At 42.6% G+C, this 112,833-nt stretch overlaps 10 protein-coding genes across 11 annotated transcripts; 5 read left to right on the top strand and 5 right to left on the bottom strand.

Moving 5' to 3' along the window:
- The first annotated feature begins 2,577 nt into the window (after positions 1-2,577).
- stx17 (syntaxin 17) lies at positions 2,578-14,978 on the top strand. The gene is made up of 7 exons (XM_083989402.1): positions 2,578-2,787; positions 3,592-3,801; positions 3,911-3,976; positions 6,459-6,776; positions 7,733-7,783; positions 10,807-10,893; positions 12,994-14,978. The coding sequence occupies exons 2-7, from the start codon at positions 3,679-3,681 to the stop codon at positions 13,258-13,260; spliced, it is 912 nt and encodes a 303-aa protein (XP_083845528.1). The 5' UTR covers positions 2,578-2,787; positions 3,592-3,678; the 3' UTR covers positions 13,261-14,978.
- Positions 14,979-14,987: 9 nt separating this feature from the next.
- erp44 (endoplasmic reticulum protein 44) lies at positions 14,988-24,361 on the bottom strand. The gene is made up of 11 exons (XM_083989401.1): positions 24,181-24,361; positions 21,219-21,291; positions 20,619-20,658; positions 20,259-20,374; positions 19,165-19,349; positions 18,950-19,065; positions 18,664-18,838; positions 18,384-18,495; positions 18,132-18,273; positions 16,419-16,521; positions 14,988-16,309 (listed from the first exon to the last, which is right to left on the bottom strand). Exons 1-11 carry the CDS (start codon positions 24,238-24,240, stop codon positions 16,202-16,204), a joined length of 1,230 nt encoding a protein of 409 aa, XP_083845527.1. The 5' UTR covers positions 24,241-24,361; the 3' UTR covers positions 14,988-16,201.
- Positions 24,362-25,816: 1,455 nt separating this feature from the next.
- invs (inversin) lies at positions 25,817-43,963 on the top strand. Of its 2 annotated transcripts, none has more exons than XM_083988894.1 (18): positions 25,817-25,919; positions 31,667-31,766; positions 32,255-32,421; positions 33,911-34,084; positions 34,668-34,835; positions 34,985-35,165; positions 35,715-35,824; positions 36,187-36,358; positions 37,159-37,314; positions 37,461-37,582; positions 37,987-38,094; positions 38,190-38,296; positions 38,388-38,597; positions 39,353-39,564; positions 39,726-40,308; positions 40,896-41,038; positions 43,302-43,388; positions 43,479-43,963. In XM_083988894.1, exons 1-18 carry the CDS (start codon positions 25,917-25,919, stop codon positions 43,592-43,594), a joined length of 2,919 nt encoding a protein of 972 aa, XP_083845020.1. In that variant the 5' UTR covers positions 25,817-25,916; the 3' UTR covers positions 43,595-43,963. The 2 variants fall into 2 exon arrangements, with proteins under 2 accessions (XP_083845020.1, XP_083845021.1); XM_083988895.1 differs by having other exon boundaries at positions 32,258-32,421.
- A 221-nt stretch (positions 43,964-44,184) lies between these two features.
- tex10 (testis expressed 10) lies at positions 44,185-57,357 on the bottom strand. The gene is made up of 16 exons (XM_083988896.1): positions 57,212-57,357; positions 56,743-56,949; positions 55,604-55,791; positions 54,533-54,859; positions 54,225-54,437; positions 53,860-54,112; positions 53,653-53,765; positions 53,281-53,528; positions 50,908-51,043; positions 49,706-49,875; positions 48,363-48,540; positions 47,072-47,294; positions 45,473-45,553; positions 45,169-45,353; positions 44,831-45,041; positions 44,185-44,731 (listed from the first exon to the last, which is right to left on the bottom strand). Exons 2-16 carry the CDS (start codon positions 56,923-56,925, stop codon positions 44,609-44,611), a joined length of 2,832 nt encoding a protein of 943 aa, XP_083845022.1. The 5' UTR covers positions 56,926-56,949; positions 57,212-57,357; the 3' UTR covers positions 44,185-44,608.
- A 499-nt stretch (positions 57,358-57,856) lies between these two features.
- On the top strand, positions 57,857-64,642 carry LOC310999305 (uncharacterized protein). Its single transcript, XM_083989649.1, has 12 exons — positions 57,857-57,942; positions 58,214-58,304; positions 59,697-59,727; positions 60,791-60,868; positions 60,959-61,098; positions 61,185-61,310; positions 62,266-62,311; positions 62,397-62,465; positions 63,334-63,737; positions 63,829-63,933; positions 64,133-64,232; positions 64,353-64,642. The coding sequence occupies exons 2-12, from the start codon at positions 58,230-58,232 to the stop codon at positions 64,394-64,396; spliced, it is 1,218 nt and encodes a 405-aa protein (XP_083845775.1). The 5' UTR covers positions 57,857-57,942; positions 58,214-58,229; the 3' UTR covers positions 64,397-64,642.
- A 466-nt stretch (positions 64,643-65,108) lies between these two features.
- rbm12ba (RNA binding motif protein 12Ba) lies at positions 65,109-67,148 on the bottom strand (the record flags this gene model as incomplete). Its single annotated transcript, XM_083990299.1, has 2 exons — positions 67,040-67,148; positions 65,109-66,873 (listed from the first exon to the last, which is right to left on the bottom strand). Exon 2 carries the CDS (start codon positions 66,855-66,857, stop codon positions 65,109-65,111), a length of 1,749 nt encoding a protein of 582 aa, XP_083846425.1. The 5' UTR covers positions 66,858-66,873; positions 67,040-67,148.
- A 1,809-nt stretch (positions 67,149-68,957) lies between these two features.
- tmem67 (transmembrane protein 67) lies at positions 68,958-76,960 on the top strand. Its single transcript, XM_083989413.1, has 28 exons — positions 68,958-69,176; positions 69,946-70,034; positions 70,129-70,219; positions 70,367-70,466; positions 70,648-70,711; positions 70,824-70,895; positions 70,995-71,057; positions 71,184-71,338; positions 71,473-71,581; positions 71,684-71,770; positions 72,542-72,607; positions 72,699-72,852; positions 72,940-73,060; positions 73,542-73,647; positions 73,777-73,833; positions 73,921-74,019; positions 74,110-74,214; positions 74,550-74,636; positions 74,741-74,840; positions 74,928-75,067; positions 75,167-75,307; positions 75,536-75,616; positions 75,709-75,825; positions 75,913-76,029; positions 76,124-76,228; positions 76,365-76,467; positions 76,611-76,753; positions 76,842-76,960. Exons 1-28 carry the CDS (start codon positions 68,972-68,974, stop codon positions 76,920-76,922), a joined length of 2,958 nt encoding a protein of 985 aa, XP_083845539.1. The 5' UTR covers positions 68,958-68,971; the 3' UTR covers positions 76,923-76,960.
- A 1,519-nt stretch (positions 76,961-78,479) lies between these two features.
- Positions 78,480-85,232, top strand: pdp1 (pyruvate dehydrogenase phosphatase catalytic subunit 1). Its single transcript, XM_083989850.1, has 9 exons — positions 78,480-78,576; positions 80,662-80,977; positions 81,080-81,247; positions 81,805-82,016; positions 82,530-82,611; positions 83,356-83,450; positions 83,551-83,719; positions 83,801-84,019; positions 84,401-85,232. The coding sequence occupies exons 2-9, from the start codon at positions 80,720-80,722 to the stop codon at positions 84,779-84,781; spliced, it is 1,584 nt and encodes a 527-aa protein (XP_083845976.1). The 5' UTR covers positions 78,480-78,576; positions 80,662-80,719; the 3' UTR covers positions 84,782-85,232.
- A 5,513-nt stretch (positions 85,233-90,745) lies between these two features.
- cdh17 (cadherin 17, LI cadherin (liver-intestine)) lies at positions 90,746-103,200 on the bottom strand. The gene is made up of 19 exons (XM_083989433.1): positions 103,143-103,200; positions 101,871-101,927; positions 101,269-101,364; positions 100,428-100,565; positions 100,189-100,324; positions 99,403-99,561; positions 98,795-98,944; positions 97,964-98,169; positions 97,729-97,860; positions 97,487-97,637; positions 96,646-96,846; positions 96,480-96,556; positions 96,199-96,387; positions 95,160-95,404; positions 92,978-93,108; positions 92,040-92,264; positions 91,840-91,950; positions 91,365-91,481; positions 90,746-91,239 (listed from the first exon to the last, which is right to left on the bottom strand). Exons 2-19 carry the CDS (start codon positions 101,916-101,918, stop codon positions 91,163-91,165), a joined length of 2,589 nt encoding a protein of 862 aa, XP_083845559.1. The 5' UTR covers positions 101,919-101,927; positions 103,143-103,200; the 3' UTR covers positions 90,746-91,162.
- A 1,905-nt stretch (positions 103,201-105,105) lies between these two features.
- gem (GTP binding protein overexpressed in skeletal muscle) lies at positions 105,106-107,580 on the bottom strand. The gene is made up of 4 exons (XM_083988826.1): positions 106,854-107,580; positions 106,503-106,579; positions 106,178-106,382; positions 105,106-106,069 (listed from the first exon to the last, which is right to left on the bottom strand). Exons 1-4 carry the CDS (start codon positions 107,206-107,208, stop codon positions 105,786-105,788), a joined length of 921 nt encoding a protein of 306 aa, XP_083844952.1. The 5' UTR covers positions 107,209-107,580; the 3' UTR covers positions 105,106-105,785.
- Between the last annotated feature and the right edge of the window lie 5,253 nt (positions 107,581-112,833).

Genomic DNA, 112,833 nt, shown 5'->3' on the forward strand with positions numbered 1-112,833 from the left:
TAGAGTAAAGTTCAGAGTAAGTTCGTCAGTATGGTGTGCACCGTGCTGTACACCGTGCTGTACACACTCCATACAGAATCAATAACAAGATATAATCAGCTGCCCCTTTCTAATAAAACAGAAATTTAAGGGGCAGTTTTGTGTGTTGAAGTGGTGAACAATAGCCTCAAGCCCCTGTGATGTCTGTGTTTGATCAGCCTGCAGGAAAAGACCATTCACACCATTTTTATAGTGGCACACATGTGTATGGCATGTGTCTGTGTGTGTGTGTGTGTGTGTGTGTGTGTGTGTGTGTGTGTGTGTGTGTGTGTGTGTGTGTGTGTGTGTGTGTGTGTGTGTGTGTGTGTGTGTGTGTGTGTGTGTGTGTGTGTGTGTGTGTGTGTGTGTGTAAATGATTATGCGTTAATCCTCCTGCTACAACAGCGACATGTCTGAGTGTCAGGTAAAATAACATGACCACAAAACAGAGAGCACTGCTTAAAGAGGGAAACCCACACACTAAATGTGCATTTGCACAAAGACACACACACACACACACACACACACACACACAAGGTTAGCTGTCAGTCTCCTGGCCGATCGATTAGTGCTGACAGATAGCAGATACACCCAGAGTCTTAATTAGAGGTCCCATTAGAACATACAGACACACACAAATACATATGCACACATACATTTAAAGCAGCTTGTCTGTCTGTGTGGGATCATAATTTATACTAATCCATTAAGCCCCTTTAAAACGTAAAATATATTCTTTCAAAATGTCTTTGCAGAAAATCTCAATTTGTAGTGTTTATATATACTTCCTATTGATGACTTTTGCCAAATTGTCATTGTATCAGACTTTGCACATTGAAGACATTTTGATATACAACATAATGAAATATGGCTGACTCCCTTTTAGCTGCCTCAAGTTTCATGGTCTTGGTGTTGTACGTACAGGCTGCCTGTTGCACAGTAACTACAACACTTGTATTAAAACAAACCCAGCAGTGCTGTTATTAGTAAGAGCTGTGTTTTACCCACTTTGACAGGTCAAAATGCCCCCTGAGCCGTCAGGATGTGCCGATACTTAGAAACAGTAAGATGCAGGAGGTAAGACGTGAACGATGTTCCCTGCTGACAAACTTCCTGGATTAGACTGGAACAACCAACACCTGAGTCCCCCTGAGCCTGACAGACACACACAAGCACATACATGCACACAAACACACACACACACACCCTCTCTTTCTCACATAAACACAGAGGCAGACACATGAACCAAAACATTTTTGATGATTTGCTGTCCAGACTTTCACTCTCTGCTTCGTTCCTCCCCCTCAGTCTGCAACAAATTTGGGAGTCCCCTAGAAGTGGACAGACAGGCGTGCAACACACGCACGCACGCACACACACACACACACACACACACACACACACACACACACACACACACACATACGTACAGCACCAGGGGAAATCCCCTGCAGCTGGTGAGTGTGTGTTTTACTGTGGCCCCTCGCATGGAGCATCCGCTGAGGGAAGAGTGTGTGGGGGGTTGGCCTAAATGTCAAAGGTAAAAGGTGCTGAAAAAGAGAAGTGGAAACATGCAACAGACCCACTCACATCGGCTGATCTCAGAGTAGAGGAGGGGGAACCCCATTTCTCTCTTCTCTCTTCCATGCACAGCACAGACAAAAATATCACACTTAAGGTTTCTTTCCACAGGATCCATGCTATTTTTACATACTGCCAACTGTTTCAATCTAGATGTTAAAAGCAGAAAATACGTCACATTAAATGAACTCCCCCATCTCTTTGCCATCGTCTTAATCTGCTAATTCTATGTTTCACTAGATCTGCCATTTTGATGCCAGGGCGAGGTGTCGTGTTTACCACAGCTTGAAATGTTACTGCGGTCACATTATTTTGAGTGTAGTTGTTATGAGTAATTGTGAAACACAATGACCCCGCAGTTTCTTAACTGCCCTTCACTTAAAGAGTCATGACCCCATAGCCAAGCTGGAGGACTTGGAAAGTCCAAAGACCCGCTGCAAAACCTCACCCACCCCACCCAAGATGAAACTGACTCACCACAATGAGGGATATTATTTATATATTATCTATTATATAATTGGAATTCACTGTAGCTTTTACTACACTACACTACACTGTTAACAACACATTAACAACTTTGTTGTAATTTATTCAGTGTTTTGTCAATTAATGTGAAATATAGGCCTATTGATGTAAATAATGTATGGATATTTAGTGTAAATGTAGCTGAATGTTATGTCATTGTGTTAAGACATCATCCAGTTTGGACATAAACTCTGTGTCGTTATAGCTGTGACAGCTATAATAACAGCTCATAATTATCTGGTAAACACATAAATTAAAGGTAATATAATTTACCTAATTTTTTTTTTTTTTTTTTTTTGAGACAGTATGAAAACCGTTTTTGATCTCCGTCCTCTGTGGTGTTACTACACAATGCGAGCATATAAAACCAACCTGAAAAAACAACAACACTTAAATCATCAAACATCACAGTAACTTGGTGAACCTGGTCACTCCTGTGGGAACCGATGTGCTGCGGCTGCTTGTTGAGGTCGGAAACTTTTCGAGGACGCACTGGGAAGAGAGAGAGAGAGTTGTTTACAAACACGAAACTGTTGGAAACAAAAAACGAAAGCGTTACTGTAAATTAGCGAAGGTAGTTAAAGGTTCATTTTCACACCAGTATGGGGACTCACAGCGGTCTTTAGCTAATATTAAACGCACCACTGAATGATACTTTTACTGGTAAGTGTCGCCGTATGCGCTTTAAGTTTCGTTTAGCTCAGAAGTGGTTTCGCAGTGTTTCAAGATAAAAGCGCTGATATTTACAAAACAGCATCTTAACTGTGTCTTTGACATGTACTAGATACAATATATATATATATATACCAAATCCTATGACTGGTTTGGGGTATCATCCCTCGACCCCCCAGTACTACTGTTATTATTGACTCATAATAATAACCATTAAAGTGATCCTCACTGACTAGACAGCTTTAATAACATGTGGTGTCTACGTGGTACAGTGGTGTTATATAAAGCTACAGTGTCACATAGCATATTATTGTTTTCATTGTTGATCCATCTGTCATTTATTTTTCAATTTACTGGTCAATCATTAAAAATTACATGTCGAAATAAAAAAAAGCACAAGGATAGACTGCTTAATTCAAAGTGAGAGGAAATATAGTAAAACAGCCAGTCCTCTTATAAGAGAAGCAAGAAACAAAGACTTTGAGGTACTTTTCTTTTAAAGATGGACCTGAATGATTTCATTATTCAAATTGTTGGCAATTTCCTCTTAACTGGCTGATTGAGTTATCCTCTCAGTGTAAATGTTGTAGGCCTACCGTACTGTCAGTAGCCTAGCTATATGATGTAAGTAACTCTTCATTTATTCTTTTCACTGAGAGGATGCTGGTGAGAAAAAAAAAAGTCTTCATCTTATGGTGGTGCCAATTTTAGTTGTGTGGGCAGACTCGCATGTGTCATGGAGTTTATTAATTTGATTTATATGTTATTAAATTCATCCTCTGCTGGTATTTACAGTGACTGCGGGGGCAGATAGATAAAGCTGAGCAGGTGCAGTGTCTAAAGTTGCAAAGAGGTGTTGGCTGTGGGCAGTCAGCGGGACACATGGCAGAGGAAAGCAACAAGCTGACACTGAGGCGCCTGGAGGCACCGATCCACAAGTTCATTAAAGTGGCTCTACCCACGGACCTGGAGAGGCTGCAGAAACACCACAATAACATACTGAAGGTGACGGCAGAAATCTGGCTGGACACATGATCTCACCCTCACATGCATGCACACTCTTTACTTCCGGTCAACAGATGGACAACTGATACTTTTTCTTTCGTTTTCGCAGTACCAACACAGCCAGCAATGGGACCGCCTTCATCATGAGCATATCAATGCCAGCAGAACCGTTCAGGTATGATCATAGAAACTCAGTGAACTTCAGAAAAGCACCTCTGTGTGTGTGTGTGTGTGTGTGTGTGTGTGTGTGTGTGTGTGTGTGTGTGTGTGTGTGTGTGTGTGTGTGTGTGTGTGTGTGTGTGTGTGTGTGTGTGTGTGTGTGTGTGTGTGTGTGGCCTGTCATTCAAAACTACCAGCAGTTATGTCGACACAGAGGAATTCCCTGTATTATTCAGGTCTGAATCTAGTCAATGTGAGGATTGTTTAAATGGTGATTCACCACCTCTCAAAAGTCCTGAATAAGCACGACTGTGCAGCAGCCTGGCATACGACTTTTACTCAAACTGTCCAGACAATTAGGAGCTCAGTTTAGGAAATGTTTGAGGTTTCCTGGTTTGTTTGCAACCAGGTTTCAAGTTTAGAAATCAACAGTGTCTGTGGTGACGTTTGAGCGAAGGGGAAAACTTTAAGTTAGCTATCATCAGCACCTGTCTTAAAACAAACGCGCATTGAGCTCTGCTGGACCACAATGAGCAAAGTGAATATTTTCACACAATCACACAATAACAACTAGATCATCTCCGCGGCGAAGCAACTCCATCTGCTAAAGAAGATCATGTACTGTGGTTGAAAATAATAAATATGTATTCATTGAGAGTTCAGAAGTACATGCACATGACAACAGACTGAGTGAGTTAGTGAATTAAGGTTTTATATAGAAATTCCTTATAGTTGAAAAACAATCAGGACAAGAAAAGAGCCGTCACTGAAGCTCAAACGGACCATCTCTTGTGTGTATTGTGTAAGTACTTGTGTACTTGTTCACATGGTGGGTGTGAAATGCCTTAGGGGATGTTGTTGCCTGGAAGCCACCATGTCTCTGAAGGTGAAATAACTCCAAGCCGGCACACAACTATTCTCTCACCATTACTTTACAAATCCCAGGGACACACACAGAGTGCTTTCTCGTGTCCTCACGGTGTTAATCCAGAGCAGGGGTTAGTCTCCTCTGCTTTAGATGGGAATATACTGTGTGTGCATACGTGCCTCTGTTCCATAGATAGAGACAGCAGGTAGACGGAGAGTAGGTGACTGAGTATGTTCCTCACTCTCTCTTTCTGTTTTTTTTTTTATCTGTTTGTCCTTTGTCCCTCCTTGTGGACCGGCAGACTGAAGTCTCTTCCCCCTGCTGATGATTGACATTACTTCCACTAGCCTATCACCGAGCTAACCCCCTGGAGGAGGGCACAGGCAGAGTCAGTACGCCTGCTCTGCACCCCAGCAGCCACAGCGCTGAACGCTGCAAGACTGGGGAGTGTAGTCATAGTCAATACTGTTTTATCATGAATATCTGCTATTGAGTCTGTGGTCGGTTGGTCTGTCCGTCCGCGTGCATTCGAGCAACTTGCGGTCACGGTTAATTTGAGAGCTGACAGGTGCCTGACCTGCCCTTCTTGGTGTTAATCAGTGTGTTTTTCAGTTTTATGCGTGCGAGTGTGTGCGTGTTTGTTTATTCATGTTGTGTAATTAGCAGAATGTGTTATCGGCAGCCCGTTGACCCCCTGAGCCCGGGTCGTACCGCGGCCTGGAGGGCTGATGGCTGGGATGTAATCCTCCTGTCACCCTCAGGGCACGGCGGGATGAGGGGGCTTGTTTTCCCCAGCCTCATATGTGAACCTTATTAAGCCCCCACTTAAGCACGCACATACATTTCCCATCACTAGATGAGTCTATTTCTTTCCAACTGGGGCAAGAGGTAAAATGAAGAAACACTTTTCTTATTTAAAGGCCCCATGGCATGAAAAATGTGATTTTGGTTATTTTTTGGTGCTTGGGGAGGTCTCTGGGCCACGTATATACTGCCCTATGCATCAAACTGGTCATAAACGGAGAAACACACACCGCCCATTTGTTGGAACATTCTCTTTAAGACGAGCAGATAGCACTTCCTCCTTTCTGTGATGTCACACACAAGGTAACTCCGCCCACCGTGACCAGTTGTTTTTTTTCAATTTGTATGAATGCAGCTTAGGTTTCAGTTACTTGCCTGTGATTGGCCCGACCACATGCCACTTAAAAACAGTCAGCCAATCAGAAGAGAGGTTCTCATTCTCTCTTCTGATTGGCCAAATGACCTGTGTCTGCTAGAGCTCCAGAAAGAGGCAACAGAAAGGGGCAATATAGACAATATTAAGCAGATCACAGGTACTCAAAACCAATGATACATCTTGTTAGGGATATCAGCAGGTAAATAAACCCAGAGAAAAGTGCACAGCATGGGGCCTTTAAGCAAGAATTTCTTATGTCCTGTATAGATATACTGTATTAGCAGGTAGCAGATTACAAGCATTGGTAAGGATTTTGAATATTATGCTGTGTCTGTTGTTACAACTGGATTGAACACATTTATGCTCCCAAGTCATGGTTCCCAGTTTCCTGCATCTCATTCTGTATTCGTGACACTGAATCTTACCCGCTGCTCCTTTGTCTTCCTGCAGCAACTCAGAGCTAACATCAGAGAGATGGAGAAGCTCTGCAGTCGAGTCCGCCCTGAAGACGCTGAAGCGCTGGAAGCCCTCGTCAAGCCAGTCAGGGACAGAGCGTCAGCTGCCGCGCGAGACTTCCTGCTTTTGCACTCTAACCCTGTGCCACAGCCTGCACCGCCGTCACCGCCACCTGCTGCTCAGCCGTCCAGCTACGTGACCAGCGGTTACGATGCAGATGAGGAGCCCATGTCTTATAGACAAATGCAGCTGCACCTTCCAGAAATCCCTGCAGAACAGAGCGCAGCTGAGTCCTGGGATAACCTGGAAGAGGTATACATGTGTGAAGTCTGTCTCTCATTCACTCTGTCATTCCCAACACACATTTATTTCTTCTATATTATACTTATTTTATGATATTGTTAGGGTTAGCTTTACTTTTATGTTTTTATGAAAATACAACCTATTTTGCACCACCTCGTCTAAATTGTGACATCAAAAATCTGTCAAAAAATGATGTGTCATTTGGTCAGATACTTCTCAAATCCTAGTTCTTGTGGTGTTTTATTGCTCTCTGTGATTAGATTTAGATTTTTTTTCAATCCCTTGTCTAAGGAAGTGAATGTTTCACCCCAGCACCCATCACACTACCTGCTTAGCAAACAAATCAATGCCCCACATGCTGACTGTGGTATATCTACCTGTGTGTATCTCTGGTATCTGACACGTCAACAGCTGAAAACCTACAAGATGTTACAGAAATTCCAGCCACTTGGCATTTTTCAAGTTTAAATATTTCCTATGTTGTTGTGTAGGTGTCACTTGTATCATTAACAAGGGCTCATTTCCCAGTGAGACGTGACAGTGCGACACCATGAACAATATTAGGACCCTGAACTAAATGAAATCAAGCTGTCATTCATTTTTATACTTACACCTGTGATTCACTGTCTGTGGAAAAGTCCTATGTTGAGGTCAAATTAAAGCTCTAAACATTAAGTGCGAGAAAATTGTTTCCATCCTTGGTCTGTACTAAGTGTTGCTATGGTTACATGCATTATTCATGGTTATTACAAGATCATCTAATGCAATTGACCCTGTTACCTGCTCATACAGATGCACCTATTTCACTCTGCTTTACTATTACCTAGTATAACACACATTAATATTCACTGTCATTAGTTCATTCCACTGACACTCTCCCACACTGAGACAGCATTGACTTCCTGTAGCTGGAGATTTGTGTGATAAGCATCGTAATAAAAACGTATTGTTTTTTTTCCTCCAAGGATCTGAAGGAGCTGAGTGGTTTGGTGACAGAGTTCTCGCTGCTCGTCCATGTGAGTACAAATCCTCAACTCTGCCTTACACGTTCTTTTACATTTGCATTTTGACATCACATGCATTTTCTCTCTCTACATCCATGCAACAGCTACCCCCATGAACAAAAACAATGTGGCAGAGACAGTTCGCCTATGGCGTTTCCAGGAAGTTGTGTGTATTTGACCGTGTGTGCTTTTGTTGCCTGGTAAGGCTCCTCTGAGAGAGGGTTACGCAGATCAGCTCAGGGCTACGGGGGCCCCAGAGGCCCTTCACCCAGGCTGCAGGAGAGGCTGAGAAGCAGACAGGGGAGAAGAGGGAGGATTTGGAGAGGGGGGAGGCAGCAGGTTGTCCACAGAGGGAGAGGAAAGGAACAAGGGATGCATCGGAGCAGGTGGAGAACAGACGGCTCAGATTATCACTCTATCCTCAGGGATGGAGGGAGAGAAGCAAGGAGGCAGTAAGGGTGGAAGGAGAGATTAATAGTGAAAGAGATGGAGAGTGTGATAGAGTGAAGATGTAGAGAGGGTGAAGAAAAACAGACAGAGGCATTGGGGAGGGGAGGGGGGTCAGAAAGAGCATAGACATGTTGTTGTGGTGTCTCTAGGGTGAAAGACACCGTTAGGGGAGTGATATTCCAGCTCTCAGCCACAGTGGAAACACTGAGTGTGAGTGAGTGCGTGGTTGTGTCTGTCATGCGTCATGTTAGTGGCAGTTCCAGTGTTTATCTTATCTGCGTGCGCCTTTCTTTGTCTGTCTTCTAATAAGGTTAAAACTTCTACCTAGAGCTTTAAGTTATCTGATCATTTTTTAGGTTCGACATTTCATGTATTTATTTTTTTACAGTGGGCAAATTAACCTTAAAAGATAAAAAATAATTTATTTTATGGTCTAAAAATGTCCTTTTCGGTTTGTCTTAAAGGGACAACGAGGAGTTTTGGAAAAGCGAAGCGTTTTCACACTACATTTATGAGCCTCCGCGCGCACCGTACGTTTCTTTGACCCGGCGCAAGACGGACTCATGTTTTCATTCATCAAAAATTAAAGTCAGAGGTTCAAAGAGGTTCACATACCATCGTAGTTCCGACCATAAACGGCGATTCTGCGGCGTTATTCTCATAACTCGCCATGAAGGAAACGCTGGTCGGCTCGACCAGCATTTCCGCCACCACTAATAATAACAAAATAACGATAGAGACAGATCGATATATTTAGCGAAAATGGAGCCATTAACAAGTGTGAGTAGCGGAGATTCATCCACATTAACGTGAGACTTTTTTATAACCGTATAGAAACTCCTCGTTGTCCCTTTAAAGCTAAAGAAAAATCTGTTTATTTGATTTCATTCCAATTAGTAAGAGCCTAAAGATTATTATTATTTCAGCTTTCACCAAAAAGGGAAAAATAAATCATGGAGCTTTTGCCTGGGGTTTGCCCAATTGTTGGGGGTTAAATTTCCCTTTTTGAGTCAACAGCCCCTGAATGGACGGCTTTCAATTAAAACAAAAAATTCTGTCAATGAATTTCCACCAAACATCTTAAACATGTGACAACTTTGTTGGAAAATAATCAGATCTATGATTTTGAGCTACCTTTCTTTAGAGTTTGTCAATTCATTGATCAACAGACACTTAATGAGTTATAGAATATTTTTATTAGTGGGGTAATATAGATTTTTTTTTTTTTTCAGAATTTTAATTATTTTGTGGCATTTTATGACTTTATTACATAGTGATAGTTTAGAAAAGTTTGCAGTATCTCCAGTGTGAGACACTGCATTGGAAAGTGAATCTCTTTGACTCTTGCTCATTGTGCTCATCGAATATTTCAAAAGGTTAGGAGATCTTGGGCTTTTAACAATTTCATTTCTCTTATTTAAAAATTCACATTTTATGCCATTTTATTTGACCAAACTAAGAGACAACAATAAGCAGATCCATCAATAATAATAATAAAAAAAAATATTGTTATTTACAGCACTACTGGCATTTTTTATTCCAAATAGTGGGACTTTAATATACGGATCTTAGCTCAAGCTAAGAGGGAGCCTGAGCCGAAACACTGAAGCCTGCCTTCCTCAGTCTGAATGAGTGTATAATTTAGTTTAGTTTAGTTTAGTTTATTTCATTCATTTATCAAGCATAAAAACAAAAAATAAAATAAACAATGACAATACTGTAACTCTTGAATGAAAGGGGGCAGAAAGAAGCGAACTTATATTGTCTACCCCTTGTTACAAAGAATTCATTCACAAATTAGATAATACCTACATCCAAGCAAAAAAAAGAAAAAATGGAAGTAGAAGAAGAAAAACATCAACAACGTTTACAACAAAAGTGACATAAAATAAATTGGACGGCTGCAGCCGTTGTGTGTTGTGTGCCGTAATGTTTGGAACCATCACTAAAACGCAGGCATATTGTATATGGGAATATAGGATAAGTGGCAAAATAGACGAGAGTTGAATCTGTATAGATGAGATGAGGCTCAGATTGAGGAGTGGAGGGAGGAGGAGGAAGCAGTTTTGTGGAAACGGTGAGGAAGACAAGGAGAAGGAGAAGAAAAGTGCTCTGGTTGTTGTTTGGTCACTGTGTCTATCAGGCCCCACACGGAGAGAGACAGCTGCCACTCTGAATATTTCATGAGATCTACACAATGCCACACGCACACTCTCTCTCACACACACACACACACACACACACACACACACACACACACACACACACACACACACACACACACACACACACACACACACACACACACACACACACACACACACACACACACACACCGTATGGCCCCACCCCCAGTGTAATCTCTCTTGAATATACCTACAGCTTCCAGTCCACACACACTCACACACCCCTCCCTTGTAACCTTGCGCCGCGGAGCAGAATCTGGACACTTAAAAAAACTTAGTACACGACAGGTGGTTGCTCTGTCACACACACACACATGTATATACTGTGTGTATCGGCGCTGGCTTGTGTGTGTATGTGTATGTTAATATGTGTTTGTGTGTCTAACCCCTGTGCATCAGTCCCAGCAGGAGAAGATTGACAGCATAGAGGACAACGTCAACACAGCCGCTGCCAACGTGGAGGAGGGGACCAAGAGCCTGGGGAAGGTGTGTGTGTGTGTGTGTGTGTTTGTGTATGTGTCCTGATAATCTGATGTGCGTGTGTGTGTGGTGTTTGGAAGATAGGGAGATCGATGGCACTTTGCCTCCCAGCCATTCCACAGCATTTGTCCCTATTGATCCGTTCGAATACGGAGGAAAGCTGCAATTAAGGAAATAGAGAGAGGAGAGGGATAGAGAGGAGTGGATGGGAGGAGGAGTGATAGAGAGGTAGGATGAGAGGGCTGACAAGAGAGGGTCTATGTGTTAATGTGTGTGTAGCATTAAGGAGGCGGTTTAATGACTGTTAAAGAGGTTTTTTGTATTTATATTTTAGCACCTGGGCCTCCTCCTAACATTGGTCTGCTCTGCGTGACACACACGCACACACGTATACAAGCAAGAAAGCAATTTTCTGACATTATGTTTATTAAAGAAATTCTTGTGAAATTCTTCTTCTGATATTTTTCATGTCGGATCAAAGGAAAGGAGGGAAATGTTAATCTGTCAGATTACATAGTCAACTTTGATTTCTGTTTTGCTCACTCTTTTCAGAGCATAAAGGTTAATACTAAAAAAAATAATAACACTTTGCTATTATAATCATCATAGTAAGTAATTATGATGTGACATTCTGGAAAAAAAACAACACAAAACATTGTATAGATCAGCTTTCAATTGATACAAATGAAGAAAAAAGAAACTATTTATTTTGTATTTGCTCACTTACCTTAAATGCTATGTAGTCATACTGATTTATCCTGGCAAACAGATGTGAACACATTTCAGCTTTTCAGAGACACATGTTAATGCGACAGTAGTCAGGGACCTGCTGGTGATAAATAACCAGCTGATACAACTCACTGAAACTCACAAATGTTAACAAGAAAAACAGAAGTGGTCAAAGAGGAAAAACACAACAACCCTAACCCCCGTATATAAAAACAAGAGCTTAGGCATAGAATTCATAGAAAATGTGTAGCTATACATACAGTATACACATATAAACAAGCAAGACATACGTTTCTGCATTTAAAATCATTTTCATAAGAACATAAGTTTAAAGATCAAAGTCTGTAAAGAAAGACGTCACTCTGCTTTAATATATTATTATCCGTTCTCATGATAATATTTTAGTGATGTAGCTCGTATGATAGAGTAGGTCAGTGACTGTTGGCTGGCAGTTTGGTCCTTGGTATGTGCGTGCATGTGTGTGTTAGTCCTGAAATTTATAAAATAAACACCTCAGATAATGTAATATTCTTTTTAAATGGCTCATTGAAATCAAATCCGCCCCAAACGGTGACACAAACAAAGGCTGACCTCTGTGTCAGGTTGCGGGTAGATGTGGTTTGTTGCGCGTTAGACGAGGGGGGTGCACAGAGATAAAGCAGATGAGAAGGATGTCAGATGTTTTCACATGTTTGAAAGCTTGTAATCTGTCATCAGGTCAAACAGCATTACACAAACAGACACACACAGACACACACACACACACTCCGCAGTCACACATAACCAGCATTTCCTCCCATCTTTTACAACCTGTACCCAGAGTCCTTTTAACTCAGCTCAGATGAAATTTAAATTCCCTCAACTGCCACAGGGGTGGGGACAAGCAATGCTAGCTTTTGAACTAGATTAATTTAATGGTGAAGTGTTAATCAAGTGTGTGTCCCTGTGCGTGTGTGTGCATGTGTGTGTGTGTGTGTGTGTGTGAGGATGGTCAGAGAATCAGTCATTAATTGCCATCAGCAAAGAGCACCTTCCACTCTGATGATAACAGCTGTAATAACACACAGGCCACATCTCTCTGATTTCCCCTAAATGAAGATAATGAAAACGCTTTGATGCGGCCATGGCAGTGTGGGTTTACATTTACACACGCAGACTTGTTTGTGTCGGGGTTTTTTTTTTCCCTTCTTCTTCTTGCTTCCGTGGGTCGATGTGTGATCATGAAAGGATAGACACATCCAAACTCTATCTCAGACTGTCTTGAAGCCACAAAGTCCTAATGGCAATAAAACCTGTGTGTGTGTGTGTGTGTGTGTGTGTGTGTGTGTGTGTGTGTTAAATTCAAGTAGAACGTATCTCTTTCTCCTGTCTCTCCAGGCGGTGGGCTACAAGTTGGCGGTGCTGCCGGTTGCCGGGGCGCTGCTGGGCGGTGTGTTAGGAGGTCCACTCGGCCTGCTGGCTGGGTTTAAAGCTGCAGGGGTGGCCGCCGCTCTGGGAGGGGGCGCCCTCGGGTATGCGGGGGGCAACATGGTCCGGAAACACCGCAAAGCTCGCGTGGATTTACAGATGAAACAACTGACAGCACCACCGCCGCCGCCGCCACAGGAACCACCGGCCGAACCAGAGTCCAGCAAGGACAAATGACCAGACGGTTGTGGTCAGTCGACCCAAAGCTGCTGGTGAATCACCAGTAGGATCTGAGTCGACTGGCCAATCAGAAGCATGAACTAGACTCAAACAGACTCAGTGTTTGACACTGACGCCCTGCTTTGCTGTTACCAAGCACTGTTGTCAAACAATTATATAATAACAGCCTTACATAGGAGACCGTTACTTTTATGTTTAGGGTGTGAATGGCGTTTCTGTGAGGACCTGAATCTAATTTTGTACAACAGATTTTTTTTGTATTATTATTACAACTCCAGCAAAGCAGTAATTTACACTACATCTGTTTGTGAATGGTTGAGTCAGCCTCACCACTTACTAAAAAACATCCATGGCACCACATAAAATAAGTCAGTTTAACAATTTTAACCCCTTTATTCTGTGAAATGCAAGTTAGTGTGTTCCTCAAGCTTAAACCTTTTTGGTCAGGATTTGCTAGCTCAAATTTTACAATCAATACTCAATATTCCTTAATGAACATAAAGAAAGGGCCATTATGAACAGAGGTACCACTCAGACTAAAGTAACAATATGTGGAGAAAATTGTTTTTTGGTGGTTACATTTATTTAATGGTTTAATTTAAGTGGCACTGCTTCAAAGTTAATATATTTATGTATTATACTCCATACAGATACAGAGGTGTTTTTGTTTTTTTGCAGTTTGCCATCGTGAGAGCAAAATGTTGCACAAAAAAGCACCAAAGTGCCACTGTCTGGATCACTTCGGTGACTGGAGTGTTAAGAACCTGCCATGTATTGATTGTACTACTGCTGGTTTACTGCCAAATAAAATGTTTCTTTGCAACAGTAATGTCGTTCAGAGCAGCGGTGAAGTTAAGAGAGAACGGACGCACAAAGCATCAGATCAGACAACATCCTGTAAAATGGTTTTTAATTTACTTTTTCATTTTTTTTTACTCTTCTTCCCCTCTGAGATGACTGGTTTAGAAATGGCATCGCACTACCCCCTGTTGTTCTCCTGTATGTAGGCTGATATGTCACTATGCAGGCATCTGTTGGCCTCTACGGAAGGGCAGGACGCACGGTACAAACTTAGCAATGGGTCCCCGTACTCTCTAATCTGACTCCCACTTCTGGATTTCATTCACACGTCCATTCAGTGGATCTCAGGGATCTAGACTTATACCAAAAAACCTCAGACATATAAAGAGACAAAACCAGTTTTAAGAGGACTTTGTATAAAGTGGTAGATTGTAAATTTCCACCGTTCATCGTCACATAGGGTTTTCCCCTCGTCTCTCAAATTTTTTTTTTTTTTAAAACACTGGGAAGGATGCAGTCTTTTCTCCCCCCCAGCACGATGACACATTTGACAACAGGTGACAGCAAAAACAACAGCCATTTCATAAATTCATGATCATGTCTAAGTACACCATTTCAAAAACATTGTTTTTTTTCCCTCTACTGTGATTCCAAGGAACATGACTCAGAGGTGTTAACGGCAAATACTGTGCCTATGAAAAGTACCCGTCCCCCTTTGACCTGTTCATATTTTACTGTTTTATAGCTGTGGATGTAATTAGACTTAAACACGATGATGAACAGACTCTTAATTCCCATGTCAAATGTCATTTCTACAGATTAGTGAAGGGGTTGCAAAGGGGAGGGGGGGCAAAATTCCTGATTGCATTTGTTTTCATGTTCTTTGAGACTTTTCTCAAAAAGAGGCACCTTTGGCAATTCAATCAGGAACAACAACAGGGTTGTTTGTATTGTTTCCACTTCTGTGTTAATTTGGCTTTATGTTCTTAAATTTTCTTTGTATTTCCTCTTTCTGCCACCACGAGCTGTCCAGGGCCAGCTGCAGTGAAGCCTCCACGCAGCATGATGCTGCCACCAGCAGGCTTCATGGTGGGGACTCGATTGATTGAAAAGGGGCGGGCGTGCACTTTGACATTAGTGTTTGTTTGTTTTTTGTAGTTGTTGATTGGAAAAAAAATATCAATTACATCCTCTGTGATTCAGTGTTGTAAAAAAAAAAAAAAAAAAAGCAACATGAAAAGATCCAGGGGGAGGATATTTTTTACAGGCACTGTAAGAGACATCATAATCTATTATCATTTAGTACCAGGGAGAGAAGGGGTGCATCTCAATAGGCTGGAGTAGCTCTGTCTCTTTATCCTCTTTTCTCAAGTCAGTCTTGAAATTTTGTTAACTTTAACAAGTATTTCTATTCCTTCAGAGCTCCGTGTGAGTGTGTACGGAGAAGATATGGAGATAAAGCTACTTCAAACAGGCATATTGTTGTAACTTGTGCTATATAAATGAATTAGACTAGAGTTGGTCGTATTGAGATGCAGCCATGAGGTCAGTGAGACTAAATAAGCGTCTCCTAGCAGACAGGCTGAACTGGACTACCCACAGATAAGAACCATACAACTGGAGTGAGGGAACTGTTCTGTTGTTGTTTTTTTTCCTACAAATAGCAGGGTGGTGAAAAACAAAAGAATAAAATAAAGAAAACTCTGCATTTAATTTAGACCAACAATGCGATTCCCATGTAGCACAAACATATTTACAAGCTCCAAAAAATAAAAGTAAAAACGCTTCTCTTGATGTCCTAATGCCTCTAACCCCCTGCCCACACACATTTCTTCTTTACCCCCCTTTCTTTTAATCCAAAATAAAAACTGTACGTGAAAGAGTTATGAAAATATAGGTTATTCCAACATAGTTGTGTCATGGACTATGCTCCGCTCTTCTCGTCATGTCTTCTTTTTCCTCCTCCTTCTTCATCCTCTTAATCCTCCACTTCCTCCTCTCCATCTCTCTATCTTCCACTCTTCAGTAAGGGTGTTGGGTGTTGCTGTTCTGTCCCGCTGGCCTGTCCCAACCCTAACCCCCTCCCTGACCCCGGGGCGTGGCATTGAGTCACAGGTTCACTGGAAGGCTGCAGAGGTCACAGCTCGTCGCGGTCCCGGAGGATGGTGTAGCGAGTCTCGCTGGGTGCTAGCTTTTGGAACGAGCTCTCTGGGGGGCTGCTGGCCACTTCGCCTCCCGTCTCCTCCTGACGGCAAAAGTCAAACACAAAACAAACGGTCACATTTTTTGCATGACAGAGAAAACTCAACTTTTTTTTAGAGACTCCGTGGTGCCTGCTGCTGCTGCTCCCTGACCTGTCCAGGCGTGCTGTCCGTGGGGTCAGGACCGTGGTGAAATTCTCGGTGAAGCTTTCCGGAGTGAAGGTCCAACACAAACTGTCTCAATTTGCTGGGGACGCTGTGACGAACACACAAAGAAGAGAAATACAATAAGCATCTTGCAAGAACACATGAATCTCGATTTCTTTTTTCTTGAGGCTTGTTTGTACAAATACGCTGGATTTGTCGTGCTCTTCTTTCTGCAAACACTTTTTGCACATTTCAATCCGACTTCCACTTTTTCACAAGTACGTGCACATGTTCTGATCTATCTGAAGCAAGTCTCATTCACAAACATGTCAACCAAGAATAGAAAGGTGAATTTCACACCTCTAAGCTTCAAAGAGGCAATGGTTTGACACTTTTAGACCTCGGTGCACGTACTTTCCGACATCAGTGGACACAACACTTTACAATTTAGCCTCTCGTTCACCCATTACGCATCCGTGGTGGCGGAGCTGCAGCACGAGACACCGGGCTGCCAATTAATTAACAAGCCATGACGACATACACCTATTTTTATGTTAAACGTTTTGGTAGCAGGTTGCGACATAATTGACAGATTAATACGTTTCCTTTGTGTCTTCATTCTCAAGTGTTGTGTATGTGCACATTATTATACCTGCCTTTTAAAAGCAAAATCATTTGTATGAGTGAATCTTGGATGAGCCACATTAACTGTGCCAGACAAAGGCATTCCTACAAACTACAGAGCAGGTCAGACTTCAACGTTGATATGAGACAAAACAGTTTGTGGCAGCGGCAGAGGACACGAGTCTCCGAGGACATGTCACGAAGAAGCATTAATCCATATCAACGGTGTCTTGTAAAGTGTGCTTATTAACGACAGGTCATGTGCTGTTGTCATATCGCACAGACGGAGCCGGTCCCCAGTCACAGATAACCCTGTGTGTCAGGACAGCATGCAGACACACACATATACACACACTCCCACAAACACACATATATATATATATATATATAACATACACTACACTAATGTAATTACAAGCTGTGTGCCACATGCAGTGATGTGATGCAATTAGATTGTGGAGGCTGGTCAGTCCTCGGGGCTTCTGTCTATCTGATCAGTCTCTGATTGGGGACTCGGGGGAGGCGCAGTGGAGGGGGGCAGAATAAATAAGATTAAATTAGATTAGACTGGATTAGTTTAGCATTTATTGCACGTGCCAAATCACGTCACATTAGCTCTGGTGTCCTGGCCCATTCATAAAGGACAGATTTTAAGAGGTGTGACATTTCGCTGGTGTTCGGCGCACAGTGGATTGTGGTGCGTGTGCGACGTGTGTGTGTGTGCGTTTCTGTGTGTAATGAAATTAACTTCATTTAAGGAGATCCTGTTATGAACAATTCCTCACAAGGGGGTAAATGATATAATTTAGCTCATCACCATCAGGCAATAACTGTTCAAAAATGTCCAAAACCCGCTGAATATATCACACCTGTCTGACAAGTGGATGATTCATGTTGTTAATCACAGGAGTTTTCATTGATATTTGGGTTTTTCTTTTTGCAATTAACAGTTACCGGCTGCCCCTGATTTTTAGTGTCTGGAAGGAGGACACGGACATGAAATAACACTGCATGCTCTATTTGAAGCACATTTAAACTGCACATCCACGTGCACAACAATATCATGTTTTGGACAAAGTGATAGGCAGTACTTACGCGAGGTCCTTAAACTCGGGGAAGACATACATATGCCTAAATGAGTCTATAGCGATGACGGGACAGTCAGCTGGAGTTTTCTGGATATGGAGCAGAGGATGGCGGAACTTTTCACAGTCTGCGTGAAGGAAGTTTATAGAGCCTAAAGGGGGAGAGAGCAAAACAACCGTCACAAATACTTTTTCTGTACAGAATGGCTTCTAATGCTAATCTCAATCTTAGCTGGTGTAAAGGTGTCACACAAACACTCACCTTTCTCGCTGATGAGCTGGCGAGCTACTTCGTGTTGGAATTTCTCTAAACTATCTGTGTCCTCTTTGATATGGAACAAAATCAGGAAAGGGATACCTTCTTCAGTCAGCTCCTGGAAAACACACAAACACACACACCAAAGAGTCAGGGCCTTTCTCTGCCTCAGCAGATGGACTATCCACACTGTTTTTCAACTGAAACAACTCAAACCTGTACATCTACATATCCATTTTAATCTAATTTCAGTCCAAAAATTTACAAAAAAACGTAGACAACAAACCTCTCCATTTTCGAAGGTGATCTCTCTGACCAGAGGCACACACTTGTCCTGGGTCCAAGCGTAGGTCAGGTCAAAGTTGGTGAGTGAGCCGAGGTAGATCATGTCAGGTACACTCTCGCCCATGGGTTTGTAGATCACGTTGTCGCCACTGAATCGCTCAGACTCAGAGGCAGCGCTGGAAGAAAAAAGGACGTTGGGAAAACTTTAGCATATACAGAGGGAGAACATTTAAACAATGGCTAATATATCATCTCCAGTCGGGTCTAAAGATGGTGTTGTAACTCACCCAAAGGCAGCCAAGAATGTGCAGTCGTCTCGAAGGATGTTAGCAACTTTTTCATATATGCGGTAGCTATCAGAGTCCTTTTGTTCAAAGTAACCTATGATGTTTCTCTTGGCCCTCTGTTCAACAGGAAAGAAAAATAGTCAAGACAATAACAGATATGGGACTTTATTTCATCATGTGGAAATCACATCAGCACGTGTGTTTTTCTCACGTACATCCAGAGTGTTAATCTCCTCCATTGAATGCATTTCTTTCACAGGGTCGACCTGCTGCTGGCGGATGAAGTCGGCGATGGCCACCACGGACCTCTGACCCCTGTATTCCCTCTTCATCATCATCCCATTGCGGAACAACTTCAACGTCGGATACTTGGTGATGCGATACCGCTGGGCGATGTCCGCTACACACACACAGAGGTGGACGAGAAAGTTAAGCAACTGATGAAGAGGGGGAGGCAGAGTAAAAAAACACATGGGGATGGGCGGATGAGGAGCGGCGCAGTGACAGAGATGGCGGTTAAACCTCGGTCTGAAAACACTGCCTTCAGTCGGCTCGGAGCTCTGATCTCCCACATGAAAGCTGCCCCCTGCTAAGAGTAAATATTCTCTCTGCACACAATGAATGAGTGTGTGTTTGTGTGTGCATGTGGCAGGTGTCAATCTCCCTGTGGGGTGTCTCTAAGCCTCCAGTCTTCACAGGAAGCAGCAGTTTTGTCATTAGTCTTCAAACAGTTTGCAGGTCATCAATAATTCTCTTTAATTTGCTTTATCTCAAAAGGCTGAGGCTGGCGGTTTATGTGTCTGCGCTTTGGTGTGCTGGGCATCTATGTGTACATATGTGCATCAAATATAGTCAGAGTGTGCGTGTTTCTTTTTGTTTTGTATATATATATATATATATATATATATATATATATATATATATATATATATATATATATATATATATATATATATATATATATATAACTGGGGTGTTATAGCAGTTGAGGACATCAGACATATACTTAGAATACATACTATATATGAAAAAATAATAGTAATTACAAGCATAAAAGACTCATCATTTATGTCAACTGTCAAGTGAAATATACATCAGTTTTCCAGTTTCAGCATCAAAAAGACTAATATTACTTTCAGATCATTATGACATAAATCTTGTAATAAGCATGTCTTGTATTTTCATGTTTTGCGTTAAAAGGGATCAATAAAAGTGCATGGATCACTTGCATCTATATGTTGTCGATTGGTACTTTTCTTGACAATGTTAGAAAGAAAAATAAACACTTGAAAAGGTGAATAGAACTCACAGTGTTGGTCACAGTCGACGCGGGCAAACACCACCTGCTTGGTATCTGGGAACTCCTCCCGTACGATGTTAGATGCCTCCTCAAAAATTGGATGGAGCATCTGACTGAATCTACACCTGCAGGCGCAGTGAGGGAAGGCGGTGTGAGGTCCAGAGGCTCTCTTTAATTTGTCAGTAAATTAACTACATTTTCATTTTATTACTTCAGAAACTGTTTGGAATAAATGCCACTGATCTAATCATATCTATGGGACTATATGGAATCCATAAGAAATGTCGGCATCATGTGCAAATCTTAACTTATACACACACACATGTATATGTAGAGGTACAGTATTGGTGGCAGAAACATTATACTTACCAGTCTGCATAAAAATTCACTAATGCCACCCCAGCATTATCTGCAAGGATAAAAATATAAGACATTGCACATTACTGAATGCAGTTATTTATGTATATTTTGCTACTAAAATTAATTAATTAGTCTTATTATTCCTAAACTGCCCAGTTTTCTGTCCCCAACAGGAGGAAAACGCTCAAAGGAGCATTTCTGTTTCAGAAACGTATGACCAGTGACTCATGGTCACATAAATTTGGATGAATGATGAATATCAGATGAAACTCTGAAAGGAGGGGCAAAACCCTGACAGGGCAGCAATAGATATGGGCAGTAGGGACTGTTGTGTGATGGCAGGTATCCAGGAATAAATAACTTTGCTTCTCAGCCTTTTAGTTAAGAGTTAAAATAGTGAGCAGTTGGGAAATGCACTTATTTGCTTTCGTACCCATAGTGAGATAGCAAAGAAACACAAGGAAATAATATCAAGTGACTCTGGCTGTGGCTTCATAAGGTTGTGGTATCTGCTCACATCTCTGACTCTCAGCAAGAAAGCAGATAAGCACCTTTACCAAAATGTCAAACTATCCATTTCAGACATCTCCAATGAGTAAAGTGTCTTACTTAGGACGTCATCGATGTTCCCGGAGTCCAGACTGGTGATTTCTGCTAGTCCTGGAGTAGAGAGGCCCATCACCTGCAGACACACCGGTAAAAGACAGATCAGCCACTACACCATAAAACACAGATATGCTGCTTGAGATAACACAGCAGGGGAGGGAGACTCAAGACTGAAGACAGTTTACTTAAGACAGTCAACAAACATGTCTGTCAACATACGAGTGAACCTGTGAATCTATAATCCGACTCAGCTGACATTGGCTTTCACACCCTCTAATAAGCCACGATAGTAAGATAATACCTATTTCCTTATCATGCACAGGACTGCAAGAATTGCTTCCTGCTCTAACAATGTAGAACGGTGAAGGCCAACTGACTGACTGAAGTATTCAGTGATGTAGGTTGGAAATGGACACTTGCGTTTCCCTTTTTTGGGTCACACTTTTGTATTATAATATTGAAGTCACTTTATATGGTCACACTTTTTGAACATCCTCTTTTTGTTAGTTTCTCTTATCTGTTGAAAAACATAGGCTAAACCAATTATGTGTTAAATATTAAATAGCAAAAATAATGGGATTCCAATCAAATTCCAAGCTATACCTTGGGCAGGGTGCTAAAGAGTTTTCTAGATCCAATTATTTATGGTGTTATCAATGAATCGAGCTTTGGTCCTTAAACATAGCTTGCCCCAAAGACCACAGTAGCTCTTGTGTGGTAAATGTCAAAACTGGAAGAAAAAAATTAAGTAAATAAAAGTGAAAATTACAGTTGCCATCTTCACTGCCATATATGACGGAAATTAATCGTTGCCAGGAGAGCTGTATTTTGTGTTAGGATAATAATATCTTGCCGACAACCATTCATCTCTCCTTCACCATCCTCACTGGTCCACTCAAACAAGAATAAGGTTGTGATTATAATGTACCAAGAGGAGATTTCTGAATCCCTGCTCTGATTTCAGTGCTGTATAAAGAGATCCTGTATGAAAGGGATTGGCAAAAAGAACATTTAAGGCCTAAAATGGTATTCACTCTCCAGTGAATGAGGGAGAGAAAGCTGGAGAGGTGCTGACTGCCAACTGAAAACACAGAGGAACAAATATACGACTGCAGCCTGAATTAACTCTCATCTGGAAAGAGCCTATGTTTAACAACGCAAGTATCATGTCAGAAGAACACATTGACAGGATAGATGACCGTAATACTGAAACTCTTTCGCTCTGTTACCAAATTATCATACAGGAATGTCAGTATAATAATCCTGTTTGTCTGCATTTTATTGACACCCATGGCCCTTGATGACAATGCTTTAAACTTCTGCTAGTGCCACCTATTTAACTACTGTGTCTAGTCTGAGATCCTCATCAAACAGGAACTATGACAGTCTTTCTTCCTCCTTGAGGGGATGACAAGCACGGAAACCAGTTCTAAGAAGAAAGCAAATAATCAAACAGGAAGAGGTGGACTTTTGTGTGCACACACACAATCCAGTAATTAAGTGTTTAACTGTAATTCTGTTCATTAGATTAGTGCTGTTTAAATATGTTATGACAGAGAATTAAGCTTTAGTTGTTAAAGATACTCAATTTTCAATGATAAATGAATGAGGAAGGCAGCAAATCCCCACATTTGAGAGGCTGGCCAAGTGAATGTTTAATATTTTAACAAATTAATAAAATAATTAGATCTTATTCTTCTGTCAATTGATTGAACGTTTCATTGGAGGCTACAACCAACACTATCTATTAGTGTGCTGATTGTTTTCTAGTTTAATATGTTAGTTGCTATATCTATGTAATATCAGAAAATAGATACAGTCACCCATCACAATTTTCCAATGCCCAAGGTGATGTTGATGACCTGACCTGTCCTTATAAGGTCATATTTGTCAGACCAATAGTGCAAAATCCAAAAATATTCAATTTACCATCTTCTGTGATGGAGAAAGAGGCTGGGAGCATTAATTAATAAAATATTAGATGTGTTTATTATAATATTATTAAATATAATATTATTAAATATTTTGTTGATGAACTAAGTTTATTGTTGCAGAGCTTTATAAATGTTTCCTGGGTGCCTTTGCAAGTTAAACAATCTCAACATTAAGAACAAAGGGCCTGTGATGTCCCTATATGTCACATAGCATGATAAAGACTCACTGGCAAACAGAAATGTCACAGCTGCAGCGGTTAAACCAGTTAACACACTTCTGAGGAGCTGAGAGAGAAGTTACAAGTTTTCATTACAGGCCCAAACTGCGCTGTCTAGTTCCGGGTTGTCAGCCAATGAGAATGAGCCACAACAGAGGAATTCACCAACCGGCGAGCATCATTCAGAGACAGACACAGAGTCCAACTACAACTTTGTGCATTTGTTCAACAGCAAATATTAAACCTAAGATAACAAAGTAGGCCAACTCATTCATTTAACATGAGGTTTCAACTAACCGAGCTAGCAATTGGCTCCTACCCGTCGACTGGCAGTAATATGTTACAGCACCTCATGCTTAGCTGCTTCACTCCCAACAAAGTTTGTCCTACTTCTGCTCAATTATTAAAGTTTGGATCAAACAAATAAGAAACACATTGATTATATAAGGTGGATTACGGCTGTTTTTTTAACACCACAGCCTTCGTTACTCAACACTGCCGGCTCAGTTGACACTACAGCTGTGTAACTCGATTAAGTTATGGAGGTCGATGGGTGAAACCCGGTTCAAAGGCCCGTTCAGGGTGAACCCGGTAAATGCCCGGAGCTTTAGCACGCACGGTGATCCGGTGACCGGCTCACTGGTCACCTTTGCCACTTTAATTGAAAAGCCACGTCTCATCATGCCAGCCATCCAGCCAGCAGAGACACACACATCGGTTAGCTAGCAGCAGCAGCAGCAGCAGCTAAGCAGCGTTAGCTCGGAGTGGCTAACTGTTACAGCCGGGCACAAAGCTGAGGATGGGGCGTCTTACCAGCAGTACAACCGTGACGAAGCGGGAATCCAGAGAGGGAGATGCTGCTAACAGTTTCATTGTACAGTGGAGTTATTCTGGAGGAGGTGGAGGTGATGGTGCTGGTGCTCAGTCTGCCCAATCTGTCTCGACGCCGCTCTTCTCACCGCAGCAGGAAACCGACGGCGAACCGATCTCGCTGTGACCACGGAAACGCGAGCGGTGCTTCCGGTTAGTTCCATGTCCTCTATGGGTAATGTAGTTCTTGAGTCAGGTCAAACGGCTGAGCCGAACGGCGGGGAGAACTACAAATATGGCGATTTATTGCGAAGCAGCGGTGACGGGAGTTGTAGTTTTTTGTGGGCTAGACAGAGGAAAGCGATACAACGGGACGCTTGGGAAGAAAACTTTCCAAAGACTTCCATCTGTGAGAAAAAGGGGGATCAAACGGTAAATATAAAACCGACAACGGCGGAGTGGGAGGAACATTTAATGAAAATACAAGAACATCAAGGGTATATTGTGTTTATGCAGTGTCACAGACTCTGCAGTTCTTTACTACGCTTATGAATAACTGATTTCTCTTGAACAGGGGGGAGTTGCATCATTGTGACTTTTTGTAATGCTCTCTTCGTCCCATTTTCAGCATTGAACAATGCGTTTTATAGCATCGAGTAAAAACATACTTTGCAGCACAAACGTTGATTTAGTGACGCACACACTCTCATAAAAACATTTTATCCCCAAAATCAAGCAAATTTGTGTGTTTAGTTACAGACGTGTTAGGGGTACTCAGATCATTTACATGAGTAAAAGTGGCAATATTACACGGCAAAACTGATGCAAGCAAAAGCCATCCTCTCAAAATTCAACTACAACTAATACGTTGCCAGCAAAAGAAACAGACATTATGCACATTGGTCCCATTCAAAGTGTCACTTTGTGGACTCCTAAGATCCTGGAAGACACTGTTTAGAAACTATGTGCACAGAAGACATCATCTTTTATAATACCAGGTCAAGTACAGTAATGTTAGGACTGTTTTATCAAGAGAGCTCCTCTTAGGCCAACTTTATCTTATTCATTTAAATAGGCTCATGTAAATCCCAGAACCGCTTGCTTCAACGCCACCCTCGTTAGGTCCAGTCTGCATCAAACACAATTGAAAACCCCTGTGCAGGTGTGCAGAGAATTTAGCTATAATGATGTATTGTATTCTACAAGATAATCATATGATTGATATGTACAATCAAAGTATTTGTAACTATAATCATCAGATGGATGTGTTGCAAAATGTAAAGGAAAAGATGAAAGTAGCGTAAAGGGAAATACTCAATTAAGCTACAAGAACTTAAAAGTTGTATTTAAGTAGAGCAATTGAGTAAATGTAGTTCTACCCTTGTTTAGTTGTTAGGCTACTTAATTAAACAAAGGCTTCACAGCCAAAAACAAACAAAGAATATTAAATAAAGGATTGTTGGACTTCAGATCAGCTCAAGTTAGATTAGACTGACCAACAAAAACAATCCATCACTCTGACTCGTCCTCCCTCTGTCTGTCACCTCTCCAGTAGCACTTCTATGCTGGCAGGTATTTGTGTGAACAGGTGGGCTGGTCTCAGTATGTGAGTGATCCTCTTTCTCTTCCCCAGCAGGAGCCAGGATCAGGGCAGGTAGGGGAGCTGGACGTGCATCCATAGCCACCAAGGATGCTCTGAACTGGGGAACATCTGCCGAAGTGTCCCCTTCAACACCACCATGGTAAGAATCCAACACACAGAGAACAGCAACCCAGATTTAATTTAGATATATAAATCCCCAGAAGAGTTTTATTTTCTGTTGTGACATGGTGTATGTGTTGGTTACTTTGGTGTCGCCCCTGTACCAGTTTGTGATTCTCCCTCAAGAGTCAACACAGCCCTAATTGTTAAGGAGATTAAGGTGGAATGTTGAATTGAATCCCAGCATTAATATTTTATGGGCTAAAGCTGTCCATAGGGGGTTCACAGTGTGTATGCAACTCACAGATGGAGTCAGAGGAAGAGCTCCCTCTCTCCCTGTATGTCTGTCAGTGATGGAGAGACAGAGGAGCAGAATGTCCTTCTTTACTTGTTAATCCTAGGAATTAAGAGCAAAATAAATATCACAGCTATCAGGAAATCTTTCTCTTGTATTGATTTATATCATGAAAGCTGGCAAAGTATGAAAAAAAAAAACATTTGCTAAGTTATTGGCTGTAAGTATAAGGCTATTTCTTGAATATTCCGGAAATGACTTGACTTGAATATCACAAGCACAGATAAAATTAAAAACACAATTTGATGATGTATGAATTACAATGATAGATATCGATAGAAATATCTAGTTTACACTCAGTTGCTAGTTTATTAGGTTAAAATGTTTTGTTTTTTCTAAAAAAAAAAAAATGTTATCAAACAATAATGCTGTACTAAATTTAACTGAAGATAAAGATGCTGATTTAAAGAAAAAACACTGATCAGCATAGGTATTCTTTAATCTTACATAAGAACATGAATCAGTGGATGTGGATCAGAGCATTGTTCTGGCTGATATTTGTACAGTAAAGACCTCATATTAAGGACTTTATTTTAATTTATATGTATATTATTACATCAGAAAAGCCTTATAGAAGATAGAAAATCAAATAAATGAAGACAAAAAGCTGTCAGGAGCGTGATATCTGTTAAAGCTCTAATAATTTATTACATTACTGATGATTGTAATCATTATCTTTTAATTAATTGGTTGTTTAGTCCATAAATATCTCTCTATATACTTGCAGATAGACAATTTTTATGATTTCTGAGACAATCTTTTCTGCAGAAGTGGTGCAGTCTATCCTCTCACCCACACCACTCTCCCTGCACTCTGACTGTCCTCACCCTACTTTATCCTCTCCTCCCTTTTCTGCTTTCTCCATCTTTTTCCATTTCGCATTGCTCGCATTGATTTTTTTGTTTGTTTTTCCAGCTGATTATGTCCCTGTACTCTGATTCGCCGATGGGCACATTGCTCTCTGCACTTTAATTGGACATTTAATTAGATCACAGTTTTAGTCCAATTAGACTCAGAAGTGTGGGGGGAAAGGGGAATGGAGGTGAGAAGAGGCAAAAGTCCCCAAGCTGGTCTCACTGTCTCCCTCCCCCCCTCTCTCTCCCGCTCTCCTCTCCTCTCCTCCTTACCTCTTTTTCTTCGTCTGTCTTTTTCTGTCCGCCTCACTGTCTCTCTCCCTCCTCCCTCCTGAGGGCGGCTCATTAGCGATATAATGGGATGACACAAAACACACAGCCCCTAATTCTCAGAGTGTCTCCAGCAGCAGCCGAACCACACACGCACACACGCACACAAGGTGATAGGAACTGTTTGTGCCCACTGTTGCAGAACTTGTGTGGTTGTTTAAGGAAGTGTTTCATTATAAAACTCTTACCCTCTTCCTCTCATTTGGTACTGAAGCCATGAAGGGGTAAGCAAAAGTGTTTTGAGACAGACCCTGGGTGTTATTAGTGCCTCTGATTAATCTCTAGCACCGCCTGACAGTCTGCCAGTCACAGCAGCATCAACCCACACACACAAACACACACCACAAACATTAACGACACGCTGGGCCAGAACCCTATCGACTCAGTGGCGTGCTCCGGTATGATATCACTAACACCTAATGAGACTAAGATAAGCCTCATTACCAGCAGCAGCTCCCTCAGTCAAATTCAGGGCTATTCTGCACCAGTTTCAGCTCCCCGATGGTTCTGCCCTCTTCCTCCGCTTTTGTTGTCATAGTCTTTGCACAGAGCTCCGACTCAAAGCATAAACAACACTGAGCCCCAGTGGGTGAAAACACATGGGTGAATGTAAACACACACTAACACACACACACACACCCTGTGCGTATGCTGATATGCACACACTTACGCTCAGGTGAAAGGCCTCGGAGGACACGAGTCAATCTCTGCGTCCCTGGAGCAGTAACACGCCCCTCCTCCTATACCTGCCACACTCAGGAGAAAGATACCAGACTCCACACACACACACACACAGACCTTACACTTCCTATCAGCATCACTGATCTTTCTGTTCTCTGCCTTTGTGTCTATATATGTATACGTGCGTGCATATGTAGATTCTGTGTGTGTGTGTATGTGTGTGAACGACAGGCAGCAGGCAGGGTGTTTTAGCCACGGGCGTCGCTACCTGACCCCCGTGGCTATGAGATTGACAGCTGTGGTCCCGCCTAATTGCATTACTCTCCCAGGTGATTGGCTCACACCCTGGGGGCTCATTTGTCAGAATGCATTGTGGTAATGATGTAAATTAGCAGATCTATGTGTCACTCAGCCTTCTCCCCCCCTGCTGATTGGCCCCGCTGTGCCCCAGGACTCTGCCCCCAGCCGAGGGAGCCAGCTCATTGGTCCTTGGGGAACCAGGAAGTCCCCCAGAAATAGGGCTTTACAGATTGGGCATCCCTGTGGGCTGATATTATCCTTCCTCCCACCTCTTTACCTGTCAGTCAAAACCCAGGGACCGATCCCTGCAGCCCCCATCTCCTATCTTAAACATAGATACACACACAGACATGTAGGTGGTATAGGCACCTGTAATAACCCCATGTGGACCCTAAACCCACTCTGTTAAAACTCTATAAATGGTATAAAGACATACTTATATAGAAAGTGTGTGTGCGTGTGTGTGTGTGTGTGTGTGTGCCTGTGTAGAATTGAAATAAAGGCCACAGGCTCAGGCTCTGTTCCCCACTGCTTACCCAGCATGCTCTAGCTATGTCCTCTATCAAAAGCAGACAGCTTCAGAGTGACAGACAGCTAGAGAAACATATACAGTAGACAAACAACCCATTCACAACAACACACACACACACACACACACGCACACACACACACACACACACACTTGGACTCCCTGGTTTCTTTGCCTGTCTGTCTTAACAGCATCAACTGAAGTGTTAGTTACAGCAAGCGTCTGGTTGGTGTGTGTGTGTGTGTGTGTGTGTGTGTGTGTGTGTGTGTGTGTGTGTGTGTGTGTGTGTGTGTGTGTGTGTGTGTGTGTGTGTGTGTGTGTGTGTGTGTGTGTGTGTGTGTGTGTGTGTGTGTGTGTGTGTGTGTGTCAGGAGGCAGCAGTGTGTACATGCGCAGCACTCCTGTAGTGTTTCTGAAAGGTTTCGTGGGAGTGTCTCGGTCCTTTGTTAAACTGGATGTGGTTATATGAGGCCGAATATGAATAAAGACTAAATAATGTCAGCATCAGCATGAATCAATACTTATACAGATGTACAATCACTTGGTCTGGACCTCAGCTCGTGATCAATGCTTTTCTCTGAGTTATTGTCTTCATATTAACAAGTGGAGTGCTCCCTGAGGAACACGTATGAATGGCTAAATGAGACCACTCCACACCTCTCAACAGGACTAGGTGTTGTTTTTACACCCTCCTTTGTTTGATTTCAGACACTGCATCCCAAAAGCCTTTTCTAACCAAATTTGGATGCACTGTAGGTGTTTCCAAAACACTCGCGTCCTCATGAAACTCTAATTGCCTGCTCTTGGCGACATGAATGTCTCTCACACAGGGTCAAATATTGACTCGTGTCCCTCCCTGCCAGTGTTTGCCCAAATTATGACTTTTTTTTGTCTGCATCTAAGATTATTCATAGATCAATTCATATTTTTATTGTGGCCACTTGGGGCTTGCCTATTGACTCCCAAAAATGTAGAGAAAGATCAAAATATGTCAACAAACGTAAAGGAAAAGTTTGGAAAAAAGCTCTGGATGTGATTGAAAAGTCACTCAGAAAATATTAGATTGTTTTGTTTAGTTCTCTGCGTAACAGGATGTTACTTGTCAGAAACAGGATATTACTCTTTTTGAAGTGCAGCAGTGGCATCTCTGCAATATCTGCATGTGTTAGATATTAGTAAGTGAAGACTGTATGTGTGCGCGTGTACGTGCATTGCCGACTGAGTAATCGTTGTAAATTAGAGATGTTTAGAGATGTTTGTGGTTGGTTTTGGTAAAGCCCCTGTAAAAACACTCTCTCACGGAAAATCATTTCCCATGACGTGGCACATGTGCCAAACACGCACACATTGACACTCACGCACACCTTAAAGTGCGGCGTCTACCGTCGTTCCCTCCCACCCTCTGTTGCGTACATATAGAGCTACTTTGCTGTTAAGTAGTAACTTACCTGCATTAAGTGTCCGCCACTTCTTGGCAGAGCGTGAGAACGCAGTGAGTATGATGGGTAATTGCCATGCTGCACGCAGTGTCTACAGGAGCGCTGTTTATGAGGTGGTGGCGGGGAGAGAGAGGGGGGATGAGAAGGTAGGATGGAGGATACCCGAGTATTTTCTCCTCCGTTTAGATCGTTCAGTTTCCTACCAAGACTTTAAAAGTTCTCAAGAGTGAAACTGAAGTAATCAACCTGCCGATACTTGATCAATAATTCCTATCTGTTGCATTGTATAAAATGTCTTTATACTATGAGTTTCGCAGTGAGGGAATCGGATCTGTTTGTGTGACCGTTAATGAAAATGTCTTGGAGAGATCTCAGATTGTGGTGCGAGTTTGTGCCTCCAGCGTTTATGTGTTTAGGGGCAATAATTGATTTCTGTGTTGCGCCCCGCAGGGTTTGTTCCACATCTCTAAACCCACACACACATGCACACATGCAGGCACACACACACACACACGCACAGCAAGGCATGCTGCAGTATTAATGAGACATGAATAAGACATGAAGAGAGACCCCCCTCTTATACGCTCACACAGGGTCTCCCCCTCCCCAGCTGCTTCCTGTCTGCAGATTACCCAGCTTTCACTGGGCTCTGGTTAAGTGGGGCCAGGAAGAGATTTAACCCCCTCAGCAGGAGTAAAGACACAAGCGTACACACACACACACACACACACACACACACACACAAGCACAAGCACACACACTCCCTACTGTCAGGAAATATGAACTTGCTTATTACATTATCAGAAAGTGCCTGTTTATTGTGTTATTGAGCTTCAGGTGTTTAACTGGCTGAAAAATGATTGATATTTAAAAAATAATAATTTTATGTTAGGTATTTTATGGCTCTTATCTATTAACATAGACCACAGATGAAGTGTAAACCAAGCCTGAGGTATATATTGACAATATCTGGGAAAGAAATAGAGTCTATGGCTGTGGATCTTCCCTGATCATTTTTTAATTTTGTTCTTGTAGTATTTGTGCAGGCTGAAACTGGTTTCCAATTTAACCTATTTCATTAGGAGCATCCATTAAAACCTAGCTCATTATCGCCTATAATATATCCCATGATGTATGGACTACTTAAGTGTAAGTGTGTCCATTTGTGGGGTGTGCTTGTGGCTAAATGAATTGAAAGGAAACTGTCTAGACTCAGCTTAATGCCATGGCGTTAAACACTAAGTAAACTAAGTATGTTGCTGCGGGTTGAGTTGTGACCTTCCATCTGTTTGTGTTGCAGGCCGCGGCGACGTCGAGCTCAGGACCGGCCTCTCTGGGCTCCCAGGTTCATGCTGCAGCTGTCAACGGAGATAGGAGCGCCCTCCTCAAACTCATCACAGGTAAACAGCAAACAAGCACTGAGCTTCTTAAACATATTACCGGTTCACTCACTGTCAAGTCTGCATCAGGATATAAGTGAGGGCCGTTGTCATTTTATGGCATGAAAATGAACCACTCGTCCACCAAGACTAGGTGCAGCCCAAGCATATAAATTCAGTTCATAATAATAATTACGTTTTATTGCATCCACCTCTCTGTAGAGGTGTTGACATTATCTGGCTATATAGCAAAACATTGTATAATCATGGCAAATGCTTTTCATAAGGAGTCAGCTGCTACAAATATATTGATTTATTTAGAAAAGTAGAAGTGCACTATTTATTGTCTTTTTAAAACAGCTTATAAATTATTCTCTCACAATCCACACAGTTATACTTCATGCACTGCAATGTTGCATACTAAATCAAATCTTGGTTTCGATTAACGCTTAACTTGAACCTTCAACTGTGTTTTGTGTGTGTGTGTGTATGTGTGTATGCATGTGCAGCAGAGCCCTCATTGCGGGACCGTGAGGACCAGTTTGGCCGGACCCCCTTGATGTACTGTGTGCTGGCGGACCGCCTGGATTGTGCAGAGATTCTGCTGAAGGCTGGCGCTTCGGTGAACAAGACCGACCACAGCCAGCGCACCGCCCTGCACCTTGCCGCACAAAAGGTATCGGACATCCGTTAATACACACATGTTGAAGAACAAATGTTGCATGAAGGTGACAGTTTGATGTGGGTGTAATAATCTCATCCAGGGCTCATGGCAAAGAGAAATTTTGACAAGCCGTAAGCTCCAGTGGGAGTCCGGTGCCCCCTAGTGGTCGTAGTTACGGCCTCAGGGCTTGGGATGGTGAATATCAACTTATTTATAATCCTACCCCCCCGGACACTGTAGCTCTGACTCTTACTCTCACACACTCTTATTAAATAAACAGTTATTCTGCTTTCGAGAAAATGTTTCGTCGCATTTTGACCACTGAAACCTGTGAGGGAAGAGAGGGGCTTACGGTGCTTCAACTTGAGTCTAGATTTAGGACCACTCAGTGGAGACAATTTTAATGAGGACATCTCTTGACAGGGTGGTCTGTTCCCTCTGGAGACATAGTGGGAGAACAGAGGGATGTGGTACTAATGGCATCTCTTTACAGTGCAGTTATTTATCGGTGCCTTCTCTTATGAGAGCGTACTGATAGAGGATCATAATATCATTGAAGAAAGAGGGGAGGTAATACGTTATTGGGGTCTGCCTCATAGATGGGGAGTGTTTGGATGTGCGTGTGTGTGTATGTGTATGTGTGTGTGTTGGGGGATTCTAGTGACGGGAAGCCCTGTCTCTTTGACATCTGATCAATAAGTGGCTGAGACAGCAAGAGAGGCCAGGGATTACCGATCTAATTGGACTGAGAATAGGGAGGACTGGAACACACACTCACACACACACACACACACACACACACACACACACACACACACACACACACACACACTCACAGAGTCTGGATGCATGCTCACACACGAGATAGATCTGTCAGACTGTGACGTTGTGGTCAAATATACAAAACACACTCACAGGTGTACACACGGTCATGACTACATGGACGCACGCACCTCCAGTCCTCCAGCAGCTGTTGCACAATATCACCAACCAGCGACCCGGTGGTTAGCAACCAAAAGTGAGGATGAGGATGAAGATGATGATGATGATGTGGAGGGGGCGACAGGTGACAGGTCTGTCACAACCACAGAGCTGATGTTTACTGCTTAACAGCTCATCTCACACGCTGATCAGAGCGACAGAAGGGAGGGAACAAAGATGGATGACCTGCGGATTGAAGCAGACACCACTAAAAGTCTAGGGAGTGTGTGTGTGTGTGTGTGTGTGTGTGTGTGTGTGTGTGTGTGTGTGTGTGTGTGTGTGTGTGTGTGTGTGTGTGTGTGTGTGTGTGTGTGTGTGTGTGTGTGTGTGTGTGTGTGTGTGTGTGTGTGTGTGTGTGTGTGTGTGTGTGTGTGTGTGTGTGTGTGTGTGTCATCGCTGTTGGTTCACTAATACTGAGGAGAATCTGTGATCTCTGAGATACCTTTTAACACAGTTTGTGCGAATGTGTGTGTGTGTGTGTGTGTGTGCGTGTGTGTGTGTGTGTGTGTGTGTGTTGCAGGGGAATGTGCGTTTCCTGAAGCTGCTGCTGTCCAGACGCGCCAACTGGCTGCAGAAAGATTTAGAGGAGATAACCCCGCTCCACCTGGCCACCCGACACCCCTCCCCGAAAGCCCTCGCTCTGCTTCTCAAACACATCGGACCTGGAGAGGTTGACACACAAGACAAGAACAAGGTGATGCTGTGCACAATACACACAAACAGGTTGTTTTTGTTTTGTTTTGTTTTGTTTTTTCCGGAAAAATGTTACGTCTTCACTTTAAGCTCGTATATTGTGCAGCCAGTCAGGGCGTCTGACCAATGATGTGCAAAGAGATAACTGACTGACTGAAAATAGTTCATTAGAGGAATCAGAGATTTTGAGGTCATACGCACATAAACACGGACAGGCGCACTCGCACAGCGGCGAGCGATGTAACAAACTGTGGCTTTGTGCTGTGTTCTTCTGATAAGACCACAGACACACAAACACACAGTCTCCTCTGTCTGCTCGGAGCTGATGTGTATCTGACATCAGTAGTTGGTTTTGTAATAATCCAATATGCATCATCATGTCAGATGACAGTGGTTTCAGCAGCAAATCTCAGAATAGCTCAGTATCAGCCTTGTGAAGCACGTTGCTCAAATATTTCCCGGCCGTATCATAGTGGAGTAATTTCTTGAACGTAAATCAAAACCTTGTGTTACAACGGCTCCCCTGTTTTTAACTCCATTCATCATCTCCATCTGTCTCTTTTCATTTATCTCTCTTTTTATAGCAAACAGCGCTTCACTGGTCGGCGTTTTATAACCGACCAGAACACGTCCGCCTCCTGATCAAGCACGATTCCAACATCGGCATCCCAGACAGCGAAGGCAAGATCCCCCTGCACTGGGCTGCACACAGTCAGGAGCCCAGCGCCACACAGACAGTCCGCTGTATACTGGTACACACTATCATGCACACACACACACACACATGCACGCAACTGAGTATCCTCCATTCTGTCAGTCTGCATGTCTTTTTCATTTTCCCTGGTTGTTTTCTGTGTGTGTGCATCTGTGTGTGTGTGTGTGTGTGTGTTCATGTGTGCAGGAGGCAGCTCCCACTGAGTCCCTGCTGAACTGGCAGGACTACGAGGGACGGACGCCCCTGCACTTCGCCGTTGCCGACGGTAATGAGGCAGTGGTGGAGGTGCTGACATCTTATGAGGGCTGTAATGTGACAGCGTATGATAACCTCTTCAGAACGCCGCTGCACTGGGCCGCTCTGCTCGGTGAGTGAACACACACATCCTGAGTGTGTGACCTGCTGCAGCTGGAATCACAGCTACTCTCCGAAGTTGTTCCCTCTCCCCCAAAAAACTAAATTCAAATTTGAGGGGTCAGGTCAAAGCTAAGCTGTTATCAATTACTAGTTGTCACCGACATTATAACATTTATTTACTTGTAAAATAATTATATTATAATAAGTGAATATGGATTTGTTTGTTATTAGGTCCAAGACTTTTGTACGGACTGAAATAGTATATCAGCAACTGTCTCAGTCGAGCCGTTTGGCTCATAATCCCATCAGCCTCAGCTGTACCTTGTGTTTTAGTGCTTGTTCACCAGTGTTGGAATGCTAAAATGAGACCATACCTCCTTCTTTTTTGGGTTTTTTGTTCTTAAAACCCATTTTCATAGCGCCACACAAAGACAAATAGTTAGTAATTGTAGAAGGAATAGTGACAGTTGACCTAAGTTGACTTGATGTGGGGTTTCTCCTGTTCTTCGTAAAGTAAATTATAAGGTGCATAATTGCCCCGGTGTTTTGTGTTTTTCAGGGCACGCCAAAATCGTCCACCTGCTGCTGGAGAGAAACACATCAGGCACGATTCCCTCTGACAGCCAAGGAGCAACACCTCTGCACTATGGAGCTCAGAGCAACAACGCTGTGAGTCACACGCTGTCTCACTGCGTATGTTCTGTGTCCTGACAATCCTGATGTACGGTTTGAAAGGGAAGATATGTTGAAGTTCAAAACTTTATTTATTTTAAAAAAAAGATAAAATTATAGCTTATGGGACATTTAGACAAATTAGTTTATTTTTCTATTTATACTTTGTATACAGATATGCAATTTGATTTAGGTGACTTCAGTAATGATAATATGTCTGTTTGCATTTTTTACACATATTCATTCATACATATTTCACTTCAGTGACTACAATGGAAATTATTATCTATGTCTCCCTTCTCATAACGTACAGTCAGATAAACTAAACTTAATGTAATTGTCTGTCTGTGTGTGAGCAGGAGACAGTCGGTGTGTTTCTGTCCCACCCCTCGGTGAAAGATGAACCTGATCTGGAGGGGCGGACAGCCTTTATGTGGGCCGCTGGGAAGGGCAGCGATGATGTCATCCGCACCATGCTGGCCCTCACCCCTCACATTGACATCAACATGGCCGACAAGTACGGAGGCACCGGTGAGCACCAGAGAAACACGAGGATGAACCGAGGGCTCCTCTAACCCCACCTTGACCCCACCTGTCCTTTTCCAGGGCACAGTGACATACACACACACACATCGACAACACACATCTCTATGCTTGCGTGACCTTCCCTCTCGTTTTAGGTTTGGCATGATGACAATGGTGCTGATGTCACAGGGGATTCCCCCCGAAGGTGCTAGAGAGACTGTGAGAGTGAGGGAGAGAGGGAAGTGATACTGTCAGCAAAATTAGTGTGAGCTCGCTGAATAGACTCCCACCACTGCCAGGACTGTCCTCTGACAAACACACTCCCATGCAGACAGAACTCTGACCCCCCACTCCCCCCCGAGGGCTGTTTGGACATATAATCTCCATGACGATAGTCCCTCTGCTCAGCCAGGCGGTCATTGTTTATGCATGCATAACATGCGATGGTTGTGTCGTGCTAATGAGACGGTGTGAAGGGCAGTGGAGCTGACTGGTGCCCAGATCACTTCCATGCACTTGACTCTAGTCTGTACTGTCTGGGGGACCAGAGGGGGGGGGGGGGGGGGGGGGGGGGGGCAGTAGCCATGGGGAGGCTTAAGTGTATTGCTTCTCATTAAATCTCTCTGTCTGTTTAACCCTCCATTGACCAGGCTGTAGCCGCAGCTGGAGAGAGACTGGAGTGGAGGGGATGAATGAACAGAGAGGAGGCAGATGAGGGAGGAGCAGTTTCCCTGCGGGTGTTTATCGTATAGTTAGACTCAGGACTTTGTCAGAGTTATTTTATGTGTGTGTCTGTGTTCACATAGCGCTCCACGCAGCCTCCCTGTCAGGCCATGTGAGCACAGTGAAGCTGCTGCTGGAGAAGAGAGCGATGGTCGACTCTCTGGACGTGATGAAACACACGCCGCTGTTTCGAGCGTGCGAGATGGGTCACAGAGACGTCATACTCACACTCATCAAAGGTGGGTGTCATTGATACATATGATCGTCCAAATACTTACACATTGTCGTTTTCAGTGCCACTGTGCTCTGTTGATATGTTTCGACTACAAGTCTTTGTGTGCATCATTTCATTGCCCGAAATAAAATGTAAATGTTCTGAATAAAGGTTCTGCACAGGTGGACCTGGTCGACGTGGACGGTCACACAGCTCTGCACTGGGCGGCTCTGGGAGGAAATGCTGAGGTCTGCCAGATACTGATGGAGAATGGGATTAGTCCTAATGTGCAGGTATGGATGTGCATACTCAATTAAACACTTGCAGAGCAACAGAAACGTCCACAATCCTTGTTTAATTCACAATAAGATACAACAGAAGTCTGTGAACTGAAGAAATCATTTTACATCATTTTTTGTCAAAAGACTTAAGTTCTCAGCATCCACCTTTATACACGTTATCTCACATCTGCTATGAAACACAGCTGGTAAGCTTTAGCTGTCTATCCAGGAGTGTAGACCAACCCATCATTAATGCTACACAGTTTATTTGGATGAATGAATCAAAGGATGAAGGAGGATAAATGCGGAAAAGCAATTTAATGTATAATATCATATATATAATATCAACCTCATAAATACTACTATTCTGCTTTCTACACATGACTGTTAAATACACTCAATTCCTACTGGACCAGGACCAAGCAGGACGAACACCTCTGCAGTGTGCTGCTTACGGGGGCTACATCACCTGCATGGCGGTTCTCATGGAGAACAATGCTGATCCAAACATACAGGACAAGGAGGTGAGGACCTTCTCGCATGTCCACAATGGCACTTCTGTCTATGACTCAGTTTGAGCAGTGTGAGTGGACGCTTTTCTTTATGGGTGCACACACAGGGCCGAACCGCTCTCCACTGGTCGTGTAACAATGGCTACCTGGACGCTGTGAAACTGCTGCTGGGCTACAACACCTTTCCTAATCACATGGAGCACACTGAGGAGAGGTGAGGGCCCAGCCTTTCACAAAAGGCAGCAGCAGCAGAGGTGAGGAGATGGATGGAGCCGTAAATAACACCGGTGTCTGTGTTTGAGCAGGTACACCCCTCTGGACTACGCTCTGCTGGGGGGGCACAGCGAGGTGACTCAGTTCATGCTGGAGCACGGCGCTCTGTCCATAGCCGCCATCCAGGACATCGCCGCTGCCTCCATCCAGGCCGTGTACAAAGGCTACACCGTGCGCAAGGCCTTCAGGGAGAGAAAGCAGCTCCTCATGAGACACGAGCAGCTGCGCAAGGACGCAGCCAAGTGAGTGACGAGTTCACACACACACACACACACACACACACACACACGCCTAAACATACATACCAGGACACATAAACAGAGCTACACATATACTACATACAGCTTTAGTTGTTGCCCCTTTGCTTTGAAGATGCTTGTATTCATCTCACCAACATCCCTGTCACACAACTATTTGCATTTTACCTTTACATGCATGCACTGTGTTCACACATCTCATTCCTATTTCTGTCTTCATTATCTGTCTCTCTGTGGCCACCTCTCCAGGAACAGTCACACTCGCTCCATATCTATCTTTCTTCCTGTCATCCCTGCACACACATATGTCTTCCCCCTGTCTTTCCCGTTTCAGCCAGTCTCCTCTTGTCATTTGCACACCAGTCTCACCTATATTGTCTTACACAATGCTTTTGAGAAGTAAATTTGTTTTAAGAGGGCACATTGATTTCAACTTTCTCCTCTTGGTATTTTAAGCAGGCAGGTTTTATGGAGTTGTAAATCTTATGAGATGTTTTGCTTGCAAACATCCGGCCCCCATGCTAAACTAAAATGCATAAAGTTTTTATTGCTCCCAACTAAAAAAAAAGGTCTTGACTGATGACATGATGATGTTTATTACACCAAAAATACCCACCAATGTCATTATAGCCATCCAATTTGAAGAAGATGCATACTTTGAAAACAAACTACAGTTTTGGCTGTGGGTGTCCATACACAGCTCTATGCCATGATGAGGTCAGACCCGTCTTTGTGTTTAGGAAACGGGAAGAAGAACAGCGGAGAAGAGAAGCCGTGCAGCAGGTTTCAGTGTCGACTGCAGAGAAAAGGAAGGTCTCTTCGGTGAGAGCAGAGCAGGAAAAGCTCTCTCTAGTCACCGTGATAGAGGACTTATCCATGAATGACAATGTGGTGGAAACAAAGAAATCATCCAAAGCTGAACGCACAAAGAGCAAAGAGGACAGACACAAAGGTACACAATGCAGAGGCAGATTACAGTTTGAATTGTGAATGAATGGTTTGATAGTTCTATTTTTTTCAGCATTAGAGATTAAAAGTCAGACAATATTTAGTCTATCTACCGGTATTATATTTATTTGTCAATTAAAACGCCTCTTTTTTCCACCCCAACAGTTCACAAGAGCAGGTCCTCCAGAAGAAGTAAAGCTGCTGAACTACAGGAGCCTCCTCAGGCTTCGAGACCTCACTCTCATGTTACCGGTGACAGCGCGCCTGGTGCTTCCCAGACCACCAGGCTGAAGGAACTTCTCTCTCCCGCCAGCTGCAGCCAGCCACCCAGCCTCAAACCCAGACCCCCCTCCATGCCCAAAATCAGGGAACGGCCGTCCTCAATCACACACATTCCTTCTATCAGCGTCTCCTCCACGGACCAAACTGAGGCCAGCTCCAGAGAATGCATCTCTTTAAAAAAGAGAGACACTCACACGAGTGTGCAGGCTGCCCCCGGCAACAACGATGCCCACACCTCTACTCAAAAGCACAGAAACCACAAGGAGCTGACTTCAGAGAGAGCTACCACCAAAGACCAATCTCACACTCCCTCATTTAGACGTAGTTCATCCTCAGACCACAAAAGCCCCTCCAGAAAGACTGGCACACATGCCCCGACCTCAACACGCACACACAAGGGACACGACAAAGACCAGCGCAGGAGGAGGAACGAGGCTGCACGAATCATCCAGCGAGCCTGGCGAAGGTGAGTTTACGTGTTTGCGTTTATGTTCGTACCTGGAGGGGTCCTCGGTAGCAAAAGCTTCTGTGGCTGTGGGAGATTGCCATGTGGTGCCCACATGTGCCCTCGCCCTCATACATGCCAACTGGTTCTCATCTTTCTGTAACACCGCCCCATCTTCGGTCTGGATGCCATCAACACTTGAGCAGTGGGGGGGAGAGCGTGGGAGATGGGTGAGACAGGGATGCGGGGGACAGACGGGCTATAATCTAGAGCTTTCATACTGGTTTAACAAGAGGCTAAAAGTTCAGCCGTGCTGCTCTAATAGCTACCAGCAGCCTCTCTTTGCTTTTCTCCCCTTCTAACACACTCTGTGTTTCTCTTAGAAGCTGCCAGTTCACCACAGGAGGCCCTCTGTTTCCATTCAGCTTCACAATTATATTCTGTATGTGCTGCCTATTAACTGCCTTGAATAAACTCGGTTTACTTTGTTTATGCTTAGTGAGTACTAGTGTGAGGATTTGCCAGCTTTTGGACCTTTGAACGCTGTCTGAGATGTTTTTATTGAACAGCGCGCATGTGTGTGTGCGCTTGCATGGATGTGTCGGCAGGTTCCACGCACGAACACAGAGAGAGGCGAAGGTCTGCGGAGAGGCGGAGTCAAGCCACGGCCTAAACAGGAAGAAGACAGATATCAGAGCTCCAGTTGCTAAGCTGGCTATGAGCAAGAGCTCTGTGCTTCAGAGTATCTATGGTGAGATCATCTGCAAACCACATCACGTGTGATTAACATATTATATGTTTATAAAAGTCTACACTTGGGGACGAAGGTGAGCAAATCTCCTGTGATTGCCCCATCCACAGAAATGTGGTCTTTTCCAATTGATTGATACATTATCACTCACTCATGAGTTCCTAGCTGTATCTAATGTAGTCTAATACAATGTCCTGCAATAACCCCTGGCTTCCTGACAACTGTCATTTATAAAAGCTGTAATGTGTGTGTGTGTGTGTGTGTGTGTGTGTGTGTGTGTGTGTGTGTGTGTGTGTGTGTGTGTGTGTGTTTAACACACCAGAAAACAGGCAGTTGGAGAGAAGAAGAAAAAAAATTCACAAAAAGAAATTATATTTGCTATTTGTTATACCTTTTCCCCAAACTGTCAAACTTTTGACAGTATTTGTGATTTTCATGATATTATTGTTATAAATAGGGAGAGAAACTGCAGTTATAGTCATGTTATATTGTATCAGTCTGGGTTATGGTAAAGTGCTACAATATGGACTTCTCATTTCCCATACATGGCCTCTCAGTGAAAGTGAAAACGGAGCAAGACGACAAACTTGCAGACACTTGTGTTAATGTGAAAGTGTTGAATGGAATCACTTTTTCATTTTGTGCCTTTATTAGAGATCAACGATATCCTGCTTTAAAGATTAGACAGTGGAACAGTGAGTAGGAATGAGATTAGGCCACTCAAGTGATAAGTATATATTACTTTACCTCTTGGTAGACTTGTGTCTTTCTATTGTTATCAGACCTGTAGTGGCTGAATTGTTTGAAAACCCAAAACTGCATTTTTGTGAGTTAAAAGCAGGAAATCATGATGGTTGTCATATCCGTGTCGGAGACGGCTGTAGGTGACTAACAGGACAGGAACGTGTGTAAATGTGTGGGCGATGCTTGCGTCCACATACCAGGGCAGAATCCGCCTGGCGGCCTGTGCTGAACCTCTGGTAGGGCTTTGCCCCACAGACAGGCCTGACCTTCATCACACATCACCAGGTGATGATGGCAGGACAGACAGAAACCGTGCTGCGCCAAAACATATAAGCATGCACGCAGTCTCAGCTCACAGATGGACAGATAGACCACCAGACCCCCCCCCCCCAAAAAAAACCTCCCCTCTCCGACCCAACCTTCTTACGTGGTTTTCCCCTCCCCCTTCTCACCTCACCTCCCTCTTTCTCCCCTTCTCTCTCTCTCTGACAGTCCTGGCACTGTGAAAAGTTCAGAGCTGTCAGGGGGAATGTCAAACGACTGCGTAGAGCTATCTGCAGAACACACACACACACACACACACACACATTCATGAGACCCATGCTCTCATTTGCACCCTCATTTTCTCTGAAAAGTAGACAGATTCGATACACAACTCTGGACTGGATCACGCTGTTCACTCCAGCATCATAAAGCATTGTTACATTTCCTTTTGATTATTTTATCTTGAATACATCTATAATCCCTCGTCATCTGTTTGTAGCCACACACATGGAGGGAGAGGAATTTATTTTTGCGTCACAAACAGACAAAACTGTGTCAAAGAATGGCTGTGTGCAAATTCAATTGATAGATATAAATTAGATAAATATTAGAACTGCAATACACTACAAACATTTGTCCTCAAAACATAATAAAGCTCAGTTATTTCCACTGTAGACTTGAAGAGTAGACAGTCACTTAGACTGCACACACGAACTGAGGCAGTAAAGATTTCATGCTCCAAGCTTTGTTAATAACATAAAACAAGCATGAACTAAGGGTTATTAGTGTATTGTTTTGCCATAGATTGTAAATAATTATGGGAAACAGGTTGACCTCTATGTGATGTATTTTGATGAGGTATTTGTTGTATAATCCTCACAAGCATCCTAAATCATTGAGGATGTCTCTCTTGAACACTGGCTGTGCTTTGTTTATTTACATGTTTATTTATTATCACTAAAAATGCTACAAAACAATAATTTTAGGCCCCAGCGAGATTCGAACTCGCGACCCCTGGTTTACAAGACCAGTGCTCTAACCACTGAGCTATAGGGCCTTTGATACATCTGGCTAGACCAGGTGACATAATAAAGACAACACCTTGGGCAAGTATGGGTGTGTATCCTAACTAGACTGACCAGTTACAGGAGTGTCCCAAACGTTGTCATGCAACAGCGACTGGAACCTGTAACTCAAATTCAGAAATAGTTTTTGTGTTAACACCCAAAACATATTTTCGTAATCGTCCTTTTAGGCAACTCTATGGCCAGGCGAGGGCGGTCACTTCGGGGCTCTCAGTCTCAGCTGCTCCTGGAGATGCCGCTACGTACCCACAGCCAGTGTAAGTGTGTGTACATGCACAAACGCACACTTTAAATCTGGTTAAAGTCATGACAATGTTTTTTTTTATGTAATCTTGTTTCTTTTACAGTGAGCAGTATAGACTGTGTACACCTGACAGATGCGATGGATCAAGCCAAGCAGTTTTCTTACCACCTGAGACCACATAGCGCTGGCCAGGGGACCAGAGGACGGGGGAAACATTGAAGCTGCACACACACAGACACACACACACTCACATACGCACACCTCATGCTCTTTGATGTTTTCTCAGCTGGCTGGCAGCCTTACCTCTATAGAATTACGATACACATTGTTCACTGAATGTGCCAAGCTTTCTAAAATTAAGCCATATGACATCAGAGCCATGACCTCACAGGGTGGGGTTAAGTCTACAGAAATGGTGTGTGTAAAAGATAACCTTTCATCCATTGTGGAAGGAACACATACACACTCCATCTCCCTCATTCTCCATCGCTCTCGCACACACACTGAGATAACCTTTCCTCCTGCTGTGGAGAATGAGGCAGTCTATCAACAGCCGGTCATACAGATAGCCCACCTGCAGCCACACACACACACATACACACATAAGTTACTCGCTACACATCAGTATGGTCTTTAAGTGCTTTCCCTCTCAAGAGAAAGGTGCATTTCTGAACTATGCAGTTATTAGTTACTTATGCATTTGCACAAAAATAATCCTTGTTGTGTCATTTTTAGAAATATACCTCAGTGTTTGTTGCTTTTGAATTATATTAAGAAATAAAAAGATAAAACAGAGAGCAGCGCACTTTGATTTAATTTTGTTTCGCCTTTATTCTGTTTTTTTCCCCTTAAAGTTCAGTGATTTTTTTTATTTTATTTTTTTATCAAAAGTCTCCAAGTAGCCCAATAACAACTGGTCAATGTTCTGCAACAACAATAACAGTGCTCAGAGGTTCAACTGACAGAGTAAGAAAGAATTACTGTAGAGGCAGCTTAAGAAAGCAAAAACTGATCAAGTTCTTAAAACAACTATATCAACTGTTCATTGTCACTCACAATAAAAAAAAATGCTTCCATTGAATGTGTCTAAAAGTTTAATCTGATGTATTTGTAAATTTAATCTGATGTATTTGTCAGTGCCGAGCTGTGACAGTTTTCTGACAAAACGACTGAAAGGTGTTTTGAGAGGGTGAGCTGAGACACCAGGTACTTGTCGTCTGGTGGTTGCGACGGTCAGTACATGTCTCGAAGGCCGAGGTTTCCACGGTGAGCAGAGGACCCGTGAGCCACAGTGAGGCTGTAACAGTAGAGCAGATCGGTCAGCCACTGCTCCCTGCTTGAAGCTCGGGAGAACCTCTGAAAGACACACACACACACACACACACAAAGAAATCAATATCTCCATCTTTATTTCACAAAAATCTGAAAATGCTGCTTTTTTTTGGCCGAGTTTACCGTGAGGTGCTGTATGATCTCCTGCAGCAGAGCAGCATTGGCCAGCAGCTGGTTGTGGAGCGGCGTGTGCTGCAGCAGCATCGACAGGATCTGTCCGAGCTGTGGCAGCTCCTCCTCACTCAGATCTCCGACGCGCAACAACTGCAGAACCATCCGCAGCAGGCGAGGGACGGTGCTCAGTGCTAACACACAAGCGCCCCAAATCGCCTCCCTGTAAATGAGTGACAAAGACGTTTGAACCCTGATTATTGTGAATCCTCAACGTGCCTTTCATCGCCATGGCAAACAGGAACTGCTACTATTAAGGTCAAGATTTCAGATCCCCATTCGACACGGACCGTTTATGGTTGGTTTCGGTGGGGGCCTCCTGCTGCAGGGTGATGAGCAGGGCCAACAGGCTGAGGCAGCACTGAGACAGAAAGCGCAGCACAGGCTCGATGGGCAGGACGGACAGGTCCAGTAGTCTGGACACGGCTCTGAGCAGCCCGGCCGCCATACTGTCAGGAACCACTCCTAACTTAGTCTGAGACACACACAAAGAAACAACATGTACAGGACACTTGTTTGTTTCTTTTCAGTTAAAGGAATACAGCATAGATGATGTCACTGAACGAGAACCAGTTAATGAAAAAGGTTTCTCACCAGGTATTTGCAGATGCCATTTTGCACGATGTCAAAGCACTGAGACTTGGAACCAAGAGTTTCCAGACAGTGGCACACCTCCTACGAATAAAATAGGCACATTATATTAAAAACTTTATCAAAAGACACTGCTTATGTATGTGAGATTTTTCAAAAAATATGATAGATTCACTGTGTTTATGAATATTGCTTTCAAATGAAAAGGTGAAGTAACATTTATAATTGGTTTTCTATTTGCAGTTGATGAAAATGTGGCCAAAAATAAAGTAAATTTCATTTAAATTGTATATCTTTCTACTGTATGCAACACAGTTTAACTAACATAAGTTGTATGTGTCTGCTGGGGATATGGTTCATGTATCAGTAACATGCATTGTCCCAGATCCTGTTGAGCTTTTCATGTAAGTCATGTTATACGACAATCTTCTTTCTGTTCACAAAAAAAACAAAAACTATGACAAGAAACAGCCAAAATTATATTACGAAGAGACAATTTAGGAGCAAATTAAGGAAAAGCTTCTGTCTAAAACCACATGGACCTGCATTTATAAGAAAACACATTCATGCTGTTTATGAAAGAGCTTGAAAGTATTTCTACATTCCTGCCTGGTTAAGTGAGGCCTCCATGGCTCATCATGTCTTCACCAGTGACACCAGTCATTAATAACATCTTAAATTTTCCTCTTTTTTTCTTTTTTTTTTTTAGCTGGGATGGAGACATGATTGGTTTCGGGCCTAAGAAGCCGCCACGCCACCAACTTTTTAAAAGTGAGAAATAAGGCTCAGCTTTTCCTCATTAACTTCAAATCCAAATCAAATTTCTCATTAGCTTTTTATCAAATTGAGGTGCGTGTGTAATCGTGTGTGTGCATGCCGAAGTGCAGAACTGAGTCGGTGTGTGTCGGGACTGTGCACCTGTTGGCATTCTCCTCGTCATTAAAAACAATCCAACAGTCTCATTAGTTGAACCAGAGTTGACACAGTCCGTCCCTTAATGCCGCCACCCCCCTCGCCACCACATGTGCCCTCCCTCCCTCCTTCCCGCCACTTGCCTGTGATTGACTCAGACAGGGAGATGAGAGAGGCAGGATCTGAGGCCTTAATTGAGGAGTTGAATTAGTGATTATAAGCCCCCCACTTGCTCACACACTCACACACACTTGCCCCGGGGCATAGTTACGTTAACGGTAATTTCTGTGCAGAAATGTCACACTCCCGTCATGCCATGGGCTCTCATTAGCATTTGTGCATATCCGCCATGCCCGATAACCACGCATCTCCAACCTGCGCAACGCGATAAAGGTTCCCCTCTCAGCCGGAGTGCCACGATAAAGCTTCCACCCTCTGAGCTCTACATGAGAGACAGAGTGGGACCAGGGGGAACTGAAAGACCACGGCTGTGTCCAGAATATCAACACTTTCTAATTTTCAAAACAATGTACTTTCTTACTCGCCTCCTAGTCTCCGTCCCTTCTAGATTCATTTTTAATGCTGCGTGCGGAGTGTCGCTCAGTGACAGCAATTTGGTTTAAAAAAAAGTTAAGCTGTATGAGAGTTTTTGAGGGCGCAATTGTAGGGAAGAGTGTGTGGAGAACGCACCTCAACAATGTCCCAGTGGTGTGTGAACTGGTCCAGTGGGGTAGGGTAGAGACTGAGGGGTGAGAGAGGGGACGAAGGCAGGGCGCTCTCGTCGTCGGCCTCCTGCAGGGTGGCCAGCTTGTCGGAGGAGAAGCCCGTCAGCGTGGAGAACAGGAAGCTGATGTAGTCGACGTCCTGCAGAGCCGCTTCCTGGCTCCCGACTGACCAGCTGCTCAGAGATGACCTGAAGAACATAAAGAGTGGGACCGTATACGTTATTGATGAGAAGCAACAGTTTTCAGATGGTTTTACAGCTTGTAATTTATGCAACTTTTGGACACACCACTTTATTTTTTCAAAGAATATTTTTGCCCTTACATATTCCCAGTCACATTTCTGAGGATTTTTCATGATGCTGCTATTTGTGAGAGCGTAATATTGAGTGTAAAAGTGCACAGAGGCACAGTTATGAAAAATTCTTCCTTGTCCTGAGGGGAGGATGGATCTGAAACAGTGGGAAATGTGTGTGAGTAACTGTGTGTTTTGTGAAGCCCAGGAGGCACATGCAGACAGTCCTCTCAATACTCCATGACGACGCTGCATTCCAGCCTCCTGAAGAGCTCTTTGTATCGCAGCCATTACGCACACGTCCAATCCACTATGAAATCAGCACTCCTTCCACTAAAATTACATATAACACTGCCCCACTGACACAAGCAAAAGGTCAAACGCACAAATGGTACACGTAACCATGTACACACAGCATTACAGTGGAAAAGTAGTCTGGGGGGGTAGAGGAACAAAAAAACAAAATAACTGCTTTTATTGTCACCTCCAAGTTCACGATCAAATATACAGGGCATCCACAGAGGCACCTGTCAGCAGACAGGGAACCAGATGAAAGAGTCATGGATTCCTGTGTGAAAGTGCAACACTGCCATCTGATGGTGGGTGTTTATTCATGTGCTTTCTGTGTCTCCATACACACTGCTTAACAGGTCTGGTTTTGTGACTCAATAAGTTGCGGCATTCAGCTACTGTTCAACATGAATCTCTTCCTATATACACACACATGTCGATAAAGTGAGTGTATGTGCTCTCCTTAGGTCAGGCACGGGCAAACCATTCCTCAAAAGGCCGTGTGGCTACAAGTTTTTGTTCCAACCAACCAAGTGCACACAGTTTGACCAATCAACTGTCTGAAGACTGAGATCAGTTGATGAAATGAGTAAAGTCTGGTTGGAAACCGGCAGGAGTTGGTTGCCCCTGCCTGCCTTAGGTCCGTCTACGGGGGGCTTCCAACTGAGCTCACCTAAGGTGAACGATACGGATCAGAGAGGCGGCGAGTCCAGCAGAGATTCGTCCAGCTGTGCAGCAGCAGCTCAGGTTGGCCAGAAGAGGCTGGGACATCTTAGGTAGGAAGTAGAGCAGCTGCACCATTCGCTGCTGGGACTCTTGTGGTAACAGCACCACGACTCCTTCCTGTGGATCTTCACACAGGACACACACACACACACACACACACACACACAAACACAGAAACATTCCTCAGTTGTTGTGTCTGGGGATATAACATAAAGCTCTGTAAAGAAAATTAAACTGATATCATGAAAACCAGATTATGCTGGACTAGTAAAAAAAAAAAAAGAAGACAGGGAGAGAGACAGACAGACAGGCAGGCATGGCCACTACAGTGAGGGCTCTGATAATGTGCGTGTGTGTGGTGTTCTGTCTGTCTCTGACGCACATGCTGATGTCAGAGGCCCTCAGACAAAAGGAGTCTTGTGATGGTGAATTGCTGGCTCCGCGGCAGTTTCTATCAGAACACCGACACCCCCTCGCCCCCCACCCCCCCCTTCCTCTCTTGGCCCCCTCTGTCACACACCAGCCTAACTATCTCACCATCCTCTGCGCTGTGGAGTGGACAGGCTTACAGCACTGTCTTATTACTACTTTTCCGCCTCTGGTTGTGGTTCAGTTTTGTAAAGTTAACTGCATCGTGAAACATGGAGTTATGTCGCCTCCTAGGGAAACTACAGTGTACATTGTATCAAAGCTTTTTCTCCATTGTAGATCATGCCACATTTGTTTCTGTCCATGCCGATGAAAATGATTACGTGCCTTTGAAAAAAAAAAAATGCAGATGCAGAATCGTGCATCATCTACACTTTTATTATTTTTCAATAATATAATAATAAGCTCATTCATAGCTGTAGAGAGTGAACACCTAACTAGGAAACTTGCTTGTTCTGATTCTTCATTGAATTAAATGTTCCTAAATTAGAAGCTGGAACTGAGCAGTAATTGCATTTGATGAGTCATAAAAAAGCAAGCAAACACTAAATCACCACGCAGAAAAAAAAATGCTGCATCACTGCCGTCTGTGGGTAGAAATTTGCAAACATGCGCCAAACACGCATATAACAATATTGGGGGGTCGGCAGATCAGGTAATTTGCCAGCTGACAGGTGACTGAGGTGTGGCCCAAGTTATATGAAAAGTGCGAAGATCGTTCCGTGCCAGTTTTCTGTCCTGTTTGAGCTGGCAGCAATTAGATTTTCAAACAAGGCTGCGATACAGATGTGATAATTACATCTAATATTAACAGTGATAAGTGACTGTTTAATAACAGATATTGTTGTTACGTGTGCATACCATAGAGCCTGCAGGCTTGTGTCTGAAGACTGTTTAGCAGATCCTTGTTTCCTCGAGAAGCAGCAGCCTGGATGGCCAGGATGAGTCGCGCAGAGAGCGCAGGGTTACGATGGCCCAGCTGGGTCAGCTGCACAGGGAGAGACGCCAACCACCGACAAAGCACCTTACTCCTTCAAGGAGAGAGAGAGAGCGAGAGAGAAAGAGGGATAATAGGCAGAAGTACAGGTGATCCAAGTGTTGCCATGGCTACATTAAGAAACGATGTGTGCAGATACTGCACACATCTTTTTTTGAATTTTCATTTGAGATGTGATGAGCTGCAGTTGTTGCATCCAAACACAAATAAGTGTGTAAATACATGTCGGTTACATTTTCATGGAAGTAAATAATAATTAGGGAGATTAGAAGACAGTTTTCACCCTTTTAAGTGAAAATAAGAAAAGGGACATCATTCAGTGGTTAAACCCTGAGGCTAACAAGTCCAATTTCTCTCCTCCACTCCAGGAGCACAAAGAGCCAGAGAAGTTATAGCCTGGCAGAGCCATCACATAATTTAACAAATAATTACTTTGCTCAATGTGGTCTTACACTGTTGTGGATAAATTAGCTTGAGGAAGATGTCATTTCATGTTGACGGTGCAAAAAATATCCATCATAAATCCTTCCTGCCCTTGACTGAATGAACAACAACAGGCTCTCTACACAGACCAGCGACTGTGTAGAGAGCCTATTGCTTTCAACAGGAAAAAGCATGGTGGGTGTTCTGGAAATGTCAGATTTACCACAAACGACCGGCCCAAATTAGTTTCTGAATTAATTCTGTGTAATGAATGAGCAGGGCAGATGCAGAATCGTGCATCATATTTTGTATCAACAATGCCTACTGTTAACAACTGAAAACAAGGTTTGGGAGTTTCAAGAGGCGATGATGAGTTACGTCATCTTTCAAATATTCACCAATTCAGCTGGTACATATTTTATCTGATATCTTTCCCAAACTACTTTCCCCCAACTATTCCAGCTCTTGGATAATGGTACAAAGATTTCTTGTTTGTTTTCTCCTACACATTAGATTTTATTACATACAAATCTCATTTGACATTCAAAATGAGACAATTTGAGGTCACTGTTGTTGACAATGGTCAGATCATTTAGATGCATATTTTAAAGGATAGCAGATGTAAGACAATGACTGAGGTTACCTGGCTATGTGTGCATGACCTTGCTCCTGCAAATAGAGCTTGCTGTAGAAAGACAGCAGCAGAGATCGTGTCTGTAGAGTAAGGTTCTTCTGCTTATAGTAGACGTAAACTGCTGCCAACAGGTCCTCTGTCACTGCTGCGCAAATATAAACACAAATAACACATATTAATTTAATATCAACAATGACTGATCATTAAAAATAAAACTAATGAATATCAAAGGACAGGAACATACAATAAGTCTATTTGCGGATGATATTTTAATATATTTGGACCGCCCCAACACAAACTTCATTCAATTAATGCACCTTATAAATGAGTTTGGGGTCCACTCAGGATACAAAATAAATGTAAATAAGACGCAGATTCTGACCTTTAATTATACCCCATCCCTAGAAATCAAGAAAACCTACCAATTAAAATGGCACGCAAAAACTATAAAATATCTTGGTGTAACTCTAACAAAACGACTCTCTGACCTATACAAAGCAAATTACGATCAGATCCATCTCCAGATAAGTAGAGACATAGAAAGGTGGACAACCTTGCTATTAGATCTTAACTCAAGAATTGAAGTAATTAAAATAAATATTTTCCCTAGACTACTTTACTACTTTCTCTCTCTACCTATCAAGATTCCACAGGAAAAGTTCAAAATCTGGGATAAAATGATCTCCAGATTCATATGGAATGGTAAAAGACCACGGATAAAATACTCTACGCTGCAATTGGGAAAAGAAAAAGGAGGTATGGACTCCCAAAATTAAAAGATTATTACCGTGCAGCACAATTAAGACCAATAATTATGTGGTGTGACAAGGACTATAATGCAAAGTGGAAAGATATTGAAAAGGTGGTGGCAGATACACCAACCCAGGCCCTGATTGGCAATCTAAAACTAATGAAGTCACTACAAGAATGGATAGACCCAATAACTCTACACACACTGACTATTTGGTTTGATTTTGTCAGACAACACAAATTAGAAAGGGACATAAAATTGTTAAGCTGGTTTTCTTATGATGACGGATTTAAGCCAGGTGTAAATGACTACAATTTCAGGGACTGGAGTAGGAAAGGGCTCACAGCAATGTGTAAACTAATGAAGAATGGACACATAATGAGCTTCCAGGAGCTGAAAAGAGAGATCATTTTAGATTTCTACAGCTACAGGACTATTTTATAAAGGAAATACAAACTGCGGAAAATCTAAATGGTGTACTTGATGTAATGATCAGGACATACAATGGAACCAAACTGAAAGCAGTTTCAGTACTGTACCGAAACTTAAGAGACTCAGAAGATGTCTCCACTCTGTACATTAAGGAGAAGTGGGAGAAGGAATTGAAGATCAACATTACTATAGAGGAGTGGCAGAGTATGTGTGAAGCACAGCACACAACCACAAATTCGAGAATATGGCGGGAATTTGGGTGGAAAAACCTGACCCGTTTTTTCATCACTCCCAAATTAAAAAGTAAACAAACAGGCTCCCAGCACTCATGTTGGCGTTCATGTGGAGAAAGGGAAGCAAATCATACACACATTTTCTGGGGATGTCAGAAACTTAACCCATTTTGGGAAAACGTACACGATATAATCAAGAACATCCTGGGTTATGAAATACCTAAAGAATGTGGTGTTATGTACCTTGGGAACTTGAATCAATATGTCCTGGTCAAAGACAGATATTTAATAAAATATTACTGGTCACATGTAAAAAAAACAATAACAAGAAGATGGTATAAGGCCGAGCCACCAGCTGTGAATGAATGGCTAGAAATCATTAGAGAAGTCCATAACATGGAGAGAATGACATATAGACTTAGAATGAATGTTTTTGTGACTAAATGGGAGAAGTGGACCCGATGGGACACAGTTGGGAATACCTGAAATCTGTCTTATTCATATTTTTTCTCTTGGATCTGTATACAGTGTAAGTTAACAATGGACACATGTAGCCACGACTGTTGTACTTCTTTTTTTGTTTTTGTGTTCTTTTTTCTCAGTTGTATCTGATTTTTCCAACTGCTCCACACGCAGAATGTAATTCATGGATCTACTGTATATGTATACCTTGTTGTTTACATGTGGAGATGAAAAATTTCAATAAAAATTTAAGTTTAAAAAATAAATAAATAAATAAAACTAATGTTGATACTAAATGACATGTCTTGTCCTCAAACTAAGCTAATTTAATTCCTGCTTCTGTGTTTACAAGTACACTGTTTTCTTGCATTCATGTTAAGTTTTTTTTATAAATAAAGCAAAAGTAAGTATGTACAGAGCATGAAAAGGCACATTAATTTCAACAATATTATAATTAGGAAGAAAAAAAATAATTTAACTCTGTTACTACTACTACCTACTTACTTTTGCTCCTCTGTGTCAGCACCATCTTCCACACGGTGCCCAGCAGCATGTGGAGCTGCCTGTAGCTCAGCTTCACTCCACTGCTCAGGGTGTCTCGGACAAACGTCCTCAGCAGCGCAAGCCAATCTCCATTTGTATCTCTGCTGAGGCCCTGCCTCTGGCTCAGAGACACCATAACCTGGCAGAGTGTGATGTTGAGCGCCAGAGGCTCCACAGTCAGACCCGGAACGACTGCAGTTTGTTTACTCCTGAAGAGAAAACAGTAAGGGGATCTAATCAAAGCAAGAATGGCTCGTCATACAGTAGTCAGTTATCTAATCATCAGAAAAGGTTGAATGCCTGCTTGACATATTAAAAAAAGATACTACTTGCCTCTTGACATCAACTTTCTTTCTATGTTTGGGTATGTCCTGAGCTCCATAGGGAAAGTTTTTCATGAAGTGCTGCTTGAAATCTCCAAGGTATTCTTTACGAAACCACGCATCCTACACAAACACAAGGCGCTCTGTCATTTTCTAGCAAACAGCTTCTTATACAAAAAAAAAACACTGTTTCATTGTTCCACATTTCTCTTCTCACCAGTGAATCCTGGTGCTCCTGCTGTGGTGCCAGTTTTCTCAGCAGCTGCAGAATAGTCAACACCTGGAACATTACCGACATTGCATCTGGCGTGAGCAGATGAGCGCCCTCGGAGCTGTTCCAAGAACAGTCGGTCGCGCTGGCCTCAACCCAAACTTCAAGCAGCAGAGGCACCAATGTAGCTGCAAAGCTCTGAACAGCCTCAGCTGAGTCCAGATTCTCACCCACTGTTGCCCCAGAATCCACCTCAGGTCTACACAATGAGACGATAAAAGAAATGTTAAAATTAGTTATATCCGATGTTCATTTTAATTCAGTTTGAGATTTTCATTTGTGGATGGTTACAGGAGTTTGCAGGATCATACCTGAGCCTAAAAGTGGACCGAGGGGTTGGTTTGGCTCCAGAATACTCGTACACCTTAACTCCGATCTTACTGTAGGTGAGCTCTTCCCAGTTGAGATACAGTGGTGTAAACCGTCCCTCTCCACTGGAACCAAACACTCCATCAGCTGCAACAGACATGTCACCTTCCTCCACCGGTCTTTCCTCCACTACTGCCTGAAGAAAACGTCCAAGCCTGGAACAAAGTGGAACAAACCCCAAGGTTGGCAGCTGCAATTAAAATTTTTGTTTTGTTTTTTTCCAATACATGATGTGCATATGGATCAGTACCTGAGAAGCACAGACAGCCGCCACTGCTGACTAGTCACAGCCCGGTTAAGACTGACCGACAGCGCCCATGTCCGCCCCTTGGCATCCTGGGACTTTTTGGCTCCTCCGCTGTTTTGTCGGTGAGAGATCAACTCTAGGAAGTTAGTGAGGAGCACCGCAGGCCGTGCTGCCAGCAGAGCAGGGTAGTGCTCCAGCAACACATCAAGGACCTTCATTGCATCCTCCTGGATGGCTGCCTCAATGTGGGTCATGGCACAAGATAGGTGGGCACTGAGGAGGGGGAAAAATGGGGCCACTCGTTCTGCAGGCACAGACTGTGCAATAAACCTGGAAGCAATTTTAGAAAGAGTGTTACAGAGCATAATAAACAATAGCTGAGTGTTATGTAGTATAAGGGAATGGCTTCATTTGACGAGCTGCATGCAGGGTGGTGGGAAGGGAAGATACATACAACACGTATGGGGAGCATTTCTGTCCTTAGTAGATGGGAAACCTGATTAAATTTATATTGACATATGTAATGAATTTCACTATGTATTGGTAAAATCAGATGTATCTGGTCTATACAAGGCATAGTGTATGTACTTTTTTTTCTTAATGTTTATTTTTTTCGGTCTATGTTTGTTCTTGTTTTGTCTTTCTTTGTATATGTATATAGTTTTTTTTTTTTTTAAGGACAATGAATATGTCATCATGATGTGGAGTGGTGTGATTATGTCCTGCTAAAATACTGATAAAAAAATAACAAAAATATATTTTTAAAAAAGCTGAGTGTTATTACCAGCTGCAAAAACACGTGGTTGGTATTTCCACCTTGTGTGTATCTGTATTTATTGTCATTGCACAATGTGGTCCTTGAGACATCCACTGTGTTGGGAAATACCTCAAGGGAAGTTTAAAGTATTTTGGCAGGTGACAGGTTTTTATAATGACAGATTGGACAGATTTTTTGTGTGATCAAAAATGAGACCATCTAAATGAGAAAGGGGCCGAGAGGAGAATTCACAGAAGTGGTTTACTCTGGTGTACGTTACTGCTGTATTGCTGCATCATCACTGTTGCTTTTCTAACCTGAGCACACGCGTAGCTGCCACACGGACGTTGCCATCCTTGTCTGTGAAAACAGCTGCAACTTCCGATAGTAGACGAGACAGATGTTGCTCCAACAGTGATGGATTGAGGGACAGCAACTCTCTCAGACCCAACAAGGCATCGTTTTTCACATTGGCATTGTGATGGTGGAGTTGAGACAGGAGGTCCTGGTGAAGTGCAAGGAAGAGGAAACATGTGATCATGTACTTTTGCCCTCAAAAACTCAGGGCTATCAAGTGTAGTACTGACCAAACACTTAATAAGTATGAAATACTTAGTGTATTATTATCATCATTGTGTCTTACCTGGAGACCAAATTACACTTCAGTCTAATCCTAAAACATGCAACATACAATCAGTGTCAAAATTCAGAGATTATTTAGATTATTATAAAGATTAAAAGCAATTTTGTTGAATAATTTTTATGTTGTGTTACAATTTGTCATTTCACTATGCTGTCAGGCTAAAATAGTTAGATGAGCCTTAAAGTTGAATATTATGCCGAGTGTGGTGCATTATTCATTTACATTATGTTGGCTCTTTTTTTTTTTTTTTTTAGCTTTTTCATTTGCTAGATAGGATTTTTCTGGACATTTTTCCTCAAAGGATATGTTTCTGTTCTGCTGTTTGTCCTGCAAAATGATACTGTTTAACACAATAATCCAAGGTCCCACAGTATCTAAATACCATTGTGGTGAATTGGATACCCTTATTAGTTTGTGGCCTTTGATGTCTTTCATAAAAAAAATGACTGATCTCTAACCTGATACTAATTAAATGCTTTTTTTTAATATGTTGCTGTTATGGCTTCTACCTCCACTTTTTGTAAGGGAAGACGAGCTGTTTTCTTTATTACTGTCGTCATTTTGATTTCCCTCTTTGATAAAGCCTTGCTTTTACAGTTCTAGCTTGATTCGTCATTGTTAATAAAGTGTCACAGATGAAACTGGAATCACTATCAGTACCCAGGAAGATACTGTGTGGAAATTATATGCTGTGCATCATTAAAAGGAAAAAAAGAAACATGTGATCACAAGTTGTTGCAGGAAAAAGAAGCAATGTTCAGTGAATAGAGAGAGGTAAAACTGAAGCACAGAGAATTAGATAAAATGACTCACCTTGATACCAAGCTGTCTGTGTGTGGTGGGGCCACTTGTGTCTCTCCTCAGCTGCTCAGTTAAGTGGATCCCCTTTGTGCGGAAGTTGGTGTTGGTGGCATTATCAGCTTTGGGCTTCTTCTTTCCCACCTTTAACTTCACCTTCTGAAAGTCATCCTGTCTCTTCTTCTTCTTGGCCTTCATCTCTGCTCTCTACTATACTGCTGTCTGCATCATCGGACACACAGGTGAGATAATAACACAGAACAGGATTATTTATTTCAGAATTAAACACAAACAAACATAGTGACAACTGGCTTATGTTTTTGACACGAGTGCTGGACTGCTGAAGCCTGTAAACACACATTTAGCAGCGTGAACCCAACCCACTGCTAATTTCTCGGTCTGAATAGTCACATATTAAGTGAAGCTAATTAGCTTGTAGCTAACCACCTCGTTCAGCTTCACGCATTAAAGCTGTTGTACTCACCACAACAAAAAGCCCGGGCATCAAACTGTCACCGGTCTCTACCAGCTAAAGAGGAGCCACCCTGCTAACAGCTATCGATACACACGAGAGGAAAATAATCTGTACACAATCTCGTGCTGAAGCGGTGGGTCCTCTAGCTGTGTGTGTCGTTAATATAATACATCCATGGTGTGTGTACATGTCTGTGCAGCGGTGAGCTCGGTGGTCGGATGCGAAGGAGACAACAGGGGCGGGGACGTAAAAACTCAGTTAATCGAGCTCCATAGAAGTGGGGAAAAAACACAGCAACGTGTAACTTGTTAAAACGAATTAAGTGCAATAATTTTCACCTCAGGTCCCCTTTGTAAATCTGGGATATATGAAGATATTCTCCACCTCTCCCGTTGCAAACATGTGCTGCGGGCGAGCGCTGGCGTTTAAAACGAACGCATCCTAATAGTTGTCCCCACATGTGCCTGTAAAATGTCTTAAATCCGACAGTTCACCGTTTAATATAATTGTTTTTTTGTTCAGTTTTATACACGGGAGTATATTTAAATAGAACTTTATGTTTTATTTTTTATCTTTTCACATGTTTGAAAAGCCAACAACTCGTTATATAAACTGGCGAAATCAGTGGTCTCCACCCTCACCGGATCCGCTGTCTCGGTCGGTGTATTGTATTTTCACTTCCCCACATCCTCTCGACCTTGTGCTGCGAGGAGCCCACGGCTTTTATTAAAATATCCCAGGTAAATAATGTCTTATTTTTTAACTGAAGGTTATGCTAATGTCATGGGGCGTTTGCAATCGCGTTCATATTTCTCACAGCTGCAGATTAATGTTGTTAAAGGTGAATAAAGTTAAGCTCGTCTGGGCCTGAGACGAACAGAAGCAACGCGTGCAAAGCAAGAAACCACTAACCTACTATTTACCAGTATGACTTTGATGAAACTGATTTGGTGTCTGAATTATTATTATTATTATGAGTATTTACACTGATTGCGTTCATTTGTCCCACAGAAGTGAAACCGAGGAGATGGAGGGCGAGGCTCCGGTGAACCAGCCTGCACCGAGAAACGGGCCGCAGCAAATGCAGCGGAAGAATATGAGGGTAAATCTCACACCGAGGACATCAGACCGTGGTGCACCCATAGAAACAAAAAAAACAAAAAAAAACACCACAATTAACACGTCAAACTGACTTTCCCTTCACGTGTGTGACACTGACCCGGTCAGACTCAGGAAGGAAACCTGTGTTTTCTTGTCCCGTGGCTGATGTGAAGCCTGGTGCAGAGCAGTCCTGGACTTTGATGCCAGCCCCTTGTGCTCTCAGGCCTGGGCTGGGTGTATTTGCACGTTTGGCTTTTTGAAGACCCCACTCAGGGCTCTGGGCCTCTCGTCTGCACTGCAGGGCCTTGGCGCTGTTGTGGGTTTTTTATTTGGACTCTCTTGCCCCCATCTCTTTGGTTGCAAGCATTTCTTTTTGTTGTTGTTGTGAACCTGTATCACCACTCTTCGAGTTTGTCAATTAGCTTTGATGTGGACTTGGTTCTCTGAACCAGTATCTACTGACAGGTTTAACTCAGTTGTGTCATGCTGAAAAAAAAATGTTGAGCAGGTCTACTGAAGAGATCACTTATAAAGTATGCATCGAAAGGAATTCTTTGCATTGCACTGACCATTTGTAAATTGGCTGCGTAACAGTGTTAGTGTAGTACAGTATTTGCTCCACACTAATTCAAATTCAAGGTAAGATTTAGGGCACTTTAAATATCAATTTATACAATTTATATACGTGCAGCATCTTGAATTTCCCACGTGATTAGCTGCTTGTCTCTGTCTCCGCACGGCTTAATAAAGGGTATGTTTGGGAGCGTGTGGTCTTGTTTGACAGACCCCCCACGCTCAAGTGTTGGTTGCCATAATGACCTACCTCTATATTTTCATATTGTTTATGATTCAGAATTACAGCATTCTCCTTTTCCAATCAAAAGAGGGTGAATGTATGATTATCATCTCACAATTTGTGTTTGCTGATTTAATCTGTCAAATTTACAGGCGGGGCTCCCAAACACACCACACTGTGTGTAAGGTCACAGCACATCATAATTCAACATTTCAGTGTCATTTTCTTGGGAAAATTACTGAGGTCTTGACCTCAGTTTTCAGAATTATGACCACTGTAGATATGTTTCTATATTTCAATTGAGTCGGTGTTTCAACTATTCAGCTTTTTTCCCTATTGAACAGTTTATTAAGTTCTACATTCTCATTTCATGAGAATTTAGAGCAATCTTCAGACTACAAAGTATAGAAATATTTTATTCACCTTTGTCTGTGACTGCCACTGCTTGATGCAGGGGTCACAGAGAATAATCGCTGTATGGCATTTATACTGTGGCGGACATGGACGAGGAGTTCAGTCCTCTGCGCAGTGTCATCCTGTCACTAATGCCTCTATGTGTCTCTCTCCTTCATGTGGGTTTATTCCCTTCTTTGACAGAGAAAGCAGCCGCAGTATTCTGCTGATATAGGTAAGTCCTGCACACACGGTGCTACTGCCAGTGCTGAGAGCTGAAGCTTGAGATCTTGATTCTCTTGCTTCATGTTCATGGGCGGTGGCATGTTCACCACCTGTTGACTCTCTCAGACATGGGGATGTTGTGGCACCATCCATGGTTTTGTTCTTTGGAAATCAGTGTTTGCCACTGCAGAAATAATCTTGCAAAAACATTTCCATTATCTTTCCACAAGTTTCCTCTATAGAAAATCATTTAGATGGTTTTAAAAAAAATACACTGAACAAGTCCAGGAAAGTCCACCCTTTCTACAAAGATGTCGCTACATGAAAGACCGTCACCATAAGCTCCCCTAGTCCTTAGCAATACACATGGTCGTAAAATAGTGGGACTATAGCAATGCAGCCATGCATTTGCAATGGTTGCTTATTAGGTTTTAATGCACTTTTTTAGGATATTTGCATTAAAACAATATTTTCTCATCAAAGCATTTTTAACACTGCTGGATGCAGTATTTATTTTGATTCACTTGCCTGTGCTAAAACTGGTTTGGCCGATGGAGTCTTGTATTTCATTAGTTATTAATCTGGGTAAACCTTCACCTGCTTACTCAAGTATTTTAAATTATGCAGGGTTTTTTTTTTTCCATACGTTCACAGCTGGACTGCATCACTAGTGCAACACAGAAGCGATACTTCTGTGGCTGAGCACATGAGAAGCAGTGAAGCAGAGAGCTGGTGTCCTGCAGCCCATTTTGGGCCCAAATAGGGGGGAGTTGCCTGAGAACTGCTGTTCCTGTCCTTCCCCCAGCTTGCAAAAGCACACATGAGGAGTTTGGGTTTGTTATCGTGGCTCAGTTTTTAATAGATACAATAAAATTCATTGCCTATCAGACAGTGCCAGTTGCATCAGAAATGCAACACATTTTCTATCTGCTTTGCAGAGATTGTTCTCTCGACAGGTTTCACCCCAGAAATCATAACAGAGTAGCTCACTGAAGTAGTTTGTTGAAGATGAACCTTGTTGTCTCAGCTGTAGACCATTATATTTAGGCTTGCCTCATGTTGTGTTTTCCCAGTGTTCACAAAAGGGACATCTATCCAGACTGTGCCCTGCCTCAGCAAACTGTTGAAGGGCGTCACAGACTGTATCATTGGTGAGCAGAAGGCCTATTTTCCTCACACTCACTTCTTTTCCTTCTCTTCTATTTTGAAATGCTTAATCTACAATCATCATATGCTTGCAGGTCTTCAGTATGTGTGGGAGTACCGCAGCCCCAGCAAATCTGTCCCACCGCACTACCAGTGCAAACTCTGTGCTGTGTGCCGCATGCAGCATGATATGGTTGCTCATGTGAAAGGCTGGAAACACAGCTTCAGATACTTGGTGAGTATTGTTGGTTTCTCAGTTTTCAGTAAATGTATGATATTGCAGAATTAAATTGGCATTTTTTCTCTCTACCTTGTACACAGAAAAAGGTCCATCCTGACAAGGTCACCTGTGATGAGGAAAAAGCCATCAAAGACCCTGCTGTAAGGAAGACCATTAAAGAGGCTGCTGCTGAGGTGGAGAAATCAGAGGGAAGGGGACAAATCAAGGTGAGTGTCAGACCCTGCTGTGTATAAAAACATTTATACTGACTATAACTTCTTTGCCATACTTGGGTTAGGATAATTATGCTCTAAGTATCAGTGGAGATCTAATTTTGTGTCATGGCAGTTTTTTGTGGCATTCAGACTCATAGCACCACATTTCGTTGTTGTTGTTGTTGTTGTTTGTTTTATTTTGGCTTGGTAAAATTGTAAAAATGTAATGGTGATCAGATGAAACACAATCCAGGAGGCCCTGTGTGAAGGCCCTAATTAGTTTAATTGCACTGTCTATGAACTTGAAGCCTACATATAGAAACATGTTTTATAATTGTATGTGGCAGGAGTTCAGTAAAGTATTGATTATTTTTGAGGTGAGTTTAATTAGAATAGAATAGAATAGAAGTTTATTTATATAGCACCTTTCACAGACGACAGTCACAAAGTGCTTTACAAAGCAGAGTGCAATGGGCAAATTTCAGTGACACATTGACAGACACAAATCACAAATCAACAAGCAATAAAAACAGTTATAATTACAAGAGATTAAATACAGTTAATAAAACGCCAGTGTAAACAGGTGCGTTTTTAGCTGTTTTTTAAATAAAGAAATGGAGGAGGCTGCTCTCAGCTGGGGAGGCAGGGCATTCCAGAGCTTTGGGGCTACAGATTGAAAAGCCCTGTCACCCTTGGTTATAAGCCTCGAGCGGGGGACGGCGAGTAGGCCTTGGTTTGAGGAGCGGAGTGGTCTAGATGTGGTGTGTGGGTTCAGTAAATCAGAAATGTAGGTGGGGGCTAGTCCGTGAATGGCCAGATAAGTTATAACAAGTAATTTAAAATGAATCCTAAAGTATACCGGGAGCCAGTGTAGAGAGAACAGAATGGGAGTGATGTGTTGCGATTTACGCGATTTACAGTAATTACTATCAAGACTGCATATTTGACACTGTTTTACTGTTTTTAGGTGATCCTGAAGGAGCCCTCTGAAGTACCTGCTTTCAAAGGACTCCGTAAGTTACTCTACTATGACTGAAGTGAGGGTATATTCCCTTTAAGTTGCTTTTCTGAGCTGTGTATTGTCCTTTCTTTTAACAGGTTCTGCTACTCCCAAGGTTATGCCTCCACCAGCTTCAGGGATGGGACCAAGGGGACCACCCTTTGGAGGTAATTTTTTGTATTTAAGTAATTTGATTTGAAAATCTTTAATGTCCCCGGAGGGCAATTTGGTTTGCAGCAAAAATTCAGAGTCAGACACAGTACGATCTCATATAGCACACACAAATAAATACATAGTCATCACAAATTACAGTACTGTACATCGTTCCCAACAGGTTCGCCTACAGCCTATTAAGCAATCTAATGGCAGACAGGACAAATAATTTTAAATATCTATTTGATTTGGCCTGACACCTCCTCTTAGATGGGAAAAGTCGAAACTCTGCATAAAGAGGGTGGAGAGGGTTTGCCAGAATGGTCCTTGCCCTCTGAGTGGCTCTGGCTTGATAAACATTATCAAGGTCATTCAGGCTAGTGCCAGTTGTTTTTTTCAGAGTTTGACCACATTCTTCATCTTATTCTTATTTGATATGCTGAGGTTCCCAAACCAACAAATCATTGCAAAAGTTAAACATAGACTCAATAAAAGATGAGTAAAACAGTTTAAGAAACTTCTTGTCAACATTAAAAGACCTCAGTTTCCTCAAATAAAACAACCTCTGATTTACTTCCCTGCAGATGGCATCTGAGTTGGTCTCAAAAGACAGTTTATCGTCCAGGATGGTGCCTAAATACTTATAATGATTGACTATGTCCACAGCTGTACCTTTGACAAAGGTTTGAGCTGTGATGGGTGGTTTCTTAGGGAAATCAATTATCATGTTGTTCGTTTTTGACACATTAAGTTGCAGATAAGAGTCATCACACCATCTAACAAAATAGTCAAGGACCGGTCCGTGGCCCACCTCATACTTGAGAATCGGTAAGCAACTGTAGTATGTGTATTTTGAATCTAATGAACATGTCTCCCCTTCAGGCCCCAGGTTTTCTGATTCGAGGTTTCCAGGGGAGTTTCCTCCTCAGGCCGGTCTGCTCTCTGACTATCCAGTGGGAGAATTTGGAGATCCTGGTTTTGGAGGGTACTCAGGCAGGCCAGATTTCCCTGAGCCTGGACTGGATCGGAGACCATTCCCAGATGATATGGGCCATCGTCCAGCTAGAGGTGGAGATGGCTTTGGACCAGTTGGTCCAAGAGATGGCTATGGAAGGAGTGGACTGATGGGGGAGAGCCCAGGTAGACCGTATCCTGATGAGTTCAGTGGCAGCCAAATGGGGAGCAGCTTAATGGACAGACCAAGGGACAAGCCTCTGGACAGGCCAGGCTTGATGGGAGCAGCTCCAGACAGCAGAAACGCTCCCAATACACTGCTCACATACCTGGTATGCGTCATTTTTCACAATAGGTTCCTCTTCCCTATACTGTAATTGTATTCAAACCTACAGAAGCTGAACTCTTTTTCTTTTTTTTTAGGATACTTTCCGGATAGAGAATGAGAATGACGCACAGCTGGTGCTGAAGGTGACGCAGAAACTAACAGATGTGCTAATGGAGTACAGACTGAGGAGCGTATCATCGGTATGTAAGAAAAGAAACCTGTTTTCAGCTTATCAGTGTTCTGCTTTTAAATTCAACATCAATCATTAAATGTGATATTGCATACCATGGGTTTATGTTCAATGTAATTCCAACTATTTTTAATGTCCAGCTTCTTCATTTTGGAGCTTGTGTACATGTGTATGGTCTCTTAACATTTTCTTTCTTCACTCTTCCTCAGGGATCTAATCTGAACAGCTTATCAATGGGCTCTTCAAGCTTCCCTTCTACACCTTCCAGGTTGTCAGGCAGTAATGACCGATTCTCAAGTAGTTTCTCAGGTATGCAAGCACCATGTGTTCGTGTTCTTGTTGTTCATATCTAAAGTAGCTCTGAAGTCAAAATGTGAGCAGAGCGTGTTCCTTAACTCCATCTCTTTCTGGCACGTTATCTCTCCGTAGGTCCCTCCAGATACTCCGATCCTCCACCCAGGTTTTATAAATGACAATCCAAGGATGACGTCAACACCTCAGTCCTCAACTTGCTGTCCAATTAGTTAATCAGTTCTGACATCCAAGAGACGAGTTTTTATGCTTTTAGTTTTTTTTTCTGTTGCTACATAGTATTTTTTAAGTGTTCTTGACTTTAGAATGTGGTTTGATTTTTAAGTTGTAAAGTTTTACACAACGAAAATGCATGTTTTGAACAGCTTTAACCCATCTTTTCAGTGTATTACAATTGTTTATTTCCTAAGGTCCAGTTCTATTAAAAGTCATGGAAAACATTCTGCGTGTTTTTAAATGTGAAATTCATTTTCTGTAATGTAGGGACTGAGGGATGCTTAAGTGGGTAATGATGATTCCTTCCTGTCATGTCCAAATTCTGCAGCGGTTTCAAAGTGCATTCTGTTACAATGCTGGATGCAAAACTACAGCCACATACAATTATAGCAATAGGGATTTGCACCAGAAGTTCTCAGGTTGATGAATGAGGCATGCAAATGTGTTTAAACTACATTTATTAAACAATGAGCTGAATATTTGAACAGATAATGTGAAAAAGTTATTAACAATTGCAATGGAACATGTGGATTTAATAAATCTGTAGGTTGATGCAGTTGAACAGAATTATAGTTGGAACACAACACTTAGAGATAAAACGAAGATCTCAATCACCCCACCACAGTGTCTTCATTGGAGGATTTGTGTTTTATTTCTTCAAACACTTCTTGACTCCAAGATGTCCCTATTCTGTTTGGCATTAATACAGGTGAGGAGCACCTGTGTCCCCAGGAAGTCCCGCCCATGGAGCTTGTGAGCCATGGCTGCGAGCTTCTGTGACTTGAACTGAACCACAGCTTCACCAGTACCCCTGCCCTTACTGTCATAGAGCAGAACGATATCATCGTCTTTTAGTTTGAAATTGCGGAAAAAGCTTTCTATCTGACACCTTTTCACATCTTCAGGCAGATTTCGGACATACAGGAATGTCTCAGCAGCCGAGTTTGGTTTTTCCTCTGATGTCACCACTGGATCTGGTTTTCTTCTTCCAATTGCTTTCTTGTTTGTGCTCATCTTCAAAGGACGCTTACGTCTCCTGACATGGGTTCTTTTGGCCATCATGTCCTGCATCACATCTTTAGTGATTTGTGACACCTGAATGGTGTTGGAGCCCACATGGCACCCACTGAGATTCAGTGCATAGTCATAATCCTCAGTGCTGTTAAAAATAAGAAAAGCTGTGTCTGTTAGGTTGCCTTCCTTGTCAAGCAAATGTTGTACGTTTCTGTTTACAATGTTTGGACACCCAAACAATTCCTTTATATCGGTCTTTGTTATAGTTTGGGGCAGATTACTGACCATGACAATGTACTCCATATTTGATGAGCCGGTTGTCACTGAGTGACACTGTGGTCTTGGCCGCTTTGGTGGTTTATATGGCAACTGGTGGAGAGATCTCTTCTTCATTTTCCGTACAGAAGCAGAGTCTCGTATGTGGTTTGCAGTTTCCCTAAGAGGGTTTTGGCAGGGTTCAACATTGTCCCCAAGATCAAGCGCGCTTTCACATTCTTGCAGCGCAGTGGTCCACATCATCTCAGTAGCTCCCCGTACCTCCACAAACACGCTGCCCAGTAACTGTTGGTTGAACTGAAGAGCATCGTTTGCATCCTGCGTATTTGCAAATTTCACAAGGCAGCAATGGCGAACACCCAACTTCACATTCACTATGACTTCCTTTACTGCTAACTCTCCAAAAAAATGACAGATGTCTTCTTTTGTAGTTGAGGCTGGCAGACCAAAGAGCCTGACATAGCCGGGATCTGAGTTCATTGTTAGCTCTGGTGTCCTCACCACATCAGACGCTTCAACTGTGCCATTGGACTTTGGGAGATGAGGCTCCACTTCGTTGTTTTCTCTCTGATGTGTTGACTGGAGTCCTTGAAGGACAGTACAAATCCCAAGAAGAAAGGCAGTGCTGGAATCAAGTGAGTCCACAGCTGAAGTTTGTATATTTGCAGAAAGCAAACTGGGATGCAGAGGCTGTGGAAGACTTGGAGTGCGGGGGTCAACTGGCCGTGGAGAAGTAGCCGTTTGATTCATATTGTTGTGATGATGGGGTGATGCATTCAGAGGTGGTACGTTTGCATTTGGACATGGCTGAGATCTCTTGGCAGCCTGCAGGGTGGAGGAGGGTTTCTTCTTCCTTATCAGTGTCTTTAATTTATGCTCCAGTTCTGCCATGTTGCTCATGTGCAAAGTCACCTTAGACCCTTTAAGGGATCTTCCATTGTACCGCATGGCAAGCTGAGCATCTCTTTCAGTGGTGAATGCAATGAAAGCCTCCCCCAGGCTTCCCCCCACTATGTATACTCCACCATCAGGTATGCGAAGGTTTTCAAAAAATGTCCTTATATCTTCTGCGCCTGCTTTCACATCCAGGCCTTGCAGTCGCAGGATTATTATCATTTTGTCGAAGCAGCTTCTGCAAGTTGAAGAAAAGAGGAAGTCAAAACAAAGAAGATAAACGGGATGTTCAGCAAGAAAAACGGCACGGCCAGTTTTCTTGTTGCCACACGGGAAGACTGAAAAGAAAAGATGAAATACAGAAAGACAAGTTTCCTGTTTCCACACATGGTGCAGATACTCACCACAGCTGAATACTAACTCTAACTCGCTCTGTCTTAAATCTGTCGAGGTTACATGCAGAAAGTTTTCTTCATGTCCCGCGCTCCCGCCCTCCTCGCGGCTCTACTTCTCTCTGAAGTCTGAACCGTGCTCTGATTGCGCACTTTCCCCCCTCTGTGGACTGGCTTCGAAACTATAATGGAGGCGCATTACTGACCCCTAAAGGACTGGAGTGTAACTACACTCAATCAGCCTGCACCTGGCCTGCACTAAAATAACAACTACTTCCTGCTGTATTTGTGACACAAAATATTTAGTTTTTATTTATTTATTTATTTATTTGTTAGTTACAGCTTTCCTCAAATGTTATTCATTCACTGTCCTATTTTGTTAAAAAAAAAAAAAAAAAAAAAAACGCTCACACCCCACCCCTCATATTTTCCCAGTCAAAAATATAAATATTCTCTCAACAAAAACGTGGTTTTCTTTAGATGAAACAAAAATGATCTGGAAAAAAGTCAAGAAAAAAACAATAATAATCAAATGATAATACAATAATTAGATTAGATTAGTCAATTAATTTTGATCCAGATAGGGAAACTGGTTTACCATCAGAGCAGACATAGGCTACAGTATATAGAAATAGCTACAGACATAGCACACACACGGCCATTGAAACATGATTAAAAGCCAATAAGACCAGATTAAATCATAAATGAGCCATAAAACTCATTGGCCAACTGACCACACTGTTCAGGACTGGTTGAATGATGCAACAAGTTTCACACTCATTAGAGGGCAGACTTAAGCAGAACATGGTTTTTACTTGGTCAACTTATGCACACTGAATTCTGGTCTCTTCACAGCTTCTTCATCAAATCCCTGGTCACAGTCAGTGATCCACAAGCATCTAAGTCCAACAGACTTTATAACTATATATAGCTTTTTTGTTACATTCTCAATAAAATATTTATATTAAAAAATCTTACCTCCTTGATCGTTAGAGTATGTGGTTCTCTCCCAGGACTATGTATGTAATCCTCCTTTGTCAGGAAGTGAGTCATCTGCACAGCTGTCGCTCATAGTTTCCTGTCAAAAGTCCCTTCTCAAATCTGTGATTACCTCAGATAACCCCAAAGCAGGTGGTTCATTACAAGGACACCCTTTTCCCGTCAGTCCAGTCTAAAACAAAAAAACAGTTATTCACCTCGAAAAAAGTTCTGTATTTTGTAACTACTTTTTTGCTTTTGCAGATTTACATTTGAAGTAGAAACACATTAATCATCTCTCCTCTCATCTTCCCTGTCATGTAAATATTTTGGTTCCAGTCATCGCTTTCTACTTTGCATATTTGCTATGCTTCAGGATGCCCATGACAGAGGGAGACATAATTTATCCTGTCCCAAGTTGGACTGCTGATCTGCTTGCTGGCCTGGGAGCACACAGCTTTATCGAAAGATGTTTGTCTGGTTGCCCTTATGCTTAGGTGCAATTATATCTACCACAAACTTTGATGCACTGGAGAAAAAAAAACGTTGACCAACAACTGAACTGAAATGAATGTAAGTTTTCATTTACGTTGCCATGGCTTTTATATTTATATTAGTTCACACTCTCTATCCATCTGATGCCTACTGGCCTGGCTCGTCCCTCAAATCTGAAAACTCATTGTGGCCCCTGAACCAAAAAGTTTGCTCACCCCTGCTTTACATGAAATAGAAATTACCTTTCATTGTACTTAAACAGGTCTTGAATGTCACAAAAAGGCATCATCCAAATGGATAAACTAAATAATTATTTACCTAAAATTATATAGCCTACCTCTGATTTGGCGGGTTTTTTGTTTCTTTGTTTGTTTGGGTTGTTTTTTTTTGCGACGCACAAATAAAGTGGCTCGTGACGTCATCGCGCTGAATGAAAGGGATTGTGGGTAAGAAGGAAGACCGCTGTTTACCATGGCGACGGGGACGCTACCATTTGCAGTTCACAGACACAAAGTGCCTCTAACGTTAATACTTTTGACATACATAGATCTTCTTCACTGTCAGCTGTTTGTTATCCCCTTCAAAGCTCCTCCTGAATGTGGTGGGGAAGAATTTTTCGATATCTCCAGTCTGTCGTGTGAGAGGTGCGGTCCAAACCAGCGACGGAGCACAACAGGTCGGTTAACACCACACACACACAACACAGGAGTTGATCCATACACAGTCTATGATCCATACACGATACTATGTCGGCGACAAAAACTGTGTTCATTTTTTTTTTTACTTTGAACAAACGAACTGTATCTGTGTGATGGTCCACGGCGACACACGAGTCGTTGAAGCCACAACGAGCAGGGTAACAGAACAGTTAGCTAGGTGGAAATGGAAGATAATGTCCTGGTTAAAGGCATCTCCAGGCAATTGAACTGGACTTAGTTTTTTGTCTGTGAAGACGTCTAGTCTAGTCTAGCCAGCCTAGTCTACATGAACTGATAAAGCCACTTGGATAAGGGTCGAAACGTCTTCAAAGACAAAAATCTAAGTCTAGTTGACTGGATTCAATGGCCTGGATCGTTTCAGAGTGACACTGATCAATCTCTGCATCACAGTGTAATGTGTATTTACCCAGGCGATAGGCTAGGCCTACATTACTCACTCAGTGACCATTGCAGATTGAATGGAGAGTTGAGATGATCTGCTGATTGCTATATAAGACTACATTGAGCTGCATTGTATGTTTATTATCTGTAAGGCTTGGATGCAAAAAATACCACCACTCTCTGATCTCATACAAAAACAGCACTAACAGTGGCAGGTCAAATATTTTAACAACAACATGTTCGAACTGAGCCAACAGCTGTTTCAGATACTATGCACAGTGACTTCAGTGTGGTTTGTTCGATATGTGTTTTAGTAACTGTGTTTTGAAAACCTTCCTTTTGCAGGACTGAGCTGTATTTGTAAAACGGGGTACCAAAGTCTCACCACCGACAAGGCATCTCTTACTTGTCAACAATGTCCCACTGACAAGCCTGTATGTAGACTTCACCTTTAACATCTTTGCTATTACACACATTCCCATCATACTTTCAAGTTCTGCTCATCATGGTGCTTTCTTGATAATACAGGCAGTGACAAGAGATGGATTTGGGTGTATTAGATGTCCAGGTGGTCTCGTTGATGAGGGGAAGTGCAAGTGCCAAAAGGGCAATATCCTGGGTAAGTAACCAATGACATGACTGATTTCCGAACTGCAAGAATGCATTTAACAAACAGCCTTTAATGCTAAATAAGCATAATGAACCAATAGCACGTATTATTATGTAGTTTATATTTATATGGCTTAATGTGACCTGTTTTTTCCAGTGGAGAGAGATGTCAATGGAAATCTTTTGGATGAGGCCAGGTGTGAAACGTGTAATGGAGACAGCCCTGCTTTTACTGTATCAGACATCAATGGAGACAGGTACTAATCATGCCTATTAATTAGTAATCATACTGTTCAATGTAAATACAAATATATTCAGCAAAGTATAAACAGTACAAACCAACATATAGTACAGTTCTGTGACATTTTTTGTTTTTTTAAGTTTTAAAAGTTACATACCAACAATATCAATTTTATAGTCTCCAAAATTGTCTTTTAGGTGTACAAGATGTCAGGCTTCCTTCGTTAACACCTCTTGTCAGTGTAATCCTTCTAATGTCCTGGTGAGTTCAGCCAGCCCCCTCCCAAAGTACCCTCAATCATCATACAAACTATTAAGTAACAAACTCACTGAACTGAAGATGTGTCATCAATGCTTTATATGTGGTATTCCAGGCAGGAGGATTATGTTTCCCTTCAGGCACCCTCTCCACCAATGTGAATCCCAGTGTCAACTATGCTCAGTTGGTGAGCCTCGTTCTCCTCGATCTCCTCTGTCACTCATTCATTTTATTTTTGTCCATTCTGGTTTACTGATTTCTATTTTATGTTCTGTTCACTTTGCAGAAGTTCAGTGTCCAGTCTGCCTGGTTCATGAAAAACCTCCACTCCTCTGCTGCAGCCTGCCTTGTAATTTCATGTCTCTTTTTTGCCTTTAAAACAAGGTTATATATACAGTATATATATAAGGGGGGGGTTTCTGAGGTATTATATGTGTGATTAGTCATCTTGTGAAAATATATTGTGTGGTTACAGGCCTTCTCCAACCTGACAGCGTGCCAGGCTCTTGGGAACATGTGTGTGATGAACATGCACTCCTTCAGCAGCGTGTCCACCGATGCCTGTGGTCTCTTCAATACCATTTTCAGATCAAGGGCTTCTGCAAGCTCTGTTCAAGACATTTCTTACTGGTAATCAACACTATCATGACTTACATTTATAAAACTGTGCTTTCTCTGCTCATTTGGAATGAAACAAATCCCCTATTTTGTAATCTAGTTTTACTGAAAGTCAACATTAAACACTGTGATTACTCTGTCTCCAGGAGAGCTAATCTGCCATGGCTTTACTATGGGGACGAGCCAGGACTGGCCAGTCGAGTGCTCCAGACGGAACCGGTTCCCATTAGATTCAGTTTCAGGGGAAAAAACAAGGTAGATGATAACACAAACCAGCTTTACTTATTCCTTTGTGAATACAAAACATTTCAGTTAAGAGAATGCTCTGCTCATTGAAAAACAATGTTTATCTCACAGAACACTGATATTAAACTGCGTGCTGCTGTCTACAATGTCAGAGGAGAGTTCCTTCGATGGGAAACTGTAGGAGGAGATAATCTCCAGGTAAGGTGTCAAAGGAATGATGATAAAATTATATACTTAAAGCAGAAGTGAGTGATCCGGTCGTTTTCGCTAATGCTGCGTTCCAGGCAGGCTTTTGAAACCGTAAATTACAGCTTCAAGTCACAACTTACGACTTTGTAGCGTTCCAGGCAACCCACTCGTGTTTTTCCGACCTGTTTTACCGGTGAAAGTCACTATAACGGCCACTCGTAACTTCCGACCGGTGAACTCGTACCAGATCGAACTGGTACCACTTCACGGTCGGAAAAATACGAGTTTCCTTGAACGCACCATAACAGTCCTCGTCGCTACGTCACCACATTCACGGCGTTCCTTGGCTGCACACACAGCCCTGCATGCCGTTCTCTCTCCTCATTGGATAAAAACTGTAGGATACGATAAATGTTTTCTCTTCGGCTCAGAGCAGAGCAGAGGGACTGAGAGACCCGTGTTTCAGTCCAAACACTCTATGTAAGTGATTGCTGTCGGAAGATATAACTATTTAAGACTTATATTAACACAAATATATCACTCACTTCTGCTTTAACTCTGAACATGCAAGACAATTGTTTACATTGATAAAATGTATATAAAACTTATAGGTTCCATTATTTGGCCTTCATTGGAGCTAAATCACATATTGTTACTCTTTTGCTTGTTTACAAGACAAATACATTTGTAAATTAAACAGGTTTCCAAGTGACTCATACAAAATATTAAGTATAGGCTGCTGATCCACACCACCTCTTTTCTCCTCTCCTCCTCTTTTAGCTATGTCCAGAAACAGCAACCAGACTGAAGGCGGCCTTCAGCTTTGGAACTGCTTACCAGAAAAGTGTGAGTGTTCCTGCCTTCCTTTTACAGATGGTGCACAAACTTTCTTGTAACACCTAGTTGTATCATAACCTGTGTGTGTGTGTGTGTGCAGTGTGACCTCTCAGTAGCAGAGTTGTGGGGAACCCATTCTGAACCACTGTTCTACGATGTGTTCATGGAGGTCGGTGGAGAGGAGAACAGAAAACTTCTGCCCCTGCCCACACTAGTTTATAACCAGCAATACAGTGGACGGTTCATCAACCAAGGTGCAATTTTATTTATCAATGTGTATGTGTGTGTGTGTGTGTGTGGTTTGTGCCCGTTGTGTTTTAATATATTTTGTCTTTGTTCAGAGAGCATGAGGAACTGGTACCTGTCTCGCCGCATGTTTCTGGTCGACATGCTGAGTGGAAGAGAGAAGGAGGAAAGCTCCTTGCCCAAAGTCATTCGTGTGGCCAGCAGTGTTAAAATTAGGTGGGCTTCAAATGTGCACACCACCATATGATGATAAAGAAGTGAAAATTTTGTTTTTATCAAAGTTTTATGTTATAGATAGATAGATAGATAGATAGATAGATAGATAGATAGATAGATAGATAGATAGATAGATAGATAGATAGATAGATAGATAGATAGATAGGCCTGGAGAGTCGCCTCGCCTGGCATCACAATCTAGGAGCCTCAGTCCACAGGATGTCATAGCGATAACACAGAAAGTTGCCATGGAGACAACCTTGATTGGGACCCAGACAGAGTCAACAATTAGCAGGTGTCCATGAAGGAACTGGGGGGAGGAATGGAAGAGCGTCTTACTGCAGCGTTCTCCTGGGAAAGTTGTTCCAGCAGCGGCCTTGGCCGAGGCCAGTGCCGGTTGGGGGGGGCGAAAGCAGATAAGATTGGAGTTGTTTGGGCGAGTAGTCGCATTCGCATTTGATCTAATGTGTGTGTTTGGTAGGTTTCAACTGGTTCCACGAACCCAGGAAGGACAGGTATACCCTCCTTTAATGACTGTGACCTACAAAGACGTTCTCATCACGGATATCAACACACAAACTGTGTCTGTGAGTAGTTCACATGCACACACACACATTCAGATTCAGATCTTCTTTTCAAATGGATAAATGAGTTGCTGTGTTTCCCCAAGAGACAAGCAGTGGGTTGACTTACAAAACTTGTTTATCTGTTTCCAGACAACATTTGCTGTGGAGTACGAGATGGATCAGAGTGAGGCTCGCATGAAGACAGATGTGAGTAGAGGCATGAAGGAAAATGTTGAAAGGAGAACACATTGATATAGTATCACCTGTGGTTTCTAATGCTATATATGTGCACAGACTGCTCTAGGTGTGATGGGTGGCGTGGCTGTTCTTTACTCTCTGCTGAAGACAGTCAGCTGGAAGAGAAGGATCGCCTCTCCACTAATTGATGTGGAGGTAACATGTCCTAATTTAAACCACCATTATCTATGTGTTGATGTCAAACTTGGAAGTAATGTAAACTTCTCTCTTTTCTCCTACCATTAGACAATGATGAAGTTTTTGTTGTTTTATGCCGGAGACCTGGCCAACGTTTTCTTTGCAGTCACTGTGGGAACTGGACTTTACTGGCTCATCTTCTACAAAGTTAGTGTCATTACTTTGTGGCTTGCTTTTGTAAGGTTGATGATTTTCATGCTGATGTGATTTTTAACATTGGTATCAGTATCTCCTTTCTGTAGCTTTTTCATTTGACCCTTTTTTTTTTTACTTAATTACTTTTTCACAACACAATATTTATTTTGTCTTTGCATGAAATCTGAATTGTTTTTTTCCTCTCTGCGTCTCTTTCTGAAGACGTTAAAGGCAAGTCTTTTTCCTACTTTCCCTTCTTTGCTGCAACAGTTCCTTTGAAGCTTGCTTAGGTTTAGGTGTAATTATTGCTGTTAGCTTCTTGCTGGGATTCATTCTTGTATGTTTCTGCTTAGGCCCAACAGTTTGTGTCAGTGCTGTTACCACAGCCTAATCAGGAGGAGCAGTTTGTGACCTACATTGGTTGTGCCTTCGCTCTCAAGGTTGGACACCTGAAAAACAGATGTGAAAATAAGCAGTATTGTTTTTGAAAGCTAGGTGGTGTCCTTTGATTAGGAATGTTGAAAGAGTACTTCTGTGTCTCCAGGCTGTTCAGTTTCTCCACAAGCTGATCCTTCAGGTGTCAGTCGACATATTCCTTATCGACTGGGAGAGGCCACGAAGCAAACCTAGCAAAACTGTGCAAGGTACAAACACATTTAAGTCAATGAGCTTTTATAAAAGGTAATTATGTAGCTGCTTTATTCCACTCATCATATTCACTGCTGTTTCAGCTTCTGGTGAGTCTAAACGTGACCCTGCTCCTGTCAGCATCTGGAGGACCTACTTTGTGGCCAATGAGTGGAATGAGATTCAGACCATACGCAAAATCAGCCCGACCTTCCAGATCATGGCTGTGCTCTTCTTTCTTGAAGTACATCTCATACACACCAGCTCATACACTGTTCCTTTTTTGTAACTTTTGGTTATGTCCCCGATCCTCCTAACTGGTGTGTCACCCTGTGTTGTTCAGGTGCTGGGTTTCTCTAACCTGGCCCTCAGGGACCCGTGGCCAACTTTGCAGCGTTCCCCACAGGCGTACACCCCTTCATACAGTCTGATGCTGCGCTATGGTCTCGCAGCCACGCTGTGGCTCTGCATCGGACTTCTGCAGGTATAATTGCAGCATTCTCTCTTTTTCACTGATTCCTTTTGATCTCTAGCTTGTCTTTCTTAACATATATATATATATATATATATATATATATATATATATATATATATATATATATATATATATATATATATATATATATATATATATATATATATATATATATATTGTGTGTATATATATTATAAGTGTGTAGAGCTCCTCTGAAAGGATAATTTCTTCCCACAGGTGATTTTCTTCACTGTGTTTCATGAGCACTTTGTGGAGGACAAAATCCGTCAGTTTGTGGATCTTTGCTCCATCAGTAATGTAAGTACTAGCAATAGGCATAATTTGTATTAAACAATTCATCTGCATGGGATGTTTTACTTAAGTGTGTGTTTGTCCTGGTTTCTCCACAGATTTCTGTGCTGGTGTTATCTCATCGTTGTTTTGGCTACTACATTCATGGGCGCTCAGTTCATGGTCATGCAGATACAAACATGGAGGAAATGAACAACAATCTGAAAAGAGAGGCTGTATGTACACCAACTGACTCCACATTGTATTGGTAGCTTTAGCTTAACTATGGTATTATTGATTTTGATCCTTTTTTCCATTTGAAGGAGTCCTTGTGTGGGCAGAGAGGGCTGCTTCCCAACACAGAGATCCAGACCTTTCAAGTGTCTCTTACCAATCGTCTGCGGTTACAGTATGACAGGATAAGGGAGCCTCTCTACAGGGTGTGTTCTCTATCTGTCATCTTTGTAACTATGTTAAAAGCTTTTCGAAGAAATGTAAATCACTTTATCTGGTTGACTGTCTCTGTTCCACCAGATGGGGCCATCAAGGCTGATCGACGCATCAACAGCCAACCGATTTGAGCTGAACGTCAGAGCCTATCACACCCTGAACCACTTCCTGGGATCCATTATAGACCATGTTAGTATAAATGCACTGAAAAACTCCCATAAGCTAAATTAACTTACTAAATTTAGCTTCATCTGATCTCAGTGTATAAGTCTGATAGATTGCAAAGTATTCAAGCTGTTTTTGTTGACTCATGCATTTACCGTAGGCCCACCCTGACATGGACTATATAGTGAAGGACAAGCTGGTGTTTGAGAGGGTCATAGGCATGGAGTTTCTTGAACCCAGTGAAAAAAGCATCTTCTACAACGGTAATGACCTCTTGGCCTAGATGGGCTGCACATTTATGTTTGTCTGCCGTGATTATATGTGTGTGTGTGTGTGTGTGTGTGTGTGTGTGTGTGTGTGTGTGTGTGTGTGTGTGTGTATAAAATCTCTGTGTTTCTCCCCTCAGATGAGGCTCATTCCTTCAGCGACGTGCTGTTTTATGGAAATGAGGCCACTCTGCTGATTTTCGACACTTTGTTCTTCTGCGTTGTCGACCTTGGATCACAGAGCTTTGTTCTTGCAGCTGTGCTTACATACGTACAGCAAATGGTCAGTATATATGGTGTGTGTGTATAGTAAGTTGCCTTCACTATGCTTAAAAAAAAACATGTATTGAAAACCGTCTCATTCATTGCAGCTCTTCCGCCTGATCCGTAACATTCTTGGAAGGAAGAACCTCGTCAGAAAGACTCTGGTGGATGAGAGATTTCTGATATAAAACTCCCTGCTGAGTATTTGTTAGTGTTGGTGTTTAGCGCCATTTCAACTCAAATGTTTACTGTTCACAGCTTCTGCAGCTATTTTTTTGTACTTCTCTGTACAGTCTTTTCACTGCTTTGTCATGATGTCAACATAGCAATTTTTGTAAAATTTTTGATGATTAAAATGTTTTTGACAATTAAGTTTCAATGTATTTTTTTTTATCAAATACAATTAGCTTCTCTGGATTGTCATGCTAAATGTGGAATTCAGGGAAGTTAATTAGGGCAGCAAAGTACTAAACAAGATGGCATTTATTGTTTTATGGGTTGGCAATCTAAATATTATTGTATTGTTCTGCCCTCCTTTCCATTAGTTTCTGCTCAGATGAACACCTTTACATGTGACGGTTATAGTTTTTTTACAGAGAGGTTTCCTTATTCAGTCAGTGGATTGTTTGGACAAGATTATTGTAATGTCAAATATTTATAACATCTCTTGAGCCTTAAGGCTTTTTGCATCTGTTCAGGTAGAGCACACTTTATAAAGGTAAATCTTTCTTTAAAGGTTGATTATAATTTCAGCCTCCCTTCAGTAGGAAATAATATGATAGAAGATAGATTACCAATATGTGAATGCAAAGAAAAAAATCAGGTTTTCACATTGCGTGCCACCACTGTACCTCTTTTTCCTATATTTAAAGCAGATATCAGTGGAATGTTTTTGTTAATATAAGTCCTAAATAGTCCTATTTTCTGTCAGCAATCACTTACATGAAGTATTTCAGCCTAAACACGAGTCTCTCCGTCACTCTGCTCTGCTGTTACCCGAGGAGAAAATTTTCCTTGTGGGATACAAGTGTTATCCAATGAGGAGAGAGAACGGCATGAAGGGCTGTGTGTGCAGCCAAGGGATGCGCGTGAATGTGGTGACGTAGCACGAGGACCAATTGATGCCTGACAAGGGCGGGGGCTGCTAACTCATGGTGCGTTCAAAGAAACTCGTACTTTGTGTTTTTCCTTCCTGTGAAGTCATACCAGTTCGATCTGGTACGAGTTCACGGGTCGGAAGTTACGAGTGGCCGTTATAGGGAACTTTCACAGACAACAGGATGGTAAAAACACGAGCTACGGGTTACCTGGAACGCTACCAAGTCGTAGTTGTGACTTGAAGCTGTAACTTACGGTTTCAAAAGCCTGCCTTGAACGCAGCATTAGCCGAAACGGCCGTGAAGCTGATATCTGCTTTAAGTTCAAACAGTACATTAAATTCCAGCAACAACGAAGGTAATAACAGTTACAGACAAAAAGAAAATAATAGAAAATACTATCATAGAAAAATAAGTACATGTAGGTCAAGAGGAAAAAAGAAGAAATAAAACTATTTTTCAAATGAAGACATTAAACATACCTTAATACAGATGTTTACAGTTTCAACAGCTTTTTTGTTTAGCACACAGCAGGAGAGTTTAGTTTTGATGTAACTACCGTACTTGTGTTTTAAAAAAACTAGATCCATGATCTGTGCATGTGGGGCTGGAGTGACGCCACGGTGGCTGTTTCCGCTCAGCCAATCAGCGCAGAGCTCGCGGTGAGGCGCTCCAGAATGACACGAGCCGGAGGATCGGCGTCAAGACATGAACTCCAGTAACTTCTTCACCTCCATCGGCTAAGGTGAGTCCGAGCCCCTGCTCTGCCTTCACACCTGTAGTTCTCAGACAGTTGAGTCTAGTCTGGAGCAGTTTGACGGTTGTTAGGTGTCGGTGTCGGTGGTGGTGGGTGTAACCTACGGGAGGCACCTCTAGCCACCGTTAGCATGGATGTGGCTGCTCCGTCCAGCTGACAGCAGCGTTTGAGAGCTAATTTGTTAATTTCCAGTTCAAGTCACACCGTAGCTCCGTTTGTAAGCAATGCTTAAGCCCTGAAACTGAAGCTCTTTTGTGTTGCAGGTCCAGCGAACATGTCTTGGGATTTTAGTTTGCGCAGCTTTGCTAGTTAGCTACTGTAAGGGAGGCTAGTGATGTCAATAAACATGGCAACTTTCTTGCAGAGCTCAGAGGAGAGGAGCAGGGACGGGTCTCCTGTGGTCCGTATGACTCATACAGACATGTTTGTGCTTTGGGTGGATTTCTTACTGCATAGTTAACTCCAACGCTGCGTGGTCAGCCCTTCGAGGACATAGTGACTGACTGAGCATTGTATCTTGTCAACCGAGCTGTCATCGCCGCTGCTGACTGACTAAAAGTAGATATCAGTCAGTGGGTGCTGCTGCAGATAGACTCAGATTATGCAACGAGGACACAGTATATGTTGACACCCAGCCAACAGATCCAGTTCAGTAGGCCATGGCCAGACGGGACATTTCTCAAGATCCAAATGTCAGGGATGAAATTCGTGCTTTATGCTATTTTTAGCAAGGCGTGCAAGCTGCTGACCTCTGGGTGGAGAGGGGAGCAGAGCTGTAACTGTAACTCGAGCCAGGACATCCTCCTGTGGCGCCAAATACACATTTTCATCAGACATGAGGACCACAAAAGTGAACTGTCCTGAAATCCCATCATCACAAAAAAAATTTCAATAAGGCGCTAATAAGATAAGTGAGTAATTGCATATCCTAGGGGTGACATTCCCAGTTTACACCTAGTTAGCGCACACTTCCATGAAAGTTTTAATGTTCAGATTTAGTTGAAACCGTTTTAGACAGGTGTTGGTTCAACTAAATGCTGGAGGCAGTATTTTGTGGTGCTGTTGAGCAGTTTTGCATACAGGTAGATATTTCTGTTATTTAGCCTACACTGATTGATATCAAATACCAAATTCATCTAGCAGTCAAGTGCATATTGTTGGTTGGTATACTGTATGGCTACAAAATGCAGCACTGATGTAATGATCATAAAAACACTCCTCCACACCAAATTATCTTCTCCACACACATACACAGCTATACCAACATATTTTCCTGTCCATGAATACAAGTCAAAATGTTTAAAGGTGGCTTTGTCCACAACTAAACTTTATTTTTCATAAGACGCCCAATGTAGCACATCTGTTTGACTTTCTCTGATCTCTCTTCCTTTCCTGTTCCACACCCTTCCTATCACATTAATGGTTCATGTGCCAGTGGCAGTCTTACTGACCCAAATTATTTGAATACATTTCCCGCTGCTATTGTTGCACATTTAATACCATTTTTTTTGTCTTCCCCTTTAAAATGATCAGTTTTAAGTCATCAGATCTTCTGGTTTTCACCATATGAGAACGATATTGAGATCCATCTAATGTTAGACTTGATAACCATCCAGGGGGCAGAGAAATGGGTCGGTTTCTCCAGAGCCCTTTCATCATGGAGTTAATGAACAACCATTGATCTGGTTTTGAAATGCTCGGAGGCAAAATATGTGAACAGTGGCCGGCAGGGATGGGGAGGATACAGAAGACTACATAAATATTCAAATGTTACGGTTAAAATGTGAAGCTCTGGTCCCAATGTAATGGTTCACTCTTGTTAAGTTATTCAGACATAAAATGGACCAGCAGCGTTTTCTGTTTTCCAGGCAGTTGTTTGAGGAACTGCTGCTTCGGGCAATCTGTCTCCACTTCAAAACCTCATCACACAACCTTTTCCGTTTGCATATTGTTAGCTTAATGGTGCGTGGTGAGAACACTGTGCTCTCTGTGAGGATGAATTTATCTTGTTAAAGGCACATCCAGATGTTTTTTCTGACTGCTGAGGTCCGTCTGTATTTACCTTCTCCACAGGTGTAAGTACATCTGCGGTGTGCTGCTTGTGTGTGTGCCTTCCCCTGCACCGTCGGCCATGCCTGTGACATCCCAGCTGCTCAGGGGCTTGCCCCGCTCCAAGGTTTTGGCCTCCAGTCTGTTACCATGCCAACAACACCAGTCCCATTTAGCACCTGTTACTCACCAACCTGCCTCAAGACGGCGGCCGCACATGTGGCAGAGTCACCAGCAGCAGCACTCAAGAAGTTACCAGACAGCCTCAGTCCTCCGCAGCTACAACCTCACGCCACCGCAGGTCAACTCCATTCTTAAAGCCAACGAGTACAGCTTCAAGGTTGGTGGGGTCGTTCATGCATGCAAAAATAAACAAAACAAAAAAAAACGTATTGTCATCTCTGCATCCATCTTACATTTGCATGTTGTGTTACAATTCAAGGTACCAGAGTTTGACGGGAAGAATGTGTCATCAGTGATGGGTTTTGAGAGCAATCAGCTGCCAGCCAACGCCCCCATAGAGGACCGCAGGAGTGCAGCCACATGCCTGCAGACACGAGGAATGCTGCTCGGCGTGTTTGATGGCCATGCTGGCTGTGCCTGCGCTCAGGTAGGGCCCACTGTGTTACCGTCTGCTACTTGACATTTCCATGTTCTGTTATGTCTCGTTTTATTTGAAGAAGACTTAGGGTTCAAATTTTATGTTGGCACTTTTCATCCTGTGATGTTCTGCTGAGCAAGAAACACAGTCTTCTGTCTTTTATTGAGTTGGGAATGTTGAACTGTCTAATACTTACATGACACATTATGCTGGTCAATCCAAAAACTGTCTATCAGGCCCCATGTTAGAGATATTAGGTACATTTCCTTTTTATAATTAACATAACAACTCCATTTGACTATCAGAGCTTATGCAGGAACTTCATAATTGTAACAGACCATTTCATACTCTCTAATCATACATTTAAAAACCATGCTTGCTGTTTACGTACACATTTACCACTGTGTATGCCATAGTAATGATCATCATTACTTACCACTTATTCTGCAAAGTTTTAGGTGACAAACTCCTAACAGTTGTTAAGCTGCAAATCAGTTTTTTTTTAGCTTGTGTATATGATGTTTCACCAATATTATTTTCACCCTTTTTCTCCTTCTCTCTGCCAGGCTCTGAGTGAGAGGTTGTTTTACTACATAGCAGTGGCTCTGCTGCCCCACGACACACTCTGTGAGCTGGAGGCAGCGGTAGAGTCGGGCAGGGCCCTCAGTCCCATCCTGCAGTGGCACAAACACCCCAACGACTACTTCAGCAGGGAGGCTCAGAAGCTCTATTTCAACAGCCTCCGGACCTACTGGCAGGAGCTAATAGATCTCACCAGGTGAGAGCTGGGAAACAAAAAGAAGGATGATGCATGACTGAGTCTAAAGGCCTTTTAGTTTGGAAGCAGTGCAGTGGCAAAATGCATGTCGTCTAATTCATTTCACCTGCCACAGCTCAGTGTTTGCCTTTGTTCAATGCACTTTGTTCAATTTTGGCCAATCAAGAATGCTAGATGTAAAGTCTTTCACTGCGTACCTTTGCAGTTAAAAACTTCTGTTAGTGGAGTATACATTTCTGCCTGGTTTCTTGGCTTTTGCTGACATTTTAAACAGGACTTCCTGGTTCCTTCATCTGTACCCCGTAGCGAGACGCCCACACCAACACCGGCCCGTCTGTTGTTTTGCCAATAGTGCTGTTGTTGGTGTCTGTGTGTGACCTCTGGCTTCGTCCCTCTGCTTCACACATATCTCTCTCTCTCTCTCTCTCTCTCTCTCTCTCTCTCTCTCTCTCTCTCTCTCTCTCTCTCTTTCTCTCTTTCTCTTTCTCTTTCTCTTTCTCTTTCTGTTTTCAGCCCAGGCGAGGTTCCAGACACCCGTGAAGCGCTGCTCAGTGCCTTCAAGAGGTTGGACAATGACATGTCTCTGGAAGCTCAGGTGAGAACTGTGTGTGGAAAGAGAAACGGGGAAACTAGTCCATGTTCCAGATTTAGTGTTTGTACACTGCATTGCTAAATAGGCACTGGAAGAGCAGTCTGCCCATATTGAAGATTTTTGAACTGAATATTACGTGTTTGATGACTTCCTCATCTGAAATGACCATATCTGAGATGACAACTGACAAACGGTGTTGCCGTCGTTCTCCTTTAGCTTCCACTGACCTACTTGACCATCTGCAACTCCTTTTAACACAAATTGTGTAAAATACAGGTGAATGAAGCTCACCGTGCCTCATCTGCCACTCTACTACCAGTGCTCTGACCTGAAGATATTGCACTGTCCCGGATATCCATCACACTTAGCACATTTTCATAGCATGTTGTAACCCTGTACTGTTCAAGCCACTGATATCAGACCGTCTGAATCACATTTCATGTCCTAAAATTTATTCTGAGTACAGGACTTGAGTTCTCTTTCACTCTTTGAAATACATATTGAATATCACTTTTGCTTCATGGCAGCAAAGCAAAAACTGAGCATCCAAATTTAAACTTTTATGGTCCATAGAGAAGCTCAGGTGTCATTGGCCCCTGTATGTTATCCAAACTATGTACAACCAAGGTCAGTTGTAGGCGGTCCGTGGCCGGGGCATTGACCCAGAACCTATTTGAATTGTAATCGAATACCAATGATGCATCATATCCTGTGTGGGGGGGCTCACAGTGTTAACTTATTTTGCAGGTTGGAGACCCGAATGCTTTCCTGCACTACTGGGTTCTGAGAGTGGCCTTTTCTGGAGCAACGGCCTGTGTGGCTCACGTGGATGGATCAGACCTGTACGGAGAATGACGCATACATACATCCATTTTAAAAGGAGTGATTGTTCTATTAAGGTGAACAGTTTAAGCATTCGCTCCTCCCTCTCTGTTCCTAAAGGTTTATAGCCAATACAGGAGATGCTCGAGCAGTGTTGGGGGTCCAGGAGGAGGATGGCTCCTTCAGCGCCCACACACTCTCCAATGACCACAGCGCTCAGAACGATGACGAGGTCGCTCGGATACGGGGTGAACATCCTCCGTCAGAGAGAAAGACAGTCATACGACAGGTAGGTTTCTATATCTATCAATTTTCTCAGTGCGGTTGTTATTGTGCATCTATTAAATCCTGTATTTATTTTTCCAATCAGGACCGGTTGCTCGGCCTCCTCATGCCGTTCCGTGCGTTTGGGGATGTGAAGTTTAAGTGGAGTATCGAACTTCAGAAACGTGTGTTGGAGTCTGGACCTGATCAGCTTCATGAAAACGAACACACCAAGTTCATCCCGCCCAACTATCACACACCCCCCTACCTGACCGCTGAGCCTGAGATCACACACCACAAGCTGCGGCCACAGGATCGCTTCATGGTGAGAGAGGAAGCAGCAACAGTTTCATGTTCTCCTGAATATTTGTTACCTGACATATTTGAAAGATGAAGTCCCATTCTTGAAGGGATAGTTCAAGAAATCCCACTGGCCTCCGTAGTGTAGCTCTGAGCAGCTCGCGGCTCTGGTCCACCGTTCTAAAAATAGCTTGCACTAACAATTAAAGGCAACAAACCTACTGCTATGACTATAGGGATTATGGCAATGGGCCAATTTGCCAAAGTGTTGAACTATCCCTTTAAGTTTAGAGTCTATAAAGTTTTGGTTTGCAGAAGTGTTTCTTAGCATATTACATGACTAACTTTGTTTATCTGGTATTACACTTTTGTGTTCATTGATTCCAATTTCTCTTTGTCCCTGCAGGTGATCGGCTCCGACGGCCTCTGGGAGACCCTCCACAGACAAGAGGTGGTCCGTATCGTGGGGGAGTATTTAACAGGGGTGCATCAGCAGCAGCCGCTCAAAGTCGGAGGCTACAGGGTCACCCTCGGACAGATGCAGGGGCTCCTCGAAGAGAGGAAGGCTCGCGTGTCTTCGGCGTTCGAGGATCAGAACGCGGCGACCCACCTGATGCGTCACGCGGTAGGAAACAACGAGTTCGGCACGGTGGACCACGAGAGGCTCTCGAAGATGCTGTCTCTGCCCGAAGAGCTGGCTCGCATGTACCGCGATGACATCACCATCATCATCAATCAGTTCAACCCTCATGTGATTGGATCGCAGAGACAGGACGGGCAGCCCTGAGCTGATCACGAGCCATCCTGGAGTCATCCTGATGAGTTCACACACACACACAAACACAAACACACACCTGTAAATGTGCACTGCAAAGCTACGTGTAAGCACACTCTCCAGACAAACAGGTCGTACTAAGAAAATACCTGAATGAGTTTGTTTCACAGCGGCAAGAACAACAGGAACCTTTTGGAATCACCTCATTTTATGAATGAATGAGTCCTAAAGTACAGTGAGATCTTCATTCAAGTTACTAATATGTACAAACACAGTCTGTTTCAACTAATGAGACAGAAAACATGCTGTTAATACCATTCAGACTTTCACTGTGTTGACAGGAAAGAGTGTGGGAACCCCTCGGCTAATGGCATCAACTAAATGATGTGCCCGACCTTGATCCAGGAGAGATGCTCTCTCAGCAGACGTCCCAGGAATGTGTCTGAGCTGAAGTAGCTCTATATGAATGAATGAATGAATGAATGAATGAATGAATGAATGAATATTTTATTTTCGTGTCATGCCACCACTGTGGCCCATCCCATATGGGATTACAAGACACAATAACAAATACAAAAAACCAAAAACTAGACAGTCCTTCCTGTTGGTGTTACCTGCCACACAGGTGTGACATAAATAAACAATTTCAGATTACTTTCAGTACTCAACAATATATCGCTCTTCGTCTCATTGCCCAAGCCTCTTCAAGAAACAAAGAAAATGCAAAAATATTCAAATAAAAAAGAAGTTTTAGCTTCTCAGCATCGTCCAACCACACAAATTCATTATTTGGATCTACTTTACTAAATAATTTTTGTCTTATAGAGTCATAGAAAGGACAGTAGAACACAAAATGCATTTCATTCTCCACCTCTCGGATGTCACATAAGTTACAAATTCTATCATCTATAAGAAAAAATGGTCCACAGTTCGTCCTCAGCGTTGAGCTCGTCTGATCAGCTGCTAATGAAGAACTTGTTTGAGGTCGTTTGGCACCAAAGGTCATTTGACTGCTTATTAAATTGAAGGGTTCATGTCCTTTTACCTTAAGCAGTGTGAATGTCTTGTGGTGTATCTTCAGTAAAGACACAAGATGATATTGTTAGAAGTTATAGTTTAAGACATTCTAGTTTAAAGAAACTGGGTTTGTCCACAGTTTGAACCAGTCAATGCAGAAAACCAGGTGATTCTACAGGGTTCTCATATGTTTTTCTTGCCACTGTAACTGTGTTTATGTACAGAGTTTGTATGTTTTTATGAACATCCAGTTTCCAATGAAGTGAAACATGTCTCCGGATGCAAGTCTCTTATATAACATGTTATTTATGACAATGATATTCTCTGGCAACATTTCACACAGGCTCATCTGTAAGGTTGACAAGATGCTGTTACTGACTGATTAATGTGCCAAAAGATTCGATCGCCTCGTTCACTGAGAGACTCAGCGAGGCTGAAATGATAGAAATTCCAAAGAGGTGAGGGTAGGGACTTTACGAGTGAAGGCGCCTTCCAGTAACTGACCTGACCTGCTTTTTTCTTCTGATGTGGACTTTTAACTCGTCTGTGCCATGATAACATCACACTGTACTTCTCTCGTCTGGTTTTGTCATAAACACACCAGACGCAATATTTTTTCAGTTTGTGGGCTGTTTCTCAGTCGGAGGAACTGATGTTACAGCAGAGGACTATTGCAGCCATTTGTTTTTACTTCTTGGTGCGTTATAATTTTCTTAGTACTGTCTAAACGTACATATCGTGTTCAGTTTACCCTGCAGTGAGGTGGTATCTATTTAACTCCAGCGCACAGTACAGTGACTGTCGAATGAAGCTGCTGACGATGAGCTCACATCCATATTGGATCATTAAAAGTCAGGGCTTCATCGTGCAGTGGTTCCGCTCCTGTGTGGCACCTCCAGCGTGTCCCACTACGACAGGAGATGTTTTCTGTTACACAACATTTTTGAATTTTATAAGTTTGCTTCTTTTTAAAAAAATCTGCACACACTCTCCTGGCTTTGAAAAATCCCTTCAAATGAAAACAAGTTCGGCCAGTGTTTTGAGCCAACAAGAAGAAACACAAACATACACAACACTTAATTTTAAAGGGTTACAAGCCACAAAAGGTTGTAAGCCACTGAGCCAGAGCTTGTTTTCATTTTCAAAGCCAGGGTGCGGTGTGTGTGTGTGTGTGTGGAGTACAAAGCAAAAATGAAACTGCAAATATTTAAAGAATTTTATCAAGTTATGAACTCTACCACTACAGGTAGACTGATACTGGGGTTTTTTTCTGCGTCACTATCACTTATTAGATTATTGTGGTACTTCTTCGCTGAAATAAGTGATAGTAAGATTAAGTATTCTCCATTTCCCAGCACTACTACGGCTAGGGAGATGGTGGTAGTCAGTTTGTGAGTTGGTTAACCTGAAGGCAGAGACACTAACTGAACTTTACCACAGTCGAAGCAGCTGGTTACAGCTGTAGAGCCTGTGTTTATCTGGGGTTGGTGTAAAATGACAGCCTGTTCTTTTCCAATCTTTGTTGGGTTCAAAGGGAAGCATGCTCATTTTGCCTTATCTTTTTTTTTCCGAAAGGTCATTACTTAGTGGTGTTTGCAACATATTTTATTATTTATGACAGTAATGATAAAAGTAGAAGCAGACAACTCTCCTCATACTCTCCAGTTAAACACTTTCCACAGGGGCGTGACTGTGTTTACGCCCTCATTAATGAGCAGAATGTAAATTTGAAAGAAGCTGTTTGAATATTATTAAGGTTATTTATTCAGCTTTAGCATTATGTTACACATGTATATCTGCAGTTGTATGTATAAATTATAACTTATGTGGATTAAGTTTTGTATATGGAATGGTTTAATAAAACACTGAAAACACACAACCTGGTACTGCTGGTGTATGTTTTGTTTCACACAATCCGCCCTGTGGGGAACACACAACCAGGAATGTGGCAGGACGTCCCAATAACCCACAAACACCTGGAAGGCCGGTGTGTCTAAGGCTGTTGAGTGTGTTGTTCACTGACCGCTCGACTGCTGAGTCAATAGTCCGCACAAGTGAGTATACATCACTGTGGCCACTGTTGTACTGTAGCATTTATTGTCACAAGGCGGTCACCTCACCACCACTAGATGATGCTGCAGAATCAGAGACACAGAGCGTCCAGCCGACATTAAACTACGACACATAACATAGTCTGGAAACTCACTGCCACCAACTGGACATTTTGTGTAAGAACAAAATAGAAGTAGAAAATTTCCACTGAAATTTTTTTCGAGTGCCACAAGGGTCACTGCTGCGGTGTGACCTGGGTCAACATGGGAATCAAACCCACAGCCTTAAGGTCAAGAGTCACACATTGTACCGACAGAACTAATCAGACAAACACATGATGAACACTGACATTAAGGAGCTGTCAACCTGTGTGTGTAGGTGCGTGCTTCTGTGTGTGTGTGTGTGTGTGTGTGTGTGTGTGTGTGTGTGTGTGTGTGTGTTGCACGGTGCTGCCAGGTGTTTGAGAGCGCTGGCCTGACCTCCACTCCAACACACTGGGTCATAGAGAGAGAGGTGCAGCAACAGTGACAAAGCACCACATAGAGATAGAGTTTAGTGCTTATTTGCAGAGGCAGAAATGTGGAAATACATGAATAACTAAATAAAGAAATAAATTAACATTTTACATAAATATCTTCATATATCAAGTAGATGTAGATAGATAGATAGATAGATAGATAGATAGATAGATAGATAGATAGATAGATAGATAGATAGATAGATAGATAGATAGATAGATAGATCCATGTCCAAGTGTCCAGAACTACTGCTGTGTTTGGATTATACTTGAGGCTCATTCAATTTACCGACAATAAACACCTCTGCATCACATTTTGGTCTCTTTCGTGGCTCATTTCCGCTGCAGCACAGATGTTTTTGCCAGGACTAGTTCGTCAAAGCAGAGTGAGACTTGCTTGTGGAATTTATTTACATTTGAGATTAAGACGCAGGATGTGTAACGAGAATCCTCCCACGTGGCCAAACTGACCCTGTCTGAAGATTCCAACAGAGAGAAGTTAAATCAAAGTTACTCCACAACATGTCAGGCTTTGACGTATTTGTGCTTTTAACAGGTTTAGATTAGAAACTGTCATTTACAAAGTGAGAGCTGCGACTGTGTTTTCAGTCCTTGGTTGAAGAGCACTGAACGTCAGTCTGGTGCTCTGCCTTTAAGAATAAAGGGAGACTGAGGTCACGAGGAACACGAGTGTCATGGAAATAATAATAATAATAATAAATCATTGAATGTATTGATCTCAAAAGGGATAATAAAAACAGCAATAACAAAAATAAAAAAAAATTAGACAATTTTTCCATGTGGATTAAAATGTATAATGGATGACCTAAACAAACACAAAAAACCTGTGTATCATTCTTTAAAAACACTTTTAAGTATCATAACAAAAGGAATGAAAAAATGCAATAATTGGTTCTGACCATTAATTGATTTTTATTTGTACGTAAAGATACTAAATCTGACATTCATAAGTCATTTTAACATACTTTGTACTATGTACATCACCCTAGTCAGATATTTAGTTATTGTGTTAGTATTGTTAGAGTTGTTGATGTTCATATGTTGAAAAACATTACAATTTATGATATGAAAATAGCAGGACAGTCATCCCACGTGTGTATCCTCTGGGTGAACTTTCATTACTATGAATAAACTGATGAGTCCCAGACTGTTTTTTGGAAACATGGATATTTAATACAGTAAAGATCAGTGAGGTTTAAATAAATCTGGCCTGGCATTAGGTCGAGAGATCACCGTGACTGTGCTGTTGATACACCTCTTCAGTATTTCTATATTAGGATAAAAGTTTCTCCAACGCAGACAAAACCAGCCATGTGCAGTGGTGATGTTGAGGTTTGATATTCTGAGGTCGTCATTATGCATCACACAGTTTACTCTCCCTGTCTTTCCTCCACCTCTTCTCCTCTGTCCCTCAACCTTTCAACTTCTTCCACCAACCACCTCCAACCACTCTCCAAGTGTGTGCGCGTTGTTGTGGAAAGTGTTGCTGGGATACAGGAGAAGAGAGTGTGCAGACATAAACACTGGAGAGGCTCCATGTTGAGTTTGGCGTTACAAGGCTGTAGCTCAGTGTGCTCCTCTGCTCCCGACACCGTTTTCCTGTTTGGCTTTTGAAAGCTGCAGCAGGACGCTTGATGACTCATCCCAAACACACACACACACACACACACACACACACACACACACACACACACACACACACACACACACACACACACACACACACACACACACACACACACACACACACACACACACACACACACACACACACACACACACACACAACACAACACAAACGTGGCACATGGACTGGAGGGATGAATGGTGGTGACAGCACATGTGGCACCCACATCCAACATGAGTGTGTTTTGCTGCCTCTTTGTGTCGCCTAAAAGCGCACAATCATGCCATCCGCTTTTCAGCCCCACTAACAATCTGTGGCCTGTCGTCTCCCACTGTCACAGAGATGACTCAGAGCATCACTTGCCGCTGCTGCTGCAGCACCGTGGACTCGGCCGCTTACAGCAGCAGCAGCCCGGCACGGCGGGGGAGGGAGGAAGGACGGTGGAGAGACAAAAGATGGGTACAGGGGCCGTGAATGTGGAGTAAATGCTCAAAGGAAATCGGAACAGAAGACGACCTGAGGGGCGACCGCCGACAGGAAGTTGATTACCTGGTCACCTGTAGCACCACGCGTCTGGCCATAGGTGGACGTGCACACACACACACACACACACACACACACACACACGCACACACACACACACACACACACACACACACACACACACACACACACACACACACACACACACACACACACACAAAGATGATGTGAAAACCAAAGTGGTTCCCAGTCTGTTTATTTTTGAAACGGGACAATGTTTGTTCATTACAAAAACACATCCATTTATTATTCTGTGACATTCGCAGTTGATAGATGTTGCTCAACATTTAATCTTAATATTCAAAGTAGGTTGTTGTATTAAAGCAGACGACAATATCAAACACAAGCTCTGGACCAAAAACTAATTGAATACTATGAGATGATGAAACTGCTGATGAATGAAACGGTTGAAGTCTGGGAGTCACATCTTAATAAATTAAGTGGAGAAGGTGCATTAATGTTTGATTAGCATGGGACCACCTGACTGTTTCATTAAGTATGCACAGCACCTTTTAATCAAGCTTTGTCTTGCAAATAAAATAAAATAAGATAAGGTAAATGTGTGTGCATGCATGTGTGTGTGTATGATCGTGTATGTGTGTGTGTGTGTGTGGTCTCAGGAGATCATTTGCGTTGCTTCGTCTCCACTCCCGGTTTTTTTACTCTTTTTGATCGTTATGATGAATGCAATAACTGCAATGAGACAGAGACAGAGGTCATTTTCAACAGGAATCAGTGACATAAAAAGTGGAATATAACATCTGACTTTATGATATAATTATGTATAATCATGTGCGATTAGTACAACTCAGACTTACTGCAGAATCCCATGGTGCCAGCCAGGATCCCGATGGTGGGGCCCACTCCGTACATGAAGCTGCGACCCTCTGGTGCCATGTAGCAGTAGCCCAGCACTGTGCAGTTACATACTTTCACTGGCATGTAGAAAGGAGAGAGAAACCCACACGTGCATCAGACACATGCTGCACAGTTTGAAGGATAAACCTGGTTCTAAACTATTTTACTTATCAACAAATCCCATGGAAAGACCAAAACACACAATGTGTCAGTCCATCTGTTATTACTCCTGGTTTTTGGCCGGATAATGTTGAATCAATAAATTGAAACCTGCAGCTGCAGATTCAGGTGATACGTCTCTGCAGGTTCATGTATAAGCTCAGTGAAGCTCTGGGGCTAAATCCAGGAATCTTTGATTCATCACACATGTTTGGTTTTCATTTTTTCATGGTTTTGGTTGGTTGTCAGACTTTTTCCTGAATTCAAATAACTCACCATTGAACAAATGCGGGACTCCCACTCCTGCACTGTCTTTAATGATAATGGAAAGTGGGAAGGTTTTCTCTTCAACTGGTCTCTTCCTCAGCACCAGCTGAGCTGAAGTCCCTGTATGACACACAAAAGGAGAAAGCAATAAATAATCTGGATTTACATCTTTTCACCTGTGGCTGTACCGGCCCGGTGGGTAAACGTACCATCGACAACGGTGAGGTCCCAGTTTGGTGACTTCTTGGGGTTAGCGAAGGAGAAAGAGAAGGGCTCAGAATAGGGGGCACTGTCTCCATCGTGGGCCTTGATGATGACAGGCTTCGGCTTCATCATGCAGATGAAGGCGTCCTTCTCTACCAGTGTGGGGTGGTTGTCGTTCACATCCTGCAGCCGCACGGTCACAACTCGCTCAGCAGACTGCTCGGGGTTCTCTGAAGAGAGAGGTCAGCCGGCATGAAGAGAGGTGAACTGGCCCATAACTATTAAAAGGTAATTAGTAGTTTTGATCTTATAGGTCAAATATCGCAACAAATATTATACATTTGTCATAAAAAAAAAAAACTATAATACATTTAATTTTTTGGTCAGGCAAGAGGAGGAGGGTCAGCCATAGAACTTTTCTTTCTTTCTTTTTTATTTATTTATTTTTTATTAATTGTGTATAGTTGGCTACTGCCATAAAATGTGTAAATGTGTGTATTCCTGTAGATCTGTATTGTCGGTCACTTGCCTTCTTGTGTCATGTATGTTTGTAATACTTAAAGATGGTAATGTGGTGAATGGCCACTCACTAGACCGAGAAATAGACCATTTAGCACGCCTGTGAGTGAACGGTAAAACGAGTGAACCTGAAGAAGCTCAATAAAACTTCAGTAAGTGTAATTTCAGCGTGTGGTTACAGTTTATTTCTGATTTTTGATTCATATACTCCTGTGACCAAGCAGCACCTGAGTCTTAATCTGGCTGTGCAGGGGAAAAAAAGAGAGTTAATCCACTTATGGACCAGAAGTGTTTTTGTTAGGTCTTCTTTGTTTCACCTTTGACTGTGTTTTTGCTCAGTCTTTAAACAATATTGTTAGAATGAAAATTAAGCAGCCTGCATCTTCATTGAAAAGCTGTGATTTGCATTTCTTTATCATCTCACCCTTCTCAAACGCAATGACAGTGACTTCGAAATTGTCCACGGCCTCTCTGTCCAGATTCTCTTTGGTCTTGATCTCTCCTGTGGCAGCATCGATCTGCAGCCAGCCACGAGTGTCGCCGTCCAATTTGAAACTGTGCACAACACACACAACAGGAATTACACACAAAGCCACACACATTCACACACAGTGAAATCGATAGTCTCTTTTGGGTTACCCTGACAGACCAAACAGAAGCAGTAACATTCAAAACTAAGCCAGTGCTGATCTAGTGGAACAATTTCTGAGCTATGAAAGCTCATTTGTTTGGGCTGTTTGTGTTTCTGTTCACTCTGCTATCAGTCAGGACATCTTGTTAGAGTGGAGGACGGCAGGAAAACATGAACACAGCGTCTCCATTAGGTTTCAAGGAGGAGGCTCTGTGGACTGGGTGCGGGTTCACAGTTCATGGCTATCATAACAGCTACTGCAGTCAAATAATAAAAGAATAAATAAATTTAACAAAGGGGTAGGGGAGGTGTTGGGTGGAAGTGGCAATCAAATAAATGTAACTTTCTATGATGATGTATGATGTATGTATGATTTCTAACATACCTCTCACTATTCAGGGCTTATAATCTTGTTTTGAAGGAACTCTACAGAGGAAGTTTAATTCATAATCAGATCATAATCATGTGAAAGAAATGCAACAGCTCTATATTTCAAGAGTAATCCTACAAATCCTACAAAACCGTACAGCCTTTCAACACCACATATTTTTTGTGTATTTGTGCATTTTCACCTCAACGCCGTGTGCTCTGCCCAGTGCTGTTTACACTGCTAACGCATGACGGTGCTGCCAGACTCAGGGGGAACCAGATCGTCAAATTTGCAAATGACATCACACAGTGGTACCCCCCTCATTACCGGAAAAGACAGAGACAGCGATCGGTAAGGAGGTCAAACACCGACTGTGACCGAGGAGGTGATCGTCAGGTTGCCGCTGCGTCAGATCTCTGACAGACTCATCTGGTCCATGAACACAACCAGGATTGTCAAATGGGCCCAAGATTGTACATCAATAGGTGTTTATATTAGTGGGCAAAACATCGAGAGAGTAAATTCAACTAAATTTCTTGGTATCCACTTAGATGAATTCATTAGTTTTAAGTATCACATCGATACCATGGTCAACTATCAAAATATACTAGTTTATAATCTTCCACTTTCTGCTCTCCTTACTCTATATAGATCCCTCATTGAACCACATATCAACGACTGTCATATAATATGGTGTAACACTTTCCCAAGTTATCTCATCAAACTACCGTCTTTACATAAGAAAATCATTGGTGCATTTACATGGTCTGTTTGCGCTGCTCCCTCCGGCCCTCTTTCCCACTCCCCTGATCTCCTGAGGCTTCCTGATTTCAACATCTATCACAATGTCTGTATCATGTACCAAGTTATCAACCAACTCAATAAACTCCTATCTGAGCTCATTCCAATCTCCCGTCCCCTGCACACTTACAACACCAGGGGAAAAAATCTCAATTTGGGGTAAAAGCGTAAACTCAAATGTACCAGCATGAGTGTTGTTTGCAGGGGTTCGCAGATTTGGAACGAGCTAGACGGGAATTGAATTTTCACACTCTTAAAAAAAAAAAAAAACGATGCTGTTTGAATATGTGTGTGTGTGGGTGTGCTTATGTGTGTCTGTGGAGTATGTCGATGACTGTGTGTGAGTGCCAGGGGGTGGTGATGAATGGGGGCTGGGTGAATGTGTAGGTATGTCGATGGGGAGTGGGGGGTGTTGGGGTTGAGGGGCGGGTGTGGGTGAGGATGCTGTCTGTTGTTTATTTCCTTATATCTATAAGCATTCTTGCTTCTTTAGGGTTCCCTTTCATCTGTTTGTAAACTGTTCTTGTTCATCATATTTATCTTAGTACATGAATAAAACATCTGAATCTGAATCTAATGCATAAAGAGATTCCATATTTATTATTTTATTTTTCAACCGTTTGGTTATTGGCGTCCAAAAGTCTGTATCTACTATTTGTGCCATTGTATGTTTGTGTTTGTATTATGGACTGACATTACCTAGTCAAGTTTTGTAGATGTTGAACTAAACTAAAAAAAAACTAAAATAAAAAATAAAAAAAAGCAGTTCAGACGGGGATGCGGAGCAGCTGTCGGTGTGTTTACCTGATCTCTTTGCCCTCTGGGTCCTTTGCCTCCACAGAGAGCAGCACTGATCCCTTGGTGATGTTCTCAGGCACAGTCACTTCCAGGACGTCCTGGCTAAACTCCGGGACCTCGTCTACGTCAATGACGGGCACGGAGACGAAGGCTGTGGATTGGCTGTCGTACTCCAGGCCTGGCATGAGCGGCTCTGGGTTGCGAGCATCAATCTGGAGCTTGTAGACGGGGGAGGACTCGAAGTCCAAAGGCTGTTGTGTGAGAAACAGGCTGGTTATAAGAAGCAGCAGGAATAAGAGAGGCAGAGTGTTGTTGTTTTTTTGAAGGTCACAGTCTGTGAAGGATAATGAACAGCCGTGATGCAGTCATTACTAACTGGACCTGTACAGTATGTTGTGATGGAACATGTGCGGTCGCCAGTGGAGGTTCCTGTTAGGTAACATGCACTTATTGCAATTGGACAGTAGCTATCAGTGCTGCCAAGTGTATTTTCTTAGGACACTTTCCTGAAATACAAAATTAAATGATAAAAGCTCGATTTCTCCTGGTTATGTGAAATACATCTATAACAGTGGTATAGATTAAATATTCATATTCATCAACCCAGCACATACAACATTCAAGTAAAAGTGTCAAGTGGAATCAGATCGAAATACTACACCCTGGACACGTCACCAGTATTTCACTGATTTGACATAGAGACACACAAGCTCACACACCTATGAACAATTAAGAGTCACCAATAAACCTAATGAGGGAGAGGGAGAACATGCATCTCCAAACAGGCCCAGGGATCGAACTCTGAGCCTAATATATTATTTCATTTAAATGAATCTTAAAAAATAGGCTAATTGTCACATTGGTAATCAGTATTGTATATCTATTTAGGTGAAACCCAAGAATACATCACACAAATACAAAACATAAACCATGTGAGTAGGTCTAAAGGATCTCAAATGTTAAAGTAAGAAAATTTAAAGATCATACACACATGTGCATAAATCATGTGTTTGTGTGGGGGATGTGGAGAAGGGAGATTGTGTACCTTGGCAATGACCACATGGCCGACACCACTGCCGTCTGTTTCCACAGTGAAAACGTCGCCATCGTTGCCAGAACTGATGTGGAACTCGATACGGGAGCTGCCGCTCTCTGGATCATCGGCATCTGTAGCTCTGATGGTCGCCACAGTGTGTCCAACAGCGGTGTCCTCTGCCAGAGTGTGGTTGCCATACTGCACACAGACGCACACCGACACAGCAACGTGAAGACAATCAGCCAAGCAGCATGAAGAATGAAAACAAGGCGACGAGTTCAAATACTCACATCGCTCTTCTCAAACAAAGGCAGCTCGTTGTTGATGTCAATGACCTTGATGACCACTTTACACTCTGTGCTGAAGGCTGTGAGACCCGTGAGACCAAGAGTGTGAGTGCTGCAGCTTGGAGTGAAAACTGACTCACATCATACACCGTGTGTGTGTGTGTGTTACCTGAGTCGCTGACTTTGACATTGAGGTTATAGACCTGCTGTTCCTTCCTCTGCAGAGAGCGCAGGGCCTGGATTTTTCCTGAGGCAGCGTCAATGGAGAAGGTATTGGGTGGTTGTTGGGACACGATGGCGTAATGCAACAGCGAATTCAATGTCCCCTCTTCATCGGCATCATGGGCCACCAGGTCTCCAACCGCGCTGCCTGAAACCACAAGACATGAGCCACAACTTCAGAATAAAAAGCTATTTACCAATTTTTGGGGGATTTAGTGTAAGTGAGCTCAAGAAGTTGTTTAACCTGGATAAGAATAAGTCTTACATGGCTGCAGCACAGAACCAGAGATCTTGATGCATAATACGTCAGCTTAATCGATATTTGTTATTCAGAACAGGGTAGTTTGAATTTGTAATTTGCATTTCTTAAATTGCATTTTTTGTGTGTTTGTTCAAATCACCCGTATCGTAAACTGTCTCTGATGTTGTTTGTTGTCTTCCTCTTATTTCCATGTCTGTCTGTTTCTTACACAAGGAGGAATTTCTCACAAATAAAATGAACACATGTTTTTGCAGAATGAAATATCTTTTAAAGAGTATTTCTTGGATATTGAACAATAGGACAGATGGCTACCACTGCTCTGAGTCCACATTAACAGTGTGAAAGCTGTGTCAAAGCTGCTCTTAAAGGTTGCTCGTACGCTTGAATGGATGTAGGAGTACTTTGCCTGATAAATGTATTGTTCTTCACTCTGAAGCTTGTTCTGCATAGTCTCTATTTCCAAGGTGTTTGAGGCCACATCCTAACCTTTGATGGGTTTTTTTTACTAATCACACATGCTTCTTACCTGCTGGCTCATTCTCCTGCAGCTCAAATACACTCTCCTCATTTTCACACACGGGTGAATTGTCATTCTCATCCTCTACCAAGACTTGGATCTCCATGGGCGGATCCACCTCTTTGCCAGTGCTGTCCAATGCCATGACCACCAGGATGTACTGGAAACAGAACCAACAGAAGTTCAAGAATAATTCAGAGAAATTAAAACAAGAGTTGGGGGAGATTTAAAACTAAGCATGTGTAATGTACCATGCCACGATCCTCTCTGTCCAGCTCCTCTGTCAGGAATATTTCTCCATTTGCTCTGATCTGGAAGGGGAAGGTAAGCGATCTCTCCTTCTGCACTAACTTGTAGATGGCATGAGGGTCGTTAGACTGGACCTGGATCCAGAGAGAGGGGGAGACATTGGTTAATTGATGAATATAAAGAGCAGCAGATATAATGAGTGTGTGAGCTTTTACATGTTGTTTACAAAAACCACACCTGTGCGATTTTCAGAGGATACGTTTCCTTCAAGTTCTCCTTAACGTGTATGGGTCCGGGATTGAACCACAGGTTTTCCTGCACGGCAATGTGAACTCTGGCGTTTCCACTGAGCGCTGTGTCCGACCCTCCTTCCAGGTCCTGCACGCGCACAAACAGGGTGTAGTCTGGGTCCTCCAGGGGGTTGACGTTCTTCCTCCTCATCTCTGACACCACACAAGAAGATGAAGCTTACAGTTAGAACCATCAAAAGAAAGAAGAAGAACAATCTATAAAGAAAGTGGAATAGAAATCGCTTAGTTTGGAAAGAAGCTAAGTCCCATGGATTTGGCTCGGCCACTCTCCTCGGCCGACCTCGTCAACTCAACACCCAACAACAAGTGACACAGCCAGCGCTAATCTCTGACAGGCGTTACTTCATTACAGTCACTGTTTATCTACATTAACATCACCCATAAGTCCGTGTCATCATTTGCTCCAGCTGTTAATACACACGTTTAATATACGCCACGAAGGACTGTGATCGCTCATGACTGGTGACACTTTAAAAACACACGTGTCACATTAAACTAAACAGTTTGTGTCAGTGTTTCGCAGCTCATTGTGACACACAGTATCACAATTGTTTCTTCTTATTTTTCTTCCAGCTCTTCTTGTTAAATTTTGAATTGATTTTACTCTTTGCTGCACTGTAAAACCTTGAATAAGAATAAGAATTTGGGTGTTGACGGAAAAGGCTAATTTCTTTGGTTTGGTTATCAGAATAGTTGTCCACTAATTATCTGATGGATTAACAAATGATTAGTCGTCATACACATTGTGGACACAGACCTGCTCTCTCCACACAGGTGAAGAAGGGGTTTTGTTCATAGGGGACCCTCTGGCCTGGACAGTAGTCGTTAAACTTTGTCTTCAGAGCATCAGTGCTCTGATCGTCCCTGCCACTCAGGATGCCCTCTCTGGCCTTGATCAGCTGTTCCCCTGTTGAAGGACAAACATACATGAATTATATTTTGAATTATGCTCCCACACATCACATATGCATTTCCATGTGAGTGAGAAGAACATCTCTGCTGTCATAGGGACATCCTGTGTGAGAAATGAGATACAAGTTTCCCTCACAGCGCACAGATGTGTGAACAGCCATCTTCAGACTCATTTACATGCTCACACACACTCAAAGTAATCAACATCACGCGACACATTTAGGCAATCTGCCTCCAATCAGTGTTAATCTTGAGCACACAAGATGAGCTGTGTAATCTGGATTTACAGTGTCACTATACTGCCAGATTACAGGCAGAGATGGACAGATTAGAGACTTTCCCACGGACACTCCACCCAGTTCTGTGCATCTATGTCTGGGTTCATGTCTGTGAGTTTAGTTGATGTGTGAAATGACATGTTTGTGTGTGTGTGTGTGAGTGTGTGAGAGGCACCTTGCTCTGTGGTGGAGATCTCTCCAGTGACGGCGTTGATCTGGAACAGGAGGACGTGTTGTTTGGAGGGGATCTGGCTGACCAGGCTGTAGCGCAGACGAGCGTTAGGAGTTTCGGGGTCGTCCTTATCCAGCGCAAACACACGGGTAAATGGGACACCTGGAACAGCAGCCCGAACAGATGTTTGAGTTTTACAGGATTTTGTACTAGGTGGGTCACAACAGGGAGGCACAAACACTACACGACCGGATCTCCATTCTTACACAGAGGGCAAACAGAAAAACTGCTGAGCTTGGCCGATGATTGATTTACACTTAGCTCTCAGTCATGTTACAAAATACAGGCGGTTTTGGGGTTTCAGGAAAAGTGTCCTACAGACTGATAAGACTGATCATTTGAAAACAACAGTTTAAAGATTGTTGCGAAGCAGTAACTCTGGACTAAAGATTCACAATAATGGATTCCCTGGTTTAAACATTTTCCATTTTCAGCAGGTTTATAAACACAATATTGAATATTGAAATCCTGGGTTGCCCTGACAGTAGGAAATCAATATAAAAAGCTTTGGTCTGCCAGAAAAGTTAAGGTTATGCTCTTGAGGTAATGGGCTAAAACAAATAAAAAGAATGTAAATAACTTAAATCACATGTTCATTGTGTGTCTCTGAAAAAGAAAGAAAAAAAGCTATGGCAAAGAATCACTTCAGTAGAAGAAGAGTCCATCATTGTCACATTATACCACAGCCTTTGGACACGAGTTCTTACACACATACAAACATACACACACCTGCTTTATGGTTTTCTTTCACCACCGCTGTGTATTCACTCTGGTTGAAGTATGGAGCATTGTTGTTGACGTCCAAAACATTTATGATCACTTCAATTGGACCATCCACTACTGTCTCACCTTGCAACGCCTCCACCTGGACACACACACACACACACACACACCCCAATATACGTATGAGTTATATCGCAGTGCATGAGTTTCAGTTTCAGTTCATTATCCATGTGGACAGACATTACCGTGATCATGTAATGATTATCTTGAGACCAGTCCAGAGGCTTCTCCAGGAAGAGCCACCCATCATTTGAAATGTGAATGTCGTCTTTACCCTCTCCACTCAGCCTGAAATTATCCACGCTGGGATTGTTCACCTGAAACTATGGAGTCGAAGATGGGAGGGAGAAGACACAACATGAGTCATTTAAAGATTTTCATTTAAAAACTTGGGAGAAGAGAAGCCCTCACAACCTCTTATGCTTGAATAGTCTTCTCTAGACAATAGTGGGTTTGAATTCTTGGCTGGTATGCAGTAATGGAAAACAAAATTTTACTCTATTAAGTATTAATACAGCTATGTAACAATATACTACTAGAAAAAAAACATTACATTCAAAATCACACTCAAGCAAACGAAAAGAAGTAGTATCAATAAAATGTATTTCTAAAAAGTAGCTGGCCATTGTGATAGATATATTCTGTTAAAATACATGATCACAATGCATTAATAGTGCTTAGCTTGTATAGTAGCTTGATGTGGAGCTAACTGATTCTCATTTTCTTCATTAAGTTTATTCGGCCCACTGTTCAATCTGACGCGTTATGAGATAATTTGAGGTCCCACTGCACCAGTTTGTTTCAAGCTTTACTCTAATTTTTACTTTTTTGTGAAATACTGACTAAAAGAACCACTTCTTAACCCCCCCCTTTTTTTTTAAAGAATAAATGAATGAAGTACAAAAAGTACAATATTTCTCTCTGAAATACTGTTGAGTAGATGCATTATGTAACAGAAAATGTAAATACTCAGTATTTCAGTAAACACTTTGTTACTTTGCACCACTGCCAGCATTTGTGTAATACCTGATACATGGGATATGGCACCGGTGTCCCCTCTGGCACATTCAGCACCACGTTCTTAAACGGGCCTTTCTTTTCCTCCAGGTCCTTCCCAGCAGCCTATCAGAGCACAGACAGACACAGAGGTCAAAGGTCACTAAATACAGCACTGGGCGAGGTAAAATTGAGCCTGTCACACTCACGCCCACATTTGCCCTTTACGTTTAAGCGAAACTGCAGCTGAAAGCAGTCGGGTATCGAAGGCCAGTTATTTATTGAACCAAAATTACAGGACAGGTGGGCAAATTCATATGTTCAAGCAGAGGACGGGGGAGCAAAGTCTACAGACACACTAACAGTTTAGCAACACATTTCACTTTTCAATCAGTTATGAAAGGTTTTCTTGGACACATTTCTTTAACCTTACAGTTTCTTTCTACAGGATGCTGAAAATGCTAAAAATAAAACATCTCTTCTTCCTCCTGTCCCAGAAATTGCATATGATTACATCTAAGAATTAATCCACACTGACTATTTCACAGACCTTTTAACAGGTTCACGTGTCAGAGTATTTATGAATATGTATCGAAGGAGTGCAGCAGCAGTTGGCAGCGCTATGTACTCACAATGCTGAGCAGGAGTGGGAGCAACAACAGATGCACCGTCGGTGTCATGATCACAGGCTGAGGAAGGAGAGGAAGAGCAGGAGACGGAGGAAGAGGAGGAGGGGGATGGGAGTGGAGGAAGGAGGTTGAGGAGGCAGAGAGGTGACATGAAGAGGAGGACTTGAGTTACAAATTAAAATTTTACAAAGTATAATATTCACATTGCGCCTCTATTAAATGAATGTAAAATAATGAAGAGTGGATGGGAATAATTATTACTCCGTTCATCTGGAAACCTTTAAACCCAGAGTGTCTGAGTTGAAGTTAACTAGAAGTTCAAAGTGTTTAAATAAAACAAAAGACTTGTTGCATTTTGCAGGTTTTGTTTCTCTTTCTGTAACTCACAGCCCAGTGGATATGATGCAGCTTATAATCTTTACTTTTTTCTGATCTCGATATTGATATTCAATAATGTCAAACAGTCCGACATTACCTGCATAAAATGACATACTGAACAAATATATCAGGAACATGTTGATAAATGTCAAAGTCTGAGGTTTCCTGGGCTGAGTGAGAGAGAAGGGTGAAGTCAGTCGCCACAGAAAGTGAAGGTGACATTGAGTGCTGGCTAATGACCTTTTTGTAGTGCAACACCCTTTTTAATGTCACCAACATCAATTAACGTTCCTTTTTTTTTTTTTTTTGCTTTGTTAATGGAGCTTTTTTCTACCATTTTTCACATTTCTGAACTTTACGTTTTCAGACAGACATAATAACTGGTCACTGTTGGCATTAGCATTCGACAGCTGTCTACTTAAAACGATTTAACTGACTCCCAGTGAGAGAGATATTTCAAATTGAGACATTTGCAGTGTTTGGCCAACAAATGGTGTAGCTGTATGATACAATGGATTGGCCCATGCAGGCCCTCTCTTTCTCCTTTAATGACTGGGTGACCTTTGTCAGTTTAGATTTCCTCAGCTCCTTTGACACCAAGTCTAAACTCCCATACAGGTATTTCACCCCAATGGCAGGCACAGAGAACAACCGAAGGAAGCCAGAGAGAAGCGATGTTTGGTTGTCAGATGTGTCAAAACCAGACACCAAGGCCCTGCCAAAGTCAAGTCAAGATCATAGTCCTGCTTCAACAAACTTAAAGCATCCAACATGACAAATACAGTCTGTGAAAACCAACAGATGCAGTCCTGTTTGTGCCCAACTCACATCCCCAAAAATCTTCTCCAAATACCAAACAAATCCAAAAGCAGGAGCCAGGAGAGTTGGGAGACTTACCTTACAGGAGAGATCGAGTGAGAGTCACTCCTCAGACTTCACAGTGATCCCAGCAGTCCCATCCTTGTCTGGTAAAACGTTAACCAGGGGGCTAAACCAGCAATGTTTTATTGGATCTAATGATTGTCTAATCACCCCGCCGTCATGTCGAGCTCAGCCAATGAGCAAGTAGCTGACAAGACAGAAGGAGAGAGGAAGAGGAAGAACAGAACAATGGCACATACAGTACCGTACTAGACAACTCCACTATCGCTGATATCAACTTCTGATTTTAACACAAATACTCAGATGCTCATAGAAGGGACATCATTGATCTTTTACTGCAACAAAAAGCAAACAGTTTCAAAGAAACTCCTCAGTGTTTGTTGAGATTTGTATTTCTTAGGCCGCATGTGTGTGAACTGTGAACAAAAGGAGCAAAACTAGAACAAAAAGGAGCATAATATTGGGAGAAATGTCCCAAGAAATCTGCCGTACAGCTTCTAAGTTTCTAATTTCAGTTCAGACTTTGACCTCTGCACCATTTCCTGTCAGATTTTCCATTAGTAGCTGTGCCTGATAAGGCGCCGTGAGTGTGTAGACAATGGCACTAACAGATTACACTGACAATCCATTGCCTCACAAGAATGCGGAGGTATTGGGTCATTCGGGCGATTCAGCAGGTCACAGCAGCACAGAGCATGAAAATATAAAGCAGTGGGTTTGATCCCTGCTCACGACTTGATAAACCTCTGCACCTTTAAGAAAACATAAAGCCATAAAACACGGCTTCAAGGTGACTGAAAGAGAGGCGGTGCTACGGCGAGGCGGTGACACATTAAAGGAAATACCTGCAAAATGACATTGTCCCCATCCACAGGGTACAAGGAGTCACTGAATGGTTTGATTATTTGGAAGTGAATGAAGCCTTCACAGCAAGCAGAGCTCAACCTGCTGCTTCAACACCTATGGGTGATTTTGGGCCGACACGTGCTCTCCACCACAACACAACCACCACTGAGACACCAAAAAAGGGAATATCTGTTTGAGTAATGGTGGTCAGAGACTGAAGCTGTTCTGGTGGCTGGAGCTGGCCCAACACCTTACTAAAACACTGCATGTTGGTTTTTTCCTTTAATATGTGAGCTGTCTGTTATTTCTCACTAAATCTTATCTGTCAGCCTCACATATAGCTGAGATTATCCATACATCCCCATGCACAGGGGCTGAGAGCAGTGAGCTTTTTACGACTTAAAAAGCTGCTTGGAAAACAAGGCAGAGATCTGTATGAATCTGCAAACCAGGCTGTGAATGAGTCACTGTTTCACAGGGCCGTCATTTAACCAGAACCTGTGACTGCAGTGTTGACGGTCCAGCAGATGAAGCCATTAATTCAGATGGAAGTGACTCCATTATGTAAACCATGGGTCCGTCCGTGCACACTGCTCTGTCTTGATCCTGTGTGCAGGCAGCCTGAGAGCTAGGCTACTGCGTCCAACATGCTCCAACACCATCTGCCTGTTGCTCCCTGGTATGAACATACAACACACACAAACACAAACACATACACACACTTACTTCCTGGACTGTCTCTGAATGTTACCTTGGCAACACATTTTCCTCCTTTTATTTATTTATTTTTACCACTTTTACTGCAAAAAACTGAACTGGGCATCTGAGGGTGAGTTTTTGATGTCACACTGTGACCCAAATCTCTGAGCCGTCCCTGGGCAGTCAAATCGCTTTCACCAATCAGCTAATACACACACACACACACACACACACACAGGACTTATTTTATTTCTCCAAGTTCAGTTTTAATGTCACCACCTGACTCATCTTTTATCAGCTCTGTTGTGTTGCTATTCAACCCTGCTTGTGTAACTGAGTCTCTTTTGTGTCAAAGCTGAGTCACACATGGCAGTAGCTCATTAGTGAGGTTTGAAATGACAAAAAGACAAAGCGTGCTATTTTTCCCCACCATTTGAATCAGATGATGTCACTTTATTTCGTCAAACAACACTGAAACCACATCCAAGTAGCAAAATACAATACATTATCAATCTGGTATTCTTTAATTACAGTAAGTGCAAAAAAACAACACATTATAAATAACGTCAAAGGAACAACTCAATGATCATCATACAAAAAAAAGAGACATTAATCACACTTACTCATCAATAGCTTAGAACTGGTTATCTTAGCACTTAGGGACTGACAGTGAACAAACCTGTCAGGGATGAGAGCAGAGGGATGAGGAAAAAGGAGGAGAGGAGAGAGAAGGTTAATATTAATGTCTTTGTTCAAAACACAGAAATGAACAAACATCCCCTCCCGTCAGTTCATCTCAACCCTCCATCGTTTGTGCCACACAGACATGGAAAGTGTGCGTGACAGGGAACAACACTACTTCATTAGTTGATTGTCTCGTCCATCACATGAAAAACTGAGCTCCACTCAGTCAACGTCAGTCAGTAGAAATGTGCTGCACACCGTCCAGGCTGTGCTGAGGGTGGACTGGGTCTGAATCACCCACATTTCAGCCCTTTATAGAAGCAGCTTCTCACCGCTCCAGGTCCATGAACTACGCTCTCTTGGCTGCTCACCTCCTTGTGGGTTTGGTGCGGACTCCAAAAAAAACAAATTTCTGTTCTGCTCAGGCCTCTACAGCACAGACAGATCATGACAGGACTTGGACTTGAGCCAGAACGCCACACTTGGGTTGTTCTTTGCCACCACCTTGTCGAGGAAACGTTTGGCCTTCGTGGGGAGGCTCTCCCGCCGCGTGTGACAGCTTATGTGCCTGCGTCGTTTGTTGGCTTCCTTGGAGTCTCGACGTAGACGCAGCTGTCTGACGATGCCGTGGAAGGCCTCCCAGACGTTGTGCTGCATGGCAGCAGAGGTCTCGATGAACTTGCAGTCAAACACGGCGGCACAGGCACGACCCTCTGAGGCAGAAAGTCAAAGGTCAGTGCTCACATTTTAGAAGAAAACGCACAGTGACTCATGTTCATCATCATCACACACAAACACAAAGAGGGGTTGCTTCTCCTCACCGTTGACCGACACCTCCCTGCGGCGCACTAGGTCGCACTTGTTCCCCACCAGGATGATCGGTGTGTGCTGAGCGGGACGAAAGCGTCGCAGGGTGATCCGGAGTTCGGAGGCTCGGAGGAAGGAGGCCCGGTCGGTTATAGAGTACAGCAACAGGTAGGCATCGCCTGTCTGCATGTAGCACTCCTGAGCCCATTCACCATCAGTCTGGAAAAAAAACAAACACAGAGCTTTAGTGAGGATGAGAGGGACAGCAGGCGTTCAGAGTGATGTGCTCTAGTCTCCTCTGACGCTCCTGAATCAGGATGAGTGCGTCTTTGGTCTCACCTCTGCATCCCAGGTGTCCAGCAGAGTCACAGTGGCAGGTTCTCCATCCACTTCAATGGTCTTTTCAGAAGGTTCCTCTGAAATTACAAAAATGACACACATTTTTGCATTGTTGCATTCATAGTCCTATTAAAAGCAATGAGTTGAACATAATCATATTATCAACATTATTAGTTTTATGATATATTTTTAGGGGATTAGAAAGTGTGTGGTGCTTTATAATGATCTTGTAGACAATTTTTCAAACTTTATTATTATTTCCTTATATCCTCGGACTATTTATTTCAATGTTATTATGAATATAATCATATTAGACATTAATGTGTCAGTACAGTTATCATCTCCTCTCACCTTCACACAGCTCGCAGTCATCACTGTCCATGCTGTCTGCTGCCCCGGCGAAGATGCTGGCGAAAGCCGTCTTCCCGACCCCGCTGGCCCCCAGCAGCACCACGCGGTACGGCCGCCCGGGGTCCGTCGGCTCCCCGGCGGAGTCGGAGGAGATGACCGAGTCGGCAGAGGACCAGCTCCCGCGGCTGCCGTCCGACTCCCCGGCGGAGCTGTTGCAGGACTTGGAGCGGGCGATGCAGGCGGGGACTCGGGCCAGCAGCCGGTCCGAGAGCAGGTGGTTCCCCGGGTCGCAGATGCTCCAGCGGTGCAGCTCGGTCTGCAGGCGGAGGCTGTGCCGGCGCACGGAGGACAGCATGGTGTTGGTTGGTTTAAATTAGGATGAACTGGATTAGCCCAGGACGGTGGGATTGAACCGTTTTTGGGAGGTGATGCTTCAACCTCCTTTAGCGCAGGAGAAAAAAAAGTCAAAATAAAGTAAAACGTCCTTTAAATTCACCTCTTGTTATCACTGCTGATTATTGTCCTGGTTCATTCCGAACAACAAAGAGATGCCTGAACTCAGATGGACGCAGTTACACCTCCACAGTAAGTTACTGCACCCGGAGTGAAGCTGAAATAAAACTAGAGGAAACATTGCAAAAAAGCAAAACAAACAAAAAACATCTGAGTAGATCCACGGCGTTTACAGCTGGAGCTCCTGGGTGCGTCTGTCTCACTGATCTCAAACTGAGCGCGTCTGTCTGAAGCTCTGATGGGGTTTCCCTGCGGTTTATATACACAGGAGGAGAAGGAGGAGGAGGAGGAGGAGGGTGGAGGGGGGTCTCACAAGTGGAGCTTGAATGTTTACTGTAGTGTGTGGTGGGTATTTAATGTGATTCATGTGCATGCGGCCAGGGAGTGGGCTACTGCTTAGATAATATTTACACGACAATGCTGAATTGTGCAACAGGGATAAACTGACAAGGCTGTTTAGTGAATTTCATAGTATATTTTTATTGCAACTCATCAGACACACATGGGCTGGATATCAGTAGTGCAATGTAATTTTAAGTACATTTAACTAAGTACTGTGGTCAAATTATGAAAGAAATTACACATTTCCACTTGCTAGATGAAAATGTGAAATTATGAGGAACCAAGGAGGCTGTTGAATAATCAAACTTGATCTGCTATGACCAATATGGCGGCTGAGTAGGGCACATATCTGATGTCTGGCTCTTACATTACACTTGAACATTATTTATCCTTATTTTATGATTACCATTCGTATCCACCGTGCACATATTTTCACATACTATAGTCTTGCTGTAAGTACTCTCAGGTAATTGGACCATTTCCAGTTGGTGTAATTTTGTTCCTTTACTGCATTTCCAGGGGATTTTTGCATTGAGTCAAACTATATAAAGTAAGTTTATTAAATAGGATCCCTCATTGACTTACCTTCCCACATGCACATTGGATTTACAGATAGGTCCTTTAAGTTTTCTAAAACTGTCAAAGTATCTTGGAAAATAAGGAAAACAGACTATTTAATTACTCTATATGCTAATTAATTCTTTTATTTTTTAACTATATTCATTTTAATGAAGGTCAGAAAATAAAAGTCATGAATTACACATTATTAGCCTACTTTAGGCTTAATAATAATTTAGCTTCTCGTCTTTACATTGAAGATATATGTCGCTTATATTCATTCATGGTGTCATGTAAGCGGATGCTGGCTGGGTTAGGTTAGATCCACAATCATGTTGTGAGGGACTGCTGAATAACAGAAATGTGAGGAGCGAGATAAAGATGAGCATCCTTGACATCATGTCTCTGCCATTCTGGAGTGAAAAGACAGCTTTTAGTCTGCAGGAGAAACATCTAGTTTCTACAGGCTGTCTTATGAAACAGAAATCGTAATATACTGTAATTCATTTTCGTTGCATGTTGAAGTGAACACATCTACCCAAAGGCCTTCTACCTACAGATATACTATGGCCCCAATTATTGTGGCTCCATTGAATTTCTTTTTTTCAGCAGCCAAGCTTCCACACATGAATGAGATTTTTCTCTGGACTTCACATCTGTGATGTGATGATGAACAACAAATAGAAATACTTGACCTACGAAACACATTTTTGTTTCCACCTACACTAAAAAATCTGCTGTATGTAACATGGGGTTGTTGAAAGGAACTCTGGCATCTCCATCTCTTAAACTAGGGTAAAAGAGTTTGAGGTAAAGTAAAGCACCAATAAAGAGATACTGGATACTCTGGAAGTGATTTATCCTGCAACCATGAGCTGATAACTGTTCAAAAATACTTTAACTAAAATTCATAAGGCCTTTCCTTCTCAATACAGGATAAAGTGAATCTGCATTTACCTCCTATTGCTCAGACTACAGACTGATTGACTGAGAGCTTGTTATATGAAATATTCAAACATTCAGATAATTTAAATTGTTTATAAACGGATGGAAATAACTGATCTAACAACTGACAAATTGATATGACAGCCTACAATTTAGACCCGCAAAAAGGGAGTGCATAATTCCTTACTGAACTCAATTCAGCAAGAACACATGCAACAGCTTCCTGCAGTGTCAAAGACAGAAAAACAAATATTCACACTGGTTGAAGTCATGTAATCTATACAATGATGCGCATGCTCATATATGAACACTGAAGTGAATGAAGCTTCATCATCGAGAGGGCTGGAGGAGAAAGAAGTCTGACCTCCACATTTCCATCTGTGTTGTTCTTTTCAGTGTCAAAATATCTAAATATAGCTTCCTATCAGTAGTTTCTGAATGAAAGCTTGGTGAAGCTTAACATGTAAGCCTGAGATCTACACTGTCAGCACCACCAGTATATTGTTAATGGGCTGGAAAGGGACCAGTTGGTATTTTGTGAATAACCCATCTAACAATGTACATAAATGCCCAGAGCGCCTACTGCATCACTTCGTGTGCTCATTCAACTGGTAAACATCGGATTTTCCTTCACCAAAGCACTCTGTGTGTGTGCATGAGAGAAAGAGCGACTGAGATCAGAGAGAGTTATTACAGTAATTGTGGGATTATGCTGCTTTTTTCTGCTGTTGTTTTTCAGGACTTGTGTATCGGGTTGTGGCCTCATCCTCGGGACCTGCTGCTGTGTATTACAGCTCTGATCTGATCTGCCCGACAGATGATTGGGCGACATTAAATCCTTGTTAAGTGCTGGAGCAGGACCAGGGTCAGGAGGAGGAGGGTGGGGTGGAGGGATGGAGGGATGGAGGAGGGATGTGCTGTTTGCTTTGACTGGCTGCATATTGGCAGGGTGATGCTGATGGCTGTGGGTGGAGGGAAAAGTGAGAAGTGACCTCGAAGCTTTGTGCTTTTAAGACCACATACAAGATCAATATATGCGGTGGTTCAATACCAATACAGCTGTCACACACTGTACAACTGGAAAAACAAAAACTCCAACAGGCTTGTGTGGTTGTTTACAATCCAACAACCAAGTTACTGCAGAACTAACAGGCTGCTGGAAGGGCAGAGACAGAAGCTTGTTCAGTTTCTGATTACATAGTAAAGAAATCTGTAACTTATCTGAGGGAAATGCTTCAAGAAGGTGTGTAAGGCAAGTAATAGGTCAGCTTTTTGGAAGGGAGTCGGCGTAGTCGGGGTCACAACACTTCATGTGTTTAAATTCATGTGATACTGTATTGTCAAAAACGTCAGGTTGAATCAAGAATTATTTCCTACAGAATTTCTAAGGGTAAATAAATCTACAAAGTTACACAAGCGTCTGTAACTTCTGCTCACATTCTTCTGGGGTCAAAATGCTAAATCCAGCAGCCGGACATCAGCCTGATACAGTAACACTCAGAGGAACTTTGTGTTTTGACCTTTAACTTCTCCCACCTCCTTTGGTTCACATGTGCCACCCAGTAGTTTATTATTTACAATCAAGTCAAGGCACAATCAAAGTAAGAGGGTCTACTTACGCAGCACTAGAGAGCAAAGTCAAGGAGGTTCAATCCAAGGCCACCTACTGTATGTATATAACATATAGACATATTACAGCCTAACCCACATTTGGCTTTAATGTTAAACTCATTCCATAGGTATTTATGCCATCGTCGCATCCAATTTTGTATTTCTGATGAAGATCTAAATGTGTTCTCTGGTTATTTCTTACTTTGTTAAAATGTTTGTAGATGTGCATTTCAGGTTACAGATCGCACTTACCATATCAGGCCACCAACACCTAGCCTCACACAACAACATCTGCATCAGACCGTATTCTTAATGTTTGCCCTTGTCCTCTCAAAGAGATTACATTATCTTGTGGATATTAGACAATTTAACCTATCCCTGCTTTATTTTTGTTAAAGCATGTTTTGACTGAAAAAGGCAACACGAGGCTTTAGAGTGAATTCCAGATCCCCTGCCCTCGATCAATAAACCTCTGAACTATCTATAAAAGGAGCAGAGCAGGGAAGGAACATGATGTCAGGATATGAAATCCTCTGCTGTTGAGGATATCTGAACTCTGTGTCCCTAATAAACAGCTAGATTAGTCCGCTGACTCTGAAGTATATCCCAGTCTAGTGCTATCAATCCTGGAGACTACATTTGAAGCCCTAAAGTACAGAAACAGCAGGTCTGCTGCTTGAGCGTCAATGATTCTCAGACTGATTGTGAATGAAACGTGAGAACTCTGACCTCCTCGGTGAAGGTTAATACCAGATGTTTCACCATCCACAGTACATTCAGATCTTCAACAGAGAGTCTGGGATCACAGGGAATAAACTTCCAATCTGTTCAATTCACTCTGCTCCATTAAAACGACTGCATCCCTTTCTCCCCCTCCTGCAGCGGAAACTCATTCATTCACTCAATCCATGCACCAGGTCTTTGAGCTGTCGGAGCTGGAGCGTATACGGCTTAAAAGAGGGATTGGCAGCGCGGCCAGCGATGGCTCCTAAGAGCTTTGAGTGCAGACAGACAAATTCTGCCTCATGAACCGACCAGCACGAGGCCTCTGAGACTGTTAGTGAAGTGATTTGGATCAATATCCGGCTTGGACGAGTGACACTCGTCCGTCAGACACGTGTCCCAACCACACCAATACCAGAGAGCCGGGACACAAAATGTGATTGCTCTGAAAAAAACAAACAAACAGCATCTTATGCTGCCAAAGCCAGGCCAGGGCAGGAGCTGTAGTAAGTTGCTTGGTGACTGTTGCTATGCCACCACTGGTTTCAGTCTGAGGCTCTCTAATGTCTAATGTCTGGTGCTTAAGATGTGTGTGTTTTTTTAACCATTATGGCAAAACACCTCTATGGCTGGTCCAAAACTTTGGTCCAGACTGTTGATATCTCAGCAGCAGCAGCAGCAGCAGCTTTTTACTGGATTACCATGAACTTTACTTTTCTATTCAAGCTGCCTAAAGCATCAACCCTAATAACTGTGATAAATCCCTGATTCCCTGAATCCCTCTGTTGCTCTCCATTTGATGCGTGCAAAACAACATTCCCTCAGTCTCACCTTTAATACTGAACATGGTAAACATTACACCTGTTTGATGTTAGCATTGTTTTCATTGGCAATAGGACTGACATGACTGGTCGATTTTGATACTTGTTAATAAACTTCATAATTTTGTAGCACTATTGCCCAATTATTGGACAGATAATGCAGAGACAGATGAGAATTGAGGGAAGACAAAAAAAAAAGGGGGGAATGCCAACAGCAGATTTCCTCAGCAGGGTCTGAACCGCGGCCTCTGTGGCCAAGGGGATCCCTGGGTCGACACTCAAGAAAAAAATGGACATAAACATTCACTGGTTCAATCTTCACCGTTGTGACTGATCTAAAGTTTTGTCTGTAGTTTTATTATTATTATTATTATTATTATTATTATTATCATTATTATTATTATCATCATTATTATTATGACAATAACATGTATATGTTTGGGCCAAGACACCTTTAAGACATCACC

The sequence above is a fragment of the Trachurus trachurus genome (genome assembly GCF_905171665.1).
Source record: "Trachurus trachurus genome assembly, chromosome: 16".
Classification (NCBI taxonomy): Eukaryota; Metazoa; Chordata; class Actinopteri; order Carangiformes; family Carangidae; genus Trachurus; species Trachurus trachurus.

Excerpts from the sequence above, each read along its gene's own strand:
- tex10 (XM_083988896.1), bottom strand. The coding sequence starts at position 56,925 with ATGAAGGCCAAGAAGAAGAAGAGACAGGATGACTTTCAGAAGGTGAAG. Across the intron at positions 54,113-54,224 it reads CGGTCCACTTTTAGGCTCAG|ACCTGAGGTGGATTCTGGGG; the intron begins GTATGATCCTGC and ends CTCATTGTGTAG. Across the intron at positions 45,354-45,472 it reads ATGGCATCTGCAAATACCTG|ACTAAGTTAGGAGTGGTTCC; the intron begins GTGAGAAACCTT and ends TGTGTGTCTCAG.
- erp44 (XM_083989401.1), bottom strand. The coding sequence starts at position 24,240 with ATGAAACTGTTAGCAGCATCTCCCTCTCTGGATTCCCGCTTCGTCACG. Across the intron at positions 20,659-21,218 it reads GAACATCGATGACGTCCTAA|ATAATGCTGGGGTGGCATTA; the intron begins GTAAGACACTTT and ends TTATCCTTGCAG. Across the intron at positions 18,274-18,383 it reads CCAGCTCATCAGCGAGAAAG|GCTCTATAAACTTCCTTCAC; the intron begins GTGAGTGTTTGT and ends CTCCCCCTTTAG.
- cdh17 (XM_083989433.1), bottom strand. The coding sequence starts at position 101,918 with ATGACACCGACGGTGCATCTGTTGTTGCTCCCACTCCTGCTCAGCATT. Across the intron at positions 97,861-97,963 it reads ATCCTCTGAAAATCGCACAG|GTCCAGTCTAACGACCCTCA; the intron begins GTGTGGTTTTTG and ends CTCTGGATCCAG. Across the intron at positions 92,265-92,977 it reads TGTCATTGCGTTTGAGAAGG|AGAACCCCGAGCAGTCTGCT; the intron begins GTGAGATGATAA and ends CTCTCTCTTCAG.
- stx17 (XM_083989402.1), top strand. The coding sequence starts at position 3,679 with ATGGCAGAGGAAAGCAACAAGCTGACACTGAGGCGCCTGGAGGCACCG. Across the intron at positions 3,977-6,458 it reads ATGCCAGCAGAACCGTTCAG|CAACTCAGAGCTAACATCAG; the intron begins GTATGATCATAG and ends GTCTTCCTGCAG. Across the intron at positions 6,777-7,732 it reads CCTGGGATAACCTGGAAGAG|GATCTGAAGGAGCTGAGTGG; the intron begins GTATACATGTGT and ends TTTTCCTCCAAG.
- gem (XM_083988826.1), bottom strand. The coding sequence starts at position 107,208 with ATGCTGTCCTCCGTGCGCCGGCACAGCCTCCGCCTGCAGACCGAGCTG. Across the intron at positions 106,580-106,853 it reads TGACTGCGAGCTGTGTGAAG|AGGAACCTTCTGAAAAGACC; the intron begins GTGAGAGGAGAT and ends TTGTAATTTCAG. Across the intron at positions 106,070-106,177 it reads CAGGGAGGTGTCGGTCAACG|AGGGTCGTGCCTGTGCCGCC; the intron begins GTGAGGAGAAGC and ends TTTCTGCCTCAG.
- LOC310999305 (XM_083989649.1), top strand. The coding sequence starts at position 58,230 with ATGGAGGGCGAGGCTCCGGTGAACCAGCCTGCACCGAGAAACGGGCCG. Across the intron at positions 62,312-62,396 it reads ACCTGCTTTCAAAGGACTCC|GTTCTGCTACTCCCAAGGTT; the intron begins GTAAGTTACTCT and ends TTCTTTTAACAG. Across the intron at positions 63,934-64,132 it reads GACTGAGGAGCGTATCATCG|GGATCTAATCTGAACAGCTT; the intron begins GTATGTAAGAAA and ends ACTCTTCCTCAG.
- pdp1 (XM_083989850.1), top strand. The coding sequence starts at position 80,720 with ATGCCTGTGACATCCCAGCTGCTCAGGGGCTTGCCCCGCTCCAAGGTT. Across the intron at positions 81,248-81,804 it reads CTGGCTGTGCCTGCGCTCAG|GCTCTGAGTGAGAGGTTGTT; the intron begins GTAGGGCCCACT and ends TCTCTCTGCCAG. Across the intron at positions 82,612-83,355 it reads ACATGTCTCTGGAAGCTCAG|GTTGGAGACCCGAATGCTTT; the intron begins GTGAGAACTGTG and ends CTTATTTTGCAG.
- invs (XM_083988894.1), top strand. Across the intron at positions 31,767-32,254 it reads CCTCCTCAAACTCATCACAG|CAGAGCCCTCATTGCGGGAC; the intron begins GTAAACAGCAAA and ends ATGCATGTGCAG. Across the intron at positions 34,836-34,984 it reads AGACAGTCCGCTGTATACTG|GAGGCAGCTCCCACTGAGTC; the intron begins GTACACACTATC and ends TCATGTGTGCAG.
- tmem67 (XM_083989413.1), top strand. The coding sequence starts at position 68,972 with ATGGCGACGGGGACGCTACCATTTGCAGTTCACAGACACAAAGTGCCT. Across the intron at positions 71,582-71,683 it reads GTTTCAGGGGAAAAAACAAG|AACACTGATATTAAACTGCG; the intron begins GTAGATGATAAC and ends TTTATCTCACAG. Across the intron at positions 73,061-73,541 it reads GCCAGCAGTGTTAAAATTAG|GTTTCAACTGGTTCCACGAA; the intron begins GTGGGCTTCAAA and ends TGTGTTTGGTAG.